General features: G+C 41.5%; 1 protein-coding gene and 1 pseudogene across 2 annotated transcripts; one reads left to right on the plus strand and one right to left on the minus strand.

Moving 5' to 3' along the window:
- Positions 1 to 6,890: 6,890 nt before the first annotated feature.
- Positions 6,891 to 116,545, minus strand: LOC126187994 (vezatin-like). 2 transcript variants are annotated; one of them, XM_049929401.1, is made up of 8 exons: positions 116,411 to 116,545; positions 100,149 to 100,271; positions 82,258 to 82,323; positions 79,582 to 79,700; positions 56,200 to 56,448; positions 39,071 to 39,241; positions 14,200 to 14,323; positions 6,891 to 9,290 (listed from the first exon to the last, which is right to left on the minus strand). In XM_049929401.1, the coding sequence occupies exons 1-8, from the start codon at positions 116,441 to 116,443 to the stop codon at positions 7,977 to 7,979; spliced, it is 2,199 nt and encodes a 732-aa protein (XP_049785358.1). In that variant the 5' UTR covers positions 116,444 to 116,545; the 3' UTR covers positions 6,891 to 7,976. The 2 variants fall into 2 exon arrangements, with proteins under 2 accessions (XP_049785358.1, XP_049785359.1); XM_049929402.1 differs by lacking the exon at positions 56,200 to 56,448.
- Positions 104,731 to 104,848, plus strand: LOC126189303 (5S ribosomal RNA; annotated as a pseudogene).
- Positions 116,546 to 121,896: the final 5,351 nt, after the last annotated feature.

Genomic DNA, 121,896 nt, shown 5'->3' on the forward strand with positions numbered 1-121,896 from the left:
AAACAGGAGAAAAAATTGAAAAATACATCCAACTGGCTGAGGAAGTCAAGGATATGTGGCATCAGGATAAAGTTGACATTATACCAATTATACTATCAACTACAGGAGTCATACCACACAATATCCACCAGTACATCAATGCAATACAGCTACATCCAAACTTATATATACAATTACAGAAATCCATAATTATTGATACATGTTCAATTACCCGAAAGTTCCTAAATGCAATATAACATATACCGTACAGTTAAAAGGAAGTGACGCTTGATCAAGGTCCGCGTCACTTTCCATTTTTAACCAGACTTAACGTCTGAGAAAGTAAACGAATAATAATAATATTAATAATAAGTACGGTTGATATAAATTGGGGGTGCCAATGACTGGCATAATGTGGGTGCCAACTACTGGGAAACTGTGCCAATAAATGGTAAAATTTTACATTTTTTTAAGCAACTTATTTCATATGGAAAATAAAGTATAAAACTTTAGTAGTTGTAGTACATTGTTACTTTAATATTCTAGTATGTTTTACGTTAGACTTGTACTTCAAGCAATGCAAGTGTTGAGGACACACAATTTATCCTACAAACATGTTCACAGTAAATGGTAACAGCCAAACAGTTGCAGAGTACAGATTTACTGAAATCCTTGACCACGGTTTCAGTATATCTAAATATACCTTCATCAGAAGCAAAAATACGCCTGAACAAGAAGACACCTTCATTAGCACAAAACTCAGCAACTTAATCAGGTAGGAAAAAAACAGGTGCAGGTTAGAAACAAAAATTTTTTTGGATAGTTTCAAACCCGTTTTTGCTCTAACGTAATATAGTCTGGTTGACTAGAAGCTAGTTTTCTTGTCTGTTGATGCTGGTGAGATGCACCTTTCCTGTCTTGTTGGGATTTTACATAATTTTGATTATTGTTGTTCATGGTTTTTGATGTGTATGTGTGGTTTCAATGATTCTGTTATGTCTTTTATTTATGATGACAGATGGTTTGGATTTACAACGTTTGGTTCGTTTTAGCTAGTATGTATCCTAGCCTTTAATTTGCACGAGATTCTCGCGCATAACACTAGTGCCCTCTCTTGTGGAATACATTCCTTAATGCAAGCTTCACTTGCTTGACACTAGGACACAGGCAAGTTAGTGTTCATATTTTCTATTGTATGTGGGTGTTTTAAATGATTCTGATTTCTGATATGTTTTATTTATTAAGACAGAGGGTTTAAATTAGAACAACCTTTACAATTTTGAAGCGCATGAGCATGTATCACGGTGTTTTAATGTGCGCAAGTGTCTCATGCATACCACAGGAGCCCTCTCTCGGTGAAATTTTCTGCCCTAGTGCTTCCACACCCTCTTCCCACTAGTTCACAGGCTAAGTACTGATAATACACTCCTGGAAATGGAAAAAAGAACACATTGACACCGGTGTGTCAGACCCACCATACTTGCTCCGGACACTGTGAGAGGGCTGTACAAGCAATGATCACACGCACGGCACAGCGGACACACCAGGAACCGCGGTCTTGGCCGTTGAATGGCGCTAGCTGCGCAGCATTTGTGCACCGCCGCCGTCAGTGTCAGCCAGTTTGCCATGGCATACGGAGCTTCATCGCAGTCTTTAACACTGGTAGCATGCCGCGACAGCGTGGACATGAACCGTATGTGCAGTTGACAGACTTTGAGCGAGGGCGTATAGTGGGCATGCGGGAGGCCGGGTGGACGTACCGCCGAATTGCTCAACACATGGGGCGTGAGGTCTCCACAGTACATCGATGTTGTCGCCAGTGGTCGGTGGAAGGTGCACGTGCCCGTCGACCTGGGACCGGACCGCAGCAACGCACGGATGCACGCCAAGACCGTAGGATCCTACGCAGTGCCGTAGGGGACCGCACCGCCACTTCCCAGCAAATTAGGGACACTGTTGCTCCTGGGGTATCGGCGAGCACCATTCGCAACCGTCTCCATGAAGCTGGGCTACGGTCCCGCACACTGTTAGGCCATCTTCCGCTCACGCCCCAACATCGTGCAGCCCACCTCCAGTGGTGTCGCGACAGGCGTGAATGGAGGGACGAATGGAGACGTGTCGTCTTCAGCGATGAGAGTCGCTTCTGCCTTGGTGCCAATGATGGTCGTATGCATGTTTGGCGCCGTGCAGGTGAGCGCCACAATCAGGACTGCATACGACCGAGGCACACAGGGCCAACACCTGGCATCATGGTGTGGGGAGCGATCTCCTACACTGGCCGTACACCACTGGTGATCGTCGAGGGGACACTGAATAGTGCACGGTACATCCAAACCGTCATCGAACCCATCGTTCTACCATTCCTAGACCGGCAAGGGAACTTGCTGTTCCAACAGGACAATGCACGTCCGCATGTATCCCGCGCCACCCAACGTGCTCTAGAAGGTGTAAGTCAACTACCCTGGCCAGCAAGATCTCCGGATCTGTCCCTCATTGAGCATGTTTGGGACTGGATGAAGCGTCGTCTCACGCGGTCTGCACGTCCAGCACGAACGCTGGTCCAACTGAGGCGCCAGGTGGAAATGGCATGGCAAGCCGTTCCACAGGACTACATCCAGCATCTCTACGATCGTCTCCATGGGAGAATAGCAGCCTGCATTGCTGCGAAAGGTGGATATACACTGTACTAGTGCCGACATTGTGCATGCTCTGTTGCCTGTGTCTATGTGCCTGTGGTTCTGTCAGTGTGATCATGTGATGTATCTGACCCCAGGAATGTGTCAATAAAGTTTCCCCTTCCTGGGACAATGAATTCACGGTGTTCTTATTTCAATTTCCAGTAGTGTATGTCCTGTTCAGATCGACCATCTCTTTATAATTATGCTGCACAGATGGAAGTGATATTTTAATTTTAACTACTGATGAGACCTTTGGCACAATTGTTTTATGCATCTCCACTGCAGGATGTGATTTTAGTAAGTGACTAAAAGTTTTTGTGCTTGTAATACTTTGGTAATTTTCATGGCTACTTAAAGCTATAGGTGTTTTTTTTCTTCTACCTGGTTATGTTGCTATGTTTTCTGCTAAAGAAGGTGTCTTCCTGTTCAGGTGTACTTTCACTTCTGATGAAGCTATATTTAGATATACAGAAACTGTGGTCTAAGATTTATTAAAATCTATATTCTGCAACTGTTTGGCTGTTATTATTTGCTGTGAAGATTTTCAACAGTTGTTGTTTCAGCCATGTTTAAAATTTTGAACTAAAAACATGTTCTTAAAGTGCCAATAACTGGGTGGTTTGCCCTATATAGAAAAGTTTTAGTTAACAGCAAAAAGTTCTCAAAGTGACAAATTTATAGAAAAGCTGGAAAACAAAATAAAAGCAGCATGGAATGTCACCAAACAGAGAAAAAGGCAAAATAGGTAAATATACAATTACAGTACAATGGTACCACAATACATGATCCCCAAAAAACAGAAAACTTTGAAAATCAATATTTCAGCAAACATAGCTGCCAAGACATGACACAAATTTGACAAAATACAGCCTGTACAAACAATGAGCTATGTTCCAAACACAAAGATGCTGTGACCCACGACTCCGGAAAAAATAAGCATTGCTATTCGGAACCTAAAAAATAAAACCTCAGCAGGAATAGATGAAGTTCCTGTGCGCTTGCTGAAAGACAATATCAAAGCCCTTTTAGTGAACATCATAAATGAATAATTCATCACAGGTTGCATGTAAAAGTCCTGTCCTACATCAGAAAGGGGACTCCCAAAATATAGAAAATTATACCTCTATCTCTTTAGTGTCATCTTTTTCAAAAGTAATTGCAACCATAACGAAATTTAGATTCTTGGGGCACCTAACAAAGTACAGTATTTTGTGTAAAGAACAGTTTGGGTTCAGACCAAGTAAAACACACAATCAGCTACAGCTCATTTTACAAATGATGTTCTGGAAGCACTAGATAAAGGATATCAAATAACAGACGCCTTTCCTGACTTAAGCAAAACCTTTGATGACATAGAACACAGAATTCTGTTAAATAAACTGGAAGCTTTAGTTGCAAGAGGGGTAACAAATAGGTGGTGTTGTTCATACCTAAAAAACACAGAGTGCAATGGGTAGAGATGTCTCAAACAAACTCCAAATATACCATAAAACACCCTTCTCATCCAGAATACACTAATATTGGAGTCCCCCGAGAAAGCGTGCTTGGCTTGATACTCTTCTTGATATACAGAAGGGTCCAAAAAAATGTATCCACTATTTAAAAGTCCATAACTGGCAAACTAATTGATGGAGTTGTCTTGTCTTTGGTAATGTAATAGTTTGTAGTTCCGGCAATTGCCACTCAAGTGTTGTATTGCGTTGTTTTGTTTTGTCAGATGACAGTCACCAGATAGTCAGTGTTTTGTTCTTAGTCGCACCTAGTTACTCAAGTAAATATGGCTGGTGCACGGCTTACATTCAATGAAATGAAGTCAGTTCTGAAATGGTATTTTAAGTACGAAAACATTAATGAGGTTCAACAGCAATGGCAAAATGAGTATCAAACAGAGCCACCGACACGTTTAACGATTTGTTACATTCGAGACAAATTTGAAGCCAAAGGCTGTGTTAAAGATGTACACAAACAACAATCTGGACGACCTGCAACAGTAACAAGTCCAGCTAACCCCCATCGTGTGTTACAACAATTCACTCGCTCATCACAGAAGTCTGTGAGACAGTGTAACCGTGAAACTGGAGTTAGTCACTCAAGTGTTCGGCGAATTTTGAAGACAGCAATGTGGAAGTGCTACATCCCACGATTGCTACATGCAATGAACAAGGATGACCCAGATCATACAATGGAGCACTGCGAGTGGTTTACTAACATTGGTGCGCAACGATGAAGAGTTTGCAGAGATGATTGTGTGGTCTGATGAGGCACAGTTCAAACTCAATGGTACAGTAAATTGCCACAATTGCATCTACTGGGCCGCCAAAAATCCGAACGTCCATGTAGACAAAGCTGTGAATTTGCCAGGAGTAAATGTGTGGTGTGGGTTGTCTTACCAGGGCTTGATTGGGCCATTCTTCTTCGATGGCACAGTTATTGGTGAGGTGTACCTTCAGAAGCTTCAGACATCCATTTTACCTGCCATCCGAGACTTGTATGGAGACGGAAGAGTTTACTTTCAACAAGATGGTGCCTCAGCTCACTACCAAAATCATGTTAGGGCGTATCTCGACGAAAATTTACCAGGAAGATGGATAGGCCGTAGAGGTGCTGTGGAGTATCCACCATGTTCCCCAGACCTAACTCCTCTGGACTTTTATCTGTGGGTAAAGGACATCGTTTATCGACAAAACACATGCACATTGGATGAACTTCGAGAATCCATCATACATTCATGTGCAAATATCCAACTGAACACTTTGCAGTCAGTAGTTCGTGCTGCAGTTCGGCGTCGTCGTTTGTGGATACATTTTTTTTTACTCCCCTATATATGAATGATATTTCACAGTGTGTCAAACAGAGTGAAACAGTATTGTTTGCTGATGGCAGTAACATTCTAATCAGTGGAACATCGAGTGTACTAAAGGAGAAATCTGAAGAAACACTCATGCACATATGTGGAAGGGTAGGCAACAAAAAATTAATTTTAAATGTAAAAAAAACCAACAGTATTAGTTTTTACACAAGCAGAAAACCCAAAAATAACTCTTTAAAAGTGAAAGATTAGCACACAGAATTGCGTATAACAAACAAAATTTCTAGGGATGCATGCTGACATACAGGTAAAATGGACTGAGCATGTTACTGTCCTTGTGAAACAAATAGCTTGAGCATGCTTTGCATGGAGAATAATAAATTCAGTCTGTAATAGCTCATGCACCATAACAACATATTTTACATATGTTCATTTGTGATGAGTTATGAGATAATGTTCTGGGGAACAAATGAGCAGAACAGGCAACTAATCTTTAAGCTACAAAAAAGTGTTGTACAAGTTACACAAAAAGTAGCAAGAGAACTCACTGCACTGAGTTGTTTAAATCTATGGGAATCTTGACTGTTCCATGTGAGTACATTTTACAAACAGAGATCCACATTAAAAAAAGACATTGATCAGTATCCAATGAACAGGTCTCTACAATAACATGGAACCAGATCCAGCCACCACTTACATCTCAACAGAAAAAACAGAACAAAAACCACAAATAATGTGTTATACAGGGGGATCAAACTGTACAAGAAACTACCACAAGAGTTCAAAGAGAAAATATTAGAAAAGTGTTTTTGTACCATAAAAGATTATCTAAAATAATGTGTAAATTTTGTTGACACTTATGCTAATACTTAATTACTGCAATTAAGAGGCATTTTATAATATGTTCTATTGAACAGTGAAATAGAATGTCCAAATTGGTGACTCAGCAAAGCAAGAAATGTACGTATCTATTTATGTGTGTAATCATATATGTTTATATATCTGTGTGTTCGTATTTTATGTATTTGTGTGTTGATAACAACCACACAATTTACATTGTCTACAGATGGATAAATAAATAAACATAATAAAACCACACCAAATAATTTATAATCGATTGTAATACTGTACAGACAGCCACTAAAAATTCTACATGTTTTCAATAACACTTACTCAATGTTTATTTCTGGTTTCTCTGTTGGATGTGATCAAGATATAAAAACGAAGATGATTTGACTTACCAAACGAAAGCGCTGGCACGTCGATAGACACAAAAACGAACACAAACATACACACAAAATTCTAGCTTTCGCAACCAATGCTTGCCTCGTCAGGAAAGAGGGAAGGAGAGGGAAAGACAAAAGGATTTGGGTTTTAAGGGAGAGGGTGAATAAGTCATTCAACAAAATCTTTAGGAACTGCAATACATCATAAATATAATTTATTGTAGTCATATAATTGGCATGTGACAAGTTTCTGCATGTCACAATGTTCTAATATCACTTTCATGGGGACCATTACATGCAGAAAATTTGTACATTGTACATGTTTCACCTACAGCACATGCAACACCTCACTGAAGACAGTGCTGAGCAGCAGGAACTTTCCCACAGGTGAAATACCAGTCATGCTGTACTTCTGTCTGATGAAGCCTCATTTACAGGATAATAATAACTGATAGCTGCACGACAACCAACATAGTACAAATAAAAGTAAATTTCCATGTTCATTTCTTTATAAGTGTGCAGTGTGGCAAGATCAGTGTAGTGTCCATAGGGCCTGTTATTTTGTGAGAACAAATTACAGAATATGATTGCTACCTCTTTAGATGGACAACTGTAATTCCACTGGTCACAATGTACTTTCAGCATGAGGGAACCTCTCGACATTCTACCACACGTGACACACAGTAAATATACTTCTTTTTTAATTGGTGGACTTGTCACAAAAGTACCTCTATCTGGTCACCAAGTTGCTTTCTCCACTTGTCACACACACCTAATGACTCCATTAGGACGTCAGGAACAAACTATACATAGTGTGAACAGTTAAGCTGCTTCATGAAACATGCTGTCAACAAAAAGGAACAAAGAGTTGCACTGATAAGAAGGAACCATAAAGGAACACCGAGATTTACAGAGACCAACACACAACACACACTCCTGAGAGTATGAAAGTGCATGTAAATGGTGGACTTTATTGTGAGCTGTCTGATTGTAACCAGTTGCAAATTTATTTTGGACTGCCAAAACATTATTGTGAACTGTTGGAAATGTATTATAAGCTGTTGTAAATTTGCAACCTGACAAACAAATAACAACAGCTAAGACATTAAAAAAATACCACAATGAAACCATTTCATTGTGATAACGATTTAAAAGTATTTATGATGGCAACCATTCAAAACTGAGCATATGTATTTTTACTGTACTCCTGAGCCATCATATTGTCAAAATCCAAGTTGAGCAGTGTAGTAACATATGTTCAGCTTCATTTGTGAAAGTAACAGCCTAGGCATTATCACTATCTTCACTGCTGGAGTGTTCCCCAGTCCCACAAAAGGTTTCCGAGTCTTTCACCATGAATCTATGTGATAAAGGTGTTGACTGCAACCCATAAGGAGAAGAAAGTCCAACCTTAAACACACTGATGTCACGCACATTATAATTTTCTGAGTATTCAATGTTACTGTCAGTTTTTCCATTTTCTGAACCTACTATTCTTCTATGAATAACGTCCCTGTCGGCCCCTTCACTTGTGAATGAGGAATTGTCTTCATAACAAACTCCGCTGTTAGCTTGCTGACATTCTTCAAACACAGGGTCAGACACACACACATCCTTGACCCCTTCTTCAACTGGTCTGCTCTGGTCAACAGAAGTTTCAGTTTTTAAAGCCACTGTATCTGCTAACTCAGCCTCTTCCACTGGTCTGCTCTGACTATCAGAAATTTCAGCCTTTAAAGCCACTGTATCTGCTAACTCAGTCTCTTTAACAACAATTTCTGCTTCACATATGCCCTCTCTAGCTCTCTTATTTTTGAGAGCCTTTTCCTCTCGTTCTTTCCACTCTTTTGCTTTGTCAACAAGGATACTTTTTAGTTCATCTAACATCAGTTTCGAGCAATTCTTCTGTTGTTGTTTTTCAGTTCTGCTACATTCAGTACTGTCATATAAGTCAATTTCATCATCAAAAAAGTCTGCAGTGCTTACGGCTTCAAACACTTCATCTTCTACATCAGGATCTAGGTCTGTTTTTCCAACATGTATTTGTTTAATATTTTCATTCCCACTGTGGCTTCTAGCAGGCCAATCCTCCTCTTCTTCCAAATTTTTTGGCGGTTCTGGATTGTTTAAAGTGTTCAGAAATGATATTCCTCGCTCACAACAACTCCTGCACATATCAAGCTCTTTCAGGATATCATTCAATGCAGTCTGCAAATCTGGTGTTGACAATTCACTGTTTAAATCATCAAGATTTTCCCTTGTTTCCAGATATTCTTCAACAACATGAGTTCGATACAGAATGTTTTGTAGATGTAATGTGGTGCTGTGAACCGAAACAAATAAAGCATCATATTTTAGCTTTTTTGGTGGACCACTGGCAGGTGGTTCACTACTTGGTGATCTTCTGGGCACGCCATATGTGCTGAAAATTCGATATTCTGTATCGAGTTGTTTGGTAACTGTTGATATGTCTTCTAGGAGCTCATACAGAATCTTTGGGTTGACACGTGATGGTTCACCTCTCAATTCAGGATGGAAAGTAAGAACGAGGCGGCGAAGGAACTCTGACTGCAGTAAAAGATAGCAATTCTGCAGCACCTGTGGAACAAATATCTCATTAATTTAATGTTTGAAAAACATTTTCTCACACACATCACAATAGCAAAAGCGTAAGAGATATCAAACTACACTCCTGGAAATTGAAATAAGAACACCGTGAATTCATTGTCCCAGGAAGGGGAAACTTTATTGACACATTCCTGGGGTCAGATACATCACATGATCACACTGACAGAACCACAGGCACATAGACACAGGCAACAGAGCATGCACAATGTCGGCACTAGTACAGTGTATATCCACCTTTTGCAGCAATGCAGGCTGCTATTCTCCCATGGAGACGATCGTAGAGATGCTGGATGTAGTCCTGTGGAACGGCTTGCCATGCCATTTCCACCTGGCGCCTCAGTTGGACCAGCGTTCGTGCCGGACGTGCAGACCACGTGAGACGACGCTTCATCCAGTCCCAAACATGCTCAATGGGGGACAGATCCGGAGATCTTGCTGGCCAGGGTAGTTGACTTACACCTTCTAGAGCACGTTGGGTGGCACGGGATACATGCGGACGTGCATTGTCCTGTTGGAACAGCAGGTTCCCTTGCCGGTCTAGGAATGGTAGAACGATGGGTTCAATGATGGTTTGGATGTACCGTGCACTATTCAGTGTCCCCTCGACGATCACCAGTGGTGTACGGCCAGTATAGGAGATCGCTCCCCACACCATGATGCCGGGTGTTGGCCCTGTGTGCCTCGGTCGTATGCAGTCCTGATTGTGGCGCTCACCTGCACGGCGCCAAACACGCATACGACCATCATTGGCACCAAGGCAGAAGCGACTCTCATCACTGAAGACGACACGTCTCCATTCGTCCCTCCATTCACGCCTGTCGCGACACCACTGGAGGCGGGCTGCACGATGTTGGGGCGTGAGCGGAAGACGGCCTAACAGTGTGCGGGACCGTAGCCCAGCTTCATAGAGACGGTTGCGAATGGTCCTCGCCGATACCCCAGGAGCAACAGTGTCCCTAATTTGCTGGGAAGTGGCGGTGCGGTCCCCTACGGCACTGCGTAGGATCCTACGGTCTTGGCGTGCATCCATGCGTTGCTGCGGTCCGGTCCCAGGTCGACGGGCACGTGCACCTACGCCGACCACTGGCGACAACATCGATGTACTGTGGAGACCTCACGCCCCACGTGTTGAGCAATTCGGCGGTACGTCCACCCGGCCTCCCGCATGCCCACTATATGCCCTCGCTCAAAGTCCGTCAACTGCACATACGGTTCACGTCCACGCTGTCGCGGCATGCTACCAGTGTTAAAGACTGCGATGGAGCTCCGTATGCCACGGCAAACTGGCTGACACTGATGGCGGCGGTGCACAAATGCTGCGCAGCTAGCGCCATTCGACGGCCAACACCGCGGTTCCTGGTGTGTCCGCTGTGCCGTGCGTGTCATCATTGCTTGTACAGCCCTCTCGCAGTGTCCGGAGCAAGTATGGTGGGTCTGACACACCGGTGTCAATGTGTTCTTTTTTCCATTTCCAGGAGTGTATTATAGAGCCCTACACAATGCAACACTATTTAACAATTTAATATAATTATGCAAAAAAGACAGCACAGGCAGGTAAAAGGGAAGACACAGTACAGAAGGATCTTACCTGTAGCCACATGTATAGTACCAATAACAGATATGAGTGCTATCTGTAAAAAACACATGGGCAAATTTGTGTCACTCTGTTCTCACATGAACACCTGCACAAAGCCAACAACTTCAGTAAACCCCATAAATATTACCTGGCATTTAAGCAAACTGAAGACCTGACCAGCATGGCTGAACCACTGTGCTTACAAGAAACAGGGATTGGAGTTACTGGTAGCATACAATCCAGTATTCTTGATGAGTGGAGTGCTGCTACTTGCTACATGCCATGGCCTGTATAGCAAAAAACTGACTGACACTTCTGTTGAAAAATACTTCTTGCACATTTTGACAACATTTATTCATGGTGTAATGTACATGAATAGTTATTTTTTTGAATAAACCACTGTCCACTTTAACTCTGATGTTTCATTTTCTTGTAGAAATATAACATAGTTTACATTTTGTTTTTAAAACTATACTGACTCGTTCACATGTAATGGTTTGTTTATTCTGGCAACTTTTAAACCAAATCCTACATACAGAACACAACTAGTTTCAGAATTTCCTTGCCAGCCTTGAAGTCTAGTTGTGTGTGACAAGAGCAACTTTTGCAAAGCTGATATTCTTTGTATTTTCCACAATCTGCAGAAATTGCTACCTAAGAATGCATTTATTCATATTGTCAGTAGGATATTTACTGTGTGTACTTTTCTTCTTTTTCTTTCGACAGATATTTGAATCCTACCCCACTCAGCATTGTGTCCCTTCAACCGTAATTTGCACACCACGTATGAGACTAATCTGGAAAGTAAGGTTACAAGATTTTTTAAAAGTACAAAAAATGAATTTATTTTAATAAAAATTGCATGTATTATAGTATAGGTCTTGCATTATTTTTCTTCACAATCACTATTTACCTCAATATATTTTGTGACCCTAAGGGATGAGTTTCATGATTCCTGTGTCAAAGACGTCTCCTGTCGCCTTTTTCAGCCAGTTCTTCACTTTGATTCTCACCTCGTCGTCATCGGAAAAGCATTTTCCGTGAAGGAGTTCCTTCAATTTAGTGAACAGATGACAGTCACTGGGTGCGAGATTGGGGCTGCAGGGGGGCGGCTTAAAACATACCAACTGAACGAAGTCAGCAACTCTCGTGTTGCATGAGCAGTGTGTGGACGTGCATTTTCATGAAGCAGACAGACTCCCGTTGTCAGCATTCCATGACAATTGTTTTGTATGGCTCTGTGAAGTTCCTTCATGGGCTCACAATATCTTCCACCATTTATTGTTTCATGTCTTTCCAAACAATCAATGAGCAGAACCCTTTGCTGACACAAAGTACTGACAACATGATTTTCCTCACTGTTTGCTGAGTTTTGAATTTCTTGGCTGAAGGAGAATGAGTATGGCACCAATGCATTTATTGTCTTTGCTCTCTGGAGTACGTGATAAGCCCAAGTTTCATTTCCTGTCACTACAGAGTTGAGAAAATCCTCACCTTCAGTCAACAAAATGGTCAAGAAATTTGCGAGCAGCACTGACTGCTCATTCTGTCTGCTTTAGTAAGCACCTTGGGCACCCATCACACACACAACTTGCAATAATTTAGTTGATCAGTTATAATCTTGTGAACAACAGTTCATGAAATGTTTGGACAAACTGCATGCTGGTCTTCAATTGTTGAACAGTGATCAGAGAGAAGACGTTCTTCAATTTTCTGCACCACATCATCAGTCACAACACATGGCCTTCCACTTCTATCTTCATCGTAAATTTCCGTCCTTTCAGAATTGAAATTCTGTACCCATTTCATCACATGCTGCCTTGACATTACGTCCTCTCCATAAGCTGAAACATTTTTGCGATGAATCACAGTGGAGTTCATGCCCTTAGCACTTAGGTAGTGAATTACAGTGCGCACTTCGTACTTGGCAGGAGCTGAAATGAGAGCGCTCGTCTCTAACTGTAACCACAACAATAACTGACCAGCTACTGGTTGTTGGGAATGCTCATTCCTTCTGCTGGCTTCTTGCTACATGGCAGTGGTACCAACTTCCCTCACGGACATTCCATGCTAAATCTACTTGCCTTGTTAACTTGGTTTCCAGATAACTCTAGTACTTATTCAACCTTAATATTTTTCTTGTCCTCGGCATCAATAAACTGTAACTGCTAGCCATTGCAGCATTTCTTACAAGTCTTTTACAGGCTTGCACTGCAAGTTAACAATATGGGCTATTTTGAACTGCAATGTGACCAAGTTAGTTCCCCTAAGGCCAGGTCTACAGTTTGCTTTGGTGAGTAATACTTATGAACATAGTTCACGCATGTACAGCTGCTGTCCGTTTTTCATTACCTTACTCAGCAGTTATGTTGTTAAGGGTGTCAGATAGCCAGCCAATCCAAATTAATTTTCTACATTTAAATAAAAACAGTAATTTGGGGAAAAATGCAGCATCACATTTACTCTTTCTTAAAGAAATTAATTATTCCATAACACATATCTGCTCATAATAGGTGTGCCTCACTGATACTAAGAATACCAGGATGGCAACCACCATCTGAAACTATAAATGCAAATGTTGCTACTGGTGCAGCTATCTGTAGTACAGCTGTGATATAGGCATTATAATTAAAATTAATTTAATTTTAGACTGTCTCTGTAGCTGAATGGTTAGTGTCACTATCTTCAGTGCCATCATAGGCTTTGTAAGACTGTATCAGATAGAAACAGTTCATTTAATATTTTCGATCAAATTCTGACAAGACGTTCAGTGTCATCATCAAAGCATTAAAAGCAGAACTTTTAGCTTTTCTGAAAATTTTTATATCATTGCTCATTGTTTTAGCTCCAATTGCAATACACATTACCCATCATAGGCTTTGTAAGACTGTATCAGATAGGAAAGACTGTATCAGATAGGAACAGTTCATTTAATAATTTCGATCAAATTCTGACAAGACGTTCAGCGTCATCATCAAGATAATAATGTTGGTTCATCCCTGTTACATCTTTTCAGCCAGCACATTTCCAGTTACCTTTAGCTTTAAACTATCATAACTGAATGATGATTAGCCGTGTGTGTGTGTGTGTGTGTGTGTGTGTGTGAGTGAGAGAGAGAGAGAGAGAGAGAGAGAGAGAGAGATGAAAGCACCGTTACAAATCTTATGGTCATAAAGCACTGATTGAGAAGTCAGTGGGGCAATATACAGTGACAAGTTCTCAAATAAAAAGTCTACATAAAATTATTTTTGTATACAGAAAAGAACAAGCATGACATCAGGTTTATCCATACGGTGCTCTTACCTTTAGCACATCAATTTTGACCTCTTGTGAGGTGCTGCCTTCTTCTTCACAGGTAGCACCGATGGTGTTGAGGAAATCAGACTCTTGAAATGCTAGGTAGAACTGCTGCCTGTCCAGCTGCCCTCTGCAACAGTCACCACATGCTCACTATGCCTCTCTCAATTAATGAAAAGTTGTTTATCTCCTTCTCAGGCTCTGCAGTCAAATCTTCTAAGAATTACTCACAACATATAGATAACATAATATGACTAAATTGCTGGATTCCGAGGATGGTCTTCCCCCATATGAGGTATCTAAAACAGAATAACCACCTCCATGTGAAGCAGGTTTCTGAAAACATCATGTGAAACACAACTCAATTTTCTCACATGACTTGCTGAAAGCCATGGATTAAGCCAGTCAGGCAGATGCACTATTTCTTGATTTACCAAAAAACAGTTTGTCTGTATCCCACCTATACTTATTACTGAATGTATGATTGATTGTGGTATCAAGCAAAATGTGAGACACTAGAATTAAGCCCTTGTGGTAGGAGGGAAGACACAGCATGTCATTGTGGATAGTGAGAAGTGTATTGGGAGCCTTGATGTTCATGTTGTATACAAATGATTTTTCAGACAATATTAATCATAAGCTCAGACTTTTCACAGATGATGCAGTTGCCTGTAATGAAGTACAATCTGAAAAAAAAAAAGCTGCACAAATATTCAGTATAATCTTGATAAAATTTGAAAGTGGTGCAAAGATTGGCAAAATTTTTTAAATCTTCAAAATACAAAATGGTATCCTATGACTACAACGTCAACAAATCACAACTGGAATTGGTCAACTCTCACAATACCCAGGTTTAACAGTTTGAAGAGATATGAAATTGAATAATCATTTAGTCTGTCATTTGTGAAGCAGGTGGGACACCAGTTCATTGACAGAATACTAGGGCAATGTAAACAGTTTATAAAGGAGACTGCTCGCAAAACACTTGTGCAATCCATCCTCAAATACATGTTTTCAGAAATAGCTGCAGCCAGTTGCCATTTGTGATGACTCAATTTTTATTGTGCCATGACTAATACCAAGCAACTTAGTGACTCATCATGAGATGGTACACACTTTTGATAATTGACTGTAGCATTATGGGGCTTGTGGTGTAACTGTGGTAAGATGGAAAAACAAAATAAGTAAGTACTTAATGTGGCAAGGTATCAAGAATTATTTACATCACAAGGTCAACTTGAAGTCTGTACTTAAAGTTATTAGCATTTAACAGTTTAATCCTTGTTACACATCATTGTGGAAAACATAATGGTACAATCAGTTAATGTACCATCTGATGATAAGTCCCCAGGAGACTTCATTGCAGTCAAGTGTCCTTCATTCACATTGGATAAAAGATCTATCCTAGAATATTTCTCGAGTGTTTGTAACGCATACCAAGGACTACCAAGAGATACTGAACTCATACAGAGAAGGGCAGTATGAATGGTCACAGGTCTGTCTGGCCCATGACAGAGTGTCATGTAGATGCTGCAGAAATAGAACTGGCTGATGTCTGAAGTTGACACAAACTATCACGAGAAAGACTACTTACAAAGTTTAAGAACTGGATTTCAATAATGACTATAGGACTATATTACAAGCTCCTATGTAGGAATTGTGAGGATAAGATCAGATTAGTTACAGAGCACGCGTAAGTCTTTAACAATCGTCCTTTCCGTGCTTAAATGATACATCTAGGAATGTGCTACAACCTCTCACAAATGACTCATGTGAAGGTCATGAGGACAAGGTTAGACTAAATACAGTGCAAATAAAGGTGTTTAAACAATCATTCTTCCTTCACTCCATATGTGAATGGAATGGGGAATGGTAAGGAATATCAACAAAAATAGTAATTGCTTTTATGTGTGTGAGGCACTTGCATGGTTCAACGATATGTTAATGACAGAAATACTTTCTTTGATTTAACAAAAGCATTCAATTGTGGGGATCATATAATATTTTTGCATAAGTTGTAAAATTATGGAATTTTTTCGTGGTAAGTTCTGTGGGACCAAACTGCTGAGGTCATAGGTCCCTAGGCTTACACACTGCTTACTCTACTTAAACTAACTTACGCTAAGGACAACACACACACCCATGCCCGAGGGAGGACTCGAACCTCCGACGGGGGCAGCTGCGAGAACTGTGGCACGATGCCTCAGACTGCGCGGCTACTCCACAAGGCACAAAATTATGGGATTAGAGGGAAATCTCAGCAACGGTTCACTTCATATCTGGAAACTAGGGAGCAGAGGTTGACTTCCAGTATCAACAAACTGGAAAGAGGCTTGAATCTGATTGGGGTCATGTAATGTATGAAGTTGCACAAGGTTCTGTTCTGGGTCTACTGCTTTTCTTTATGTTTATCAATTTGTCACCAGACATGACAGATAACAAAAATTGGTCTCTTCACAGATGACAAACATGTTGCTGTGAAAGATACGGAATGTAATATAAAGGATAACAGTAGTCAGTAAAAAGAGCACATAGCTCTCAGGGAACTGATTATGCTTTACTTGCACAAAACATAATGTATACAGTTTCTGACATGGAACTATTGTAAAAGTGAAATTTGATTGTTCAAAGATGACCAAATGGTCAGTGAAGCCAATCATTTTAAATTTGCAGGACTGGGTGTAGCTGGACGGCCTTCTTGGAAGAATCATGTTGAAGATCTTGTGCAGAAACTGAATGCTGCTTTCTCACATTATAAGAATAATGTCCAATGTCTCTGAGACTGAAACACAAAAGTTTGTTTAATTTGCTTACTTCCACTTCATTATACCACATAATATTATATTTTGGGACAACTCTGTTCCCTCACCAAGAATACTCTTAGCCCAGAAACAAGTGGTCAGGCCAATCCGTGGCATCAGTTTGTGAATTTCCTGTACGTCATTGTTCATATGTCTCGGAATTCCAACTCTGCCATCCCAGCACATACATTCGATCATGTGATTTGTTGCTGACAGTATGGACTCATTTAGAAGAAACTGCAACATTCGTTCAGTGAACATTTGGCGGAGAAATGGTTGACACTTCCTTAGGCATTGCACAGAAAGGTGAGCACTATTCAGTAGGTTTCATTTTTAATATGCTTCCAGCGGAAAAAAGTCAATAAACCTCAAATATTCAAATCCAAAACAAAGGTTTCCTAGCAACTCCCTCCTCCTGTTCTTCACAGCAGTTCCTTGCAGTGAGTGACAAATTTTCTCTGTTCTATTCATATACTTTCATTTTTTATGACTTCTTTCTTCATAAAATTTCAAAGAGGAGCTCAAAAAATAGAGGTTGTTAGGAGTTTCAAGTACCTAGGAGAATGGATCGAATGTACCAACCTTGAAGGGAAAGCAATGGAAACAAGGAGGAGCAAAATGGAACTAGCTTTTCAGAAAACCAAAAACACATACAACAATAAAGCCCTCTCTTCAAACACCAAAATAAGACATTATAACACATTAATTAAGCCAGAAGCACTCTACACAGCAGAGACACTAGTCATAGGGAGGAAAGGGCAAATGGATAAATTGGAAATCAAGGAGAGGAAAATTTTGAGCAAGATCATGGGTCCCAAATTCCAAAATAACAAACAAGTTTTGTATAGAAATGAAGCCCTCTATGCACAGTCGGAGAGACTCTCAGAAACCACGAGGAAAAGGAGGATTGATTTCTACTGAGACATACTCCACATGAATCCCGACAGACTAACTAAACAAATCTTTGACAAAAAAAAAAAAAAAAAAAAAAAAAAAAAAAAAAAAAAAAAAAAAAAAAAAAAAAAGAAGAAGAAGAAGAAGAAGAAGAAGAAGAAGAAGAAGAAGAAGAAGAAGAAGAAGACGACGACTTAACCCAATTGGTTTAAGGAAGTGGGAAAGGATTTGAGAGAACTCCAGATTACCCGAGTCACGTTAAAGAATGGTATAGCCAAGACTGTGACCAGAGACAAAACTAAGAGGTTCCAAGTTAAGATCAACACCAGGAAACCGATTCAGATATCAGAGGAGGAAAGAAATAAAAGATCAGATAGAATGAAGAACTATTGGGTGAAAAAGAGAGCACAAGCACCTAAGAAGTGATTGATCTGACGTACCCCAAAGATGGGTGATTTGAAGCGGGGGGTGGGGGTGGCTTTCTATTCTGGCTCATTCCATGACCAAGTAGCTTTGGTTCGCATGGTCTCATTTCGATAGATAAATAAATAAATAACTTGAAGAAGCTCCAATAACTTGTATAATGGCAAGTACACTCTGCCATGCACTTCACAGTGGTTTACAGATGCAATGAGAAGTTTTGTTTTTCTTAAATAATCTTTATTTATTCAGCAACATCAACTTTGTCCCCTTCAAAACAATCCCCCTCACATATAATAAACTTGTGCCAGCGCTATTTCCAATCTTGGAAGCATTTCTGGAAATCGCTTTTTGTTATGGGGTTCATCTCCTTCAGTGATTTTATTTTTGCCACATCACTGATGGCAAAACAACATCCTTTCATGGTTCTCTTCTATCTTGGGAATAGGAAGAAGTGGCAAGAGGCCATGTCTGGCGAATATAGTGGCTGATACAATGTAACTGTTTTATTTCTTGCAAAAAATCCACAAACAAGCTTTGAGGTGTGAGTGGAAACATTATCATGGTGCTATTTCTGTGAGGTTTTTTTTTTACCACAATTCTGGTTGTTTTCTTTGGATTGCTTCACGCAAATGGTGCAATACTTCCAGGTAGTATTCCTTATTGACTGTAATACCATAAGACAGGAACTCATGATGCACTATCACACTGTAATTGAAGGAAACAGTAGAAGAACCTTCACAATATGTGACTAAATGTGTCAACTTTTTTGGTCTTTGCTCTTCAGGCTGTTTCCATTGGGATTATTGGGCCTTGGTTTCGATGTTATACTCATATCCCCATGTTTCCTTACCTTCTTTAGAAGTTCTGGACCGTTACAGGCTTCATTCAGCAGTTACTGAGTGATATCTAGGCAATGTTTTGGTTCACAATTCAACAATTTCATAAAAAAACTTTGCTGCTACATGTTTCAAGCCCAAAACATCTAAAAAAATTGTTTGTATTGGGCCAAAGGATATGCTGACATAACCAGCAACCTCTCTGATAGTCATTTGGCGATTTTCCAGAACAATTTTCTTTACTTCTTTCACAGTCACTGGTAATTGATAAGTTAAGGTGTCCAGGGCTGTCTTCGTCTTCAACATCTTCTCGACCCTCTTTGAAACATTTATACCACTTGTAAACTCTTGTCTTACTCATAGTAGATTCTCCAATAACCACAGTCAACATTTCAAATGCAGCGCTTCACTTTATTCCATTTTTAAAGCAAAATTTAATGCAAATCCTTCAACCCATCTTTTTCAAAACTAAAATTCGCTGAGCACTTGAAAACACACATAACCAATTCAACTGTCAATAAAATAAATATTCAAAACAAATGAAAATGCAAACATACATCAAGAACATGTGTATGAACACCATTAAAATTTTTTTTGAAAACTGGATATATAAAGCCTATGAAATTAAAAAATTTCAATTACTTTTTGAACACACTTCTTGTACTGTTTTATTTTGTTAAAAAGGTGATAACTTATGTCACATTCTAGTATATCACTGGACACTTCAAAATGGTGTGCCTGTGGATTACAGTAGGCCAATAGTAGGCTAGTGGAATGACTGGTAGGCAACAGCTTGAAGAGCTCATGGAAAATGCAGTGGCACTTGCACAGAAATGTAACCTTGTCATGAGCACTGGGTGATTCCACCCTGTTGTTCTGAAGGGGCAGCCACTTGACTGTCCCCCACCAATCTGCAAACTTCAAGCATTCTCATTATTCTCTCTCTTTGCCACATAGCAAGGCTTTGCAGTCTTCACGTAGCAAAGCTGCAGAGGAAGCCCTTTATAATCAGGCAGGTGCAATTATAAGCAATACCATTAAATTTTTGCTGAAACACGCAGACAAGGAAGCAAGAATCTCATTAAAAGCAGTGCTTGCGTGGGTTGCAGGAAACGCTGCACATTAAAGTAGGAGGGGGGACATATCTTACGTACTTCCCACTGTATCAGAAAGATGTGGAAGGAGCAGAAAGTTTTATTTTTTTATGTAATATTCCTCAACAGCTTGTCAGGTGGCTGACACGTAATTTTCACATCACATGCATTCTTTATCATACATGATCATTATCAAAATAAGTGATGTAGTCCACTAGGCTATATTTTTTACTTGTATTTTATTTTATGAGATTGCTTTTTAGAAGTCCTGGTCAGTATCCTTTATTTGTGTGACTATTCTTTTTCTGTACTACAGTGAGGAACTATTTACTTTAACATCTACGAGTTTCATTCAAATGAAACCTGGTCAGTGCGTCTACCTTTGCCTTACACTTAAGGTGGCACCACGTAACTGTGGGTGGCACCATCTATTGGTAGAGAGACTGTCGCATGCGCAACGTTTGATGTTGCATAGCGCCAGTGTGGTTTCATGCCGAAGAGAAGGTGGTCACACAAGTTATTGTCCACTACCGAACATGCAGGCGAGTAAGCAGGAACAACGAGGAGTTACTTGATTTTTGGCAGTGGAGGGAGCTGGAGGACGTGAGATGTATCGACCGATGAAGGCCACGTATGGTGAGTACAGTCTGAGTCGTTCAAGTGTTGTGGAATGGCACAAACAATTCGTTGAGGGGTGCGAATCACTGGAAGATGATGCTCGTCCTGGACAGGCTCATCATGTCATCAGACCAGAAATGCTTGTGGAAGTGAATGCTTTAGTTTTGGATAACCGCAGAATCACCGTGTATGAGAACCATCAGTTACTGGGTATTAGTGTGGGCACCGCCCACACAATAATGCATCAACTCTTGAACTTCAAAAAAATCTGTACGCAGCAGGTTGCCCACCAACTGCCCCCGAACAGCGCAATACTCGATTGGCATTGTCTTTGTGTCATCTGCAACGTTATCATGAGGAGGAATACGGCTTTCTGTCGCATATTGTCAAAGACGACAAAACGTGGTGTCACCATTTTGAACTCGAAAACAAGCATCAGAGCAAGCAGTGGAAACATGTGACTTCACCACCTCCAAAGAATCAAAGGCTGTGCCCACCAGTACTGGTAAGGTCATGATGTCTTCCTTTTTTTTACCACAAGTTCCTGGAATGGGGAACCACCGTCAATGCCCGGCTTTATCAATCCACAGAACCTTAGATGAGCCATCAAGTCGAAACGCCGAGGCATGTTGTCCAATGGCGTTATCCTCCTGCATGATAATGCCCGTCCAAACATGGCCAATGCAGTGAAGATGACATTGCAGCAGTTTTAGTGGGAAATGCTGGAACATCCACCATACAGTCCCAACCTTTCACTGTGTGACTTTCATGTGTTTGGACCTCTAAAACAAACTACTCATGGACATCGATTTGCAATGGACGATGAAGTGTGTGACTGGGTCCAGGACTGTATCTGACAACAGCCTCCTAGCTACTTCAAGGATGGAATTGACCAGCTAGTGTCGCAATGGGATAAATGTGCCAACAGTTTTGGCGACTATTTCTGAGTACGTGTACTGGGTATAACTACATTTTTGAGTTAGTAAAATCATTACCATTACTTTACACTAGTGACCAGGTTTCAATTGAATGCCCCCTTATATAACTGTCAAATTATTGGTTGTACTGACAATCTGTTAAAATGATCATTTTCACACTAGCAAGTTGTAGCTTACTACACAAGCTGTGTGTTTATGCAAAGGCTTCAGCTGTCGGGCTGCAACTCCCATATTATGTGGTCATTCACAACAGAGCCCCCACCACAAGTGTTGTCCTCTTCCCCTTCTCTACTGCACCTTCTTTGTGGATGCAGACCTAAGTTATATTGGTTGCCTTCTACCCAGCGGCAGTACTTTCCTGTAGCCAGACATTCATGCCACATGAAAGTTTTCATGTGATCACTTTTTTATACAGCTGAAATCCAGGTCTTATGGAACTGCTAACTGGTGAACACATACAATCCCCTCTCCCCCAAACCCGCTGAAATGGGACCACAATTAGTAGCCATCCTACCTGTTCGTGATATTGGGGCATATAATTGTTTCAATAGCCTTCCTTGTTTTCCAATGTTGCACTTACGGTCTTCTAGCAAGAAAACAGGCTTCTTGAAAACTGATATACTGATCACATTCCTGGTGATGTTTGACTGTTACTGATTTGTTGGGTTACCCCAATCATAAGTGTTAATTAATCTCCTGGTTTTGCCAACATGAATGTTGCCACATTCATATCAAAGTTTGTAAATGCCTGCAGAGTGAAGAGTGTCTAGGAAATCCTTCAACAGGCATCTCAACTCTGAACTGTTCAATGACATATTTGAACGTAGCATAATTTGTCACTTGATAACTGAGACGGTATATATAGTGAAGATTATCTCCAGAAGCTACCAGTTTAGTTGTTCTAAAACGATCCACTGGAAGACAGTTAAAACTTTGGCTTTATAATTGTTTACTGTTTCATTATGATGTGGGCTAACATCCAATAAGATTTTATTCATACATGTCATATTATAAAAAATTGAAAAAAACATATGTTCAGTAGTATGTGTACGTAAGTAACACAATACCACAAAAGTCTGTAATATACTGAGAAAAAATCTATACAAAACAAAATGATTGTGTCACAACAAAATACTTTCTGCTTGGATATGAAACTCTGGAAATTATCAGTCACATTTTCCACTTGTGTTGAAAGCTTGTTGAGAACAGAATCTACATAATAGTGTGCACAAGGTACAAAGGTTAAGTATTATCCAAGCACAAATCTTTTTCTGATCTCACATTCACAGCATGAATCCTGTTGCCCATTTTGAGTGATTCTGCAGTAATGACAACAAATACCATAAGGGAATACTTGTACAGGGATGACTAGAACACCTAGGCAAGAGACCAAGTTGTCTTCTTAGGAAGATTCTGAATCAAATGACTTTTCAATTAAAATGAACTAACATCTGTTTTAACTGCCGCATTACTAGATCTTGTCAGGGTTGCTCTGAATAGGTATATTTATTCTCTCTCACTCTGAGACATACTTCAGACAATATTGAGTTAGTTTACACACTTCCACTGGGCAATTACCATCACCGCGCAGCAGATGTGGTGACTGTCTCCAGCAAGCATGCAATGGTGGAAGACTGGGGACGACTCTGCCACATTCAGGAATATTAGGGATTGTAATATGATAATGAATGTTCTCACTGCTCTTCTTGTCGTTCCCTACTGGAGTATTAATTATCTAATCATGAAGGTAATCACTGTTGCTTCCACCAAAGATTGACGCGTGAATCCTCACATGTATCTGCACAAATAAAAAAACTGAATAAAGGTAAGAAAAAGCACTGGTTTTAGGGCCTTCTAATGAGTAGTTCGATTTTAAATTGTTGGCTATGTCACCATGCAGAGACTAACCAATGCATCCATCACATTAACCTTAAATAAAAATCAGTCATGTTTAAAATACGAAGGCAAGAATTTGCAGTAAAATAATGTTCACTTCACACAGTGTTTCAAACTTTTAAGAAACTGAGCTTATTGCAGAAAACTAAAATATCCCTTCACACTGCTGACAATAGTTTCAGATTAGAATATACCTGTCAGTGTGATAGCCTCAGTAAGCTGACTAGCACCATGTGTTTGGTTAAACTTTAAAAAAATCCATGAAAAATACTTAAAGTCGCTTCAGCACAATTCTAAGATGAATTTCTGTGAGCGCTAACTAAAGATACACTCCTTGAAATGGAAAAAAGAACACATTGACACCGGTGTGTCAGACCCACCATACTTGCTCCGGACACTGCGAGAGGGCTGTACAAGCAATGATCACACGCACGGCACAGCGGACACACCAGGAACCGCGGTGTTGGCCATCGAATGGCGCTAGCTGCGCAGCATTTGTGCACCGCCGCCATCAGTGTCAGCCAGTTTGCCGTGGCATACGGAGCTCCATCGCAGTCTTTAACACTGGTAGCATGCCGCGACAGCGTGGACATGAACCGTATGTGCAGTTCACGGACTTTGAGCGAGGGCGTATAGTGGGCATGCGGGAGGCCGGGTGGACGTACCGCCGAATTGCTCAACACGTTGGGCGTGAGGTCTCCACAGTACATCGATGGTGTCGCCAGTGGTCGGCGGAAGGTGCACGTGCCCGTCGACCTGGGACTGGACCGCAGCGACGCACGGATGCACGCCAAGACCGTAGGATCCTACGCAGTGCCGTAGGGGACCGCACCGCCACTTCCCAGCAAATTAGGGACACTGTTGCTCCTGGGGTATCGGCGAGGACCATTCGCAACCGTCTCCATGAAGCTGGGCTACGGTCCTGCACACCGTTAGGCCGTCTTCCGCTCACGCCCCAACATCGTGCAGCCCACCTCCAGTGGTGTCGCGACAGGCGTGAATGGAGGGACGAATGGAGACGTGTCGTCTTCAGCAATGAGAGTTGCTTCTGCCTTGGTGCCAATGATGGTCGTATGCGTGTTTGGCGCCGTGCAGGTGAGCGCCACAATCAGGACTGCATACGACCGAGGCACACAGGGCCAACCCCCGGCATCATGGTGTGGGGAGCGATCTCCTACACTGGCCGTACACCACTGGTGATCGTCGAGGGGACACTGAATAGTGCACGGTACATCCAAACCGTCATCGAACCGAGCGTTCTACCATTTCTAGACCGGCAAGGGAACTTGCTGTTCCAACAGGACAATGCACGCCCGCATGTATCCCGTGCCACCCAACGTGCTCTAGAAGGTGTAAGTCAACAACCCTGGCCAGCAAGATCGCCGGATCTGTCCCCCATTGAGCATGTTTGGGATTGGATGAAGCGTCATCTCACGCGGTCTGCACGTCCAGCACGAACGCTGGTCCAACTGAGGCGCCAGGTGGAAATGGCATGGCAAGCCGTTCCACAGGACTACATCCAGCATCTCTACGATCGTCTCCATGGGAGAATAGCAGCCTGCATTGCTGCAAAAGGTGGATATACACTGTACTAGTGCCGACATTGTGCATGCTCTGTTGCCTGTGTCTATGTGCCTGTGGTTCTGTCAGTGTGATCATGTGATGTATCTGACCCCAGGAATGTGTCAATAAAGTTTCCCCTTCCTGGGACAATGAATTCACAGTGTTCTTAATTCAATTTCCAGGAGTGTATTCTAAGTGTTGATCACTCTCAAAATTACCTCCAGTTTAGACTAAGTCTAAAAATTATTCAGAAGCTTCGTGCTGTGTGTTTCTTTCACCCCGCCGTCCCCATCACTCCACCAAGTTCTTCCCTCACCGGCCTGCACTGCCGCAGTTTACTTCTCAACACACAGCACCTGCACCTGCACCACATTGATCACCCCTCATCTTATCATTCTTCCTCTAACCGTTCCCAGAACACCTCCATCGTTAAACCACCTCTCCCCCACCTGGCTCAGCCCCTATCAACTCCACGTATGCACTTTTGGCTCTTTTCAAAGCCTCACCCTTACACACATTTTAAGATTTCTCTTCCCATGCCTCATTCACACACCCAATATCCAAATGTAACCTACATGCTTTCACACAACCAAAATTTATGCCAAGTGCTTTTGCACAACAACAGTCTATTCTCAGCACTTCTGCATAACCTATTTCTCTCCCAGGTGGCTCCACACAACAAATTTTTATCCAAGGTGCTTCCACACAACACTATTTTGTCCAAAGTGCTTCCACACAACAAAATCTTATCCCGCATGCTTTTGCACAACACTTTTTAATCTCAAGGGCTACTGCACAACCAATTTTAATCTTGAGTGCTTTCACAAGAAGAATTTTCCTCACCAGTGCTTCCACACACTGATACTTCCATCTTCTTCTCTGCACTTCCTCACCAAGTTTTCTACTCTCTATGTCCAGTCTGTCCAGTCTGTCATGGCATATGGTCTCCTTACAGACTGGCTACAGGCAGCCTGTTCTTTGGCCCTGTCACTCTGGGTCCAACCACACCAGCTAAATGGTCACAGCCACTGGACATCCCAGATGCAGCTGGACGGTCACTGCTCCCATCTGTGACCAACCACATGGGCAGACTCTCAGCAGCTTTACACACCATCTGCTGGATCCAGCTTTCTACACAGTTGTTGAGAGACAGGCCTTGCACCTACCCAGCCAGCAACCAACATTAAATCTGAGGGAAGTGGTCGTATAATTCATAAGGTCAACCTTCCCACAGAGAGACACAACTCTGCCACAACCTGCCTGATCACCACACAGCATCCCAGGCAGTGATGAGGTCGTTGGTCCCATGGACCCATTCTCTTCCACAGGACACTTGACTGAAAGTATCATGGTGCCCAGACTGTATTTAGGTTGGCACTCGGGGCATGGAAAACAGTTCACTCTGCTTTCTCAGCCAGGTGCCAAATGCAGACACATTCCATCAATCAAGAACTCACTTTGTAGCTGCCCCAAAGAAGATGCCATGTTTCGTATCACTGATCAGTTGATGGAGTTCTTGTCTTTGTTTCTATCCCAGACTTGACTGAGTTTCATCATGTTGGGGACTTGAAACCGGACTGACACATACTGAGTCTAAGTGTACAATATTTTATCTGTGGATTGTCCCATCAGGCCTTGAACCTTTGCTAGTACAGTGTATTGTGTCTTTACCAGTGATATTTTCAACCAGTGTTGTTTTCTTCCTAAAGATCTTGAGCACTAGTCCATATTTATGTTTAATTGTTCTTCCACATGAAATGACTTTTTTGTTCAGACCTTCGGCCTTCCCATAAGTACTGCTGTTATTTCAATACTTGATAAGAGACTTTCTTTTCAGTACTGTTTATTCTTTATTCAAGAAGAAACTGCCTTTCTAAATTGATTAATTCTTAGATTGTACATAATACACATTCAGAAAGATGAACATTTTTTGTCTGGCGAACCAGGGGGACGAAGCACAGAGGATAAAAGAGGCATTGTAATTGGAAGAGGAAGGATAAAGGCTATAAAATATGTGGACAATGAAGCAGTGCTGATGGACTCACAAGAGGAGCTACAGAAGATGTTGAACAGTACTGCATAGAGGGCGAGGAGTATGGAATGAAGATAAATGTAAGAAAGACAAAAGTGATGAGAATAAACAAGGAGGAAGCTCCAGTTATGCTCCTAAATGGAAAAAAGATAGAACAATCTTTAATGATGTGGAATGGAAGCTGTGCAGAAAAAATAAGGAGGAGGATATCTATGAGAAACAGAGCATATGAAAAGATGAACCAGTTACTAACATCTACAAGAACTGCAATGGAACTACAAAAAAGATTTCCTAAATGTTATATCTAGAACGTAGCGTTTTACAGCAGTGAATCATGGACACACAAAAAGAAAGAAGGAAGATATTTAGAAACTTTGGAAATGTGGCTATAGAGAAGAATGCTACAGACGCAGTACACCGACAGACTTAAGAAGTAATGAAGAAAATAGAGGAACAAGGAAGATTATTGGAAGTGATTAGAAAGAGGAGAAAATCTACACTGGGGCATATACTGTACAGGGACTGCCTGCAACAAAGAATTATAGAGGGAATGGGGGAGGTATGAGAAGGAGAGGTACGAAGAGAACTGGAATGATGGATGACATTAGAAGATGACGAACATAAAAACAGACAAAGGAAGATACTCAGAACATCCTCTGGTTTAAGCCTGTCATAATATAGGTACACTGAAGAAGAAACAACAAAAATAGACACTGACAAGTTGAGAGGATCTAAATTACTCAGTAACAGTGAAATGAAAATCAATGTAGGTATTAGTTCACCTTGTTGAAGGAGTGGTAATGAATCCAACAAGCAATTTGCTGAAAGAGTATTCAAAATGAAAAATACACAGTATTCACATATTTCCCAACAATACAGAGTAGAAGCTATGTTCCATTCTTATACACTGAAGTTATATCCACATAATTCAGAGCATAATGTTGCCACACATTTCCAAGCATAATGTTGCCCAACTGCACTCCTTAACAGTAGGCAAACTAATTCATGAGGTTACACATGGAGTTCAGGATATTACTATCACTATAAAGCAAAAAGTGTGAAAGCTGCATGAAGACTGAGTTTGCATCAGGACAGGGGGTGACCAGTGTTGGCATTTGGAAGGCAAAAGTCAGACAAATTTTATATCCCTCAATTATTTGTGGTTACAGAACTCCTGATACAAAAAGAGATAATTCACTTGCAGAGGAAGTAATTCAGAGGTAGTGCTGTTCATGTACGTGTTATTATCAAAAAGGATTCAAGAAATTAAAAGTTGAATATTTTACAACTCTGCCATTTAAAATTACTTTTGCTGGTCAGAAACTTGTGGTGGCTATATCTTCTTCTTCTTCTTTTCCTTCATCATTTGTCCCGCGTGCCTGCGGGGTCCGTTACTTGAGTCCATTGCCTCCATTTCGCTCTATCACGGGCTACATCTGGATGGATGTTCACGTATTTAAGGTCTTTGTGAACTGTATCAGCCCAATGTTGCTTAGGTCGTCCTTTGGGTCTACTGACGATGACTACAAGTGTGTATTCCGCCTTGGCAATAGAGTCATCACTGCCCCGTAAAACATGCCCAAACCATCAAAGACGACTCTCACGTATCTTATCTTGGATCGGTGCAACACCAAACTGTTTCCTAATGCTGTCATTAGAAATGTAATCTAAGTAAGTGAGGCCCGCAGTCCACCTTAGCACCTTGGTTTCCATTACACTTGTGGTGGCTATATGCATTCTGTATATGAGGTGCTCTGTAGATCCCTCTGTTACAATGTCGTACTATGCCAAAACAGTGTCACATTCATATATGATTTGCAAAATGTGTCAGTCTGCACAAAATACCCGAATTCACTTTTGAAAGAGATAGTCATTGTAAAATTTCATCTGCAGCCTAAAGTTTCTGTTACTAGAAAGGAGGTTAGTAATGTTTATGAACAGAGGTACTATCAGACTGAGGATGACGAGTGTGGAACCGCGCACGCGCACACTGAGGCCACGTACAGCAACTGCACCTGATGGGAGAAGAAATTTGTGAGCAGTGCGGGGGAGGGGGGGGGGGGGGTAAGGAGGAGACTGGGTGGCAATGAGGGGAAGGGATAGGTGAAGGTGCAATGCTGCCTGTGGCAGCAGGCAGGGACATGGTGGGGACAGGATAGGACTGCTAGGTGCAGTAAGGACATTGGGTGGAGGAGGGGGGAGAGCAGGAAGGGACAGAAGTAGAGGAGTGGAAAAAGAATAGTGGGCGCACTGGTGGAACAAAAGTTGTATAGTGCTGGGTGATGGACAGGAAGTAGCAAAGGTGCTATGCTGCCTGTAGGAGCAGGCAGGGATGTGGTGGGGACAGGGTAGGTGCAGTCAGGACATTGGGTGGAAGAGGGGGGTGGGAGGGGGGAAGAGCAGGAAGGCACAGAAGTAGAGTAGGAAAAGAGTAGTGGGTTAACTGGTGGAACATAGGTTGTATTGTGCTGGAGTGGGAACAGGGAAGGAGAACTTGCGCGACAGACGGGGTCTAGCAAAGGTAGAGGCCGAGGGAGGGGGAGAGGAGAAGGTACTGGGAATGTAGTATATATTGCAAGAAGAATTCCTACCTGTACACTTGAGAAAAGCTGGTGTTGGTAACAAGGATCCAGGTGGCACATGCTGTGGAACAGGTCATGCTCACATAGAAAGCAGCACAGTGGTTGCAGCTTAGTTCGTGTATCACATGACTGCTTTCACAAGTAGCCTTACCTTTGATGGGATAGGCGATGCCTGTGACCGAACTGCATAGGTGATGGAGGAGGGATGCATCCTGCATCAAGGTGTGTTACAGGGATGTGAGCCATGAGGCAAGTAGTTGGGAGCAGGGATGGAGTAATGATGCAGAAGAATATTGTGTACATTCAGTGGTCAGTGGAATACCACTGTGGGAAGGATGTGAAGGATATTCTGCATTTCAGGGCATGATGAGAGTTAGTAGAAACCCTGGCAGTTTCTCCAGTCCTGGGTCATACTGAATCACAAGGGAAGTACTCCTTTGTGGCTATGCAGTGAAAATGTGGGAGTTGGTAGGTGACTGGAGGGACAAGGCATGAGAGATCTGTTTTTGTAGCTAGGGAAGGTAATTTCAGCCCGTGAAGGCTTCAGTGGGACCCTTGGCATATTAAGCCGCGTACACACCGAGACTGAAACATGTTTTCAAAACATGTTTCCGGTAGCTTGATGTGGACACCATTTGGAAACATGTTTCGAAACATGTTTGGAAACACAGAAACATCTATCCGTAGCAGTGTCGGTACAGATCAAAGGAAACAATGTTTCCGGCTAGCTACCACTTGTCACCGCTGCACGGCGCTAGCGTATGTGTGTCGTCAACTTTTAACGATGTTTTTCATTTACTTACCTTTACATAATCCTTCAGTACTTCCACCAGAGCTCCACATACTTCGGGTACTATTTTAGATATTGCTTGTTTCGAAATGCGAAATAAATACGCAAGGCTCTGAAATGAATCTCCTGTTGCTAGGAAACGAAGAGTAACTGCAAGCCTTTGGTTGACTGAAATAGCTTTCCTGAAATTCGTGTCTTTTTTTGAAACAAATGGTGATATCATATTTGCCAGATATTCAAAATCGGTAGGTGAGATCCGAGTATGGAAATACTCAGCTCACGTAGCAGGTTATTTCCGCCAGTTCTTCTATAGAATGTTTTTCTCCACCAACGACGAGGACGCCTTTCATTTTGTTTGTGCAAACCTTCTAGCATTAATAATGCAGCTCCACATATCATTATTGTTTCTTCGACACCAGACATAACGCAGCAGCAGACGATACGAACACAATAACACAAGGGGCATTGCAGACGGCGTGAACACACGAGAAATGTTTGCCGCCAGTGTGGACGGAAACGGAGACCAGAAACAAGGTCGGAAACATTTGCGAAACATCGCAGAAAACAATGTTTCCGGCAGAAACATGTTTCCAGTGGCAGTGTGTATGCGGCTTTAGGAAAGGGACTGCTCGTCACTACAGACGCGATGGCCATGGATGGCTAGACTGTGTGGAAGGGACTTCTTGGTATGGAATGGGAGGCACAGCTCTCGAAATGGAGGTACTGATCGTGTTGGTAGGTTTGAGCTGGACAGACATACTGATGTATCAGTTTTTGAGATGGAGGTCTATATCAAGGAAGGTAAGTTGTTGGATTGAGGAGGATAAGGTGAAGCAAGTGAGGAGAAAGTGCGAGGTTCTAGAAGAATGAGAATATACGGTCCTAACCAGTGGCATCTCATGAATGAATGGGGTGATTGTGCCAAACTGAGGAGCAGGAGGGGGACAACTGCACAGACTTTCATGGGAAGTGTGGTGGGGGAGAGTACTGAAAATGTGTTTTGTTTGTGACCGTCATCTGCTATGGTCAAAAATCTACCATAGCGAGTACAGCAAACTGTAATAAACGTACTAGCTTAACGAACGATGAGTTGCACAATAAGTCTTTTTTTGTGTATTTTGCACTTTTTAATGACCATTTCGAGAACCACCACCTGATCTATATCAGCCTGTGTGGCTATTATGAGTGGACAGTAGTCACAGGTTCTACTATAATCTATTGTTTTGTACGTCACAAACTCTGAAGATGTAGTATTCAGCTGTTCTTCTCACGATGCCCCTCACACTGTAGTTGACTCCTGTACCACTGCTGCAAACACTGCAAAGATGTGGTGAGTTCTTAGCAACAATACTGCTACTTCTCCTTGCTCCTGCAGTGCCTGTTACTTCGTTGCCTTGTTGTAAACTGTTTAGTAATTTCACTTCTGATTTATTGTCGTTAACTTATACGTTGCTATTTTGTGTTAGAAGTAACACTGACAAAAACGATTTTACTAGAAAATCTAATATTAGCCTCTTTTCTGAAATTTATTACTCACATTCTGTAATTAAATTGTATAGCAAGCTTCCTTTTAAATATGTTTTTTTAACTGCAAAAGAATTTTCAGTTCATTTAGTTGATAAGAATACTGAATGGTAAATTCTTTTAGCAAACAACGCCATTTTGAAAAGAAGTTACAAAACACACAGTTTGAGAACTGGCATCTACTTTTAAAAGTAGTTATTTATACATCCCCAGTAGCAATTTGTTGCAATAACATTTCCACCAAAGTATTTAAACATCGGACAGTATTTTCCACATCTGTAAAAATATAAAGAGAAATGAAAATTGGGTACGAACACATTAGTGATTTATGTTGACAAAGTCACATTTTTTAGAAGTAATTACAACCTTCTGAACACTGATGTACTGGTTTGCAGAATTGTTTTTTTTTTTAATGTTTGAGAGCTAAAGAATGACTTTTCTGGAAATTACAAACAGTGAAAACATTACGGTCTTAGACCCTTCTAATTTTGGCACCATTTAAGCAGACTTGTTAGTACATTTCAGACTTGTTGGAGGTAACAAGAATAGAAGCTGGTCTCCAGAGCAGGGTCAGCTACACTTCCATCTATATTACCGGGATGGTCATAGACAATGGATGATTTTGAAAATAACAATATCATTATTGAGGAAGCCATACATAATGTAGAATGATACACAAGTTGTTAATCATAATGCAGATTTGTTCTTCAGACTGATACAGGTTTGCTTGTAAGTAGACTTAAGTCATTAAGTATTTCCTGTGACTGCAGGGTTTCCACAAATTTCACCATGTGAAACTCCCTAATGTTTCCCTGATTTCCAGTTGTAGCATTTTTTCATGACAAATTTTGAGATCTCAAGAGTAAGTTAAGACGAAAGTTGGCAATCTGTCTTTGCAGCTGCAGTACAAGAAACAATAGTGCAAACAAGGAAGTACCTATAAACAAAAATAAAAAACTTGCAAGCAGATGGCGTTTCCTAATATGAGCAAAAATCTTAAGTGCTAACATCATCTTTTGTAATGAACTGTTTTTAGATGGAGAAAGCAAGCCAAATGGTACATATGTTTCATTAAGACCACTAATGTTATTTTATTTCAACAAAACAAAAATTTGGTGACAAAAATTCACATTTCTTTGTGAGTTACAAGACATATTTAAAGTACCTTCACTGATTTCAAAATAGGTCTCTTTAAGGAAGAGGCGGGGAAGAATTGTGTAAAGCAACACTGTAGGTGACCGTCAATAAAATGTTGGTTCTAATATATTCATTATTGTCGGTTATTACCCACTGAGTTATTATGACACATATAAACATATCCAGCCTGCGGGCAAATCGATATGAGCAGATCTGACAGGTAGGGCCTGCATATTAGTGGAACCGAATGGCTTCAGATCAGCAGGCCTGATCCATTACAGATATCTGCAGAAATGATACGAGGAAGTCCACTCGTGTGGCCAGCTATTCACAAGTCACAGATAGCATGTTGATGAAATGAGACCACAGTGATAAATCCAAGAAACATAACTTTTTCAAATACTCTGAGAATCAAGAGTAATCATGACAGCTACCAGCTCAGTGTAAAGATGATTCCTGGGCCACAGGCAGGCATGTAGAAAAGCCTCTCACAACAAAATTTTCAGCCATAGCTTTTGTCAGAAAACGAGAGCACACACCACATTCACAACTCGTGTACATACGACCACCGTCTCCGGCTGCTGTGTCTACAGTCTCTGAGAATCAGATCCAAACAAACCACACTTCATGCCTCCCTGCCTCTCGTCGGCAGCTGCTAGGCTAGCGGCAAAAAGTGGTGACAGCACTGACTACAAACTGAGGGGATGGTGGGAAGTGGAGAAGCAGTAGTAATGAGGGAGTAGGGAAGCGGGACATGTACTCAGCTGCACCCAGCCAGCAACGATGCATGGCACCTCAGTATCATCTACTGAGACAAAAATGAGATTTTACCAGGGTTTTTTCTTTCCAAATTTCTCTGATTTCCCTGACATTGAAATTCCCTGATTTCAAGAACCTGTGGCAACCCAGGACTGTGTGTTTCTTACATAGATTGTTTTAAATGCTGAGGAAGAGTTTTCCAATGAAGAGTTATGTCATGGAATTGTCAAAATCAAATATGATAATTTACATACTTCACAGAACCCTGAAAACGGGCCATTCTTATTAATACTAATGGAAGTACCTCATACACATTCTTTCAAAAGAACTTGGGTGAACAGTACAGTACAATAAGGTCCTTTTTCAAAGCAATATTATCTAAGAATGGTCCACATATTGACGACAGTTCACGTAAAAGTTGATCAAGAAATTTTAGCTTGTAAATTTCATAATTCTGAGAGTAAAGCAGGAGAAAAATCCCATGTTATTGAAAAAAAGAGAACCTTTGGTCTATCTCAAAACTGTGATCAATTGTTTCAAAATACAGACAATGATAAATGCCCATTTCCGAGTCATTTGAATGCAATCTCTTCACTCTCTTTTTTCAATCTGTATCATGATTTTGAGTCACAGATTTCCAAAAAAATATCAAAAATGTGTTTCCTGCCAAATTGCAAATGTTCTAAAATCCTCTCAATCTTCTTGCTGCAATACACATCATCATAGTTTTTCATGTGAAGTATGTTATACAAGACATCTGCGTAACTTAACAGCTTTCAAAATATTTCCAGCAAGAAGAAAATTGTGCAGAAAAACCAAAATACACTAAGACTTCACCACTGCATCACTGTCCCAGTTATCAACCACTGCATCACTGTCCCAGTTATCACTGTTATTCGGAACTCTGTCAAAGAATTGTAGGGATTTGACTTGTGTTCTTCAATTGTGTAGACCAATCGGGATAAGAAGTTCTATCTAACAGGTGAGTGATGGAAACTTTCTCTGAACAAGTTCCTGTAATGTGCAACTTCTTTCGGAAAACAGAATAAATGAAGAAATACCATTCATAATTTGCAAAAATATTTTACATTCTTTAATATTAAAGATGCTTTATTGTGAAACCAAATTCAATACAGGGGCATCTATCTTGACAAAACCTTACTCTGCAGTCTCTTACTCAGTACTGAAGCTCCACTAAATGTATGGTTAACCAACTTCTCTGCAATGGCAAATTCATCAACTGTGTGTTCATCTTGAGCAAACAAATCATTAGTGGTTCTGCTTGCTCTGTCATCAGTAAAATCACAGAATTTTTCATTGACACTATCTTTATGAATATAACGCAGAATTATTGAAAATTGCAATTTACACAATATGTCAGAAGTTTCACCAAGCATTATGGCTACAAAGACAGCCAATTTTATTTCTTGTTTCAGTGATTCCGTAACTACCTCACAAATAGCTTCAATAATTTCATTTTGTATGGTTGTGAAAGTTCCTTGAAATACTGTAGATATACACGTAATTTACTTTGTTAATAGTAGCATCTAACTCATGTCCTCAAAATGGGAGCTCGTATTTTTCTATATAACACACTGAATCAATGAGTCTTTTCAAATTTTCCCTGTTCCTTTTAACTTGTTTGATGTGCTGCCTAATATCACTTCAGTGTTGCTCATTTAGTAAGATGTCAACTCTGTCCTTCCCCTACATTTTTAAATGCAAAAGTGACACAGAGATTTTGGAATTTCGAATCCCTTTGTTGCCCAACTGACAGTCTATTTACATGTGAAAACCCATGCTTATTCATCACCAATATTGCTCTGGAAAACAGCAAACATGGCCAACAGAAAAGTTTATTTGAATCAGGATAACCCGTCAACCAATAAACACTTCCATACTGTGAAACAGAAAAATGTCTAGTGTAATGTTCTCGTTTGCCCTTATGCTCAGAAACTATTTTAGGTAATTGTGGTTTCGTAGCAAGTGTTTCTTAGTTACATTTACCTCAATTATCAGTTCTGAACTTGGAACAAAACCCCTAAAAAACATCACAATGTTCGAAACAAAATCCTACACCATATTTTAGGTTATTACAAACATCTACAGTTAAAGAAATAAAAAACGAAAACAACATTGGGAATGTTTCGGAACATACAACACTGATGTGTGAAAGCGTCATTGCCAGTAGAGGTGAGCAGTGTGGTGCCTTCCCCCACACATCAGTGACAAGTTGCAGCCCCCTCCTGAAAACTAAGTGGGCACACTCCCTCCCATCCCTCCCCTCCTGCCCACAATTCCTAAACAATGTGTGCAGCCATGCCACAGAATGCTTCCCCCTCCACAAAGCTCAGCTTAGATGCTGGTCGACAACATTCCCTCAGTTCCCCCGAGTCAGATCAGAAGAGGGCTATCATCCGGCAGCAAACAGAGCATGTGTCTGAGCTCATTTTCTGGCATAGATTGCAGCATTCAAACTCATGTTCAGTAACAGCAGAATGCACTGCTGTTTGTTCCTCTTCTAAATACGTTCCACAGATTTCAAGAATAGAAGTATTTGTAATATGGGAAAATTTTGAAAGGGCTTGCAGTGCACAACTAGCGCATATTGAGTAAATGCCCGTGGTCCTCGCCCTCAATCCATGAATCTGAATCAGGTAAGGGCTGTGGGATTCTGAGTGGTTACGAAGGATACCTCTAGATGGGCCAAGAATAGGTTAGAGCACAGGATGGTGCCATGTGGTTGCCCATCACTGAACCACTGATCTGGTTCTAAATTATGCATTCAAAGGTGAAGTAATTGAATAGTTGGTCATGGTGAAAAGTAAGGATGTTGTGGATCTGGAGGTAGTTGAGTGTTGGGAAAGGTACTGTTCAATAGCAGCATGACCATGGGCATTAGGGATGTTAGTGAAGAGGGAGGTGGCATCAATAGTGGTGAGCAGGGCACTCTGTGGTAAAGGAATAGGAACTGTGTACAGTCAGTAAAAGAATTGGTTGATACCTTTTATATAAGAGGATACATTATGGGTATTCATTCTGAGGCTCGCCTGTGTTTTGAAAGCAATATGGAAGAACTAAAGGTGGATGGAAAAAGACCTAGAGGGCACCCAAGAACGTGGTGGAAAACAAGAGTGAGAATATTTGTGCAAAGAAGAGGTGTGACCTGGCAGCAAGTGGAGGAAGAAAAGTGATGGGAGGACCGAGCCAAATGGAGAGGACTCGTCAGCATCCAGACCTGGCAGTAGCTGGAGCAGGATCCAGTTACATCTACAACATTATTGGTAATAGCCTTAAGGTGTTAGCCCAGAAGAGTAGAGAATCTCAAGTGTAGGAGGGAGAGGGGGCTGCATAGTTACCAACCACAATGGGGCATCCTGGGTGGTTGGGTGTATGGACTTCAGGAAACGTATAGAAGGTAGGAGTGCAGAGTGTGGTAGGTGTGAGGATAGAGAGATATTCTGGGAAGAGGTTCTGAGATGGCCCTATGGATTTGATGAGTGAGACTGGAGAACCTGTTGGATATCTGAAATGAGGTCACTGTGGCAGGGTTTGTAGGTGGACGAACCTGACAGCTGGTGGAGTCCCTCCACCTGACAATACCCATGGTTCAAACCCACAGTTGTGGAGCCCTTGTTGGCAGGTAGGATTATAAAGTCACAGGCATCACTCATCCCATCAAAGGCACAGCTACTGGCAAAAGCAGTCATATGACCTACAAACTAAGCTGCAGCCACTATGCTGCTTTCTATTTGGTCATGACAACCAACAAGTTGTCTGTCCGCATGATTGCTCACGAACAAACAGTGGCCAAGAGGCAGCTGGACCGCACGGTTGCTGAAGACTTTACTGCTTGGAACCTTCCTATCAACACCAGCTTTTCCGAATTGCACAGGTGGGAATCCTCCATGCAATATCTCCTACATTTCTGTAATCCCCCTGACCTCAACCTTTGCTAGTTCCTGTCCTTTGCCCACCTACGCCCTGCCCCTGCCTGATCTTGCAAGCACCACTATGGCTTCCTCCACCCCTACCCTGCTATCTCTTCCCCTCCCCATCCCAGCTTTCACGTAACTCCCACCATCTGCAGACTGCTTCTCCCAGCAGTTGCAGTTGCTGTACAAGGCCCGGCCACAGTGGCCAAAGACAACGGTCTTGCGTGTGTGATTTGTGAATGTGTGAGTGATTGCCAAAATAGTTCACAGATGAGCAAATCGTTTCAGGGATAATGCAATAAAAGAAGTGATATAGATAAAAATATGTGACAACACTCTTAATAAGGATGGCAACTTACAGATTAACAAGTCTGGGAACCCAGCCAATGGATGTAGCAGGTGCACATTGAAAATATTACCTCTCATGGCACTGGACTGAGCATGAGTGACAACACGGGCAATCGCTTGGCTGTAATGGAATCAGTAACTATATGACAGTCACCAGTTGACAATGGCGAAGGAGTACTCCTCAGAATGCTCATGGATATTTAACTACTTGACATGGCTGGAAGCTCAAGAAAATTGTGTGTTTGCTTATAGTTACAATAGTTTATTTTTGTAATTGAAATGCTGATTTATCCATGGACATATTCTCAACTTTTGTACTTTGTTTAAAAAAAAGTGTAGTTAACCATAGAGATGTTAATAAGTTGTTCTTAATACTTTAAATCATCAAAGTGTTTTTTTTTTTAATTTTATTTTATCAACTACTTGAATCACAAATTTTATTCAATTTAATAATAAACCTTAAATGCTGTGTTGCAGGTTAGTTTAAAATATATATGCTTAAAGGGTCACATTAATAGCAGACAATAAGTATAAAAATCTACAATCAACTACTGGTGTATGCACCATGATGAGTAAAATTATTTATTTTATTTAGGAGATTGTTTTCCTTGAGGCCACAAAGAAGCATCCTGGACAGTTTCTTCAAATTGTGCAACATATTACTAATCACCATTCATTCTGTTTTCAAGACAATATACTCCACTAACCTCAAAGGGTATCGCTCTACGAGAACTCTTGTCGCTTCAGTAAGGCTGTGCACAGCTGCAGTTAAGGCAGACAATAGACCTTCACGAAGACCAGGTAGTGTGTGCCATCGTCGTGTCAGGCTTGGTAGAGATGAATTTTCTAGTCGTTCAACAGAACTACCTGTTACAGAGCTGCAACAAAATAAAAACTGAGAATTTCAAAGTAATTTTCTTCTTACTGTTACCAAAAGAAAGTTAAACATTAAAAATTGTTTTCTAGGAGGAAACAAATGTGTGAGTTGCTTTTAAAACATTCTCTTTGAAAAAATGATTTGTAGCCTGCCAGTATTAGATTGAGGAATGAGGTAATAAGTAATTTGATTCTTCAACACGACAGTTGTGCAACTCAAAATGGCTAGGTAATTTATTTTGCTTTTTATTTACAAAAGCATCACCAGAAACCTGATTTTATATCAGTTGCATCTCTCTGGGGTTACTTTACATAATGTATTGACCATATTCACATGCTTTTGGCTTAGAAACACATCATAAGCTTATTAACTCTTGAAAATATTTGTACTCACATTAACAACTTTTCTCAAATTCATACATTTTTACTGTCAATTTACCAAAAATTAACAAGACAGATAAACCGTTCCCAACATTAAAATCTCATGAGCATGTTCATCATATCAATTACTTCTATTGGCAGTACTAAACATTCCACTTTCTGAAGGTAAGAACATCTAAATCTATATAAATACTTCACAACCCACTGTACAGAGCATGGCAGAAGCTACATTGTGCTAATATTGTCTTTTTTCCCCTGCTCCATTCACATACTGAGTGAAGGAATAATGATGTCTAAAGACCACTGCACTTGCCCTCATCTCTCTTCTCTTCTCCTTATAGTCCCTACAAACAATATAAGTTGGTGGCAGGATAATGACTGAATAGTCATATTCAAATATAGGTTCTCTAAATTCACCCAACAGTGTTTTGTGGGAACTAGTTGTCTTCCTTTCAAAGATTTCCATTTCAGTTCTATGAGAATTTCATTTACACATTCATATGGATTTGCTACAATCTTAGCAGTACAGTTCTGATTTTATTCAATGTCTGTTGTTATGCCTACCTGATAAGGACTCCAAACACTGAAACAGTATTCTGGAATTTGATGTAAAAAAATCTTTTACATGATTTACTTTACAAATGCACCACTCTCTCCCAGAATTTTTCCAATAAATTCAAGTCTCCCATTCACCTTCCATAATGGTGGTTTTACTTGGTTGCCCAATTTCACATTATTTCTTAGTATTGCACCTAAATACTTACACAATGTGTCAGGCTCAATATATTTACCATCAAACCTGTAATCAGGTACTATACTACGCTTTCTTGTACTATACTATGCTTTCTCTTTATTATATGCATTATCTTACATCTATCCAGATTTAAGGAGAGTAGCCATTTATTCCTTACAATCTACCAATGACAATACTTTTCTGTGCACAACTGCAGCATCAGTGAGCACTTTCATTGTGTTGCTCAACCTGTCTGACAAATTGTTTATGCATACTGAAAATATTAATGGTACTATTACACTTCCTTGGGACACTCTCACTATTACATTTGTTTTTATGGAACATTTGTCGTCCTGTATGACAAACTGGATTCTATTAGTCTAATATTCCTCAAGCCATTCATATACTTGTGATGATACTCTGTATGGTCTGATATTGGTTAGCAGTCAATGATGTGGCACAGGATCAACGATATTATGGAAATAAAGGAAGTCACAATTTACCTGATCACCTGTATCTGTTTTCTGCAAGATCTTGTGTCTAAATACTATGTTTCACACAAATGTTTTTCTACTTAATTTATATTGATTCTTTGAGAAGAGCTTGTTTCTTCCATAAATGTCTTGATGTTTGACCTTAGAGTATGCTCTAGGAGCCTGCTACATACAAACAATGTAATTTGTTGGGCGTGTGACATGTTTATACCACGAAATAACATATTCTACTTTCATCCACTTAGGTTCACAAAAGATGTTTGTGGAAACTGAAAATGTAGTTTAGGTAGTTATTAAGTGTGGAACATCCGACGGTGCACGTCCTTGTGTCATATACGTGCAGATGGATGCAAAAGGAAGTCACCTCAACAAGGGGTGACGGCGAATGTGTGCTTATGCTTTGGCAGGTATGGCTCGTGGTTTCCGTACTAGGGAATGCTGCAATTAACCTAGACCAAGGGCTACACTAAAGATTAGTCTGTCGCCACAACCAAGCTAGCAGGAGTGGATGGGGGGAGGGGAGGAGGGGAGGGGGAGGGGGGTCAGAGGGGCAATATCACGCACTAGCCAAATGTTTAGATACTGCATCTTGTTTCCATTTCATAATCAACTACAAACCAACATCAAGATAAAGTCCCTATGTCTAGGATACATGCAGCTTATTCATCCCCCAATGTCACATTTCCTGACAGTTTACCACCACAAATAGTATTAAAAGATGTGTTCTGGAGAGGCCTTTAATACAGTGTATGTTAGCTTTGTTGCAAGGTTACTGGTTTTGGTATTTTTATTTCTGAACTTCACAAAGTTTATGTTTTGCGCACTCGAACCATAGTGTTTGAGTTTGCATGACAAAGCATTGACTTTTCCATGATTTCACAGGCCTTAAACTGTGACTGACTGACATGAGCAACCGAGCAACTGCCACAGTAATTTACAGGCCATATCTATACTTATGTATTACTAAAACTAAACTCCAGCCAAACAGGCCTTGGAAGGCCCAACAGTACTGACCAGCTGCCATGTCATCCTTAGCCCACTGGTGTCACTGGATGTGAATATGGAGGGGCACGTGATCAGCGCACCCGTCTCCAGGCTGTATGTCTGTTTACAAGACCAGAGCCGCTACTTCTCAGTCAAGTAGCTCCTCAGTTTGCCTCACAAGGGCCGAGTGCACTCTGCTTGCCAACAGCTCTTGGCAGACAGGATGGTCACCCATCCAGGTGCTAGCCCAGCTCAACAGCGTTTAACTTCGGTGATCTGACAGGAACTGGTGTTACCACTGCGGCCAGGTCGTTGGCTATGTATTACAAAAATATGAATTTTAAGTGATACAATGCACACAACCACTATCTGCATCATACATTGCTCTGTTAAAATTGAGTGTACACCCTGCCTGGATTTACACATTTTTCTTCTCGATTCAAGTTTACATTGGGTCTGGGTGCACCAAATGCCTTCACTTTCATACTAACCATACGTTCCATAATTTTACCTAATAAACTGCACTCTGAATTCATACTGTGTTGTGTTCAAACTCGTGATGTGCTGCTGTTATTTGCAAGAACATAAAACTCACTAAATTCATGTGTAACACACTCACAAAAAGAAAATTGCTAGTAACACGTGTTACTGCAGTCAGCAAGCTAGGAAACTAAAGTAAAACAGGGAATTTTCACATACGGGGTATATTTCGTGTAAAATTTTTGAAAACATTATCAGCGATCTTTAAAATTAAAATTTAAAGATTAAAAACAGTCTTGATCGCAACTTTTTATTTTTATTGGAGTGACTGGTTTAGATTCTATTTAAGAACTATCTTCAGACTCCAGAATGGTGGGTGGACTCTGTGGTGCAAGTTGCGCCGACCCTCGACGCTGGAATAACTGCAAGTTACTCCACCCACCGTTCTGGGGTCTGAAGATGGTTCTTATAATTCGTGTGCTTCTCCTCAAATCATTCGTGGAGGGAGGGGGGGGGGGGGGGGGGACGACCTGTCTAAAACACTATCAAAACAATAATACTAAACATTGATTGATGACACATCAAAGCATAATAGAGATATACAGAGACCCAACTCAAAAGCAAACTTTCAGCAACTGTGTTCATACCCTTCTGACATAATGAGTGTAACAAAAATTGTTTGCACGTCGGAAGGACACCCTTAGGCTGAATCACCAGTCTTCAGGATACCCATAGGACCTGTACTCTGAGGAAGCCACGCCCCAAACTTGTCTGCTGTATAGAGCTAGCGGCATTTCCAGGTGCAGCCTTAAAACTAGTTACTACCTGTTCGAAAAACATTGCTCGATTTCACATATCGACAGTTCCAAAAACATATTATTTAAGCCTGTCTGGAAATTATAGGAAATGCATTCTGAAACTGTAAATTCTGTAATAAGTTATGTATTTTTATATATATTTAGGGGTGACTACACCTCAGAACCTCTAATTATGAGCCGCACCAGTGCTTTGGTGTCACGACTTGGCAATGCCTTAGAAGTCGAGGAGAAAAGTGATGCTGGCAAGAATGTTAATGATGGAAGAAATGAAGACTCATGATGAGAACTGTCATTCATTCTCTAATTCCAAAGTATTACATACATACTATGATCTACTGTGAATTACAAGTTATGAACCATCTCCATTGCCTGAAATTGTAAAAGTAAATATACAGTGGAAACTTTGCCGTTACAATACAGAAGAGTTACTTCAAACTGAATTATGTCATTCCAGTAATTGCAATAGATCAGAGCTCTCTTTCAACATCTGCCTCAACTTCAAAAGGAGAGGTCACAAGGCACGGTTTAATGGCACTGCGTAGCAGGTCCACTCAAGCAATTAAGTTCAAGAAAGGCAACCACAAATTACTTGTAAGGTAAAGCTGGCACACTCATGCCACCAGGTGAGAGATCAAACATGGAGTACACCCAAAAAAGCCTGTAACATTCTAAGATCTATAATTCTTTGCAACCAATACATTACCCTTTTGTAAACTGGACCGATCTGTGCTGCTTTGCCAGTCATAAGAGAGTATTTGCTGTGGGATTGAATCTCAGTAAATACGAGCTATGAAAGAAGCTAGGTCTGTGGCATTGTTGTTGTTGTCGTCATCAGTCGTCTTCAGTTTGAAGAATGGTTTGATGCACATCTCCACACTAGACCATCCTGTGAAAGTTTTCTCATCTCTGCACAACTACTGCAACTATTTGAACCTGCTTACTACCTTCAAGCCTTGGTCTCCCTCCTCAATTTTTAGCTGCTTCATTTCCTTCAATCATTAAGTTGAGGTTTCCTTGATGCCTCATAATGCGTTTTATCAAGCAAACCCTTTTTTAATCAAGTTTTGCCAAAAATTTCTTTTTTCCTTTATCCAATATAGTTATTATTTGAGCTAGTCATCTAATCTTCAACATTAACAATGTACAGAAAATATATAGATTACTACTTACCATCTGTTAAGTTGCAGTCAGGGACAATTAAAAGACAGTTACACGTCAGCTTTCAGGCACAGCCTTCATCAGAAAATGACACATGCGCACATTCATTCACACAAGCAAGCACACCTCACACACATGGCTGCCAGCTTGGACCAGAATGACAAGGTGTGGAGGTGGCGATCATTGCTTGTGTGAATGAATGTGCGTGTTTCTTTTTCTGGTAAAGGCTGTGGCCTAAAGGTAATGTGTAAGTGTCTTAACCGTGCCTGTTAGCAACTTCACACGTCATCTTCATGGTATACAGCAAGCTATCTTTTCCTTACATTGTTGATATTCCAACCTGGAGTTTTTTACTGTTTAATCTTCAACATCTCTTTGCAGCACCACATTTCAAAAGTATCTATTCACTTCTTGTCTGTACTGCTTATTGTCCATGTTCACTTTTGTATAAGACTACACTTCACTTCACAGAAATATCTCCAGCAACAACTTCCTAAAACTTAAATTTACATTCAGTTTTACTAACTTTCTCTTTTTCATAAAAACTATTCTTGCAATTGCCAATCAGCATTTTATATCCTCTCTACTTTGGCATTGTCAGTTATTTTGCTGCCCAAATAACAAGACTCATCTACTACTTTCATGGTGTGTTCAATGTAAAATCCAACTGGAATTCCATCAGGCCCTGGTGGATTTAGTTGTTTTTCAATACCGGTGTGGTTAACATTGAAATCACTTATTTGAACATCTGTGCAGTGATCAAACATTGGTGCAGTATCATCATCTTGCACAAATACATTTTCAAATACAGAATTTAAAATTTCTGCTTTCTGTCCAATCTCTTCAGTTTTGATACCAGAGGGATCCAAGAGAGACTGAATGAAAGGTTTGAATCCATTCACTGACTTTATATATGATCAGAACTTTCTAGGATTTTCTGATAAATCATCAAGATATAACTGAAAAAAATACTGCTGGCTTTATGCACTGCTCTTCTCGCATTGCACAAGTTGCTATAAACTTTTCTGCATCTTCATCCTTGCAATCTCTCTTATAGTGAGACTGTAATACACTCTGCTTTTCTAATATTCTATAAAGGATACATTTAAACCAAGATTGATCTTTGCTGTCTTTTATTACTTTACTTGCAAAGTACTTATGCATACCATGATTTATAGCATCTTTCAACTTAAACCCCAATTTTTCTGCATTTCCCAGATCTGACTCAAATATTGTTAGTTAATCTTTTATCATTGACAGTGACTTTCTATCAGTTCAATTAAACATTAGTACTATCTGAGCTTTCTTGATGATCTTTTTGCAATTGGTGACAACTGTTCCTGTAACAGGATCATGGTCACTTTACTGCTATGACTCTCGAAAAGTTTGGATATGTTTGTAATTAGGTGGTCTAGAATATAAGTTTTGCGTGCCCATATTATATGCTGGTCGGCAATTTTATAACAAAGCCCCAATGCCATTCTCTGTGAGCCAGAATTTTCATCTCCTGGAATCTTATTCAATGATCATTTTCCAATATACTCTCCACAGTCACAGGCTGGCTAATTCATTCTGCTTTAAATAGCATTTCTGCTCTGCATGGCATTAAGCTACAACTGATTGTTGTGGTCAATACAGTTATTATCATATTTGGTGAGATGTGGCATACAATAAATGTCCTGAAACCAAGGTCATCTTGCAGTGGTGACTGTATGTCTGATCTCTGCTGGCAGTCAGCACATCAGTTTCAGACTATGACTTTGCAACCAGCACCTGATTCTACGGGTTGTGGTACTACAGTACTGCAGGATTGTAGAAGGTTTTCTGGTCTCCCCATATATATCACTGATCCTCATTTGTTTCATGTACAAAATGTGGATCAAAAATCAATCTTACTAAACCTGTGTTTTCTAAACTCGTACGTAAGTGGTTCTTATTTTGATTACAAATGATTATTATTGAAAATCCACCGCTGGGAAAAAAATTGGTACACCTGGAAAGATGACGTCAATTATGACTATTATGGCATATGCCACCTAGGGTATAGTAGATGTACTGATAATGGTTTCAGCATTGTCCATCAACAGACAGCATAGTGGCATAGCTACCAGAGTGCCACCTGCATTTACTCTTTAAGAAGGAATGCTCACAGCTAGAAGACTCAGTGTGGTGCAGACATGTGAAGCAAACTGGAAAACATGCCACAGAGATGCACATGTTTCCTAAAGCCAGCTGAGCAAGTTTAAAAGGGTCACATTTTGGCTTTCCAAGTGACACAACAGTCCTTTTGGAGATTTATTACACAAGTTATAGATGATGTATCAGTTGTGCAATGATGCTGGTATCAGCGGTCAATGAACATTCTCACACCCGTAGACAAGGATCTGAACTTCTATGCAGCACAGACACATGCCAAGATCTTTATACTGTAAGGGCAGCAGTGGTAGATTGTGCAGCTACCACACACACAGATAAGAGGGCTTGTGAGCCCAGAAGTGTCAACACGAATTGTTACAAATCAGTTATTAGCAGTTCTACTATGGGCACGCACATCTCTAGCCTGCTTTCTGCTCATACCAGGGCAGTGACTTCCATGGTTCCACTGGTGCCATCAGAGGACCACTTGGAAGATGGTCTGGTGCATCACTGTCTTCAGTGATGAGAGAAGATTCTGTCTGCACACAAGTGATGGTCATTTGCACTTACGATGTAGACCCGGTGAGCGCTGCCTCACAGAGTGCATCCGTGCCATACCAGGCCTTATGGTCCGGACTGCCATAAGCTACAACCCTTATTCATCTTCTGGAGGCGGTGCTAACCAGTGCTTGGTATGTGCAGAATGTTTTTAAACCCGTTCTTTTGCCATTTTTGCAACAGGGTAATGATCACCCACACACAGCCTGTAAAACCCAAATGCTCTGCACGACATGCAGCAATTTCCCTGGCCAGCACAATCTCTGGACTTGTCTCCAATCGTGCAGGTGTGCGATACGATGGGGCGAGATGTGACTTGTGCAACTCATTAACCAACAACTCTTACAGAACTATGTGAACAGGTCTAGCAGGCATGGCATATTGTATCCCAGGACAGTATTTGCCATCTGTACAATCAACTGGATGCCAGAGTCAGCGCTTGTCCTAATATTGGTGTTTCCATATGGGTCGATACCAAGTACTTCGGAACCAATTGTACTATTGATCTGTAAATGTAATCATTTCATGTACTCCATAATCATTGTTGCAACAATAAATCTCGAGTGAATTGAAAACCTCCAAAAGGGGGTACTATTTTTTTCCATCTGTGTAGCTCCTACTTTGTAAGTTATCATGTTAAGATAGCTTTCTTCATGCTACATGAACAAAATATCTCATTTAGCACAAGTCCACATGCACAGGTTTCCAAGACACAAAATGGCCAAGTTTGCTGTCTGCTCTTTGGGTCATATCCTAAAAGTGCAGTTTACTGTCTCTCTCTATCTCCACAGTAAATCCAATGTTTACAAGATTGCCAAAAATTCATACGGACATGATAGCCGCTGACTGCATGAGCCCTCTGCTCACTACCTATTGGCTGACAAAATACAGGAGGTAACTTTGGGTTTGAAAGTTGGACGCTGTGCAAACCACATTCTAAACTCCACTGACAATACTGATGTCAGGAAAAAGGTCGTGCCATAACCACCCTGCTTGTACAAAATTGTTATTTAGAATGCCATCACATGTTGTTTGCTCCACACATATCTGGAATATACATGGACGAGACAGAAGTCACAGGATACCTCCTAATATTGTTTTGACCTCCTTTTGCCCAGAGTAGCCCAACAATTTCACGTGGCACGGACTCGACAAGTTGTTGGAAGTCCCCTACACAAATACTGAGCCATGTTGCCTCTATAGTTGAGCATAATTGCAAAAGTGTTGCCAGTGCAGGATTTTGGGCACAAACTGACCTCTCCATTATGTCCCATAAGTGTTCGATGCGATTCATGTGGGGTGATTTGGGTGGCCAAATCATTCACTCAAATTGTCCAGAACATTCTTCAAATTACTCGAAAACTGTGGCTCAATGACATGGTGCATTGTCATCCAAAAAAAATTTCATCACTGAATGGCTACAAATGGTCTCCAAGGAGTCAAACATAACCATTTCCAGTCAATGATTGGTTCAGCTGGATCACAGAACCCAGTCCACTCCGTGTAAGTACAGCTCACACCATTCTGGAGTCACCAGCAACTTCCATGTTATGCTGTTGACAACCTGGGACCATGGCTTTGTGGGGTCTGCATGACACTTGAACTCTACCGCATCAGCTCTTACCAACTGAAATTGGGATTCATCTAACCAGGCCATGATTTTCCAGTCATCTAAAAGTCCCACATACATGGTCACGAGCCCAGAAGAGGCACTTAAGATGATAACGAACTATTAGCAAAGGTACTCGTGTTGATTGTCTGCTGCCATAGTCTATTAATGCCACATTGTCCTCACAGATATTTTCGATGTTCATTCTACATTGATTTCCGTAATTATTTCATGCAATGTCAGTTGTCTGTTAGCACTGGCAGCAAACACCACCGCTCTCGGTCATAAAGAGAAGGCTGTTGACACTGTGTTGTCTGTGGTGAGAGGTAATGCCGGAAATATGGTATTCTCAGCAATTTCTTGACACGACACTGTGGATCTTGGAATACTGAATTCCCTAAAAATTTACAAAACCCCATCATGCTGGGTTCAAAGTCTGTGTTAATTCCAGTTGTGCAGCCACAGTCACATTGGAAACCTTTTCACGAGTCGCTAGAGTATAGACGACAGCTGCAATAATGCACTGCCCTTTTATACCTTGCACAGATGATACTACCACCATCTGTATATGTGCATAACATTCATTATCCCTCAACTTGTGTCATATCAGTGCATGAGAGTACATGTTTACAAACTTTTGTGGTGATGCAAGTAACATAAGTGCATATATTTTCATGTGTGTATATTTCTGATTTTATTTCTTATTTGTTCTTGAAGCTGTTGTAACTTTTGGCATTGTTTTTATCACCAGGTACCTTGATAATGCTCAAGCAAGCGAAATTAGCTAACAGTTAAATCATGAAATACAGTGATTATTTCAAAAATAATACAGCCTATGCAGGAAAATGACTTCCGTCAAGAAAAAAAAATGATAGTCTCCAATGATATAGCTGTTAGTCCAAGTAGAGCCAGTGTAAGTCACACTGAAACTGGTACCTGACAAATTTCCATTAGACATTATTAGTCCATTCTGCCACAATATTACGCCATGTACTTCTTACAAAGCATTGTCGGATGACAGAAAGTACTCCAATGAGTTTTCCACTGTCACTTGCAGGGGCAAATATATTTATGGGACATTTCAAAGATTTGGCACTAAGGTTAACTTCCCTCCATAAGAATGCTTTCACTGGTGAATCAACATTATATTAACGTGGCCTCATGGTGGCACTAAGTAGACAAGTTCCTTTTCCATATGAACAGCATCCATACAAATATAAAATTTATCTGTCGAGGTAGAGAGAAACCCTTACTTATAACTGACTTGATTTGTACCTAAATGTGTAAAGTTTTCTTCAGATAATACAAAAAAAGGGCTGCCTAAACAGAACAGGACTGCCTAAACACATTCACTTACATAGAAAGATTTAATTATGACACTAACCATTTGGAACCATGATTAGAATGCCTAAAGCATGTGTTTTTAAAAAACAGCCATGGGAAGAGTGACACCTAGAACTGCATTCAAGTATAAACAAAGGAACAGCTCTGACATGCCCGGGACAGCCGAAAAACTGTCTGCAATTCTGGCTATTGTGGCAACATATCCAGCAAATTAAGATGTATACTTCAACAGCAGTGGTTGGAATCATTACTCTTGGTGCCAAAGGAGATTGAACATACATGACTACTGGTAAAAGACAACCACTGACTCATAACACTGAGTACACCAAACCTCATGTAAGAAGTGACTGAATGCTGTGTGCAATACAAGTGCCACTTAAAACAGAGGGAATTAGATAGTTGTGTGTTGTGCAGATTGGTGGCATGGAGGCTAGTGGCATGGTGGTGGCATGGAGGCTAGTGGCCATATCTCTGTTGTTCCTGTTCTGACTGGTCAGACAGTGTGTGTGGTGCTATCTTCAGACAGCTAGTGCCCTTAGCTTTAAAATTTTACCAAGTCAACCCTTGAAACACCCTAGAAGTTTCTCATGTTGTACTTATATAGAGGGAATGCCAAAACATCCTTGCCATCAGTTTTTGTTTTCCTGACAACTAGGGATTAATTTCAGCTGGAACATGCCGGAATGGTGCTGCAGCAGCTTCCAGGGAACATGTTTGTTAACTAAATGTAACAAGGCAGCACTGGAGATTTCAAATAGTATACGCGTATTAAATTGCAACATAACTACAATTTGTCGCTGAGCCAGCATCAGTGAACGTGACAAAGAGTGACCAATGTGATGTGGTAGGCAGAGGCATGGGGTGGTTGTGTGTGTGTGTGTGTGTGTGTGTGTGTGTGTGTGTGTGTGTGTGTGTGTAGTATACCCAAGATAAGTTGAGCTTTGTTCCATTGTGATCAGTATATATCACCTTTTGTTTAAAAAGTGCCAGCAACCTCAGTGATCTATAGTCAGATCCACAAACGATGGCAGTTTGCGCAGGTTGAGACAAGAATGGGGAATTAATTGTTGCCAGTTCCAAATGGCAGTTAAGGTAAGTGCATAGGTGCACTTTGTGTGTATCCTGCAAATTATGTCTCTCACTTGCTTTTGCAGAATTTGCCACTTCCTGTCCCCATCAGCCATGACAACTCACAACAAATAGAAAAAAAAAAAAAAATCACTAAATAACTCGCTACAATCACGTTAAAAGGGTTGCTCTGCATACATTCACAGCATAGTGCTCAGAACACTGATGTACGCTCACTGGATGTCGGAGAATGCACGACGCAGATGCACAGAATGACCCTAAACTCTAATGTCATTGTTTGTGACTCCAACTATAGTAGTACGGCAAAAGCTTGTGTTATGTGTACCAATGAGAAATAAATAACATTAAGGAGTATTTGAACATAAGCATCTGTATAATCTACTTTCATGAAATCATCTTTCTTGTGTGCTTTAATTTATGCCATAACTGCTGACCAACTGCACACACGACGCATGCACAGCTGAAAGTTGGCAGCCGGTTGAGATGATATGTAAACATTATTCCCCTCGTGACCCTTCACCCCTGGTGCTCTAGATCCTTTCCTTTTTCTCTCTCCTGTGTGCATGTTAGAATAAAGGTTCATGTTCAACTTTCAAAAATCAAAACGTGTGATTTTTATGTCTGGAGAGGGGGAACGGGCTTTATGACTGAAGAGGTGCATTCCAGCACATAAAATTTAAAATTTTAGAAATTAAGCTCTGCTGACAACAACAACAATGGACATTACTGTAAGCTTGGGATCAGCCAATTAACTGACACAGCTTAGAGAGTAAGAAGTGTTTACTGTGGCAGGGCTGTATCAAATCAGTACTTAAAATGGTGTGGAGAGAGATAAGGCGGAGGGCAAAGCAGGAGGGGCAGGGCAAAAAAAGGGAAGGTAACTGAAGATATCCATGGACATTAACCATCCAATTAACATCATAGGATTTGACATGTGTATAAAAAAGATTACGTGTTATAGAGTAACAACCCAACATGAACTTTTGTTTCAGAAGATCTTGACATTTTTCTTCAACTGGGTGAAAGGTTTTACAATTTTAGAACTGTTAATAACAAGAAAATAGTTCTACATCAACTCTCATTTTGCTCCTGTCCCTTTCTTGTCCTAAAAACAATGTGAAATCTATAGTGATTTAGATTTTTTGATAGCTTCAAAGCTTTTTCTGTTAAGAGTTTCCAAAAATATGTTATAACAAGGTTGGGCAAATGCGAGAATGTGGGTGCTCCTAGAGGCTTGCATGCAGCTCCCTCCAAGTCAGTCAGCAGCAATTGCTACTCCACTCCACCACTCTACCCCTTCTAATCCCACTCTTTTCAAACTATAACATGTGCAGCAATGCTACCTGTTGACCACAGGTCATTAGATTGCCTATGTTCAGGTTTTAATAAAAAGACTTAACTAGTGTGAAGAAAATTGTGAAGGAGGAGTTGAGATCCTCTAAATGAAAATTTATTAATCCCTGCACTTCAATCCATATTGGGAAGAAAATTAATTTATCAAAGAGCAATGTTCCCAATGAAGGCCTTGTTGCGAAAGCTCACTTTCTGACAGTCTCTTTGTTGTACCCATCTGTGACTCAGCATCTCCACTATATGGTGAGTAACAAGTATCATTTTCATAATATTTTTATAAGTGACAACAGTAATTTTCTCGAGACCAAAACAGTAATTCATGTTTGTCCTACAAATTTATGTTCAAGACAAATCAACTTTCAGGAAATTTGTGTAAGTGCTTTCCAAATGTAGACTAATTGTAAGTGGAAAAAAATATGGAAAAGGAGACACTGAATGAACATTTCAAGGGATTTGTTACTGGGGTACAGGCTCTGAAAGAAACCTACAACAACATATTTAGTGAACTAAATCATTCTGAATTTGATTTTGATATTTTTGCAACTACTTCTGTAGTTGAAACTGAAAATGTGTCTTCTGAAATTCTATTTGAGCTCACCGATTTTCAGTGCAGTGCAGGAGAGGGAGAATATTTGGAAATCTACAAGAATATTCTCCTCCTAAAGAGTTCTTGCAGTTGTTTACAATAACTGTTCGAGTCTGCAGTGTGTTTGGAATCAAATAAATATGTGAAAGTGTTTTTTCAATTATTAAACTAATGAAATCAAAAGTTAGAGGTAGTCTCACTTGTGTCCTACTGACCAGAGTAATGGGTTTGGTGATCAGTAATTTCATTCCAAATTCCGTGATGCTAATGAAAGATTAGATTTTTTAAAAATAAAAGTTTCTTCTTTGCATATAGCAGGCCTGCTTTGTACTTTACAATTCTGTGTAGGATTAAACGAAACTTGTTAATAAATGCTTAACAAACAGCATGTGTTCTTTGTTTATCACTGTGTGTGTGTGTGTGTGTGTGTGTGTGTGTGTGTGTAACAGGAAGAGGTACTCAAACATTTCGAAACAGAATGGACTAAAACTCATGTTTTGTAGCAAGCACATTGTGTTCACGTGGAAGCGATCTAGATGGTTGTAAAACAACAAACTGGTAGCCAAGATCGCAGGAATTCTTTTTATTTCATGATTACCCGTTTCGGTGGCACTAAAGACGCCATCATCGGATCTAGGGAGGACGGAAAACACTATAAAAGTGTGCTTGGATTCCACTTATATAACATGTATACATATAAATTTAGGTACATACCTTAGGACACATACGGGTTACAACATCAAGGGAGACAATGGTGATATTAATAGTTTCCTATAACACGCAGTCCTTACAAAATTGTCATAGGTAGCACATAGGCGTCCAAGAGAGATGACATTATAAATGTGTCTCAATCACACACAAGCGCAAGGTAGGTACTACCACAACTCCAACCCTGTTCTTACACTAGAGGCCACGTCGCGAGATGGCGCTAGCAGAAGATGCACCAATGACTGTCACAGCTTGTATCATAACAGGCTCTGCGTGTGTGGTAACACTACGTCATTAGGGCTTGTACGTAATTCTGAGACTGCTAAGTTACACAAGTACACATCTGGTTTATAAACTACGATGCGGTGAGTGCGAAGGGTTCTATGACAGGCAGACAGGAAGCTCATTTTTACACGTTTTTGAGAACACACAAATGCACATAACAAGACTGCATTTGGAGACCATATGCGGGCGCCTAAGCACAAAGTGTTAGATATACGCCGTGACATGGAGATTTTGCATAGGGCCCCCAGAGGAAAAAAGCTTCATATTCTAGAAAATATTCAAATTTATAGAAACAAAAAAAGATACCCTAACTTATTGCCTAATGATCAACTCGAATATGCAGACCATAATTTCTTTAGTATTTTTGACAAGATCCTATAGAGCCCTTTGAAGCAACAGTGAACCATGGGAACGCAGTCAACTCTTCTATGAATATGGGGAGAATGTCCTATTTTAGGTCAATAGGCACATGCACCCCCCCCTCCCCCCACCCATTTTACGTTTTCTTGGTTTTGGTTCAGTGACACCACAGTAAACCACAAAACAGGGTCTTTTACCACTACATAAGTATATAGTTGACATAAGGCGGCATAACTTTTTGATATTGGTTTTGTTAGATGACTATGCTTCATTTACACAAGGCTGCCACATAGTTGTACTTCTTAGATTAAGTTGTTCTGTTAAGACCAAAAATCATAGGCAAGATGTGTACTTCATTGGTATATTTTTTAATATAAGACCAGATGGATATGCAGTTGTGTAACCCTGCAGTGTTTATAAATTTACATATGACTTTTGGTAGGTTTTATATATGGCCAGACAGGTGTGTACTTGTGTAACTTGGCAGTATCAGAATTATGTACAAGCTAATGACGTAGTGTTACCACACACGCAGAGCCTGTTATGATACGAGCTGTGACAGTCATCGGCGCCTCTTCTGCTAGTGCCATCTCGCGACGTGGCCCGTAGTGTAAGAACAGAGCCGGAGTTGCGGTAGTACCTAGCTTGCACTTGTGTGTGATGGAGACACTTAACATTTATAATGCCATCTCTCTTTGACACCTATGTGCTACCTATGACAATTCTGTAAGGGCTGCGTGTTATAGGCAACTATTAATATCACCTTTGTTTGCCTTGATGTTGTAACCTGTATGTGTCCTAACGTATGTACCTAAATTTATATTTATATGTGTTATATAAGTGGAATCCAAGCCCACTTTTATAGTGTTTTCTGTCCTCCCTAGATCCGATGATGGCGGCTTTAGTTTCGCTGAAACTGGTAATCATGGAATAAAAAGAATTCCTGCGATCTTGGATACCAGTTTATTGTTTTAAAACTCGTGTGTTTTACACCAGCAACAAGCGGGACAGCTGTAGTCCCTGGGACTCTATTCCCATGACGTAATCATGGTGGAAGTGTCCAGAATGAAATTTCACTCTGCAGCAGTGTGTGCACGGATATGAAACTTCCTGGCAGGCAAATGCTCTACCGACTGAGCAAAGGTAAGATCCCATTTTTGAGCCCCAGTCCACAATTCAGGTTTAACCCTTTAACTGCTCTGGACGTGTTAATGCACGCACCTTTGTACCTGTTCCTGCGTGCTCTGAATGTGTTTCCGCGTGCCACCAGTCCTTCTACCTGGTACTCTGAACGTGTCTATGCGTAGACATGTTCAGAGTACCTGGTAGAAGCCAGCCTGGAAGTTTCAAGAAGCATGTGCATTTCACTCTCACAGAGCCTGTCCTGTCCTGTCCTTTCAAGTGAGCAGCTCATGTGCAGAGGTCTTTTCTTAAAAAGTTTGTATTTTATGATTTCTGTTTCTTCCCTTCACAGACAGATGAAGTACACATTGTAAGTGTTACTGAGTATTTTTTGTGGTCAGGTACAGGTACTCAGAGTTTAGAGCCTAATAGCATCTACAGTAGGTATTCTGTGAATTTTGAGCCTAATAATAACTTACGGACAATTGCTACAATTTAATTTTTTGAGTACCTGATCTCTGATGCAGTTTGTAATGTTTTCATACTGTGTGCTGTGTAAGCAGGTGACGGAATAATAAACAAAAATATATAAATTGAATGCTTACATTTTCTTTCAATTTATGCTGCTTTATTGCATTGTCAGCCTCAAATTCTCTAAGCTGAAAAATGAGACCTCTTATCATGAGGTATGTTTTTCTTACCTCAGCCTTTTAAACATATGCCATAAAACTAAATAATCCTTTTAATAGATCTGTTACTTACAACATGAAACCTCGTGCAATCAGCTCATTCTCCTGCAAACGTCTGAGTGCCTTCTTGGAAGTGGTCTGCAGTTCCTGCAATGCTCCAACAAGAGCCGCCACGGACTGCAAGCAGCGTCTGTGATACCGTTTGCCTGCCAAGCGCACTGCAGCATACAGTAGTAGTGTAGGGAGGCCTATTACAAGCAGTGGGCTCTTCAGTGTCCATGTAACTGCACCTACAAGCCCACTTAAAGGCACCAAATGCCAACTGCAACAATGCATATAGTTACAAATTTAATTTTAGCAGCAGAAAAAATAAACAGATCTTATCTGTGGAGAATTTTTTTGCTGCTCATATCTATCTGTGACCTATATTCCCAAGACATAAGCAAAGTAAATCAACCAATTTCATTTATAATTTATTCTATGAATTTGGTACTGTCCAAATGTACACATACAAAATAAAATTGAATTACCTGAAATTCCATTTTTTCAACATACTAGTTACAAAACATTATACTCCTAAACTATAAGTGTTGCTGAGCAGGGGAAGAGGCTGTGGGATATGTATGGGGCAATAAAGTGCAAAAAAACATGAACACAGACTTATCAACACACATGTCCTGCATTCCTATGCCACACAAAGCAATTAAAAAAAAAGGAACATAGCATCTTTAATGCATTGTTCCTTTTAATAAAGATGAAATATGCAGGAATGCACCAAAGTTTCCCAAACGTCTTTGCCCAAAAGTAGATATTTTATTGCTGCTTTGAACATTAGTACTCTTCTCACAGTTGGAAAACTAAAGCAAATAACATAGCAATGCAGAAACTAAGCAGCCAAATTACAGAACTATTTGAAGAGAGATACATGAGCAAAAATCACTTTGAATAAGGAAACTATAGAAGATCCAAAGAAAAACCAGTGAGACCATAAGAAACAACTACAATTTGGTGTAGGATTTGCAGTGAGGAGAAATATCCTAAATTCAATAAGGAACTTGACGTCTCCTCCTGAAATAATTTCATTGTTAGCTGTCAAACCCAGAAACAAAGTCTCAGTGTAAAAACTGGCACAAAAAAGAAACACAGAAATACTGCTGGATTACACCCTCCTAACAAATGAACCAATAGAGATAGTGATACATTAACTGGCTTCTATTATACGTTTTATTTAAAATTGATGTCAATCTATTTTCTGGCGTGTTCCCACAAGAGAAAACAGGAAATGCCCAAGTATTCATTTAGGACAGTTTCAAATACAACATGTGGGGAAAAAATAATAAGGAGAATACTAGATTTTGATCATCAAGCATCATTAGTTTGTTTCTAAAAGTGACATTACAACCAAACAGATCCAAACCATAAATGAACTAAATCCCACCAACTTCTCCAAAGTTTCTAGCACTTTCTTTGCTAATGTCCACAGTCAAAATCCTTCCAACTGGCTGTAACTAAACACACATTCTTGAAAGCAGCTTAGTAGCAAAGCAGCAGACAAAATGAACTAACATTAGGACAACCCTGCCCCTCCCTCCTCCTCCACCCCCTCCCACCGTGGTCATGAGAGATCACAAACCACATAAACTCACAATTCACCTGAGTACAATGATTAAGAAATGCACTGAAACACTGCTAAAAAATTACATTGCCACTTGGCTGACATCCTGAGAAGGTTATGTCAGTGAAATTGGATGAAAATGGCTGCATTTCCATACTGCAAACACTACAATGAAGAGATTCAGCACAGCTTCAAGATGCTACAAAAACTGCTGATCAAGAGGGCAAGGCTGCTCAGGAGCCTCACCTTTTTGCAGCAAAATGAACTCTACAGTGTGCCATTTCGACCTTGATACGGGAGCCCATCTGTGTTAACAGACCACAACTTCCAAAACTGCACCTTGCATCAAGTATCTTTGCCTACACTCAGTAATAGGTGGATGGAAGCACCTTCACATACCTCTGCAAGTGGAGATCTACAGCCAAACAGTACAAGTTTCACCAGCATCCTAATGCTAGCTGCAGAACACCGACAATAGTAATTTGAGACCCATCATCAATCTGAGCAGGAAGCCATTGATGAGGCAACAATGTCTGTGTTGCCAAAAGACCTGAATTTAGCACCAGTTGCAAGAATGTTAAACATGTGATCAGCAGTAGCATCGAGCAAACCACCTGTGGGCTCTCCTCTGATAATGCTGAAGAAGTGAGAAGTAAGACCTGCACAGTCCTCGACAAGGACAAAATGCCAAAGACCAACATCTCAGTGGCAGAATGCTGGGTAATACAGGCCCTCTGTGAGGACGACAATGTAGTGGGCCTACCAGCAGACAAAGGCAATGTGACAATGTTGTTAATGTCAAATGATCAGAGCCAGAACATTGACACATTGCTAAAGGATCACATACGAGCAAATTGAGAAGAATCCACAACACGTGATGCGGAAGACTACCTCACTCTTCGAGAGCTCAGGTCTGGACAACAATACTGTCAGAATGCTTTACCCCTAGCACCTGCATCACAGTGGCAGTATGACCTTCCACAAAAACACACAACAAGGGAATCCCACTAGATATGAAAGCAAACACAATAATTTGCCAACATATGGCATAGCCAAACATCTGCCACAACTGTTGAAACTTGTGGGTCATTGTCCATATTGAGTCAAGAACTAGAGAGCATTCAAACAACAGAAAATCCAGGATGGAATGTAACAATATTATGAGAAGGAAAGTTTCTACTCAGCATATAGTGGAGATGGTGAGTCACAGATAGGCACAACAAAAAGACTCTCACAATTATAGCTTTTGACCATTAGGGCCTTTGCCAACAATAAAAAATATATATATATATATATATATATATATATATATATATATATATATATATATTTAGAAAGATGATGAGACTTACCAAACAAAAGCGCTGGCAGGTCGATAGACACACAAACAAACACAAACATACACACAAAAATCTAGCTTTCGCAACCAACGGTTGCCTCGTCAGGAAAGAGGGAAGGAGAAGGGAAGACAAAAGGATATGGGTTTTAAGGGAGAGGGTAAGGAGTCATTCCAATCCCGGGAGCGGAAAGACTTACCTTAGGGGGAAAAAAGGACAGGTATACACTCGCGCACACACACACATATCCATCCGCATATACACAGACACAAGCAGACATTTCTTCCCTTCTCCTTCCCTCTTTCCTGACGAGGCAACCGTTGGTTGCGAAAGCTAGATTTTTGTGTGTATGTTTGTGTGTCTATCGACCTGCCAGCGCTTTTGTTTGGTAAGTCTCATCATCTTTCTTATAAATATATTTTTTCCACGTGGAATGTTTCCCTCTATTATATATATATATATATATATATATATATATATATATATATATATACCTAAAAACAAAGATGATGTGACTTACCAAATGAAAGTGCTGGCAGGTCGACAGACACACAAACGAACACAAACATACACACAAAATTCAAGCTTTTGCAACAAACTGTTGCCTCATCAGGAAAGAGGGAAGGAGAGGGAAAGACGAAAGGATGTGGGTTTTAAGGGAGAGGGTAAGGAGTCATTCCAGTCCCGGGAGCGGAAAGACTTACCTTATGGGGAAAAAAGGACGGGTATACACTCGCACACACACACATATCCATCCACACATATACAGACACAAGCAGACATATTTAAAGACAAAGAGTTTGGGCAGAGATTTCAGTCGAGGCAGAAGTGCAGAGGCAAAGATGTTGTTGAATGACAGGTGAGGTATGAGTGGCGGCAACTTGAAATTAGCGGAGATTGAGGCCTGGTGGATAACGGGAAGAGAGGATATGTTGAAGAGCAAGTTCCCATCTCCGGAGTTCGGATAGGTTGGTGTTAGTAGGAAGTATCCAGATAACCCGGACGGTGTAACACTGCGCCAAGATGTGCTGGTCGTGCACCAAGGCATGTTTAGCCACAGGGTGATCCTCATTACCAACAAACACTGTCTGCCTGTGTCCATTCATGTGAATGGACAGTTTGTTGCTGGTCATTCCCACATAGAATGCATCACAGTGTAGGCAGGTCAGTTGGTAGATCACGTGGGTGCTTTCACACGTGGCTCTGCCTTTGATTGTGTACACCTTCCGGGTTACAGGACTGGAGTAGGTGGTGGTGGGAGAGTGCATGGGACAGGTTTTACACCGGGGGCGGTTACAAGGGTAGGAGCCAGAGGGTAGGGAAGGTGGTTTGGGGATTTCATAGGGATGTACTAAGAGGTTACGAAGGTTAGGTGGACGGCGGAAAGACACTCTTGGTGGAGTGGGGAGGATTTCATGAAGGATGGATCTCATTTCAGGGCAGGATTTGAGGAAGTCGTATCCCTGCTGGAGAGCCACATTCAGAATCTGATCCAGTCCCGGAAAGTATCCTGTCACAAGTGGGGCACTTTTGTGGTTCTTCTGTGGGAGGTTCTGGGCTTGAGGGGATGAGGAAGTGGCTCTGGTTATTTGCTTCTGTACCAGGTCGGGAGGGTAGTTGCGGGATGCGAAAGCTGTTGTCAGGTTGTTGGTGTAATGCTTCAGGGATTCCGGACTGGAGCAGATTCGTTTGCCACGAAGACCTAGGCTGTAGGGAAGGGACCGTTTGATGTGGAATGGGTGGCAGCTGTCGTAATGGAGGTACTGTTGCTTGTTGGTGGGTTTGATGTGGACAGACGTGTGAAGCTGGCCATTGGACAGGTGAAGGTCAACATCAAGGAAAGTGGCATGGGATTTGGAGTAGGACCAGGTGAATCTGATGGAACCAAAGGAGTTGAGGTTGGAGAGGAAATTCTGGAGTTCTTCTTCACTGTGAGTCCAGATCATGAAGATGTCATCAATAAATCTGTACCAAACTTTGGGTTGGCAGGCCTGGGTAACCAAGAAGGCTTCCTCTAAGCGACCCATGAATAGGTTGGCATACGAGGGGGCCATCCTGGTACCCATGGCTGTTCCCTTTAATTGTTGGTATGTCTGGTTTTCAAAAGTGAAGAAGTTGTGGGTCAGGATGAAGCTGGCTAAGGTAATGAGGAAAGAGGTTTTAGGTAGGGTGGCAGGTGATCGGCGTGAAAGGAAGTGCTCCATCGCAGCGAGGCCCTGGACGTGCGGGATATTTGTCTATAAGGAAGTGGCATCAATGGTTACAAGGATGGTTTCTGGGGGTAACGGATTGGGTAAGGATTCCAGGCGTTCGAGAAAGTGGTTGGTGTCTTTGATGAAGGATGGGAGACTGCATGTAATGGGTTGAAGGTGTTGATCTACGTAGGCAGAGATACGTTCTGTGGGGGCTTGGTAACCAGCTACAATGGGGCGGCCGGGATGATTGGGTTTGTGAATTTTAGGAAGAAGGTAGAAGGTAGGGGTGCGGGGTGTCGGTGGGGTCAGGAGGTTGATGGAGTCAGGTGAAAGGTTTTGTAGGGGGCCTAAGGTTCTGAGGATTCCTTGAAGCTCTGCCTGGACATCGGGAATGGGATTACCTTGGCAAACTTTGTATGTGGTGTTGTCTGAAAGCTGACGCAGTCCCTCAGCCACATACTCCCGACGGTCAAGTACCACGGTCGTGGAACCCTTGTCCGCCGGAAGAATGACGATGGACCGGTCAGCCTTCAGATCACGGATAGCCTGGGCTTCAGCAGTGGTGATGTTGGGAGTAGGATTAAGGTTTTTTAAGAAGGATTGAGAGGCAAGGCTGGAAGTCAGAAATTCCTGGAAGGTTTGGAGAGGGTGATTTTGAGGAAGAGGAGGTGGGTCCCGCTGTGACGGAGGACGGAACTGTTCCAGGCAAGGTTCAATTTTGATAGTGTCTTGGGGAGTTGGATCATTAGGGGTAGGATTAGGATCATTTTTCTTCGTGGCAAAGTGATACTTCCAGCAGAGAGTACGAGTGTAGGATAGTAAATCTTTGACGAGGGCTGTTTGGTTGAATCTGGGAGTGGGGCTGAAGGTGAGGCCTTTGGATAGGACAGAGGTTTCGGATTGGGAAAGAGGTTTGGAGGAAAGGTTAACTACTGAATTAGGGTGTTGTGGTGCCAGATTGTGTTGATCGGAATTTTGAGGTTTTGGAGGGAGTGGAGCTGGAAGTGGGAGATTGAGTAGATGGGAGAGACTGGGTTTGTGTGCAATGAGAGGTGGTTGAGGTTTGCTGGAAAGGTTGTGAAGGGTGAGTGAGTTGCCTTTCCGGAGGTGGGAAACCAGGAGATTGGATAGTTTTTTGAGGTGAAGGGTGGCATGCTGTTCTAATTGGCGGTTGGCCTGTAGGAGGATGCTCTGAATAGCCGGTGTGGATGTGGGAGAGGAAAGATTGAGGACTTTTATTAAGGATAGGAGTTGACGGGTGTGTTCATTGGCTGAGTTGATGTGTAGGTGAAGGATTAGGTGGGTGAGGGCAATGGATTGTTCAGTTTGGAACTGGTATAGGGACTGATGGAAAGAAGGGTTGCAGCCAGAGATGGGAACTTTAAGTGTGAGGCCTTTGGGGGTTATGCCAAATGTCAGACAAGCCTGAGAAAATAAAATATGTGAGCGTAATCTGGCTAGGGTGAAGGCATGTTTGCGGAGGGAATGTAAATAAAACTTAATGGGGTCATTGTGGGGGTGTTGTGAGGGTGACATGGTATTAGAAGGTGGAAAGTTTAACATGAGGTTGAAATGAAAAAGAAAGATAGAAATATATGGGGAGAGATGAAGGCGAACTAGAAAGCAATTGGAGATCTGGTATGAAAAAAGGCGAAAAAGTGTTGGTTAAGTTGATCCTGTGGTGAACTTGGGTTGGTAGACAGCGATGTGCAAAAAGGTTAGGTGGTTGTGTTGCCCCAAGAGTGTCTTTCCGCCGTCCACCTAACCTTCGTAACCTCTTAGTACATCCCTATGAAATCCCCAAACCACCTTCCCTACCCTCTGGCTCCTACCCTTGTAACCGCCCCCGGTGTAAAACCTGTCCCATGCACCCTCCCACCACCACCTACTCCAGTCCTGTAACCCGGAAGGTGTACACAATCAAAGGCAGAGCCACGTGTGAAAGCACCCACGTGATCTACCAACTGACCTGCCTACACTGTGATGCATTCTATGTGGGAATGACCAGCAACAAACTGTCCATTCGCATGAATGGACACAGGCAGACAGTGTTTGTTGGTAATGAGGATCACCCTGTGGCTAAACATGCCTTGGTGCACGACCAGCACATCTTGGCGCAGTGTTACACCGTCCGGGTTATCTGGATACTTCCTACTAACACCAACCTATCCGAACTCCGGAGATGGGAACTTGCTCTTCAACATATCCTCTCTTCCCGTTATCCACCAGGCCTCAATCTCCGCTAATTTCAAGTTGCCGCCACTCATACCTCACCTGTCATTCAACAACATCTTTGCCTCTGCACTTCTGCCTCGACTGAAATCTCTGCCCAAACTCTTTGTCTTTAAATATGTCTGCTTGTGTCTGTATATGTGTGGATGGATATGTGTGTGTGTGCGAGTGTATACCCGTCCTTTTTTCCCCATAAGGTAAGTCTTTCCGCTCCCGGGACTGGAATGACTCCTTACCCTCTCCCTTAAAACCCACATCCTTTCGTCTTTCCCTCTCCTTCCCTCTTTCCTGATGAGGCAACAGTTTGTTGCGAAAGCTTGAATTTTGTGTGTATGTTTGTGTTCGTTTGTGTGTCTGTCGACCTGCCAGCACTTTCATTTGGTAAGTCACATCATCTTTGTTTTTAGGTATATTTTTCCTTCATGGAATGTTTCCTTCTATTATAACCATATATATATATATATATATATATATATATATATGAACCCTCCCAACACACACACACACACAGTCCCAGGCAACTGAAACCACACTATGAGCAGCAGCACCAGTGAATGACAGGAGTGGTGACTGGGTGGGGGTAAGGATGAGGCTGGAGTGGGGAGGGGGAGGGATAGTATGGTGGGGGTGGCAGACAGGGAAATGTTGCAAATTAGACGGAGTGCAGGGGAGAGATGGGGAAGGGAGAGGAGGGGGGATGGTGGGAAGTAGCGGAAAAGGAGAGAAGTAAAAAGACTGGGTGTGGTGGTGGAATGATGGCTGTGTAGTGCTGGAATGGGAACAGGGAAGGGGTGGGATGGGCGATGACAGTGACTAATGAAGGTTGAGGCCATGAGGGTTCGATAACATAGGATGTATCGCAGGGGAAGTTCCCACCTGCGCAGTTCAGAAAAGCTGGTGTTGGTGGGACGGATCCACATGGCACAGACTGTGAAGCAGTCATTGAAACAAAGGATATAATGTTTGGCATTGTGTTCAGCAACAGGGTGGTCCACTTGTTTCTTGGGCACAGTTTGTCAGTGGCCATTCATGCAGACACACAGCTTGTTGGTTGTCATGCCTATACAGAAGGTAGCATAGTGGTTGCAGCTTAGCTTGTAAATCACATGACTGGTTTCACACGTAGCCCTGCCTTTGATGGGATAGGTAATGTTAATGACTGGACTGGAGTAGGACCTATGGGATCGGTTTTGCATCTAGGTCTATTACAGGAGTATGAGCCATGAGGTAAGGGGGTTGGGAGCAGGTCCCTTACTCACCTAATGGCTCATACCCCTGTAATGGCAGCATACCTATACAACACTCTTGAAAGCTTCTGAGTGGGCAAAAAAAAAAAAAAAGTTGGGAAAAACGAAGAAGAAGGCAAGGATGAAACCAGCTATAAAAGAACAGCAAAGTGCCACTGATTGGTGAGAAAAACAGAGCGAAAACCAGCCAAGTTATGTTCTGTGACATGATGTAAGTGTTCCACATCAGATTAACAAGTTCCGAGCTATTGCCTAACCATTAGAGAAGACTATACAAATCACACTATTGGATAGAATGGAGAACTAAGTTCAGTGCTTGGAGGTCATCAACTCAAATTGAGATTAATGAGTAGGATAGCTTCAGAGTTTTTCCTATTGCAGTAACAATGGGGCACTCTATCAAAATGTACGACACTGGTAAAGAGGCAACACATGCAATAGTAATAACATAGGGCAGCTTGTTTAAGAATGTACTCCTGGGCAATTACAATGTGGTCAATGTGGAGTCACCTAAGAACTGTAGATACTGGGTGGGACATTCTACATGAAGATGGTTGTAGTGCATTTTACAGTACATAGATATCTTGCAGCAACAATAACATGCTCCACGACAATGGGAGTCAATGGGTCAGTGCTGCTTGTAAGTCAGGGCACATTACATGAATTTCAATATGTCCTTGTCAGGCACAGCTCATGGTTTCCACACTGGTGAAGGATGTAAAATTTATCACTCAGAACTTTCTTTCCATTTCATAATGAGCTACTAAATAACAACAAAAGCTAACTCCAAGATAAAATCCATGGGTATCTTATTTATCCTCCAACATCACATTTCCTTACTGTTTACCACAACAAATCATAGTAAAAGACGTGTCTTGGAGAGATCTTTAATGCGCTGTATGTTAGCTTTATTGCATGCTTAATGTTTTTGGTATTTTCATTTCTAAACTTCAGACAGTTAATGTTTTCTGCATTCAAACCACAGCGTTTATGAGTTTGCTTGACAAAACAGCGATCTTGCTGTGACATCATGGATCCTGTGCTGTGATTGGCTGACATGCACAACCAGAGCAAACCAGCATGGTAGTTTACACACCATATTTGTCGTATTTATACTTGTGTATTACAAAAATATGCATTTTAAGTGATAAACTGCACCCAACCACTATGCTGCATTTTGTGCATTGCTCTGTTAAAATTGCTTGTATACCCTTGACTGTTTTTGTTCTTGATTCATGTTTACATTGGGTCTGAGTGCACTGACTTCCTTCACTTTCATCTTAACCGCATGTTTCAAAATTTTACCTAATAAATTGCACAATGAATTCACATTGTGTTGGTTTCAAATTTGTGTATGTTGCTGTTATTCACAAGAAAGCAAAACTCACTGAAGTCACGCATAGCACACTCAGAAAAAGAAACTGTACGTTACCTGCAGTCTGCAAGCAAGGAAACTAAAGTAACAGAATACATTTCGCACAGGGGTTATATTTCTTGCTGTTTTTCTTCAAATCATTCATGACATTCTCACTAGGTGGTGGTACTTATGTTACCGTACTCTAATGCAGTCTGGCGGGACATTTGCAAACTTATTCCAAAGGTAGATAGACCAGCCAATGGCAGAAAGGAAACAAAATTGTCTAAAACAGTATCGAAACAATAGCACTAAACATCGATTAATGACGCATCAAAGCATAACAGATAGATACAGAGACAGGGATTTGATAGTGAATTTTCAGCAACTCTGTTCATTCCCTTTTGATGTAAGCAGTGGAACATGAAAATTGTGTGCAGGTTGGTTGGACACCCTTAGGCTGAAACACCAGAGCCTTCAGGACATCTATACGAGACACATTCCAAGGAAGCCATGCCCCTAAACCACTGCTACACAGGGCTAAGTGGCTTTCAAGGCACAGCCTTAAGACTAGCTACAACCTGTTTGAGAATCATCATTTGGTATCACATATCAACAGTTCTAAAATGATGACCTGCATTATTTAAATTTGCGTGGGAATACGCGAAATGCCATCTGATAATTTAAATTTGGTACAACATTCTACATTTACATCTACGTCTACATCCATACTCCGCAAGCCACCTGACGGTGTATGGTGGAGGGTACTTTGAGTACCTCTATCGGTTCTCCCTTCTATTCCAGTCTCATATTGTTTGTGGAAAGAAAGATTGTCGGTATGCCTCTGTGTGGGCTCTAATCTCTCTGATTTTATTCTCATGGTCTCTTCCCGAGATATACGTAGGAGGGAGCAATATACTGCTTGACCCCTCAGTGAAGGTACGTTCTCGAAACTTCAACAAAAGCCCGTACCGAGCATCTCTCCTGCAGAGTCTTCCACTGGAGTTTATCTATCATCTCTGTAACGCTTTCGTTATTACTAAATGATCCTGTAACGAAGCGCGCTGCTCTCCATTGGGTCTTTTCTATCTCTTCTATTAACCCTATCTAGTATGGATCCCACACTGGTGAGCAGTATTCAAGCAGTGTGGGAACAAGTGTACTGTAACCTACTTCCTTTGCTTTCAGATTGCATTTCCTTAGGATTCTTCCAATGAATCTCAGTCTGGCATCTGCATTACCAACAATCAACTTTATATGATCATTCCATTTTAAATTACTCCTAATGCCTACTCCCAGATAGTTTATGGAATTAACTGCTTCCCGTTGCTGACCTGCTATATTGTAGCTAAATGATAAAGGATCTTTCTTTCTATGTATTCACAGTACATTACACTTGTCTACATCGAGATTCAATTGCCACTCCCTGCACCATGCGTCAATTCAGTGCAGATCCTCCTGCATTTCAGTACAATTTTACATTGTTACAACCTCTCGATATACTACAGCATCATCCGCAAAAAGCCTCAGTGAACTTCCGATGTTATCCACAAGGTCATTTATGTATATTGTGAATAGCAATGGTCCTACAACACTCCCCTGCTGCGCACCTGAAACTCTTACTTTGTAAGACTTCTCTCCATTGACAATGACATGCTACATTCTGTTATCTAGGAACTCTTCAATCCAATCACACAATTGGTCTGATAGTCCATATGCTCTTACTCTGTTCATTAAACAACTGTGGGGAACTGTATCAAATGCCTTGCGGAAGTCAAGAAACATTATTTAGGAATTTATTTTAATATGTATTTTGAGGCAGCTCCGTCTCAGAGCCTTTAATTACAAGTCATGTCTGGACCTTACTGACAGCCTCCTTAGCCAAATGATCTAATACTTTGTTTACAGGGTTATGCCTCATAGTTGTGGGTATGGAGGACTCAAAGACTTTGGTGGTCAGAAAGAAGGTCTTGAATGTCTCATGGATGGCAGTGAGTTATGGTGTGCTCAGAGTCACTTCTGTAAGTATCATGTGAGCGTGTGTGATTATATCAAAAAGGTCATGTTCAGAATAAAAGGACAGATAAATACTCTTGACTCTTCTTTTATGGAGGTGGAAGGTGGGAGGGTAACTTTCAGATGATGCGGTTTAGGCAAAGTGTGTTGCTAGTTTTAGCAGCAATGATGAGTCAGACTGAGTGACATTATCCTAACAGATGCCTAGGTTACTAGAGGAAGCTGTTGTCCACAAATATTGCATACTTTGTCCATATTTGAGAGGAGGTGGTGACAGTCCCTACAGTGGTTACAAATATTTCCCAATATTCTTTCTTGTGGATTAAAAATAGAGTGTGGGTATGGACTCAAAGACTTTTCAAGGTGATAAGTGTAGCTCTCAATGAATGTTGCTCATGTTGCTGGAGAGCTTGTCTATGATTTTTAATGCTGATGGCTATTTCATGGTTTCATTAAAGTATAGGTTTCTTGTAGTGAAATCCTGAAGAAAGAGAGGTTTCTGCTTTTGCCAGCTGTGATATCACAGTATTGGTCTTTCAGAGGATAACTTCACTTCACCCTTGGGAGGGAAGACCAGGATTTAAGGAAAAGTCATTGGCAGTCTTTAAATTCAAGATTGGTGAGCATTTTTGATGGGTATGGCAGAGATAGAAACATCAGCAACTGGTCACTGTTGCATACATCAGCAAGCATCTTTCAAAAGGTTGGTGGGAGAAAGCCAAGATTACAGATAAATATTGATAGCCGAGACAGAGCCATATGCAAAGTTAAAGTGAGAGACCTAGAGTTTGAGATACAGAGATTATAATTTTAAAAGCACTCTTTCTAGTAAACCACACCACTGAGAAATTTTGAAACCGTCCCACAAACTCTTGTGGGCATTAACATCACCCATGATGAGGAGCGGTGGAGATAGCAGAAAGATCACAAATCTATAATCATCTAATACATGACCTCCCCACCTGGATGTATGTAAATATTACAAAATGTAAAATCTATGTTTGTTTATATACGTTCAGCTAAGCTATCACTCTCGTAGAAGTACTGAGTATAATCTATGTTTGTTTATATACGTTCAGCTAAGCTATCACTCTCGTAGAAGTACTGAGTATAATCTGTTAACTAAAACTAGTTTTCTGGCCTCAAATCATTTCCCTCCTGGGGTCAGCTTGTGTTCTGTAATACGCTTTGTAATGTCAGAGAATATAACAATATTGTAAAATTTAAACTTTCACAGCCAGAAAGGTTAAAATTACTGAAATTCTCCAGGCTGTTAGGTGTTTTCTTCCGAGGCACATTAATTAACATGTGCTGGTGTAAGCTGGCACCAGCACACTGTGCGGCATTGCGGTCACAAAAAGATCGATTGAGGCCAACGACAGACAGACAGACAGACAGACAGACATGCTACCAACGCCCTCTAAGCTGCCAGTATTTAGGATCACCGCAGCGGACTGAAGAGCCAGTTAGTTAGTTCGTCCCAGTTAGTTAGAGTAAGTTTGAGCCTGTTGCACCTAGTGAGTTCCAGAGCGTCACCAAGTCGGAGCCGCAGACTTAACCTCTAGCACAGAGACAGGCAGCATATAGAAACCTCATAGTGAACATTGTGGACTTCTACTTCACTGGCAGTGAGGCTAAGGTGAACTACACAGAGAGCTTGTACCACAACGGCACATGGAAGCTTAAGTTAAGTAGCTCTTAGTTTATGTTAATACAGAACCTAGTTAATAATTGCATACAGTTTGTGTTACAGAATGAGGATACCAGCCACCAACCAACATACTGCCTTGCTTCCCATGGTACAGCTATACAGAGAGCATTAAATGACATAAAAGCGGTTAATGAGGATCCAACATAACAGATCTGAGACGACCACAGCATAACAGACTGGAGGATTTTAGTAATGTTACTAGGAGAGTAGTCTGTTGGGAATCAGGTTTCCTCCCCAGCTATACCAACTTTAATTAGGTGAAGGAAATATCTGTTGCTCTTCCATGGGATAATTTTCTATTTTTTAGGGGGGAGACAGAGTGAAAGAGGCGAACATTTCTATCACAGTCTATCTTTCCCTTTGATTTATTCTTTTTCTTCTGGGTTATAGTTCCAGTTGGGTAATGTCTCAGTGGGTTTCTGAAACTGGTGATGAAACACCCACTGACATTGCCAAGGTCTAACACACACACACACACACACACACACACACACACACACACACACACACCAGGTCAATGAGGACGACTTGCATCTTTGTTGCAACATGTGCAGGTGGAGGGTAAAACCTGCTAATGTGGAATGTCCTCGATTAGCCAGAAATAGCAATAAAATGTAAGTGCAAGGGATGGAAGAGGGACCAAAATTGAAAACCCTGGGCAAGCACACTCTACATCAAAGACGTCAACACTGTTTATGGGCTGGAGGGTAAGACTGCGTTCACAGTGTGCCTCAGGCGGTGATGGCATGTACCAGACCAGCCTGTGCCTACCCAGCTCAAGTTGCCATCCTGGAAGTTCACACTGCATCTCAGGCTGTGAAGACAAGAAATGGTGAAATCCATTTCCTGATTTTTCTTATTGTGAAAGCTCTTGGCACTGTATAAGACTATGCCACATCATTTTATGAACTACTTAAAAGCACCTACTTTTCACTTCGCATGATTTTTTTCCGTTCCATAATGTTTCTCAATTGACTTGGAAAAAAATATGCAGTTAAAAAAAATCTGATTTTTGTACACATGGTAGCGTAGAATCTCAACTTTTTAAGAACACATTTACCTTTTCATAATTTGTAACAGTCATTGTAAAATGACACTAATTGTCTTGCAGTGAAAAAGTTTGATAGGAGGAAGCTTATACATTAGTGTGAGTGAAATGTAGCTAAGAGTACAAAAAAGTTTTTGAAATGGTAGTGACACTGATGTCTCTTCATTCACAAGCCAAAGCGAATTACTGATTGGTGTCAATGCTGCAATCGCAAGCCTACAGAGTTCACATGAGTTTAGTATGGTTTAGTGTAGTGTGAAACACTGCAGGGTAGAAGAAATGAACAATCAACGCAGGCCTAGTGTCAACCCTACGTGTTATTTTAATACTCAACGTCTAGAAAAATCCAAATGTATATGAATTTTTATCTCGGTTGCATATGATTTTACTGAACAATCATCTGCTATGGTTCTACAATGCACCACATTTTACAATGCAAAAGACAAACAATTATTTACTGTGTCTCATCCTACAATGAGTAGAACATACATTTCATCTTTGGAAGTAGAAGAGAAGAATAAATTAATTTAACTGTAGGTGGACTGTAATAGCAGCTTGCAACATTCTATTTAATTTCTTTCTAGCTGGAGATGAAAAACAGCAGATGTTAAAAACATAATTACATTTACGGGTGTTTCTATGTCTAAGTTTGAATTATATACAAGATGTTCAGTTTCGATATTTTTGCTTTTGTAGTTTTTGGAAATTGTAAATAATTATGCACTTTAGATTGACCCTGTTGCCACTTTCAGGCCTCTTGAAAGAAGTGTATAAGGCAGTGAAGAGTTGTGTAAACCAACACTATAGGTGACCACCAATAAAATGTTGGTTCTACTATGTTCATTATCAATCAGTTATTAGCCAATGTGTTATGTCTATTATTTTACACGTATTATGCAATTTTTCTTTCGAAAAATATGAGTATATAGTGTATAAACCGCCAGCAACTGTCAAAATTTTCTTCTTTTGATTGTCCATACTTTCTAACACACAAATTATTTTTGGTGCCAAAATGTACTAGAATAGGTAAAATGTCAATAAAATGATGCACTGTACAATGTACTTGTAGTGAGACAGTTGCAATTCCTGAAATTCATTGCCCATGGCCACTGGCCTGCCAAGGAGCATTACTGTCCTGGATCCTCCTCGGATAAACCATGAAAAACCACCACATTATGCCACACACACAAACAGACCCAGCCTGCAGGCAGGTCGGTGAGACTAGATCTGACCGCTCTCTTCAGCTGCTGCATCAACAATTTCTGAGAATCAGATCCAAACACTCCTCACACCTCCCTGCCTCTCCTCGGCAGCTGTCAGGTTAGGGACAAGAAAAGGTGGCAGCATTTACTACAAGCTAAGGGGAACGGTAGGAAGAGGAGAAGCAGTAAGAATGAGGGAGAAGAGGAGTGGTGCACATACTCAGCTGTGCCCAGCCAGCGATGATGCATGACATCTCAGTAAACAAACCATTTCATCTACTGAAACAAAAATGAGGTTTTTCCATTTTTTTTAAAATTTCCCTAATTTCTCTGACACATTTGAAATTCACTGATTTCCAGAACTTGTGGCAACCCTGGAATACTATTCATTTTAGGAGATTAAAGTAATGAAACCTAGGTTAAATTGAATTGTGTTTCAATAAACATTTTTCTGGCTCAATCAATGACAAAATTGAGTTTTCCTTGTCTCTAATGTGCTTCTGTTTCAATATTTCTACTTTAACTGAATAAAAATACATGGATTTAGCACAGCCCCATAACATGGCAGGACTGGTTAATGTGAATTGCTACTGATTGATGCTTTGGATCCTCATGGAGTTCAAACCAGCTTAAAGGACGAGACGTGTGTCACACTCTGTTTCTTTTTCTGTTTAGTTTCCCCCTCCTTGGTGGGCTCATCCCCTGTAGCAAGGAGTCCTCACTCTTTAGCAGCTGAAGGTCAAAGATAACAAAGGTGTAGCCACAAATGTTTCACCGCTATCCAGTTAGTGCCATCTTATGTAATAATGCTTTCGATGCGCTGCTGGTTTTGTTTTCACATTATTGTGACTCGTCAAATTTTGAAGCACATAAGAAATATAGTGTTAATGGACTCACCCCATGAATATAAAGTGACATTCAGGAGACATTCTTTCTTTCACGAAGAACTAAAAAATGTTCCTAAAAATCTTTTCTTCATATTGCAGAATGAGCTTGAAAAAAAAGGATTTGGCCTATTTTAATGTCACCCGTGAGTCAATCAGGGACAGGGAAAAGTTTAGACAAATAGTGAACAAAATTAAGTGTTTTCCAGAAGAAACGAAACTAAAGAATAATAACAGGAAATGGTCGGAAGAGCGGAGGAGGAACCACTCGAAAATGATGAGGAAATATTGGGAAGAGAGAAAAAAAGATGAAAAAGCCGGGCAAGTGAATTGTTGAACGTGGTCCAAAGATGGCTGAAATCGAAAGAAGAAGAAGAATGAGCAATAGTGTTTGAGTATCAGCTGAATAACATTCAAGACAAAAAATTCAAAACAGAACATATTTTCACAGAAGTATAATGCAAGAAGCAGAATTGTCTATGATGGTGAAGTAAGTTGAATTAGTGCACTGTCATTGTTTAGAAAGAGAACTGTTCTGACCTCACTGCCTCCAATTCATTCTAGACAAGCTTTACAAACATTTGCCCCTGAAGAGAAAGTAAGTTTATTGCACTCCTGAGACTTATTGGGAAGTGGTAAGTATCATCGTTTTAGGTGATGCCTTGCTGTGTCTTCATAGCAGCTGATTTGTTCTTTTCGTGTGTAACAAAATATTCAATATTTTGTGCACTACTTTTCATCTTTTTCCTTCATGATGCTGTACTTTACAATGTACTATCATCTGTTTGCTATGCTTTACCCTTCTTCATGTATATCATCGTGCTTAGCAAGTGCGATAGCAAACAAAGGGAGAAGTAATTTGGTATACACATATGTTGGAACTTAAATAGAAGCAACACTGCTGCGGAGACGCTATGCAATGGAATCTACTAATGTCGCCGATAGCACACGTTGTTGACATACCTACCTTACCTCCGAGCAAATGTACTCGCCCATCCCCATGTGCACAGTCGAGGGAAACACAGTCACTTGTGAGCGAGCGGTCTAACGTAATGGTTCACTATGTTTTCTAAACAGGAACAACGGAGTTGGATCAAGATTGAATGTGCCAGAGGTTGTACAGCACAACAGTGTCATTAAGGTCTCCAAGAGGAATGTGGGGAATCTACATTGCCATACAGAACAGTGGCACATTGGGCAAAAGCCTCCAACAAAGGTCGCCAAACTGTGGCAGACATGCATCAGGCAGGTCATCCTAGTATCTCTGAAGAAAAAGTGCATGCTGTTGCCGCATTAGTGGACAGTGAGCGACACCATACGATTTGTGAGCTCGCCCATGAAACCGGATCAGTGCATACAACTGTGCTTCACATCCTGAAGGAACGCCTGGACATGCAATTTTTCGCATCATGATGGGTTCCACATGACTTGACGGAAATGAAAAAGTGGATGCATTATGACACTGTTCCAATGTACTTGGAGCACTATGAGCGCAAAGGAGAGGCTTTCTTATGCCGTATCGTAACACTGGATGACACACGGGCCACATCGTATGAGCCAAAACCGAAACGTCAATCCAATGAATGGCATCATTATGGGTCGCCGCGAAAGTCAAAAGTGCATCAGAGCCCCAGTATGGTGAAAGGTATGGTGATTCTAATGTACGACTGTGATGGTGTTATCCTAACGCATTATGTTCCTCCATGGCAGACCATCAATGCACAGTATTATTGTTCATTTTTGGAGCAGCTTTGCGAAAGAAGCGGCGACGCTTTTTGTGCACCCCACCCATCCTTTTGCATGACAATCTGCAGGCGCATACAGCGCAAGCTGTGGCTGCTCTTTTTGGTCAATGGGACTGGTAAGTACTGTACCATTCACCAAAGTCCTTGTGACTTTGATTTGATTCCAAAGATGAAGGAACCACTTCGTGGCATTCGCTTCAGAACTGTTCCAGAGATTCGACAGGCAGCAGACCACTCCATTTGCACCATCAACAGAACAGGCTCTGCTACTGGTATACTACACCTTCCACATCGCTGGCAACGGGTTCTACACACTGCTGGTGACTACTTTGAAGGACAGTAACAGGTGCAAACATGTAACTCTCTTGTATCAGTTGTGAATAAATAGTTGTCACTATTTAATCTAACCCTCATAAATAATACTTGCAATTGTTCTGCCACTGAGGTGTTAAGGAATTTGCCCTTTAATTGAAAGAAAATGAGAAAAAGAAAATACAAAGTGTTTTTCATTCCCAATAAGAGTAACTGACAGAAGCAATACAGTGACAGAGACTGCTTAACATTTAGCATGACACTGTAAAAAAAAAAAAAAAAAGACAGACAGGTAAAATCTGATACATATACTGCAGACACTGAAGTGTAGCTCCACCAGCTTGTAGTGGTTGCCAGCAAGCACCGGGAATATTAAACATTCTGGACAATGGCATGGGCCAGCTCTCACTGTGCCAGAGTATGGTCCAGCTGCCAGTATGAACACCACAATGCTAAACAATGGGTTCGATGTCCAGGTGCAGCACGGCCCAGCACAGCTTGGCTCAGTCCAGTGCAGCACGCAGTGTGAACACACCCTAGCCCAAGAAGAGGAACTACAGCATGGGGTAAGAAGAACTATCACAATGGCATTGTGCTCATCACATGTGTGTTCATGGAAGATCCATATGCCCCTTGAAGAGACGAATGCATTATTGCTATTGCTAGATGATTGCAAGTAAATGCTGAAAAGCACTCTGAACTTGTTTATCAAAAAGCAGCTCTCTTTAAATTCAGAAAATGCAAGAGAATGTCCACAAAAAAGAAACAGAAAGAATCTGATATAACAATGAAAATGAACAGTTTTTGACAATATAAGTAGATAGATAAAAAAAATCTACTCACCAAGCAGCGGCAGGAGAACACACATATAAAAAAAGGTTTCACGTATGCAAGCTTTTGGAGTCATTGGCTCCCTCTGGTTGAAGTGGAAGGAAGAGGGGTGAAGTAAAAGGACTGGAGAGGTTTAGGGAAAGGGGTTAAGTTCAGAAAAGCCACCCAGAACCTGGGACCTTTCTCCTCATCCCGTCCAATAAGCCTCCTCTGACCTGGGGTTCTGTGTGACTTTTCCAAATGCTACCTTTTTTTCTAAAAGTCTCAAGTCCTTTCCCTTCAACCCTTCTACCACTAGATGAAGCCGCTGGTACCGAAAGCTTGCATATGTAAAACTTTTTATATGTGTGTTCTCCTGCCACCACTTGGCGAGTAGATTTTTTATCTATTCAGTTATATTGTCAAAATAACAATGAAACAAACAATTTTTGTCACAAAAATGTAATTGGATAGATAACCAAAAGGAGTATGTTAGTGAAGGTCTATGCCAGCTGTCCGACACCCACATACAGCGTCTACCATTAAGATCCCATCCCTATGATTCAAACTGACCTGCACTCGCACCTTGTAACCTCAGGCCCTCACAAGGATTAATCCCTCAATCCATAGGGACAGGATCTTTATGGCAGACGCTGTATGTAGACGTGTCAGACAGCTGGCGTAGACCTTCACTAACATACTCCTTTTGGACAAGTACCACAGTGGTAGATCCTTTGTCTGCTGGAAGAATAAAGGTGGGGACATCAGCTATATGGACTCTTGGTGAGGCTGACCTGTTAAAATTCCTGTAATCTCTAAATACCTTCTCCCAATTAAATTTCACATGGTGCTGTTCCAAATCCCATGCCACTTACCTTCATGTTGATCCTGTCCTCACCAGGACCTCCTGTCCACATTAAACCTACTAACAAATAACAGTACTTACATTCTTACAGTTTCTATCCTTTCGGAGTCAAACGTTTCCTCCCATACAGGCTTGGCATTCGAGACAAACGTATTTGTTCAGATGCAAATTCTTTTCACCAATACATCACGATTCTCGCCTCAGCCTTCACTGGCTGTAATTACCCCACCAGCCTAGTTCAAAAGCAAATTTCCTAGGCCATCATATCCAATCTTGGTACTGCTGATCCCTCCAAAAAACAACTTCGGAGCATGGCCCTGGTCACTCAGTATTATACTGGTCTGGAATGTACTAATCAGGTACTTTGACAAGGCCATTACTTCCTAAAATCATGCCCTGAAATGAGACCCATTCTCTCTGAGATTTCCCACCACTCTTAGAATAGCTGTTTGTCACCCTTCCAATCTCCCCAATATTCTTGTCAGACCCTATGCTCCTTCTGCATCCATCTCCCTATCCTATGGCTGCTACCCCTGTGACCGTCCCCACTGCAAGACTTGCCCTATGTACCCTTCTACCACCACCTATACCAGTCCTGTAACTGGCAAAACACACACTATCAAAGGGAAAGCCACCTGTGAAACAACACAGCTGTTACATAAACACTGTTCGGCCTTTTACATCGGCATTACTACCATCAAATTATCAGCTAGGATGAACGGGCATAGGCAGAGGGTGTATACTGGCTACACACAATATCCTGTTGCAGAGCATGCTCTACAACATGACAACTGTGACCTCCGTGCTAGTTTCACCACACATGCCATCTGCATTCTTCCCCCAGACCAGTTTCTCGGAACTCCGGAGGTGGGAACTAGCGCTTCAACATGTCCTTGGTTCTAGCCAACCACCTGGCCTTAATTTACATAAATTTATTTTGTCTCAACATTCCTTCACAGCAACTACTCTTTTCTTCGCTCTGTTTTAGTTTTGTACATTTTTCATTTGCTTACCTGATTATTTTTCACTGCCCACCTCTGTTACATAAATGCACTTAGCTTTTCACTATTATTAACTCACGCACGACGTTTAAGCAGTACTCTGTGTCTTGCATATTACCCTGCCTTCCACCTTTAAGCTCTCAGGTTTTCAAATCTCACCTGGTACACTCCACAACAATCAGTTTTTCCTTATCATCCTGTCCGGTAAGTCTCCCAAGACCCACAGTTCTGGGTGACTTTCCTGATATCCACGCCTCTTCCTAGACTTCTCCAGTCCTTTTCGTTCACCCATCTTCCTTCACCTTCAACAATTCTGCCAGAAGAAGGAGCCACTGGTTCCAAAATCTCGATTAATTATAACCTCCTTTTATGTGTGTGTTCTGCCACTGCTTGATTTATGTATCCAATTACATTATTTTGTCAATTACATTGTCAGAGAGAATCTAATAGTTTACAATTGAGAGATTATACATAAGCTTCTGAAACCTGCCACAGTGTTTAAATATCTATGAGTTCTCACTTCAAAGCTACATAGCATGGGAGAAACATGTGAAATCAGTAGTAGGAAAGGCAAATAAACAACTTACATTTGTTGGGAGAGTTCTGGTTAAGTTTGGAGCATTTGTAAGGAAGGTGGCACGAAAGATGCTGGCGAGACCTATTCTACAATATCGCTCTAGTGCTTAAAATCTTATGAAGTGGATATGACAGTGGACTTTGGATAAATTCGGTGAAATGCTGATACGTTCATAACAGATCAGCACAACCCATGCAAACATGTTATGGAGATGCTCAGGAAAGTTGAATGACAATTCCAGGATAAAAGTAACAAGATTCACATAAAAACCTGCTGATAAAATTTAGAGACATAATATTACATAAAGGTTGGGAAACAGTTCTGCTGTCTGTTATATATTGCACAGAGAGTGTAATCATATTGCAATTTATCATATTTCTAACCTCTCCAATGAACAGCCTTAAGATAGTAGTTTCTGTGTTGGTACCAATACTGCATGGAAAAAGCTATTAAGAAAGATGAGTTACATTAATTATGTTTGATTTCCACTGAAATAAATCTGTAAAGACAAAGTATGTGAACTGCCAGTTGCACCTGAACAGAAATTGCTAGAAATCCAAACGACAATGCCAATGTAATAAAATCACTTTTGGGACCATTGGATCTACTAGGTAATCAGCCAGGAGACAAGGCAGGAAGGATAAGGTGCACAGCTGATAAGTAGTAGTAATAGGAATGTTGTAGACTTTTTACATGATCACAGAAGCAATGTACACCAACGTTGGGGCCAAAAAGGTAAGTGACAATAAGACCACAAATGTCAGTTATGGTGTCTGCAGTTGTCGCTGTGACAGCTAAGGCCATCACAACATAGTACATATGACAATGCAGTTGAATGACCTTAACATAAACACACAGTATTTCAATCAGTGGCAACTAAGCTAGGTACAGCCTTTGTGAACACAAGTGGTTCCTTGTTGTCAAACGTGATCAACATGTGTGCCAACAACAAACGCATTTAATAAGATTTTCAAAATAATACAGTTAGAAAAATGTGAAGATTTTATTCCACAAACAGTTAAAGACCAACTAGCTGAGGACAGTTAGGCTTGAAGAGAGCTTGTAAAAAATATTGGCACTGAAACTTGGGGAAGGCCATCCAGTCTACCTCGTATATGCTCTCTCTCTCTCTCTCTCTCTCTCTCTCTCTCTCTCTCTCTCTCTTTTTTTTTTTTTTTTTTTAATTTTGCACTGTCATTACCTTACCTTCGTCTGTCTATTGCTGTTTTGCCTGCTTCTCATATCCAGATACTAATAAATACAAAACATACTGTACTACATGACACAACACACACAATACACACCTTAGTGTACGCTGATGTTCTTTATCAATGTCCAAACTGGAAATTAAATTAAAATCTTCCTCAGACAGTAGTCTGCTTTGTGTGATGATGTCTATGACTTCATGAATTGTGGTAAAATCCTAAAAAACAACAGAAACGACAGTAACAATACTAACATTTATCATAACAACAACATAACTTGAGTGCTGTTAATTGTGCAAAAGATAACATACTTAGAACTAACTGGCATAGGCTCGGCACAAAGCTTCACTATCAGACTGGAAGCCTTGGACCTACGAGTACCTTAACACATATGAAATTGGAAGGAAGACTGAGTAAATCTCCAATCAATGAGGGTCATTACTGATGGAAAGTGCTGGTCACAGCAAAAGTTCCACAGGCAGAAGTTTCATGTTATTTCAGCCTGGTTGGAAAGAATGGCTAACACAGAGGGGAGACAGGTTTGATTTGCCTGAATATGGCTACACAACTAAAATTGCACAATAATGATGACCATAAAATAAAAAGATACATATACAAGTCAAGCAGTCAGCAACTTGAAATCATTGCTGAACATGAAGGTTGCGATAATCAACAGAACAGATGCTAGGAAGAACTGTGGATCAATACCCAGACTTCAGATTTGCAGTTGTCACTAACCCACAGAGCTATCTGGTGACACCATTCTACACAATGAAACAATTTATTTCTGCACTAGAAATTTAATAGCATTCTTAGAGAAAATCATTATCTATGTGGCACTGTGCACCACACCACACTGCACCAAACAATATGAATGCACATCCTCTATTGTCAAATAAGCACCTCCATTGTTTTTTTCACACTCTTCTGTGTTTTCTCTGAATAGCCAGCTTCCGAGTTGCTCATTGCTTCCTACAGCAGTAACAGAGATCACCTGTGGGAGCACATTACTTGGAAATTCCGAATTACTCACCAGTCCACCTGATCTACTGACCAGCTCTAGAGATGGTATACAGACTTGCATTGGACAAAGATGGGCTGAAAAATTTACATTTATTTCTATATACATATTCCCCACAAGCCAATATACAGTGCACAGCTAATAGCATCTTGTACTAATACTACAATATTAGTGACTTTCAGTCTTTGCATACGGAGAGGGGGGAAAAAAGAATTCAGCTCCTAATCTCTCATCTTATTTTTATGGTCCCTACACGTTATATGCAATAGTAGCACCAGGCCTCACCAAATATTAGTTCTCTAAATTTACTTAACTGTGTTTCACGAGAACGACACTACCTTTCTTCAAAAGATTCCCATTAAGTTCTCCTAGTATCTTTGCTACACTTTCTTCTGAATTATACTGACTTCTTATGGGCTTAGCAACACGTTACCAAATTCACTGGATATCTGCACTAGCATACTGTGTTTTTATCTAACCTAAGAGCCTCTCAACAAATGTATGGCTTTCATTCACCTTCCCTGCAACTTACTGATTTCATATACTGGCATATTTCATACTTTTCTGTACTATTCCCCCATGCCCAGATATTAGAAAAATGTACACAGTTTCTACAAGTTAACCAGTAATCTTTTAACTACATACTAACAGCTTTTTCAAAGTAATTGTCTCAACAGTTACCTGACATTCTTTAGCGAAACCTCTGAAAACTTAAGTCTAAGTAGGACATATGTGTCACAGGTTATATGAATGAATTTGAGGTCTCTCTGAGTGCAACTGAATAAATGAAATTGTTGGTGGAAAAGTATGTGTATAAAGATTGTGTGCTGTGTGGACAATGTCTTATACTGCCTCAAGCACAAGTAACAGCTTCAACAAAAATGAAGCACACATGTTGTATAAGATCAACACACTGCCAATGAAGATAATATGTAACAAATTGAGTAGAAATTTGTACAGAAAAACAAATTCCATCTGTTCAGTTGATTAGAAATGTAATTTCAAAATCATTAACACAGTATTACTAGCTAGTGGGGATGCTGAGAATTGTTTGAAGTAGTTGTACTTACATTCCTACATTTTTACATATTGAGGTACACCTGCTGCTGGTGCAGTATATGTCTCATGTCTGACACAAAACAAACCAGACTGATGCTGTAACCTCCTACTGCAGAAAATATTTCTGCATGTGATTTTCCTTTAGGCTGTGCAGGGGCTGAGTAGTTTTTGTGCAGAGTGCAGGCTCATCTGTGGTATGCTACATGTCTACTGCCACTGAATAGTTAGATTTTCGTGACAATGGTCACAGCATAAAAATGTAGTTAAAGCTCAAAAACAGTCATGCACTTACATGTCACGACACTTCCTTAGCAATGCAAGTAGTCTTACTCCGTTTGTGTTGAGATAATCATCATCAGTCACTAAAGGCAACAATTTGTGGAGGAAGCATGTGACTTTTTTAAAAAAATAAATTCACCACTGGATACACATATGTTTTGACTTTACATTTTGCAAATTATAAGTAATGATTGGTTGGAGATTTTTCTGAATTTCAATTAATACTCACAGAACATTGACAGTTATGCTTAACCTAAAATGTTCACATTCAAATTGCACTTCACAGACTTTATGCTAAAGCAATGAAACTGCATCTACCATATGTTTTCTACTTCTTCACGATTAATTACAGTTACAAGAAATATTACTGCATACAGAGTAATGTTAGTTGCCAATGAAAGTGCAGAAAAGCTTACCAATCTGTTTATTCCCCACCAGTTTGAAGTAATATACTTCCTTACGTCAATTTTATGCCACAGGGACTGAAATACAAAAAAATCTCTAAGAGACTCAAGGAACAAGCATAAGTACATTGTTTATTAACAGGAACGTATAATAGCTATTCATGAGGCCACAACAAGCACATTTGGCAAAAAATTTAAGTATTTTCGAGCCAAACATTCTTTTCTTGTAATATCTTAAAAAAAAAAAAACTGAGAATTAAAAGGAGGGAAGAAAATTTAATATAGACAACTTTGATAAATAAAAAAGTAAATCACGAAATGGAGAAGGGCTGGATTTCATTTTATAACATGTGTCTTATCAAGTCTAAACAGGCATTTTTAAATGTCAAACAGTGTTTCGTTAACCCTTTGACCGCGGCTGACTGCTACAGCGGTCCAACCGCACTGTGCCCTGGCTGCAGCTGACTGCCACAGCAGTTCAGTGCTCCCGTGCCCCAGGTGGTGCCAACTGCTGTTGAAGTTCTGAGACATTCGCTCTCCTATTGTTTAGTTGCACTTGAATACAGCGGCTGTTTGTTTGCAGTGCTACTGGCGGACTCTCACCACACCTTATCGTTTGCTGTAACTGCAACAAATTGCGTTTCAATATGCAGAACCCGATTACATTTGATGTTGAGGTCAGCACTTTTGGCGGACTCTCATAGCACTTGTATGAGTGATTTGCTTTAAGCACAACAGATGACGCTACTGTGATTTCTGTCTAACTGTAATTTCACGCCTTTCTGCGAGAGACTATTCTTGGTTCAGATATCAGTTGTCTATCATTTGCTTATGTTTGCATAGTGAATTTACATATTTTGATGGCACGTAAAAAGCTCCTAACCTCCAAAGAGATAATACAGATGTTGATGTAGAGTGACTCTGAAGAATTGCTACAGTCATCAATAGACAGTGATTCAGATGAAGAAGATTCTCTTATGAATAGTTTACAGTCTACAGATGTTGTTGATTCTCATCCAGCTCCGTCTACAATTGCTAGTGCAAAGCCTACAACATAGAGACAAAGTCCGCAGCTGGGTACTTCTATTCAACACTCATCATCTTCAAATGAAGACGCACAGCAACCCACAAGGATGACAGAAATAAAAAACTGTTAATTCTTGTTTTGAGAGAATGTAGAAGTGTGTCACTGTTGTAAACATCTTTATTTGTATACACACTATAATAAAAATGCAAGCAAGCATGTTGGAAGCATTGCGCATGGCAAGCGCACCAGAAGCATTCCGCACCTGGCACAGAGCGAGCGGCGCAACAATGAAGCACATGAGGTACGTCTGCCAGCGTTGCGCATAGCTGTCAAAGGTGTGACATGTATCATGTTGTTGTTGTTGTGGTCTTCAGTCCTGAGACTGGTCTAATGCAGCTCTCCATGCTACCCTGTCCTGTCCAAGTTTCTTCATCTCCCAGTACCTACTGCAGCCTACATCCTTCTGAATCTGCTTAGTGTATTCATCTTTTGGTCTCCCTCTACGATTTTCACCCTCCACACTGCCCTCCAATACTAAATTGGTGATCCCTCTAGCTGTGCCTTGTATTCAGAAATTCACTGTGATTTTTGCTGGGGGGTTCTCTAATTATGCATCAGAAACAGATACAAGGTGCAGCCCAGAGGGTATCGGAGACAGTGTAGACACTTCATGGATCAGAATTGTGGCTCATTTCTATCACACCACAAGCAAATCAGTTGGATATTCTGGTTACAAGAACCTGCAAATTAAGGTGGTGGTGGTTGTTGTTGTTGTTGTTGTTGTTGTTGTTGTTGTTGTGGTCTTCAGTCCTGAGACTGGTTTGATGCAGCTCTCCATGCTACTCTATCCTGTGCAAACTGCTTCATCTCCCAGTATGTACTGCAGCCTACATCCTTCTGAATCTGCTTAGTGTATTCATCTCTTGGTCTCCCTCTACTATTTTTACCCTCCACACTGCCCTCCAATGCTAAATTTGTGATCCCTTGATGCCTCAGAACATGTCCTACCAACCGGTCCTTTCTTCTTGTCAAGTTGTGCCACAAACTCCTCTTCACCCCAATTCTATTCAATACCTCCTCATTAGTTATGTGATCTACCCATCTAATCTTCAGCATTCTTCTGTAGCACTACATTTCGAAAGCTTCTATTCTCTTCCTGTCCAAACTATTTATTGTCCATGTTTCACTTCCATACATGGCTACACTCCATACAAATACTTTCAGAAACGACTGTAAAACATGTATCATTGTAGCAAATATGTGCAGATGAACATCAACAAGTTAAAAATGTGCATCAAACTCTAGGAATTAGGTGTGTAAAACCATTTCGAACTAAAGACTATGATGAGGGTCCCTCTGATAGTACTGAAGAAATTACACAAATTAATGCCATTCCAAAGACATCTTCAAATCATATCAATGACCTCTAATTTACAGTGTGTGTACTAGCATATCTTGTCATATCGCTTGACAAAATTCAATTCCACGGATTCAGAACAATGAAAAAAATCACCAACGAGGTATTTTTTGTCATCCACTTCATGCATTTGGTTAAGCAGGGGATGAAGTTCTTCTATACAAAAGATTTAGTTTTACAGGAAAATGGTCGGAATCATACTTAACAACAGAAATGCAAAAGATAATACTAAAATAAGGAATATTTTAGTAACCAAGGGATGAATCATCAATGGAGAGTCACACAGATTAACTTTGGATCCATTCTTATTCCTCACATATGTGAATGACTAGCCACATATTTTATATCAGGTAGAATAGTACTTTTGTACATAGTAAGGAAAGTTCAGGCAGAATGCAAATCTCAGCAGCAAAGGACATCATTCACTGAGTAACAGAAGAATTCCCCCCCCCCCTTCCCCCCTCCGATGACACACACACACACACACACACACACACACACACACACACACACTGTGCCAGCTGGACACACAATACTGGGATTGCAATTCGGCACGTGGACAGAGATGAAAGGTTGTATCAACTGGGGGTGGTAGAGGCAGAAAGAAACAGGAAGTAGGAAGAGGGGTTGGGGATAGATAGCTAACAGTTCAGTGGGAGGCATCAGTTGTGCAAAATAGGAATGTGGGAGAAAGCGATAACAGCTGCATGGGTTACACACACGACACAAAAGTATCGGAGCTGCTGAGTTTGTGTGTGGCATGATGCAGATGATGTAGTGGCATGGACTGGGAGGGGGCGATGGGACAAAGAAAAGAGAAACTGTTCGTGGGGAGAGGAGACAGTGGTTAGTGGAGACTGGAGGCAGGGGAATGACGAAAGCAGAGGATGTATTGCAAGGATAGTTACAAACTACATAGTTAAGAAAAGCTAGTGCTGGAGGGACTGATCCAGATGGCATGGGTTATGAACCAGCCCCCGAACAGGAGCATCTTATGTTCAGCAGTGTGGTGCACCAATGGGTGGAAACACTCTTCTTGGCCACAGTATTGTGATGAATGTTCACTCTGGTAAACAGCTGGTTGGTGATAATGTCCTGTGCACAAAACACAACAGAGCTGGTATATTAGAATTCTGCTTTCACATGTAGCCCTGCCTCTGATGAGATAGAATAAGCCTTTGAAAGGACAGGAGTAGGATGTGCTGTGTGGGTGAATCAGGTATATCTTTCACCTTGGTCTTCCATAGGGATATGACTCTTGGGGCAAAGGACTGGGAGTGTGTGTGGCATAAGGAGAGGCCAGGATGTTGTGTAGGTTGGATGGGTGATGGAGTACCACTTTAGGACGGTTGGGAAGGATCAATGGTAGCATGTCCATCATTTCTAGGCACGACGATAGTTAAAGTCCTAGTGAAGAACATGGCTCAGCTGCTCCAGTCCAGGCTGGTATTTGTTGATGAGGGGGCACTCCTTTGCAACTGATTCTTGGGGTTCGTGGGAGGACAAGGAATGTGCAAGAATACGGTGCAGGCAATCTGTTTGCGTATCAGGTTTGGAGGGTAGTGCCTGTCTCTGAATGCTTCTGCAAGCCCTTCAGTATACTGGGCAAGGGCATTCCTGTCACTGTAGATACCCCATACACAGGTGGCAACACTGTATGGGAGCAATTTCTTGGTGTGGAAGGGGTGACAGCTATCAAAATGCGAGTACTGTTGGTAGCTGGTGGGTTTTATACAGACGGAGGTATGGATGTAGCCATCAAACAAGTGAAGGTCAAAGTGCAGGATAGTGGCACAATGGGTTGCAGAGGACCATGTGAAGCAGATGGGTGAGAAGGTGCTGAAGTTGTGGAGGTATGAGGATTGGTTGTCTTGGGCCTGGGTCCAGATCAAATATATCCTCAGTGAATCAGAAGGAGGTAAGGCGTTTGGGAGGCTAGGAAGCCTTCCTCTAAATGGCTCATGAACAGGTTGGCATAGGACGGTGTCATGTGGGTGCCAATGGCCGTGTCATGGATTTATTTAAATACCTTCCTTTCATAAGAGAAGCTGTGAGTGTGAGGGATGTTGGAGTATAGGGAGGTGGCAGCAACAGTGGCAAGTAGGAATCCTGGTGATAGTAGAGTGAGAATCATGAGAGTCAGGGAAGGAAGTTGTTTGTATCTTTGAAATGAGAGGCAGGACTGCCAACATTTGGTTGGAAGTGTTGATTGACAGGACCAGTGATTCTTTCAGTGGTAGCAGAGAACAAGCTACAATGAGGCACCCAGGTTTATTGAGTTTGGGAAGCATGTAGAAGGGGGCGTGCAGAAAGGTCATAGGAGAGAGGTTGGGGATAGACTCAGGGAAAATATTCTGTGATGGGTCTATGAATTTGAGCAAGGACTGGAGGTTATGCTGGACTTGTGTGATGGGGTCACAATGGCATAGCTTGCACTCAGATGAGCCAGTTAGTTGGCAGAAGCTTTCCATCTGTAGTCATTGTAATTCGTCACAATACTGGTGAAGCAGTTGTCTCCACGAAGCGTTATTAAATCATGGCCTGTTTTGAGGTTGTGAATGGCTATCCTTTCTTCTGTTGAGAGGTTTTCATTCCTGGGAAGGGACCTAGAAGAGGATGGTGAGACCAAGCTGGAGGTAAGGAATTCTTGGGGGATGGAGGGGGGGAGGGTGCTATGAGCTGGTATACAGAAGGTTCAATATTGCACTCAGGTTGGCTTTGGCTAGTGGGATTTGTAGCAAATAAATGTTTCCTCTGTAGGGATCAAGAGAAAGAGTATAGGTCTTTGACAAGTCCAACAGTTTTCAACTTGGGTGTGGAATTCGATGTGCTGCTCCTGAACAGGACTGACTCTCTTGTAGGACTGAGAATTTTGATGGAAAGGTTGACAATGGTGTTTTGGGTTTCTTTGGATTCTGTATTTTGTGGAGTGTTAGGAGGGGGTTTTGGAGGATGCGGCAAATTAAAAAGGTCAGCAAAGCACGATATGGGGCTATGAGTGGTTTAAGATGGTGTTCACTGTGAATAGGATAGGTATTGATGGGTAGTGGTGCTTCAAGACAGAAGAAGAAGAAGAAGAAGAAGAAGAAGTAGTAGTAGTAGTAGTAGTAGTAGTAGTAGTTTGATAACTTATCTACAGTTACACATATACTCCACAATCCACCATAAGTTGCATGGTGGAGGGCACTTTGGACCATTACTATCCATTTCCTTTTCTGTTCCACTTACAAATGGGGTGGGGTAACAATGTCTGTCTATGCACCTCTATTGGGGCCCCTCTTATCTTGTCTTTGTGGTCTTTAAACTAAATGTACATTGGTGGCAGTACAATCATTCTGCAGTCAGTTGCAAATACTGGTACTCTAAATTTTCTCAATAGCCTTTCATAAAAATAACACTTTCTTCCCTCCAGGAATTCCCATCTGAGTTCATGAAGCATCTTCGTAACACTCGAGCACTGATCACATCTAGCGGTAACAAATCTAGCAGAATGTCTCCGAATTTAATTGATGTCTGATATGGTTGGGATCCTGTCAGTTGGACATATTTCCAATTTTGACTTTTAGCGCAATCAGTTTCATATCACAGAACACAGTCTTCTTTGGCTGCCGACAACAAGTATTTTACATTACAGAAAATGAAGCCCCCGAGTTATCTAATGCCCAAACAGGTTTGCCGTCAAAGATATTTCCTGATATCTTGGTAACTGATGCCAACAGAAGATTTTCATCTGTGGTGGCCTCACCTCCATCGGTGGTCACCTCACTCAATTTTCTTGAATTTGAGGGCTAGGCAAGTGGTAAGCATTTCTGTGCGGCAACAGGAAACAACTACAGCATGCTGGAAAATGACTTCATCCTGGGTACAGTTATGTGCCTTGTCCCACAGATTTCCTACAATCGTCAGCAGTTGACTTGTCTATAGGACTGTTGTGATGGTCAATGTCTTGCAGGGCAATAGTTGTCCAACACTCATCTTGTTTCTCTGTAGTAGTGCACAACATGTCTAGGTCACCCACAGTGAAAATAAACTGGTGTTTTCTTCTCTGTCCTACAAATGTATGTTGTTCTGCAGGGCAGTATGCTTGGTGGAGGAATTGGTTGTACCTGTGTTTAGTCAGATACCTGGCTGTCATTTGATGGCTACAGCATAAGTCAGAGTTGACCAAGTCATTTGCCTTGGCACATTCTAATGCTGGCTAAGTCTGGTTCTGAAGACAGACAGATCTCTTCTTCAACATTTTCCATTGCCTCCTGAAATATGAGGGTCTACATTCATGGCTGGTACCCATTGTGTATTCAGTCCAACATTTCTAGCTGCCATAAACTGATGTTTGTCTTCTCTTAGTATCTATTGTGTGTGTGTGTGTGTGTGTGTGTGTGTGTGTGTGTTTTGACTTGATGAGTCCTCAATGGCAAGGTTATCAGCAATCTGAGATGTTTCAAAAGGACTGAATAAAGATAAAATCGTTAAAATTGTTGCACACAGTTAGGATAAAACATACATAATGACACTTGTGCACTCAATCCCACATCACTCACATTCACTCTCACAATAACTCTATCTCACGTCTTAAGACAATGGAGAAAATGCTTAAGTTGTTATACCAGCAATTGAAACACAAGCAAAACAGCAGAGGAGCTAAAACAACAGCACTGGCAAATATGACTGAGTATGCACTTAACAAAAAAACATGGGTGAGCCAGATATCCTGTTAACACATTAAGACCATCTCTCTAAGATCTTGGTAAAACTGTTGGGCAATTAACAAAACTTTAAAAACTCTAACTACATTTACTGTGCAGTCACTTAAAATAGAGGGCATGTCTGTCAGCACATCTCCTGCTACCTTCTGGCCTGAAAATAAAACACAGTCTGATAATATGTGGTGCACAGTGATCTGTACACCACAAGCACCAAACACTGCAAGGTTTCCTCGCCGGAGCAAGAAGCCATGCATCATACGGCTGTGGCCTACGCGAATATAAGTAAGGAGGACCTTGTCCCATCAATGTGACCAGAAGAAGGTATGCCACAGCAGTGTTGTTGGCTTTACTAAATGGAACTTATCGTCTGTCATTTCCAACCACTAATTCTTCCATCGACGCAAGACCGTGCCTCGACAGCAAGGGAATAGCATGCAGGGGTATGAAACACCACACTAACTGAAGATCACTACTTGCCTCCATGGGTACTACATCCACCCTGCAATACCCTAGTGCCCTGGTACAGAGCGGAAGACACCTCATTCCCTAGCCTTTGTAGTCAGAAGAGGGCATCCTGGATATTCTGGACTACTTTATCTGCTGGGTTTAGGCTTTTTAGAGAACGAAGGGCACTCTGAGAACTAGAATATACAAGGAATTTAGTACTCTAATCACACCTCATCTGCTCCAGTGATAATTCAGTGTCGAAGACAGTAATGTCTTGAGGCAGTCGGGCATTGAGGATACAATCAGTGAAAACAACACAGCAATCAATGAAGTCCCCCTGTTTCGCTCCATCTGTAAACACAGCTGTAGAGCTGTGTTGCTCAGCTAAAATGTCCTTAACTAATGTGTAGAAAAAGCATTCCACACACGGATGAGCAACTATATAGTACGCACATGAATTCAGAGCTGCAAGGAACTTACATGCTTGACACATCATGAGGAGTTGCTATCAGACTGTAAGTGGTAGTTCGCCAGCCTCAGCACAGAGACTGGGCAGGGCATGGGCTAGTTGTACAAGAACCCATGGCCAGCTTAATGCCCTCATAGTGGACAGTGCCAATGATCTTGACATAAGGAGGCCTCACCAATCTATACACTGTGCAGCCATAGTCTAGTGACGAATGCACAAAAGCCATATAAAACTGGAGGAGACATGCTCTGCCTGCTCTCCAAGGTCTGTGGCTAAGTCACTTCATGATATCCAGTGTCTTCAGAGGGCTTTCAGGTCTTTTAGGTGTGGCAACCACGACAAACCTAAGTTGCAACTGACACGTCGCTGTTGCAACACTGGAGGAGGAATTGGAACAGCAAAATCGTCCATAAATAAGGAGTGTTGTGCAGCTCTCCTTACTGTACGTGTGATACTGTTTAGGGCTGTGGCAAAGAGCACAACACTTGAAACACTGCCCTGAAAAATACCATTCTCCTGCTCAAAACGATCCAACAGTATGTCACCAACATGGGACTTAAAAATCTGGTTAGACAGGATAGACAGTATGAAGATGGGGATGTGGCCACGAAAGCCCCATTCGTGAAGTTGCTCTAGAGTACTATGCCTCCAACTAGTGTTGAACGCCTTACTGATGTCAAAGAATACATTGAGACAGTGATGTTTATGTAACAAAGCCTGCTGAATAGCCACCTCTAGAAAGGTCAGGTTGTCAACAGTGGACTGAAATCACTGGAACCCACATTGAGAATGGCTAAAGAGCTGCCTGGTCTCCAACAACCAGACCAGATGACAGTTAACCATTCATTCCAGGGCCTTTCCAATACAGCTCGTTAAGGTAACTCCAATAATTACTGGGACACATTGAGTCCTTTCCTGGTTCGAGGAGAGGGATCAAAACTGCCTCTCGCCAAGAGTTGGGGAAAGTGACTTGTCTGACATATCAAATTAGAACATTTGAGGAAAATTTCCTTGGATGCTGTAGGAAAATGTCGAAGCATCAGTACCAGGTTTTGTTGTGACCGGGCACAGTATCACAAGTATCAAACATTGCCGTTTCCAACTCCAACATGGAAAAAGGGTAGTTGTAAGATTTGAACTGCTGCATCTGAAGTTCAACTTACCGCTCTCTGCAGTTGCACCGCAGCGGCGAAACACCAAATCCTGGCTGGCACTGTCAGTAGTCTGAGCAAAATCTCTGCCGCGTCTGAGCAATGTCTCTGGGCATAGTTTGGAGACACCCCTGTTTCAGCACTGCTGCTACAGGTAAACGAATGACTGTATTTACCAGAAATCCTCCTGATGGCTCCCATACTTTTGTAGAACAAGTGTAACAGTTGATGGAGTCCAGGAACGTCTGCCACAGTTGCTGACCCAAAAGGCTGTGATGATGTCTGCTGTTGGGTGGTTCTTAAATCACCAAAGAACAGGATGCCTGTCCCATTGCTGAGCAGCACTCACCAATCCACCAAGGAACAGGTTGCCTCCTAAGATGACTTGAGGACTTTATAAGATTGATAAGTCAATGGCATGACAGATCACTCGTGTAAATGTGGTCCACTCATTACCGAACACTGTCATGGTATTCAAACACATCCAGCTGGCTGAACAATATCCATTTAGCCCTGCTGTCCATTCATTTTGATGGTGTCTGTTCAGGTAGTGCTCCATCCAGTAGGTGGATCACAGTGAGAAGTGTTCACTGGAATGAAGGTCATCAGCTGCTTCCCAATGAGTGGAGTCACCAAGTGTGGGAGAGCAGACAAGAGAGGTCGACAGCTGATGACAATCCAGTAGCAGCCGAGGAATTAGTGGGACTGCCCATAATGAGGATGTACAGCACATGTGACATCATGACGTTCTCCAAGACTCAACCCTTAGGGCAAGTATAGTGCAAACCCCATAATACATTATGGGCATTGAAATCACCCAATAGGAGAAATGGGCAGGGTAGTTGTTCAATAAAGTCTGTGAAGGCCTCAGAGTCAACTGCATCCTGTGGTGGTAAATACAGGGAGCATGTAGTGATCTTCTGACCCACATGAACTGCAATGACTACTGCTTGCAGGTCTGTAAGCAAGGAGAGAGCAGAGGAACGGTGTGTGTTATTGACAAACACACCAACTTCTTCCTCGGCTCTGTCCCCAGTGAGGTCATCCTTTCAGTGGAGGGTATAGCCCCTAGGGCCGGGGTGTCAGTGGCTTTAAAAATCTTTCTTGTAAACAAAGGCACAAGAAGTGTGCCTATGTCAGTAGATTCACCTCCTCCACGTGTCCCGAACCCACTAATGTTCCACTGAAGCCTTCTATCATGAGGGTAGGATTTTTATCCTTTCTTTCCACCACAAGGGAAGCTATACAAAAGCTATACAAAAGAATCATGAGAGATGTCAGAGAGGAAGATGACGGCATCATCAGATTGCTTACTTTCCAACCTTGTCATTGGTGGATGCCTGGGCTTTGACTTTTTGATCTGGGCTTCAGAGATACTACCATGGCTGTGGTAGAGGCAGCACTGGATGGTGTACCAGACTGAATATTTGGAGGAGTCTGCAATGTCTGCCTTTTTCAAAGTACTGTGGGGAGGAACAAACATCAAAATTACTACAGCTTAACAAGTGCACTGACAAATGCAGGTACTAGTGCTGACACTAGTAACCTCCGTTTGGGTAGCAACATCAGCTTTCTGCAATGGCTGTTTAAGAACTGAAGCAAAGGAGATAGCAACATTGGGGGCAGCATGGCTTTATACATCTTTCTGGCCTCACCATCTGGGGGGCACTTTGTAGTCTTCAACTCTTGTATCTTCCATTCTTCATGATATACACTGCAGTCCCAACTCCTAATAAGGTGAGTCCCAGAGCAATTAACACACACTTCAAAGGAGATGCACGGGCAACTCCTTGGTGGGCGACCTAACCATACTTGCCACAAATGGCTTCTCTTGTGGACACAAGAGTACTATGCCCAAAATGCTGGCATTTGAAGCAGCACATTGGGTTGGGGACATAAGGTCACACTCTTAGGCAAAGAAATCCTGCCTTAGTGTCCTCAGGAAGTTTTGTGCTATTGAACATCAGTGTAGAGGAGTTGGATCTTACTAGATCCCCGTTCAGCCTTTGCATTATGTTTCGCACATCAACTTTACTTTCTGGAGCCCACTCACCTTTCATTTCCTCCTTGGGAATGTCTACCAGATCCCTGCATGTCCCAACACCTCTGCTGTAATTCAAGATGGTGCGTAGTCCAGTTTCGATGGCATACTGTATACCAGCATGTGTTCTATTGCTGGAGATGATACTTTTAGAATGAACTCCTGAGTCAGGAGGACTGGCTGCATGAACAATCTTGTTTGACTGGGTGTCGGCACCTACCAGCAGCCCGCTCTTTCCACCAAGAGTAGGAGAGAATTTCAAGGGTTCCATTTCAGTTCCACTACCAGCTAGGGAAATAAAAGCCCACCTAGAGAGAGACCCACATGCCTAAGCAAGCCTGGGTCCCCCCAGAGGTTGCCTGCTAATAACTGTTCCACCTAAACAGCCACTCATTTCATCAGCATGCAACACCTTTTTAAATAAAAGTGTTTTAATAGGGGTTTCTGCTATCCTCACAATCTGGACAGTGAAGCCAAGCTTGACTGCTAAGATCCTTGTTCCGTGCCATGCGGTGGCAGGTAATGATCAAATGGTCATTACTTCATTATGTCATTATGAAATGAAGAACTGTCTGTGTGTGGTTTCCACTGACATTTGCAGCCTACAAGAGCCTAAAAACTAATTTTGCAGTTAGACAGAAAGTGATGGAGAACATACTGACCATAATATTTATTCTGCAAGTTCACATTACTCTTTATGCTCACTGAAAGAAAATTTTCCTACGGGCTATTTACTCGGCAGGATCAGGAACTATGAATGAGTTTTAACTAACTGAAATATTCTGTAAAAGTTCACAAACACAAAATGTAAGTCTTAGTATTGTAACTAATATCCCTATCAGAAACAGTACTATTAATAGTTCAAAGGTGACCTCTAAGGGAAGTTTCAAGTAAAATGGTCTATCACCCTGATTTCTAATCACCAGAAGTTAATTGCTCACCTTGAAAGTGGAAAATAATCTCACCACTTGCCATGCAATTTTGTCGACATTAAGGGTAGCACACAAGCAGTTACTTCCGTGAAATCTAAATGACTCAGGACAGTGTACAGTCCTCACAAGTTCACTACCTAATTTTACCGAAAATGCATGCACGTCTGCCCAACACTGACATCATCTGAGGCACAACACACATTGGCATTTGACAGATGCAGACAGTTTGCTATCTTGGTGTAAATTGTGTCCTACCACTGCCTCTCTGGGGGTATTTTCATAGGAGCACAGTGGATCACCAAAAGGAACATCTGTTATCAACCACCCTAGGTACAGGTAGCAGTATCTAAATGGCCCCTCTTTCTCAGACACGTTTTAAAAATAGTTATTTTAATTTTCAATTTCACTCTTAAATTATGGTGCAATCCTTTCTATGTTAAGCACAAATGGGTTATGATGATGTGTCACTGGCAGTAGTGAACTGGGGTATGCCCAGTCACGCGTGTTTTCCTCTGTACCTCTTACAATGATACAGTGTTTATTTAGCCCCACTGTGACACACAATACTCCACCTCTGTGCTGCATCGTGGCTGCTGAAGCATGCCCAGGGCTTATAGAGACAGAGGACTGATGGTGACTATCAGCCCCCAGCTCAGAAACCCGAGGGTAACCAAGCCTGTACCCAGCAAATGAATTCTGAATCCCTGACGGGCTTTTCTTGCATTAAGCAGACTTGCTGCTGATTATCACCAAATGCTTTCTTCAGTTCATACTGAAATTTCACCTACTGTTGAGCTGCATCATCCAGGTGAAAGTACACATCTGCTAAACATATCAAGTCACCCCACCTCTTGTATTTGGTGACTCAGTTGGATCATTTCATACATTTTGTCTGGGCATCTCCGAAAAACTCTAATACTATTTTGCAATCCTTTGGTCTCCTGAATATACAGACGTTGAGGATGATGTACTGCTTGTATTCCAGTTCCTGTCTGTGTAGGGAATGGCTTTTCCATTGCCTAATTGAAGCCACAGTGATGTAGGTGTTTTGAAGTACCAGCATATCCATCAAACATCATGTCTAACCCACAATACAGTCCAAATCCAAAAGCACAGTTTTCAATTAAGTACAACACTAAGCACAGAGCACATTTATTATGAACACCAGTATACAGACAGAACTTAACTCTTGGATGAGTGCTGCTATTCATACAGATACTGAATACTCTCAAATATACAAACAAGAAATTTTGAGATCCTTCCAGAAATGGTAAATACTAAATAACAAATAATTACTGGTGGTTGGGTTTGAACGGGTGAACTGTAGCACTCCAGCCAGCGACACTAACCACGAAGCCATATTGCACACAGCACTTGCTCACGCATATCAGGGCATAATGATTGATAAGTACTTTGATTATCCATCATCACACCCTGATATAAGGGACATCCTACCCAAGATCTTTCCTACTTCTCCTTCACTGGTGTTCTGTCACTCAGCCAACCTCCACAACATCCTACTCCATCACGCCACTCCCAAACCCAACCCCTTTCCACACATACCATATCCTTGTGGATGGCCCAGGTGTAAGATCTGCCCGATCCATCCACCCAATTCTTCCCATTCCAGTCCTGTCACAGGCTTATCCCACCCCCATCAGAGGCTGGGCCACTGTGAAAGCAGCCATGTCGTGCACCAGCTCTGCTGCACTCATTGCTCAGCTGTTTCTATTAATATGACTACCAACCAGCTATTTGCCACGATTAATTGCCACAACCAAACTGTGGCCAAGAGCAAAATGGGTCACCATGTTGCACAACATGCAGCTGAACATAACAAGCTGTTTTTCAATGGCTGCTTCACAAACCAGGCTGCCTGTATCCTCCTTTCCACCATCAGTTTTTCTGAACTGCACAGATGGGAGTTATCCTTACAACACATTCTCCACTCCTGAAATCATCCAGGCCTCAAATTATGGTAACCCACTGCCTCCCCCCCCTCCCAAACAATTTCTGCCCCTCTGTCCTATCACCTCCCCCCTACTCATGTCCACTCACCCTCACTGTGCGCTACTATCTGCCAATGCAGCCACCAATCTTTCCCCCTTTTCTGCTCCTCTCCTTTGCACTCCCTTCTCTTTACTTCCCTTTCCTCCTCCTCCCCTTCCCCCCCCCCCCCATACCCCATGGATTGTTGTTCCTGTTCGATGCATTACAGCTTCAGTTTGGCATGAGCAACCAGAGATAGTGGTTATGTGTACGAGAGATGTACTTGCCTTTGTGAAAGCACATGTGTTTTGCTTTTCTGATGAAGGCTCTGGCTGAAAGTTTAAAGTGTAATAGTCTTTTCAGTGTATGCGTCTGCATCTCAATGTGTCAGCTCTACAGTGAGTAGCAACCTACCTTGCCAATAACTTATTATTCCACCCTGGACTTTCCACTGTTTGATAATGGTATTAACTTTTTATATGTGTAATGCATAAAGTTCGCTATGAGTGCGAGTTCTGTAATGTCAGACGTACGCAAGTAAACAAAAATTCGTTGCACAGATAACCCTTCAATGTAATAACTAAATATAATACAAAAAATAATCAAAATGTTAATCATACAGAATAAAAATACGGTCAAAACTTATGTTTTAATGAGCACTAAAATTATATTTGTCACTTGGTGACCACCTTGCCAAACATATTATGTAATCCATTATTAATTCATGGTGTTTCCCCAGAAAGATTAAATATTTTCCAACGTTGGGCCTCTCTATAAGAAGGTTGACACCACAGATGCCAGTAACTACTGCCAAGTTTCATAGCTTACATCATTTTCTCAAAATTTTTGTCAAGGTATTGCACTCCAGGATTGCTGACCACCTGTAAAGTAATGGGCTACATAGCCAACCACAGTTTGGACTTCAAAACTGTAGACCTACTAATCTCCTCTGTATAACTAATCCAACTTACATTAGTACTGAAGAATACACACGTCAGTACTACAGCTTTTATTGGAATTTATTAAAAGAGTGAGAAGGAAACAACTGGATGGACAGAAGGAAAAACCACACACATGCTCTCTCTCTCTCTCTCTCTCTCTCTCTCTTTCTTTGTAAACCCATTCAAAAGCTGAGGTTTGCATAGCAAGCTGTGGATGCTGTGGGTGGATGTGTATCGCAAACTGCTAGGATATACAGGAGGCTAAACAATTTAACCAGGATACAGACTGGAGTGGAAGGTGTAAATATGACTAAAGAAAATGTAATGGTGATGAGTGGGACACATAGCCAAGTGAATAGGTGGCAGATGCAGCAAGGAAGTCTTTTACTGGATTCAATGAGAAAAAAAAAGACTGAACTGACAACCTAATACAAGAGGGATACATGACATTAAGAAACATGCCTGAGCAGTATGAATGTGTGTAGCTAAATACCATAATTCATGGAAAATTCTACATAAGGCCTTTAAACAGCAGTGGATGTCAATTTATCTATTTGCCCCCCCCCCTCCCCCCTAAACCATTCTTATATAAGACATGCACATGGTGATACATGAAACATATACTATGATATTGGGCAAGTCATACTGCAATGTCATGGTTGATGAATTGAGGTGATGTGAGAACAAATTACAAAACACAATATTACACAGATATTATTTATTACTATGTTATTTTAGTTTCATGTCCCACTCAAAGATACATAAAATAAGTACCTACTTGGCACAGTTACAGATTACAACTTATTGCATGGCTATTACAGTTTTCATATTTCTCTTGTCCACACTCTTAAAGTAGAAAACTGGCACAGCTGAAGATGGTACAAACACAAAACATTTATTTCCACATTTTTACATTGGTGTTTATTTCATTTACAACAAAATCATCCCTGCAATTGATTTCATATTTTTTTTTGTTCGCATATGGAGCAAAAGTTCAGATACAGTGCAAAAACAACGATCAAGCAAGAAGGTTTTCTAACTCCTACACAAAGACAAAGGCTTCATGTTTTTTCCCCCTTTTTTCTGATGGCACACTGTTGTAAAGTTGAATGACTTGTTTAAATGGGAAATTTTTTAAAGGCAGAGATATCTTTGAACAATGACTTTCATTTTCTGTCTCACACCATAATCATGGACATACATATTTTTTGACAAATTTTACACAACTACTTATTACAAAGTTATACATTTCTGATACTTAGATATGCCTAACAAGTAAAATGATTGATTTTTGAAAGTGAAATCAACCACTGTCCGTTGGTTTTGCACTTTTCATTGCTCTCACAGGTCTCTTTGGGGTGAGGAGAATGAGACATGTGGATAATCTCCCCAGAATGTGATGCCATACAGCATTACACAATGAAATTGAACACAATAAACAGTAAACAGTCTCTCAGCTTTTGCAGCATGCAAGGATGCATAAGGCATGGCACACTTTATTCAGCTTACTATATGTTTCATTGATGTGCATTTACGATTTTAAGATGTTCTGGATCTGCAGGTCTAAATATCTTGTTGCTGATGTAGAAAATGAAAGATATTTCAGAGCTATTTATTTTCACATTGGGCATAAATTTCTTGTTTCTCAGGCGAAAGTTCAGGTAGGTTGTTTTCCTTCTGTTGACTACTACATTATTTCTGGCAAACAAATTACTCAGTTCCCCTGTACCTCCTATTATGGAACAGAATTGGTCCAAGCGCTGAACCTTGGGCACACCTTGTGCAACATCTCCATAATCAGAATAGTAAACTTTTGATATGCCCTGGATCTTTGTCTAGCCAAATTTTGCAGTCAATGGCATGAATCACATTTGACACATCTGGGAAGATCCCTCATGATGAAAATTCAGGTTTGTAAATCTATCAATGCAATTGTGAAGCAAGATTAATTTTTAACATGCTGTCAACAATGAGGTCACTGTAGATTAAGGATAAGCTCGAATATTATAAGGCTGGGGACTTTACTGGTTGTGTCCCTTTTAGAGGAAAAATCTCGTCATTTGTTTTTAATAAATTTGGGGAAATCATGAAACCTTTTTTGAATCTGGATATAACCAGCAATAAATAAATCAACAGTCATATTTTCATCTCTGATTTATTCCAGAGGCAACTGATTTTGGCATTCCATTATGCCACCATCATGTCCTCTATAGTGACATAGTGGCTGAGCTAATATTGGCAGACAAAATATCATGCAAAAGCGAATCAGTATCCACACAAGCATATGTAACATGACTACAAACTTGTAAACAATCTGTGCTCAGATTGTTTATGAGTGTAGAACCATTTTACATACGCTGGTATGGATATTGGTACATTTTTTCAGATATTTTGCCTAGCAATATAAACTTGGCAACTATGTCACCATACATGACCTGATGATGGCACAATGGAATGCCAAAACCAGACCTCGCTGGAATAAATCAGAGATGAAAATACAGCTGTTAGTTTATTTATTGCTGGTTAGTGTTATCCTACCAAAGACAGATGAAATGAATCTAAATCTGGATGTTCATAAGGGATTTGAGCACATCTCCAAAATATGGGTCCAGTGTCTTCAGCACAGTGTCACTTTGCTCAATTTTGTAATTAGAGAACAATGAGAGGCATATTTCTGGATGACTCAAATATCCAGTACTAACACCCAGCCACATAAAGAGAGATACATAAATACACTTTTTGTCAAACATTTATAGAAGTCACTGACAAACATACAAACTTACCAATATCCTTGTAGAAATGCTACATTTCTCAGCTACTTTCTCGCATCTCTTCTGAATGTTTGGAGTTTCACTTTCATAATCTCTGAATCCTATATCTTTCAGGTATTGGTCCAGAGGATGGCCCTGTAATAAACAAAATATCTTAAATTAATACTCGTCACTTCACTGTACAGCACACAACTAAGTAGCAATTACATATAAGCCAGACTGGAGGGGGAAAAAAACTCTACTTCCAATACGAGATAGCGAAGAAAGGCACAAGGATGCTCAAACTAATCTTTTAACATAGTGACTGCTGTATTTAATTTTTATAAAAAGGACATATCAATCTAGAAAACTTGTAAATAGTGACACCAATCTATTGGTCATATCAGATTTTTATTTTTACTATTGTTACTTTATTTGTTAAACATATGTTGTTCAGACATAAGCAACAATGACCATTACTGGTCAGATTCATTCATCAATGTGTATAAAGAATGTGTCACTTAATCCACGTTCTCAATTCTTTTCGACAGGCATTTGATAGGTAATGCAACACTTTTTTTCTCAACCAATTACAGCTGAGAAAATGCAGAATTTGTTTGGGACATTGTGCAATATTCCCACTTCAGCCTCTATAATTCCATGAAATTACAATAGCGGCAGGGCTATACATAGCCTTTAAAATGGTATCTATAATGGAGGTGTCCTCCAAGCTATCACCAAGTTTCTTTTGGCAGAAAACCAAAGAATTCATTGGTGCTTTCAGAATCGCTATGGAGATCTGGCAGTGAACAAAAGTACAGTGAGTCACTGAGCCAGGTGTCTGTCATCACTGCAACAAAGTCACAAAAACCTGTTTTATCTCCTACGTGCTGGCCAGCCACACACTGTTGTGACTCCTACAGTGTTGGAAAGTGCAGACAGTCTCATTCGAGCTGATCAACAGATCACAATCAAACACCTCGCTGCACAACTTGATGTGTCTGTTGGTAGAGCTGACACACTCATCCACCAGTTGGGGGTACTCACAGGTGTGTGCCCACTGGGTTCCAAGCCGCCTAACATAGGGCCATAAAGAATGCCAAAGGACCATCTGTGCAGAACTGCTAGGGCATTACAAGGCTGATCATGACACTTTTTTGTCAAACATCATCACAGGCTATGAAACATGAGTTCATCGCTTCAGAGGAGAAAAACTGCCGAACATGGAGAGGTGCCACACCAACTCTCCTCCAAAGAAAAAGTTCAAAGCCACACCCTTGGGAGCTAAAGTCACAGCGACAGTCTTCTGGAGCTCTGAAGGAGTTATCCTGTTTGATATCCTCCCTCACGGTGCAACAACTAACTCCGAAGTGTATCATGCTTCCCTCAGGAAATTGAAGAAATGATTTCAGTGTGTGTGTGTGTGTGTGTGTGTGTGTGTGTGTGTAGGGGGGGTACAAAAATGCAAATGAACTTCTTCTCCATGACAATGCAAAGTCTCATAAATATCTGCGCACCCGAGAGGAGCTCATAAAACTTCAGTGGATTGTCCTTCCTCATCCACACTACAGCCCAGATCTTGCACCTTCAGACTTCTATCTGTTTTGCACAATGAAGGCTGCACCCTGCGGGAACCAGTACAGGGATAATGGGGAGGTTATTGATGCAGGAAGATGCAAGCTTGACGTCAATTGGAAAAGTAATACCATGTGGGAATTCAGGCCCCCCCCTCAGTAAAGTGGCACAAGGTTGTCGCATTGAACAGATACTAGTTCAAAATTAGGGTTTTGTAACTAAAAGAGTGGGGAATAATATGGTTTATTGTAATCCTGAGTAAAATCAACCTGCTTTCAGAAAAAAATGTGTTGCGTCACAGTATAAAATGCACATGGCCTAGTTATCATTCTCTCATTTTTATTTTTTGGAGTTTGCATTTTAGTAGCACAGTTCCTGGGCATCACAGACATGTAGCATGTTCTCCTATTATAATGGTCTCACTCTGGTCTTCAAGTAGACTAATTGTGCTGCTGCACAGCTGCATGTAGTGGAAAATGGATAGGACTGTGTTTGTAGTGTGCAGACGAAGAAGGAAATGGTCATCAGTCAGAAACAAGTAGAAGTTGCACTATCTATATGACAGGCTTCTGGCTACTGCCCTTGGCTGTGGCAGCTTTGAAACACTTGGAAGTGGCTGCAACACCTCTAGCTGTGCCTTGTATTCAAAAATTCACTGTGATTTTTGCTGGGTGGTTCTCTAATTATGCATCAGAAACAGATACAAGGTGCAGCCCAGAGGGTATCGGAGACAGTGTAGACACTTCATGGATCAGAATTGTGGCTCATTTCTATCACAACACAAGCAAATCAGTTGGATATTCTGGTTACAAGAACCTGCAAATTAAGGTAGTTGTTGTAGTTGTTGTTGTTGTTGTTGTTGTTGTTGTTGTCTTCAGTCCTGAGACTGGTTTGATGCAGCTCTCCATGCTACTCTATCCTGTGCAAACTGCTTCATCCCCCAGTACGTACTGCAGCCTACATCCTTCTGAATCTGCTTAGTGTATTCATCTCGTGGTCTCCCTCTACAATTTTCACCCTCCACACTGCCCTCCAATACTACATTGGTGATCCCTTGATGCCTCAGAACATGTCCTACCAACCGATCCCTTCTTCTAGTCAAGTTGTACCGCAAACTCCTCTTCTCCCCAATCCTATTCAATACCTCCTCATTAGTTATGTGATCTACCCATCTAATCTTCAGCATTCTTCTGTAGCACCACATTTCGAAAGCTTCTATTCTCTTCTTGTCCAAACTATTTATCGTCCATGTTTCACTTCCATACATGGCTACACTCCATACAAATACTTTCAGAAACGACTTCCTAACACTTAAATCTATACTCAATGTTAACAAATTTCTCTTTCTTCAGAAACACTTTCCTTGCTATTGCCAGTCTACATTTTATATCCTCTCTACTTCGACCATCATCAGTTATTTTGCTCCCCAAATAGCAAAACTCCTTCACTACTTTAAGTGTCTCATTTCCTAATCTAATTCCTCAGCATCACCCGACTTAATTAGACTACATTCCATTATCCTCGTTTTGATTTTCTTGATGTTCATCTTATACCCTCCTTTCAAGACACTGTCCATTCTGTTCAACTGCTCTTCCAAGTCCCTTGCTGTCCCTGACAGAATTACAATGTCATCAGTGAACCTCAAAGTTTTTATTTCTTCTACATCGATTTTAATACCTACTCCGAACTTTACTTTTGTTTCTTTTACTGCTTGCTCAATATACAGATTGAATAACATTGGGGAGAGGCTACAACCCTGTCTCACTCCCTTCCCAACCACTGCTTCCCTTTCATGCCCCTCGACTCTCATAACTGCCATCTGGTTTCAGTACAAATTGTAAATAGCCTTTGGCTCCCTGTATTTTACCCCTGCCACCTTCAGAATCTTAAAGAGAGTATTCCAGTCAACATTGTCAAAAGCTTTCTCTAAGTCTACAAATGCTAGAAATGTAGGTTTTCCTTTTCTTAATTTAGCTTCTAAGATAAATCGTAGGGTCAGTATTGCCTCATGTGTTCCAATATTTCTACGGAATCCAAACTGATCTTCCCCGAGGTCGGCTTCTAGCTGTTTTTCCACTTGTCTGAAAAGAATTCGCATTAGTATTTTGCAGCCGTGACTTATTAAATTGATAGTCCGATAATTTTCACACTGTCAACACCTGCTTTCTTTGGGATTGGAATTATTATATTCTTCTTGCAGTCTGAGGGTATTTCGCCTGCCTCATACATTTTGCTCACCAGATGGTAGAGTTTTGTCAGGACTGTTGTCTACTCCTGGTGCCTTGTTTCAACTTAGGTCTTTCAGTGCCCTGTCAAACTCTTCACGCAGTATCATATCTCCCATTTCATCTGCATCAACATCCTCTTCCATTTACATAATATTGTCCTCAAATACATCGCCCCTGTATAGACCCTCTATATACTCCTTCCACCTTTCTGCTTCCCTTTTTTGCTTAGAACTGGGTTTCCATCTGAGCTCTTGATATTCATGCAAATGGTTCTCTTTTCTCCAAAGGTCTCTTTAATTTTCCTGTAGGCAGTATCTATCTTACCCCTGGTGAGATAATCCTCTACATCCTTACATTTGTCTTCTAGCCATCCCTGCTGAGCCATTTTGCACTTCCTGTTGGTCTCATTTTTGAGACGTTTGTATTCCTTTTTGCCTGCTTCACTTACTGCATTTTTGTATTTTTTCCTTTCATCAATTAAATTCAATATTTCTTCTGTTACCCAAGGATTTCTACTAGCCCTCATCTTTTTACCTACTTGATCCTCTGCTGCCTTCACTACTTCATCCCTCAAAGCTACCCATTCTTCTTCTACTGTATTTCTTTCCCCCATTCCTGTCAATTGTTCCCTTATGCTCTCCCTGAAACTCTGTACAACCTCTAGTTTAGTCAGATTATCCAGGTCCCATTTCCTTACATTCCCACGTTTCTACAGTTTTAATCTACAGCTCATAACCAATAGATTGTGGTCAGAGTCTACGTCTGCCCCTTGGAAATGTCTTACAATGTAAAACTTGGATCCTAAATCTCTGGCCAACGGCCTTGCCACAGTGGATACACCGGTTCCCGTGAGATCACCGAAGTAAAGCACTGTCGGGCGTGGTCGGCACTTGAATGGGTGACCATCCAAGCTGCCATGCGCTGTTGCCATTTTTCGGGGTGCACTCAGCCTTGTGATGCCAATTGAGGAGCTACTCGACCGAATAGTAGCGGCTTTAGTCAAGAATACTATCTTGCAACCGGGAGAGCGGTATGCTGACCCCACGCCCCTCCTCTCCGCATCCTCCACCGAAGATGACACGGCGGTCGGATGGTCCCAGTAGGCCACTCATGGCCTGAAGACAGAGTGCTTTTCCTAAATCTCTGTCTTACCATTATATAATCTATCTGAAACCCTCCAGTGTCTCCAGCCTTCTTCCATGTATACAATCTTATTTCATGATTCTTGAACCAAGTGTTAGCTATGATTAAGTTATGCTCTGTGCAAAATTCTTCCAGGCGGCTTCCTCTTTCATTTCTTACCCCCAATCCATATTCACCTACTACGTTTTCTTCTCCTCCTTTTCCTACTACCGAATTCCAGTCACCCATGACTATTAAATGTTCGTCTCCCTTCACTACCTGAATAATTTCTTTTATTTCATCATACATTTCTTCAATTTCTTCGTCACCTGCACAGCTAGTTGGCATATAAACTTGTACCAGTGTAGTAGGCGTGGGCTTCGTGTCTATCTTGGGCACAATAAGGCGTTCTCTATGCTGTTTGTAATAGCTTACCTGCACTCCTATTTTTTTATTCATTATTAAACCTACTCGTGCATTACCCCTATTTGATTTTGTATTCATAACCCTGTATTCACCCTACCAAAACTCTTGTTCCTCCTGCCACCGAACTTCGCTAATTCCCACTAAATCTAACTTCAACCTATCCATTTCCCTTTTTAAATTTTCTAACCTACCTGCCCGATTAAGGGATCTGACATTCCACACTTCGATCTGTAGGACACCAGTTTTCTTTCTCCTGATAACCATGTCCTCTTTAGTAGTCCCCGCCCGGAGATCCGAATGGGGGACTATTTTACCTCCAGAATATTTTACCCAAGAGGATGCCATCAGCATTTAACCATACAGTAAAGCTGCATGCCCTCGGGAAAAATTACGGCCGTAGTTTCCCCCTTGCTTTCAGTCGTTCGCAGTACCAGCACAGCAAGGCCGTTTTGGTTGGTGTTACAAGGCCACATCAGTCAATCATCCAGACTGTTGCCCCTGCAACTACTGAAAAGGCTGCTACCCCTCTTCAGGAACCACACGTTTCTCTGGCCTCTCAACAGATACCCCTCCACTACGGTTGCACCTATGGTACGGCTATCTGTACCGCTGAGGCTCGCAAGCCTTCCCACCTACGGCAAGGTCCATTGTTCATGGGGGGCGGGGGGGGGGGTTATGTAATCAAATCTCTCAGGGAAATATCTAGCAAGTTGGAGAAGATGGAATTGTGCACTTCATACAGTCCAAGAGGGTGAGAAAGTTGTATTGACGGCTACTGAGTACAGCTGACAACATGTAATAGGCCATTCAGCACAACTGGATGGTGCCACTCAGAGGCCACCACTGATTCCTTTACATGGCCAGTTGAGTCATCTGAGACAGTAAGCTTTATGCATGGGGTAAAAGCACAGCCTGCAATTTGCAGCATCTATGCAAGAATTGATCACAAACTCTAGTTTGAAGCTCAGTGGAGGGCTTAAAGAAGGGGTTCGGACAATAGTGCAACAATCATATGAAGATTTTTTTTATCTCTGTTATTGAGTGGAGAATAGTAAGACTCCTCTTACTAGGTAGGTGTAATCTACACACACGGCAACTAGTCTGTAAGTGGAATACATCTGATCTTAAAAAAAGGTTAGACAACTCCTCCATAGGCCTGTTAATCATATACACACTGTGATTCAAGATAGAAGTACAGCAGCCAAACTGAGTGCAGAGGATAACATCCGTCCTTTCAAATCAGAAAGAGAAAATTTTAATATGGCAGTGGTTAAAAGGAAAATTTTTCATTGTAATGCGCAAAATTAGTCTCTCTCAGTAATGGTAATAATTCAAACATAGTACGAAGAACAGAAAGATAGCTGGAATCAGAAGTGAGTAGCTGTCTGGTTGACAGAAAATATGATAATATTAAATAGGGAAAACACTTCCTAATGTTCAGCAAAATTATATTCATTTGGTCATGAACTGGCTTTCGGCTCTTTTTGCCAAAAACCATCTGTATGATGTAGAATGTGAAATTTTACTTTGTCAAAAAAAAAAAAACAAAATCAGAGGGACAACCTTACAAGAAATCCTGGAAATCAACAAATACATGATACAGAATGCCAGCCTAGTATTAAATGATCCGACTCAATTTCTGTTTTCCTCCCTGTTAAAGTAAGATTTAGTTACAAATATAGATTCAAACTTTAAAGTCATTTTACTTATTATTTGTTGCATGCACCTCCACATAAAAACTTTCTTTGTCCCCTTTTTAGTTAATGTAATTATTGTAAAATTTTCCTTTGTAAACAGTACGTCATTTTTGTATCTCCTCTACAAATAATATCTATGTAAGTTGCATATCACGTTTATCTGTATTTGCGACATTCAGTTGTCACCTGAAGAAACTGGATGCATTTGGCGTTTCAGAGAAAACTTGGAGATTATCATACAGAAATTTCACTGTCATATTGTGGTAGTATTGGTAGTATGGAGAGATTTCACATTGCAAGCTTGAGAATGGGATGCTCAAGTGATTAAAAACTGTTCCACGGTTAGGGATTTGAATGAGATGATTCTGAATATATTTTCAGAAAATTTCTAGCAGTAGCTAGTTAGATACCAGACTTTTCAAGACAAAATGTTAGACCTTCTGATAACTAAGAGATCTGAACATTTTGATTCAGTTAAAAAAGGGAAACATGACAAAGACATTATACCATCAGTAACTCAAGTTGTTAAAAACCATGGTTAAAAAGAAAGAACTTTTTTTCTATTTAGCAAATGAAATATGACATGTAGCAGATTGTTAAGAAGTCAATTTCACACGTCACATTTGGATAAAAACATTGGAGTAACAATGAGTAACACTCAAGAGCATTGTACAATAAGCATTAGATATGTAAGTGCTCATCAAGACTTTCAGGATGGGAAACACTTCCCTCTATGAAACAATAACTGTGTCAGAAAGCTGCTAAAAAAGCAAACAGATCTTCATCAGAGATTTAAACTACGTAAAACTACTAGTTAAAAACTATTGCTGAATGAAGTTCAAATGAGTGTAAGGTTGGCAATGGGGGACACAATCAATGAATGTGAAAGTACTGATAGGCCCCAAAAAGGAAAGGAAAGAACCTATGAAGTTCTGCTATTATATAAAGTACATAAATGGTTTAAAGTCACCTACACAGTTTTGGATGAACTGAAAATTGCAGTTCCACCAATTTGCTTTGATCTCCGATGTATCTGTGTCGTGCGACCTCACAGTGGCACAGCAGTTTTGAGGGAAGTCAAGTTTGTAAATGGCGCATTATAGTATTTGGTGGCTTACTCACATTGGATGTTTATATTTCATAACTGTTGGTTAGATATGGTAGTGATTCATTTGACATTGTCAGTTGAGTTGGTGAAGTTTTCATTGGAAGAATCTGTGGTAGTTCACTAGTGAACTACTTTGATTTCGCATACTGTGCGTGACGGATCAGTACTTGTGTTTGGTATTATTAGTGCCATAGGTTTCTTACGGTCTGAAGTTTAGCAGTGGTTTTCCTTTTTCGTCAGTAATGGACATGACAGAGAAATTTACGGGCAGATTATAACTTGCTGCAATGAGCAAAGATATGGTATCTATGACCATGTTCCTACAATCTGTTGAACTGATTTTGATTGATTTTGGTTTTCAGGTTTATTTGTGTGTGTGTGTGTGTGTGTGTGTGTGTGTGTGTGTGTGTGTGTGTGTGTGTGTGTGTGAGTGGATTTATGCGCCTGTGGCTTTGGTTGGTAAGTATTTTTATGCGGTTTTTATTTATTTTTTTATTTTGTGTATGGTAAATGTTTATAGTCATTAGTTTATATCAAAACTGGTGATGATGCAAGTTTATACAAATTTCAGGCCTTTTCTTGTTAATTTTTAGTGATTATGCTGGATTGTGGTTGGTATAATGGATACTAGTTTACTGTCATTGCTTAGATCACATTTTTGATATTATTGTGTGAGTTTTGGTTTGCTGTACTTTGGACTTCTGTTTTAGACAGACAAGAAATGCAAAGGTTTGGATAACAGATTTTGTATGTTGGTTTTTGCTAGTGTGGACTTCATTTTAGATGCCATCTACATCAAGTGAAATTTGCAGTATCTGATTTTGGAGCTGTGAGTAGTTCGTGTTATTGAGGGGTTCGTATGACCTACATATGTCAAGTGAAATTTGTGGTACCAAATTTTTTAGTTGTGCCTGGGTTCCTGGTCTCAAGGGCTTGGTTGAGCTGCATATAGGTCAAGTGAAATTTGTGATACGGGTTTTTCGCATTGTTAAGGGAATCCTGATTTTGAGAGCTTTGTTTGAGCTATATGAGACATGAGAAATTTACCATTCCAATGGTTTTCAATTTCTGATTGTTTTGAATGTTGAGAAAGTTGTGTGGTTCATCTGGGTTAATATTTGCTTTGGAATGGCAGTGTTATTTTTGTCGTCGTATGTTTAGTTTGTCCATGACCAAAACCCCCAACGTACCACAGGTGTCCTGTTAGATTTTATTGCTGGAGTTAAATATTTCGCATGTTATCTATGTTTGTTTACAGGTGTAATGAGTGGCAGCTTGGTTACTTTATTGCATATGCTTGCAACTGGGGTATCCACTATTATGGGTCAAAGCAGCTGGGTGGAATCACAGCTTTCAGTACTTCCACATTTTTTCAGCAACCATTTGGAGGATGAAACATAGAAGACTTAATTAGACTACTGAATTCTATCTTTCACAGCTGTGTATTTTTTTTTTTTTTTTTGGGGTTGGGTTTAAGGGCGCTCAACTGCTGAGGTCATTAGCGCCCAGTCACTGTTGTTAGAGCACATGGAATCTGGTAAAACTCAAGGGGATGGAGGGGACACCAGAAGGACCTGACAAAGATGCAGATAAAATAAGTAAAAAGATTAAATGTCTTTGTACAAGCCAGTTAAAGTTATAAAACGCAGAATACGAGCAGCTGCTCGGGCGTCATCAGCTAAAACATCTGGTAAAGTAGATGGCAGGGACAGGACAACACGAAATTGACTAAAACGGGGACACGACAATAAAACATGGCGCACTGTTAATGCCTGACCAGAAGGGCACTGCGGGGCTGGGTCACCGGAGAGCAGGTAGCGGTGGCTAAACCGGCAATGCCCAATCCGCAACCTGGTCAGAAGGACCTCCTCGCGCCGAGATGGTCAGGAGGATGTTGTCCAAGCAGTTGGGAGCGGTTTTACTGCCCGGAGCTTGTTTCCTTGGAGGGACGACCAAGCATCCCACCACAACGACACAAGCCTCTTACATACATCCCCACGAACGTCAGATGACGGGACACAATGGGAGGCTGGCCGAGGCAGGAGGACTGCAGTCTTGGCTGCAGCATCCGCAGCCTCATTCCCAGGCACTCCTACATGTCCGGGAACCCACAGAAAGCTGACAGAACCACCATTATCAGCGAAAGAATGGAGGGACTGCTGTATCCGTTGAATCAAGGGATGGACTGGATAGGGAGCTCCAAGGCTCTGAAGAGCACTGAGTGAGTCAGAGCAGAGTACATATGATGAATGGCGGTGGCGGCGGGCATACTGAACGGCCTGATGGAGAGCAAAAAGCTTGGCCGTAAAGCTGGAACATTGGTCGAGGAGCCGGTATTTAAAGGTGGCGGCCCCGACAACAAAGGCACAGCCGACACCATCGTCAGTTTTGGAGCCATCGGTGTAAATAAAGGCGTGACCGGCAAGTCGAGCACGAAGTTCGACAAACCGTGAGCAATACACTGCAGCCGGAGTACCCTCCTTCAGGAGTGAGCTGAGGTCGAGATAAATATGAACCAGAGCCTGGAGCCAAGGTGGTGTCGGGCTCTCACCCTCTCTGAAGGTGGTAGGGAGGGCAAAATCCAATTGTCGAAGCAGGCGACGGAAGTGGACTCCGGGGGGCAGCAGGACAGACACATACAACCTGTACTGACGGTCGAGAGAATCGGCGAAGAAGGACTTGTAAGAGGGATGGTCGGGCATAGACGACAACCGGCAGGCATACCGACACAGCAGTACGTCGCGCCGGTAGGTCAACGGTAACTCGGCAGCTTCAGCATAAAGACTCTCGACAGGACTAGTGTAGAAGGCTCCGGTCGCAAGACATATCCCCCGATGGTGGATGGAGTTGAGCCGGCGTAAGAGGGGTGGCCGAGCGGACGAGTAGACGAAGCTCCCATAATCCAGCTTCGATCGGACTATGGACCGATACAAGCGGAGCAGGACAGTGCGATCCGCTCCCCAAGATGAACCGCTAAGAACTCTGAGGACATTAAGGGAGCGAGTACAACGGGCCGCCAAATAAGAGACATGTGGAGACCAACACAGTTTCCTGTCCAACGTGAGCCCTAGAAACTTAGTTGTGTCCACGAATGGGAGAACAACGGGACCGAGATGTAAGGATGGCGGAAGGAACACTTTATATCGCCAAAAGTTGATACAAACCGTCTTTTCTTCAGAGAACCGGAAGCCATTTGCCACGCTCCAGGAGTAGAGGCTGTCTAGACAACGCTGAAGGCAGCGCTCCAGGAGGCATGTTCTCTGGGCACTGCAGTAGATCGCGAAGTCATCGACAAAAAGAGAGCCTGAGACATTAGGTGGAATGCAATCCATCATTGGATTGATCGCGATGGCAAAAAGGGCTACGCTCAAGACGGAGCCCTGAGGCACTCCGTTCTCCTGGAGGAAGACGTTGGACAATACGGAACCCACACGTACCCTAAACTTTCGATCCGTTAAAAAGGAATCAATAAAAAGGGGCAGGCGACCGCGTAGGCCCCACCTGTGCATAGTGCGGAGGATACCTCCTCTCCACAGGTATCATAAGCCTTCTCCAAGTCGAAGAACACGGCTACCGTTTGGCGCCTTCGCAAAAAGTTGTTCATGATGAATGTCGACAAGGTCACAAGGTGGTCAACAGCGGAGCGGCGGCGACGAAAGCCGCATTGGACATTAGTAAGTAGCCGTCGAGATTCAAGAATCCAGACTAACCGAGCATTAACCATGCGCTCCATCACCTTACAGACACAGCTTGTAAGAGAAATGGGGCGGTAACTAGAAGGAAGGTGTCTATCCTTCCCGGGTTTGGGTATAGGAACAACAACGGCGTCACGCCAACGCATGGGGACTTGACCTTCGGTCCAGACGCGATTGTAGGTACAAAGAAGGAAGCTTTTGCCCGCCGGAGATAGGTGTGCCAGCATCTGAACGTGAATGGCATCCGGCCCCGGAGCAGAGGACCGGGACAGTGCAAGCGCACGTTCGAGTTCCCGCATAGTAAAGGGGGCATTATAAGTTTCCAGATTCAGCGAGTGGAAGGAAGGTCGCCGAGCCTCTTCTGCCTCTTTCCTGGGAAGGAAGGCAGGATGGTAACGGGCGGAGCTTGAAACCTCCGCGAAAAAACGGCCAAAGGCGTTGGAGACAGCCACAGGATCAACAAGGACCGCAGTACCTGAGGTCAGGCCAGGTACCGAGGGGTGGGCCTTAACGTCCGACAGCCGGCGCAGGCTACCCCAAACGACGGAAGAGGGAGTAAAACTGTTAAAGGAGCTGGTGAAAGAGGCCCAACAAGCTTTTTTGCTGTCTTTGATGACTCTACGGCATTGCGCTCGGAGTCGTTTGTATTCAATACAATTCGCCAACGTAGGATGGCGGCGAAAGGTGCGTAAAGCACGTCGTCGAGCACGGATAGCGTCCCTACAAGCCTCGTTCCACCAGGGGACGGAAACGCGACGTGAAGAAGAAGTAGTACGAGGAATGGAACGAAATGTCGTGTGACTAGGGCCTCCCGTCGGGTAGACCGTTCGCCTGGTGCAGGTCTTTCAATTTGACGCCACTTCGGCAACCTGCGCGTCGATGGGGATGAAATGATGATGATTAGGACAACACAACACCCAGTCCCTGAGCGGAGAAAATTTCCGACCCAGCCGGGAATCGAACCCGGGCCCTTAGGATTGACAGTCTGTTTCACAGCTGTGTAGACCGACATACGTTTGCCTACTTCTATTCATCCTACCAATCACAACACAAATGCAGAAATTACAGTTACTGAGATGTGCCCGTGGAACGGGGTGGGGGGGGGGGAGGGGGGGGGGGGGGGGGAAGAGAAAAGAAACATCACTTGGCTGAGGAAATGTTCCAATTCTGACACCAGTTTACCACAGGTCACTGGAGTAATGAAGTGTTCCAAGTGATAGGAAAACAATACAGGAAAGCTCACTTTGAAGGAGGATCATCAGGCATATGTACATACTGTAACTACAGAACAACTTTGTTACTCAATTGTAGAATTATGGAACAAGCTTTATAACCATTCTGGCGACTGCAAATGTCTGTATAAAACAACTTGGATTCTCTAACAATCAATACAGGAAATCCAATTTGTTCTGTTCATCCACAAGATACAAAAAGCAGCAAATAGTGGCACTTCTGTGGATGACATATTTCTTAACTTCAGGAAAGCATTCAATACATAGGGTGTCCCAGAAAGAATGGCAAATATTCAAGGCTATAACAGAGATGATCATTCCAAGCAAAAATGTCTCCTAAACATGGGATCTAAAATGTATTCTTAAGAGCTATGAGCGCATGTTCATGTCCAGTACTGTGAAACACAGCTCTTCTAAAGGACAAGTGCTCACTGCTCTTAAGAAACACATTTTAGAGCCCATCTTTCCCAGACTTTTCTGCTTAAATGATCCTTTCTATCATATACCTGGGTACTGACAATGCGTCCTGGGACACCCTATATAGTTACCTAGTGAACAAAATATAGGCTTACTGAATATTTGATCTGGTTTGTGACCGGGCTGATGACTCCATAGACTGTCTTTAATAAAGGGGAGAAATAATCAATCTGAAAGTAATTTCAGGCCTGCTGCAAGGATGCATTATATGACTTTTATTGCTCACAATTAACAAACAAATGACCTGGTGGGAACAAAGTATCAGTTTAAAACTAAACATAAGACTGACCTATTTCATGACAATCATTCAACCCTATGTATCAACTTGTTCATATTCTGATGATAAATGAGAATATCAGAGTTAAAGAAAGTGACAAAAACAGCAACTCCCTCTACAAAATCATAAAGGAGAGCTCAGCACAAAAACCGAAAACTTACACTTCTGTGGGAAACTACGTAGTTTACAAAAGACGAAACACAGGTCATAAATGAACAGAATTTGTGAAGATAAGCAATGTGCTTTTCTCCAACATATTCTTCCAAAAGAATGGACTTGGCATGGATTAACAAAATGAAAATGCAAAATGTTTCATTCCTTAAGGAATTTGTTGAAAATAATATATCTATCTTTTACACCAATAGCTCAGTTCACAGAAACAATGCAAGGAATACAAACAATCTATATGAAACTTCTTACAAGGATGTGGCTAAGGCAGTACTCCACAATAATCTTTCTTCCAGGAGGACTATCACTGATTATGCAGGAGATGACCTTCTAGGAAGTTTGTAACATAGGAGAACGGTACTTATGGAAGTAAAGCTATGAGGGCAGGTTGGTTGGTTTATGGGATTGAAGGGACCAGACTACTAGGGCCATCGGTCCCTTTTTCCATGAATTTGAAACACCACAAAGAATAAGAACAAACAATGGAGATGACAAGAGACGACACAGGACAAGAAAGACACAGACAGAGACCAGAAAAAAGGAATTAAAATTACACCGAGTGTGACAGTGGTTGACTGACCATAGAAACAAAAAAGAAAAAGCCAACCACCAAGAGACAAATTAAAAACCCCGGTCTAAAATCGTAGGCCAAAGGCCAGACTCAACACAAAAAAAGGACAAACACTTAGATCAAGCGATAAAAACCCCCTGCACGAATAAAACTCAAAACTAAATCTGCCATCGAAATGTCATCTGATAAACGTGCAGGAAGCGTATCAGGCAGCTCAAACGTCTGCCTGAGCAGAGTTAAAAGCGGGCAGTTCAACAAAATGCAGACCACTGTCAAAGTTGACCCGCAGTGAGGTGATTCCTCGCAGCGCAATAAACAGCTGTGTGTTAATCAGGTGTGGCCAATGCGCAGCTGCTCCTTGATGGCCCGAAGTTTGTTGGGTGAAGGAAAGGTGCGCCATTCTTCATCCCAGGTGCGAAGTACCTTCTGCTGCAAAACTGACCTGAGGTCACTCTACGAAAGGCCACTCTCCAAGGCTGGTGCACCAACAGCCTGTTTGGCCAGCATGTCAACACATTCATTTCCCGGGATGCCGACATGACCCAGGGGCCACACAAAGACCACAGAGCGGCCGCAACGGTTAAGAGTATGGAGGGACTCCTGCATAGCCATCACCAGACGAGAGTGGGGGAAACACTTGTCGATAGCTCGTAAACTGCTCAGGGAGTCACTACAGATAAAGGACTCACTTGAGCAGGGAAAGTCTTGAGTCATGTCTGAATAGCTCAGTCAGTAAAGCAATTTCCTGGGAAGGTCCAGCACACACTTTTAATCTACCAGTAAGTTTCAAATCAGTGGGTAAAATTAGTGGAGGAGACAAAGAAGATCCAAAACACGCAATGGGTTTCAGGCTATGTTCATGAAATAGCGAGAGCAAGAAGGGCACTGAGATGCTAGTTCAACTCCTGCTGCACACGTCCCAAGTTAGGTGCAGTGTGAGAAATCCTATAACAGTAGGAATCAAGTAACCTACTTCATGTAGGAAACGTACAGCTAAAGCAATGAACATGACCGAAAAATCAGTGTTCATACTGAGGTTTGCTGAGAGTCGTTCTTCCTGCATACCATCCCCGTGTCCAGCAGAAAAAGAGAAGGAATGTCTGTGGTACATACGTAACTTTTACCAACGTGAGGCACAATAAGATTGCTTTTAGAACAGAATTGTAAATTTGACTGGTCCCACAATTTTTATGATTCCCATCTCCCCATGGTGGCAATGCTGAACATCAACTTGAAAAATAAAGCTGCTAACTAACTTTCGTCCTGTGTGTGATTGAGAGCAGAGCCTGAGTTATTAGACGAGTTGTTGTCCTAACTAAAAGTATTTATATTCCTCCACGGCTTTTTCATTACCGCACTTACTAAAACGTTTTATTTTATTTTATGACGCTGCAACAAACTGATGATATACACATTACATACGAAGGCGAGGCACCACGCCACTCTAATCATGACACTCTGATGATGACACGTCTTATACCGGTGTGATGAATGGTCAAGGGATGAATAAATAAGTGTACTTCTTCGACACTTGGTAAATATTAAATTTATATGTAAAGATATTCGTATCAATTTGTAAATATATGCAGAACTACCAGAGTAAACAGCAGTAATTAATTCCAGAGTACGTGACAGTACATAACAAATGTCATACTGCGTTAACACAGCATAAATACATCTTCGGCGTTACAGATACACGGCACTGCGCCGTAACAATACCTCAAATATCACCTCCTCGTCTTCATCATCCATCGTTTCCGTGACATTTGCACGACAACCATGCCGTAAACAATGTAAATAAATACACTGGCAAAGTTCCTACATAGCAAAGTTTCTAAATTCATCTTTCAAACCACAGTCTCAAGAATCATGTCTACGGACGAAGTTTCGCCGAAGGTTTGAAACTTTGAAACAAGCCTCTAGGGACAGCAAAACACGGGAAGTGACGTAGTTCACATAAGTTTCGCCGAAGAGAGATTCTTGCTATAAACGTCAATGGAACGGAAAACGACATTACTTGCAGATGGTGGTGTATTAACGCTAGACGTCATTCACGTTTTCAAGAAGTGTCGTAGGAAAGATACACATAATTATTGGCCTCTATCATTACCATCAATCTATTGTAGAATTTTGGAACATGTTTTATGATCAAGAATTATGACGTTTTCGGAGAACGAAAATGTGCGCTATACTGTTACTGTTAACAATATATATACATGTGTGTGTGTGTGTCTAGCAGTGAGATTACATCCTACAAATGCAGATGGAACATCAAGTACAGCATTGTCTACTGTCTAATACACTGTTTGTCTTGAATGACGACGATACCTTCTCTGTGAAAAGACTACACACTGATGTCAAAAGCCGAGAAGGATTTTTCTTGGTGTTGTAGCTCCTTGGAGGTATTTTTAGTGTGTAGCCTTGTCAGCTTGTTACCCTTACGCTGGACTGCACACATACTAGAGATCCTACCCGCACGTCCGGTATAGGCGCTGTACTCTTGAATATATCTTCTCTGTGGAGGCGTATTGGAGAAGTAGCCAATAGGGATTTTTGAAAGTCCTGTTATTTTTCATCATCTGCTTTAATTTGTCTACTCGCAATAAACATAAAATAAACTCTGATGAAAGTGTTTATGCTTCAGTTACAGGTAAAGGTGTATTATGTGATCAAAAGTATCCGTACACCTAGCTGAAAATGATTTACAAGTTCGTGGCGCCATCCATCGGTAATGCTGGAATTCAATTTGGCGTTGGCCCACCCTTAGCTCTGACGACAGTTTCCACTCTCGCAGGCATATATTCAGTCAGGTGCTGAAAGGTTTCTTGGGTAGCCCATTCTTCACGAAGTGCTGCACTGAGGAGAGGTATCGATGTCGGTCGGTGAGGCCTGGCACGAAGTCGGCGTTCCAAAATATCTCAACGGTGTTTTATAGGATTCAGGTTAGGACTTTGTGGTAGTCAGTCCATTACAGGGACGTTATTGTCGTGTAACCATTCAGCCACTGGCCATGCATTATGAACAGGTGCTCGATAGTGTTGAAAGATGCAATCGCCATCCCCGAATTGCTCTTCAACAGTGGGAAGCATGAAAGTGCTTAAAACATCAATCTAGGCCTATGATGTCATAGTGCCACGCAAAACAACAAGGGGTACAAGCCCCCTCCATGAAAAATACGACCACACCATAACACCACAGCCTCCGAATTTTACTGTTGGCAGTACACACGCTAGCAGATGACGTTGACTGGGCATTCGCCATACCTACACCCTGCCATCGGGTCGCCGCATTTTGTACCGTGATTCGTCACCCCACACAACGTTTTTCCACTGTTCAATCATCCAATGTTTACGCTTCTTACGCCAAGCGAGCGTCGTTTCGCGTTTACCAGCGTGATGTGTGGTTATGAGCAGCCACTCAACCATGAAATCCAAGTTTTCTCACCTCCCACGTAAGTGTCATAGTACCTGCAGTGGATCCTGACGCAGTCTGGAATTCCTGTGTGATGATCTGGATAGATGTCTGCCTATTACACCTTACAACCCTCTTCAACTGTTGTCAGTCTCTGTCAGTCAACAGACGAGGTTGGCCTATACACTTTTGTGCTGTACGTGTTCCTTCATGTTTCCACTTCACTATCACATTGGAAACAGTGGACCTAGGGATGTTTAGAAGTGTGGAAATCACTCATACAGACGTATGACACAAGTGACACCCAGTCACCTGACCAAGTTCGAAGTCTGTGAGTTCCGCGGAGCACCCCATTCTGCTCTCTCACGATGTCTAATGACTACTGAGGTCGCTGACATGGAGTACCTGGCAGTAGGTGGCAGCACAATGCACCTAATATGTAAAACGTATGTTTTTTTGCGTGTCCGCATACTATTGATCACATACTGTAATTGTACTGTATATTATAAATAAAGTTTGTATTAAAAAGGAAGACTAGACATGGATCTCGTCAAAACTGAGAAGCGATTTTTTTGGTGTTGTAGCTCCCTGGGGCACTCTGGGATGCTCTCAGTGTGGTACATACACTCGATAAAGAGGCATGAGGCGTGTATCTATTTCTAACGAGCGACCTTATCAATAGAAAGAGTTGAAAGCTCTTCAAGGCTGTTTTCAGGTGATGTTATTGTCTATAAAAAGGTATTAACGCCAGAGGACAGTATCGATTTGCAGAATAGGATTGGTGAATGGTGCAAGTCCTTGCAGGTGATGCTGAACATTAATAAATGCAACATACTGTGCATAAGAAAAGAAATCTGCTATAGTATAACTGCACTGTTGGCAGCAAATAGCTGGAAACAGCCTTTGGGGTAAAATGTCTGTATACACAGGGACATTAAGTGGAATGACCACATAAAACAAATAGCAGGAAAAAAACAGCCCCCAGAATGAGATTCATAGGAAGAATCTTAAAGAAATGTATTTACCAGGTATGACTGATATACGAGAGAGAGAGAGAGAAGATCCAGAACGGTCCATTTCGTCACGGGATCGTTTATTTGTCTCGAGAGCAGTACAAAGATTCTAAACAAGCTCCAGTGACCGACATTACAGGAGAGGCGTTGTGCAACATGGAGAGGTTTACTATTGACATTTCTAGAGAGAACTCTACATACATCTCGACAAAGACCATGACGAGAAAATTCGAGAAATTAGAGCTAATACAGAGGCTTGCCGACAATCATCATTCCCATACACCATTCCGAGTTGAACAGGGAGGGAGGAATCAACAGGAATACCTTCTTGCCACACATTGTTAGTTGACTTAAGAAGTATGATGTAGATGTAGATAGAACGTAAGTTCATACTCACTTCATCTAAGATCAGTTCATCTGTCGGCACAAAAATGTGCATCTATCATATTTGCGTAGAATGCTCATAGCTTGTAGGCAGGTGTTGGACCTTTGAGCAATCCTACTAAAATCAGTTGGCACAAATGACATATGTGTCGTGAAATCATAGAGAGCGAGAAGGAGATCGCCGCAAATCTGACGTGTCTGAGTCAACTGTTTGTTCAGTCTAGTGTAGGTCGCCTGTGTAGGCAGTGAATCCTAAAATGGCAAATGCAGATCAATGCTCTGTAGAGTTCATTGCTGAATTTACTGAAATATATTGAAGTCACTCACGTTCGTGAACAATGAAGAGGAAGGAAAACAGTAATCGAGATAAGAAGACCTTATAGACGTAATTCTTTAATAGGTAAAATACGAGCAGTTAACTACACAGAAAACAAGGAAATGGTAATAAAAAATCTTGTCGACTGGTTACCACAAAAGTACCACTAGTGAAATCTATTCGATGTGGCACTGGGGACGAGTATACTATACAGGGTATTCATTTCAACTCAAGACATTGAAATATCTCGAAAACTACACATCGAATCAAGAAAAAAATGTTTGTCTGAGAGTGGGACATCCAACGACACCACACTAGATCTGCCATCCCATCATGGAGGGGGGGGGGGAGGGAAACTTTAAAGTCTTCAATGGGAACTCCTATTTTTCATTGCAGTTTACGATTGTAGGGAAATATCTAGATGCGTTTTGTCTGGAGCATTTTCTTTGTTTCTTCGCAGATGATGCTGTAATCAGAGGTACAGAAATGGGTACACTATCGTAATTTACGACAAGCTACTTAATAGCCCTTAAATATTCAATGGAGCATGGTACTGCACCTCCATCCTGCGAGGGTAGGACAGGCTAGAATTTCATAACTTCTAATTTGAAACTCCATTCGCATTGTTGTATTCCTCTGGCATATCGAACAGGGGACTACTCGACTTGACACTATGGCCCTGTAGGAAACTATGACGTATCATAACAGGTAGTACACTGTGATCAGAGCTCAATTGTCGTACAGGCGTAGAACAGATAATAGCTCTAAATATTACTGTTGTGGCGTAGCAAGACAGCCACCCCACTCGGAAGTAGCCGAAAGGCACGCGTACACACACTGCGGCTGGCGTGAGTTCTGGAACAGGATACTTGGTGAATGCTATACAGAAAAATATGCAGTTCCTCGTATACTTAACTTTATTCCATCATTGTGGTACATCGCTCTTGACGGTACAAATGAGATATCTTCAGATACGGTTAATGGCGCCTTGCTAGGTAGTAGTCATGGACTGAGCTGAAGGCTATTCTAACTGTCTCTCGGCAAATGAGAGAAAGGCTTCGTACGTGTAGTCGCTAGCAAAGTCGTCGGACAACTGGGGCGAGTGCTAGTCCGTCTTTCTAGACCTGCCATGTGGTGGCGCTAGGTCTGCAAGTACTGACAGTGGCGACACGCGGGTCCGACATGTACTAATGGACCGCGGCCGATTTAAAAGCTACCACCTAGCAAGTGTGGTGTCTGGCGGTGACACCACAATTACAATACTTGTACAGGGTTTTTTGTGTGCACACCAGCAGATCATTTGGAGAACATGTGCAAGTAAACGATGAATGTTACAACCACAGAAGAAAAATTGAAATGTTCCTGATTTATAGAGAATGTAGGAGAAAATTTGAGGCTACTGTTGCCTTGTATGCGATGTGCCAACATTCACAAACCATGGTAACATTAACCAGCATAACATGGATTACTGGAGTTCAGACAATCGCCACTGGTTATGGCAAGTTGACCATCAAAGTCCTTGGTCAGTTAATATATGGTGTGGCATCATGGGGAATAAACTCATTGGCACGTTGAACGGACGCAAATGTTGAACATTTTTGAAACAGGAATTACTGGTACTACTGCAGGATGTTGCCCTGGACGTTTGACGACGTATGTGTTTCAAATATGATGGTTCCCCAGAGCGTAACACAAATGAAGCATGGGAGGTAACAGATCATGCTTACGCCGGTCAGTGGATTGGCAGAGGTGGTCCTGTTAACTGGCCTGCTAGATCGCTGGATTTGACGTCCCTGATTTCTTTCTGTGGCGATATTTAGAAGATTTGGCGTATCCGCAAGTGCCAACAGGCAGTGAAGACAAGGTCGACTGTACCAGAAACCTGACATTCGCACAAAGTTGCTGCTGTCCAGTGTACAGTTATTTGAAAAATAGATCACTAAGGGTACTGATATAGAGGAAATTAGTGAACTTCTGTGGCAGGATGAATAAGACTTCTGGTCAGGTGACTACAGGGTTATAAATACAAATTAAATAGAGTTAATGTAGGAGTTGGTTTAATAATGAATAAAAAAATAGCA

The sequence above is a fragment of the Schistocerca cancellata genome, chromosome 5, assembly GCF_023864275.1.
Source record: "Schistocerca cancellata isolate TAMUIC-IGC-003103 chromosome 5, iqSchCanc2.1, whole genome shotgun sequence".
NCBI classification, from domain to species: Eukaryota; Metazoa; Arthropoda; class Insecta; order Orthoptera; family Acrididae; genus Schistocerca; species Schistocerca cancellata.

Bases quoted from the DNA above. Each gene is read 5' to 3' on its own strand.
- LOC126187994 (XM_049929401.1), bottom strand. From the start codon at position 116,443: ATGGATGATGAAGACGAGGAGGTGATATTTGAG. The intron at 79,701-82,257 runs GTAAGCTTTTCT...GTTGTTTTTTAG, and splicing joins GGTGGGGAATAAACAGATTG to GATTTTACCACAATTCATGA. The intron at 9,291-14,199 runs GTAAGAGCACCG...TTTGTTCCACAG, and splicing joins TCAAAATTGATGTGCTAAAG to GTGCTGCAGAATTGCTATCT.